The sequence below is a fragment of the Triticum aestivum genome, chromosome 3D (assembly GCF_018294505.1).
Source record: "Triticum aestivum cultivar Chinese Spring chromosome 3D, IWGSC CS RefSeq v2.1, whole genome shotgun sequence".
NCBI lineage: Eukaryota > Viridiplantae > Streptophyta > Magnoliopsida > Poales > Poaceae > Triticum > Triticum aestivum.
The window spans coordinates 442,230,251-442,374,429 of NC_057802.1; the positions used below are offsets into that span (position 1 = coordinate 442,230,251).

The 144,179-nt window shown below is 45.6% G+C and overlaps 1 pseudogene; it reads right to left on the bottom strand.

The window, feature by feature from the left end:
- Positions 1-52,601: 52,601 nt before the first annotated feature.
- LOC123076350 (probable LRR receptor-like serine/threonine-protein kinase At1g51810) lies at positions 52,602-109,723 on the bottom strand (annotated as a pseudogene).
- Between the last annotated feature and the right edge of the window lie 34,456 nt (positions 109,724-144,179).

The following is a 144,179-nucleotide window of genomic DNA, read 5'->3' on the forward strand; positions in this document are numbered from 1 at the left end:
ATGCTTACTATATACTCCTCGATTAGATTAATGTTTCCAACATCTTCTTGTGCAGTTCCACTAAAATATATGGTATCTTCAAAGAAGATCCCTGTTTGCACAAGTAGAGATAATTACGTATTACATTAAGAGTGGCATCAAATCAGTGGCAAAACAATTGCTCGTTCCAGCCATAGCAATAAATTAAGATGCAAAACTATATCATTACTTGTGTCATCACAGTTCCAGTGCTTCATTACAGCACCAGGAGTTGATTTTTGTTTTTCTTCCGCTTGTTCTTCCCCTTCATCACTTGGTTCAATAACAGACAAGCTTCGCCTTCAATGTAAGATTTGGCATGTCAATTAGGTTGCACAAGTATAGCACTAAACAATGACATTAATTTTCTGATGAAAGTGGCAAAATATAGGCCAACAGTTGTGAAATATCCTTATCTTACCTCAATGGGATATTGCGGTGCACATACAGATTGGAAGTCTTGTCTCCATTTGTGCAGTTCACTAAAATCAAGCAACATTACCGTACAAGTAGCACAACATATGAAAGCACACTGCAGAATCATGTGAAAGAAGGCTAGTACTGACCTCTCATGACGCGGAATTCAAACAACTCACAAGAAGAAGATCTGAACCAAATTTGCCAACACGGATAGGAAGTAAGATCTCCTCTTGTGCAGTTCCACTAAGATCAAGCAATCAAGCAACGTTATCTGTGTGAAATTTTGGTTGAACTGCACAAAACACTCTTAAAACAAAAGTGTTTTGTGCAGTGCAACAAAAGGTCACAATGGCAACGAGGTGAAGTAGATAACCCTGTTTACACAGAGGTGCAAAGGAAACAACTAGTGGTCAATAACGGTGGATGACACAGAAGCCAACAAAAAGAAGCATCTACCTTATCTAAATGGGAAAGAAAGCAAGACAGTAGCATTTCTCAAATGGTGGCATTGATTAATATTAACAGAGAGATTATATTAACAATAAAATTCGTTAAACATGTAATTTTCTTTTAACTGTGGCATTGCATCAATTTTCCAGCGGCATTATTAGAGGGTGTTTGTTTACAGGGACATTTTGGTGGAGGGACTAAAAAAACTCCGTGTCAGTCCCATCTAAACCAAACAGGAGGGACTTTTAGGGACTAAAAGTGGGCATTTGGGACTAAAGAAAGAAGACCCCGAGGGAGAGTCTTTTTGGGACTTTTTCCAACAGTTGCCCCTGCCACGCATCGCACCTTGTCTCTATTAGGGTAACATGGTCTTTTAGCATGTCATTTAATAACCTCTAGTCCATGTTTAGTCCCTGGAACCAAGCAGGTAGGGACTAGGGAGTTTTTAACCAAACAGGGCCTTAGATTAACAACAGCTAAAGAGTTGCACGGGACAGTGGACGCACCAGCACCATGTGCATCTACCGATGTACTGGGGTGATGCACAGTCTGTTGCAACAAAGAACAAACAACCAAGGAGCATATTTGTGTTGGTCCCAGTTTTGTTATCTTTATACACCTTTCCCTATGTGAGCGCATCAAATCTAGTCCTGCTCAAACTCTACAGCCTTGTCCCCAAAACAAAAGATCAGTTCGTTACAGATGTGCGTACTGCGTTTGTCATTGTTTTCCCTTTTCGACCAACGTAGGTGCTGGATAGCCAGTCTGTACTAGTACTTTCCCCACTTCCTTTCCTCTGTGAACCACGTCCTAGATTTATGCTATACAACTTTCCCCACTACTTTCCCCCATTCCTGTCCTCTTTGAACCACGTCTTAGATTCATGCGATACAACTTTCCCCACTACTTTCCCCCTTCCTTTCCTTTTTGAACCACGTCCTAGATTCATGCTATACAACTTTTCCCACTACTTTCCCCCATTCCTTTCCTCTTTGAACCACGTCCTAGATTCATGGTATACAACTTTCCCCACTACTTTCCTGTTTGATCCAACACCTAGATTCGAGTGCAGAAGCGGAAAAAGCCCACATGCAGCTAGAGCAATGCATGTGGAATAAGTAAATTATACCTTAAGGTTCTTGGGGTGTGGTTCGGTGGGCGACCGGAGGCCGTTCGACCCACACTATGTACGGCGGCGAAGAAGAAGGGGTCGGAGGCCCTCCCGCGCCGCCGCTGGGTGAAAGTGAACAGCTGCGCCGGTAGTGGATTCCCTCCCTCGCCGACGGCGACAGCGTTAAGCCTCCTTCCCTTCCCGGCGGACGGATCCTGCCGGCTCTTTGACCAGCAGTGAGGGGAGAGAGAGAGGCCAACGAAGTCTTGTTTAGATCTGGAGAGGGTGAGAGAGTGTGAAGAGAGCAACTACAAGCAGACCAGCAGTGAGGGGAGAGAGAGGCCAACGAAGTCTTGTTTAGATCTGGAGAGGGTGAGAGAGTGTGAAGAGAGCAACTACAAGCGCTGAGGCTCCAGCGTGTATATATATACTGGAGAGAGTGTGAAGAGTGCAAACCCTAGAAAACAAGCGCCGAGGCTGCAGCTTATACGTGATGAGGTGATTATACGGTCACTACGAGATCGTATAGCTCCGTATCCATCCATTTTGACCAGTCAAAGAATCCTCCTGGCACGAATTATGCTCAAGTGTAGTTATCGAACCCGAGACCTCAAGTTTGATGAGCGAACAGGCTAACCAGCTACACAACCCTCCCGTTATGTTCAACGAGAGGAAAATAACCTTTTATACATTCCTGCATTCGTGTGACAAGCATGCCGTGTTTTTTGTGTGTGTGGGAGTCATTGGGATTTAAATCATAATCGTGTCATGTGGCTTTGGTGGTAAGACTATCCACAGTGGTGCAGAAATAATGCAGCCTTAGTCACCTTACCTCTCTCCACGTAGTACGTTGGGTCCCACCAGTCAGAGGGTGAAACAAACAAATTAATAAGAAAAATTAAAAGCGCCAGCGGTGTATCTTACCTCACACATCTCGCTACTGCTCGGGAACACTGTCCAATTGATCCCTCTGTTCGCTCACGTACTATTTTAAGTGAATCCTTATTATAACATGCACACAATTTTGGGCACTTGTATTCGACCTAAGTCAGTGTGCCACCGTATCTCGTACGACTCCCTCCGTCTAGGTGTAATAAGTCACGTTAGAAGGTGCAGCGGGACCAAGGTGCAAGCAGATTGGAGGAGAAGGAGAAACTTGACCGATCATTCCTCCAATCAAAGCCCTGATTTCTGTCTCTAAACGCAACAATTAATCCAAACAACTAAGAGATGTCGTTTAAGCTACCATGCAGGGCCACGTATTAACTTGCATGCAAGCTGACTTTGATTTCTTGACTGATCAACGCGTAGTTGCGCTCCATGCATTGGGTTTCCGGGGGAGATAACAAGGCAGAGTAAGGAGCGTTTGGTTACATTGCTTAGGCTGGTCATAGTGGTGAGTAACTTGGACTAGTAACATGCATATGTTACTAGTCTATGTTACTACTACGCGAAGTTTGCCATCGGAAGCGAGCCGATCTGGCTCTACTGAGCTAGCAAGGTTTTTCTAGCCCACCCAAGCTAGCTGGCCCACAAAAGCTAACATATTTTAACAGTTCCAAACGCCTAACCTTGCCCGGCTATGCTATAAGCTGTTCTTGCTAAGGATCCAAACGCTCCCTAAGTAACAACGCTCGCTAGCAACGAGGCCAGGAGGGGATTGAGATGCAAAGTTAATGGACGACGCCTAAACATGTTGGGAATATCTGATTTCCGTAGGATGACTTAACACCTAGACGGAGGGAGTACTACTCCTCAGTCCAGGTTTGATGGAATATTCGTCACCTCTTCTCTTCTTGTACGTACTCCATTTGTATCTCGCTCCCTGTGGCTTCGCACTCGCACGATTTTCCTATTCTATGAACCTGTGTGTGTGTGTACGTGTGCGTGTGTGTGTTTAACAACATGTGTGTGTTAAGGAGAGCGACAGATCAACCTACTCCTACAGAGAGATGGTGTGTAGTGTACGATTTTAGCCGCGAGAGTCGGTGCATCCTCTCGTTTCCGGGCGTCCGGTAGGACAGGCGGACAGCTGCCACACCCGCTCCTGACCAGCCTGGCCCACCCAAAGCCCCTCCATCGCCCGCACACGCTTCCCGCCTAAAACGGTCAGCGCCGCTCCAAAGAATCGGTGAAGCGGATTCAAGAGTGATGGTTGCTTCGTCCGTCCAACTTACTGCTGGGTCTATGTGATTTGATGACTCATTGGTCATTATTACTGAGGTAGTAGGACTGCTGGATGTCCCACGCTTCCGGCGAAAGGAGGTACTACTAGATTACAAATTTCTCCATTCTTATGGCGGAGGAGTGCAAGAGCAGTGAAAACACGCAGGCTCAGTGATTACATGGCCCACCTCACACTATCACCATATTTTCTGGACACCGTGCGACACCTAACTCTTTACATAGTACTCACTCCGTTCCTAAATATAAGTCTTTGTAGAGATTCCACTAGGTGGACTACATACGGAACAAAATGAATGAATCTACACTTAAAATGCATCTATATACATCCGTATGTGGTTCATGGTGAAATCTCTACAAAGACTTATATTTAGGAACGAAGGAAGTACTTGTATAGTACGTACTGTAATTTATCAGCGAGATAGTACAATGCTATGAAGCTTCCAGCTTCTGTTACATGTATCTTGTGTCCAAGGTTGCCCGTTGCAACATTTCATCAAATACAAAGGAGACTAACATGCATGCTATTGCATCTCAATGATTGACAGATCATAGCAAATATGTACTCCCTCCGTTCCAAAATAAGTGTCTCAACTTTATGCTACATACGGAGCAAAATGAGTGAATCTACACTCTAAAATACGTCTATATACATCAGTGTTTGGAGTATGTACTAGTAGTTCATATTGAAATCTACTAAAGGACATATATATTCCAAACAATATGATAATCTCTCTAACCAAGGTAGTAGGGACGAGGAGTAAACGGAGGGAGTAGTAAAATTTTCTCCTCGTCCTGCGAGCCACCGCGTGCGTGGGCGAGGGAGCGGGCGTAAGGCGTACAGTACTACTACTAGTAAGCAAGCTTCACCTCATCCTGCGAGCCACCGTGCCCGTGGGCGGAGGATACGGCGTACTAAGCAAGCTTCTCCTCATTCTGCGAGTTGACGGGACACATCATAAGTACTCTAGTGTATAGAGCCTTGCCTCTAAGGTAGGCCCCACATGGTTTGCCTCTTTTTTAACATAACGCGTCAAGTCGCAATTTGTTTGTTCACCCGTGGTAGACGATCCTCCCTCCATCTAGTGGACAACCAGTACACGTGTCAAATTACCACGTGGGCTGCCTTTTCGTACAGAAATGAGCTCCACCATGTACCCGCGCGGGTGTGGTTTTGGGAAAGAGACGGGAGTACGTGCGTCGTGCGTGCACCTCTTCTCTTCGTGCACATCCCCCACCTACGTGGGTGTGTGTGAGAGATACAAACCTAGACAAATGGCTTGTGCGTTCGTGAGTGTTTTTTGTTTTGGGGGGGAGGTTGATTTCGTGAATGTATTTGTGGGAATATGTGTCGATGACATCTCAAACAAAATTTTGCATGCAATGTGTGTGAAATGGAGGCCTATCCATATCATATATAGAGGGTCGGGCGATCCACGAGAAGAGAGGGAGGGGTCATAGATATCGATAGAGTCGAAGAGAGGATCAAGTGGGTGGGTGCGAGATCGATGAAGAGAGCCATCGAAATTGTGTGTGTGTGCAAGTCAAAGATATAGGGCGACTGACCTAGCTACCGGAACGTCAGAGGGCACAGGTCAAGTTTGTGTGTGGCAGGGAGACATGACTAGAGCGCTCGATGTATCGGTGTGTGTGTGGGAGGGGGTGGGGGAGGGGTAGGCAGAGGCCTAACTATAGAGGTAGAACGACTCGTATATGTGTTGAGAAGGAGAGACCCAGCTATGTCTTGAGGGAGATCGGTCGACATCCATACATAACTGAAGGACGGGAAATAGGATGGGACAGAGAGAGAGGAGAGAGAGAGGGAGGGAGAGGGGTAGAGTGCTGGATGGGTGATGGAGTTGCTTCTCGAAGATGGTGGGAGAGGCCTACTAGACAAACTGAGGGTGGAACTGCAATATTATCAATAAGAGTGGGGATGTGTTTCTGTGTGTGCCTGTGCGTGATAGATCTGTCGGGACACATCCATGGATGATGAAGGGGAACCATGTGTTTGGTAAGCAAACCTAACTAGATCGGTAGATCAATTGTTGTTTGTCGGAGGAAGGGAGAGACATAACTAATGAGGTAGATCGATCGACGCGTGGGGAAAAACGAGTTATAAGGACCTAGCTAGCTATATGTATAGCGGGAGATCGGTCGGTGTACGTCCATTTGTTAGAGGCAAATAAGGCCCGGCGAGACGGATAGACAGAGAGAATGGAGCTAGGAGGTGGTGCGAGAGGCCCAGCTACTAGCTAGATAGGGGGAGGAGTGTGCGGTTGTGAGATCGATGAAAAGAGGGGCGAGAGTTTACACGTGTGTGGGACCGTATGAGAGACACGAGGCAAGGACACATAAAGGAGGAGATTGAAGGTGCGTGTGTATGTTGTAGGCAGACATCGCTGGAGAGGTTTATCGATCGGTGTGTGTCGGAAAGGAGTTGTGGAGACTGTGGGAGAACGACCTAAAGAAAAAAATGAATGTGCGCGATGGATAGAATGCTGAGGGAGGGGGAGGGCGAGGAGGGCGTGTGCATGCACGAGAGAAAGTTAGTGGTAGCTACAAAGGTTAGAGGATTGTGTGGGTGTAAGAGACTAACAAAGATCATAATTTGATATGAAAGTGGATTCATATATTTGAATAGGAGATCATAGTGTTTTAAACATATGCATGCATGAATATAGCGGTGATACGCGTGTTGTGGTTTTGCACATGTTATACCATAATGTGATAATGCATGGCGTTTGCAACTCACAGCTAAATGTCGAACAATCTAAACCATACTATACATCGAACAATCTCACATTTTATTTGAATTTGTGATAATGTGTGGCGTTTGCAGCTTACAACTAAATATCGAACAATCTAAACAATACTATATATCGAACATTCTCACATTTTATTTGAATTTGTGGTAATGTGTGGTGTTTGCAACTCACATCTAAATACTTGTAGGCGTAGGGGGCGGGGCACCATACATAATGTGATAAACACATTATACATATGAGACATGGTTTAGTTTGTGAAGATCTAGCTAGAGCTTGAAATGTACTATGATTTGAAATCAACATAAAGTGGATTCAAAAAATCGAGTTCGAGTTCATATAGTACACATAGTTCATATGTAACTCGAGACTAATCATGTGGTGTGCTGTGAAGATAATACACAAATGATGGTTTAACTTGACAATAATGACGATTGTAGATCTTATTAAAACAGAGAAACGAATTCAAATGCTTTGACTTCACAACAATCATTATTGTAGATCTTATTCAAATAGAGAAACGAATTCAAATTTAGTTCATATTGAAGCGGTAGTATATACGTTTGGAATGCACTAAAACGTTCATTTGAGTACTAGGTTGCATGCATTATACACGTAGCGAAATATTTTAATTGAACATAACATGAATTCAAAGTTTTGAATGACATTTATAGTGCGAATTGATTTGGTACGGTACACGTTAGGCTTGTCCGGAAATTTCAACCCGCGCCTTGTTAGCCCGAAATATTTAAGATATATCTTTGTCTCGTTGTGCTCCGACAACTCCCTCCATCTCAACCCACGCCTTGCTATTCCAAAATTACAACGCACGTGAAAACTCCCACCTCCTGTGAAATCCCGACACGCAAAATGCCCGTGATACCCCTGAACCGAAGAACCGCCTCAAATCAGTGGGGGTACTTTCGTAACTTACCCCACATTTCGGACAAGCGCGTCCCTAAGCCATGGTTCCCCACTCCCATCCCATCCGCCCACCCATTCGTACACCGAGGCCGGGAAAACCCGCGAAGCCCCACACCCTCCTCCGTCTGCCACCCAGCCGGAGCCTCTTCCCCGACGACGTCGTCCACAGCAACACCTCGACGTCCCTCATCCACCGTACCGGATGAGGATCCGTCGTCGATCTGGTCGTCCCGCCGGTTCAGCCACCCCGTCCTCCACCTCCAAGGAGCTGCCCCGACGTTCCCCTCGTCTTTTGCGCCACCTCCATTCCCACACCGCCGTCTTCACCTGCACCACCGGAAGAGCATCATCATCACCGTTTCCTCGGATGAAGCTGCGGCCTAATCGGCGCCACCAAAGAGGTTGTACACTAATTGCCGCATTTTCTTCTTGATTCGATATCACGGTGCTGCCGGCGCTCGGTCCCGAGCTGACACGACGCGACTCTATCCACGGCGGCGTCGCCGGCCACTTCCTCCATGGCATCGCTCCCTCGGCGGCGACCTCCACATCAGTAGGAGCTGCTGCTGCTTTAGCTCTCGCTCGCGCTGCTGCTCTGCTCTTGCTCTCGGTCCCCTGCCTGGTCTGCTCTTGCTCTTGCTCTTGCTCGCGCTGCTGCTCTCGCTCTTGCTCTTGCTTGCGATGCTGCTCCGATTTAGCTACACTTCAGTCGACTGAATCGACTTTTGGGTCAGTCTATTTTCAGGGGGTGTGGGGCTCGTCGGAGTTAAGGAAGAACCAGCCGCAGCGGGGAGGGGGCTCGCCGGAGTGGTACCCCACTATCTATCTTAGGGTTCAGGGTGGGGGCGGTGGTCGCCGGCGGTGGTGGGGCGGTGGCGTGGGGATCGCCGGAGAAAAAGCTCGGCGCGGGGGGGCCTACAGGGATGGCCGGGGCGGCGGCGGACCGGCGGTGGGGAGTGTTTTCGGGGCGGGCGGGGCGGCGCACTGCCGGCCGCTGGCGGCGGGGGGCGGCTGTTTGGCCGGTGGTGGCTGGCGGCTCAGGGGGGTGGAGGTTGAAGATGAACTGCAGGCCCTTGATTTCGTATCCAACGGCTGCAAAATCGACTGACCAGAGATGAAAAAGTCAGTCGGCTAACGTGTAGCCTCACCTCTAGTGCGTTCAGTTTCCATAGTAAAATTCAGTTTCGACAGCAAAATTCAGTTTCGACAGTTAAGTTCAGTTTCGACAGTTAAGTTCAGTTTCGACAGTTAAGTTCAGTTTCGATAGTTAAGTTCAGAGACGAGCGGCTGATGTATACATCTAGCACTTTGTGGTTATGTATTTTACGTCATCTATTGGAGATGCTATTAGAATTCCACTCAGGTTAACATTGTCTCTCTTGTCCTGCTTCAGCCTCGGCGTCGTACAACTCACCGGAGCTGCTCCAACGATGAAACCCTCCATCACAGCGGAGCAGTACCTCGGGCTCCATCTCCAAACGCCTAAGATCTTCTTCGCCTCCTCTGACAGCCAAGTCAGCCAGAGCATCCTCACCGGCCAACCCAATCACGCTGAGATCAACATGGCTTCTCCAAAGAGGTTGTACACTTCTTGTGGTTGGACTTAATCTCACCATGCTTCTTTGCATCCTGTGATCTTCCAATTCTTGTGAACCAAACACCCAGATTGGCAGAAATCCCGTGTTTTTAAATTCTCTGTTTTGCACGTGCATTCCTATCCTATTCCTGTCTATTTCCTATCCCTGCATTGTTAGAATCCTCAAATTCAAACAAGCCCTTACACAATTACTTATGTTACAGATATGTGTCAAAGAAAACCTTGTGTGGTTTTTCCTGCTCCTGCGGTGCTGTGTTCCACCCCAGCTCAGCTGCTCCAACGACGGAAGGGTTCACCACAGCAGGGATCCGCTCTCCAGACTGTCTTTCGCCGCCTCAGATCTTCTTCCCCGCCGCCGGCAGCCACGACAACTGCATTACCATCATCAACTGAGCAGATGACCTTGAGGACTACACGGGTCCGCAAGAGAGGTCGCACTCTTCCGTGTCTGCTTACGTTATGCATCGCTTAATATGATGACATGCTACTTTATCGTCGTGTTCACCTATTAGACTCCGACTCAGGTCCAAACTTATGCTGAAACTTGAGTTTTTAAATGGTTGTGGGGTACATATTGGGGCAGCAATCAGTACTATCTGTCTACTATCTGGTTAATCTCGGGTGTCTACTATGAGTTTCATGTTGGGTGCAAACAAACATTAAAGGAGCCATTATCTGTATTTTTTAACTAAAGCTATTATCTGCCTGCTATCATTGGTTTTGGGTCTATCCACAGTTTGCTACCTTCACTCTGGATTTGTGCATGCACTCCTTACATAATCTCACTATGTTTTATTCCTATGCATGTCAGTTATTGTACACAATGGAACTGAACATGTAGAGCAAAAGAGACGAGCCTTGCGTGGCAATAAAATTTCATGCAGACGTCGCTCCATGGTGGGCGCAAAGGCAGCCCCCCTCCACCCATTTCGGATCGTAATCAAGAGGAAGATAACTGTTCTGAGGGGGATTCAGAAGCAGAAGACCACTCCTATTTACCCCATGAGGTCTTCGCTCTAACTTGGCATGCTGATGTTGGTAATATCATGCATATGGTGCCTTGCATTGCTTACTGTATACATCAAAGATGTCATCTGCTTAGTTTAGACATGCTTTGTGTCAATGCCATCTGTTTAGTTTCTTTATCGTATATGTGAATCATGCAATGCCATCTTGTTTAGCCAGGCATCATATATGTGAATTTTGCAATGCCACCCTGGTTAGCCAGTCATCTTATATGTGAATTATATCATGACATCATTTTTTATTACGTGTTAAATTTGTCAACAATTTTAGTACATTCAATTACTCTTCCTGTGCATCAGCCATTCGGCACGGTCATGGAAAAATCTGGAGTGGAAACAAGGTCTTCAGAGCAGACAATGCTATCTGACGAAGCGCATGTCTTGCTGGTTACAGATAGCTCCTCAGAGGAGGATTCAGAGACAGATGACCAGTCCTATCCCCCCCCCGAGGTGCATGCTCTAACTTGGCAGGGTTATGTTGCTCATATCGTGCGTATGGTATCTTGCATTGCTATGTCATTTGCTTAGTTTAGACATGATTTGTGTGAATGCCACCTGTTTAGTGTCTAATTACCATATATGTGAATTATGCAATGCCATCTTGTTGCAAGACATTATATATGTGAATTATGCAATGCTATCTTGTTGCAAGGCATTATATATGTGAATTATGCAATGCCATGCTGTTTAGCCAAGCGTCATATATGTGAATTATATCATGCCGTCCTTTTTTTGTATTTCTCATTGCTTTTGTCGACAATGTTTGTATATTCAACTGCTCTTCCTGTGCATCAGCCATTTGAATTGGTGATGGAGAAATCTGGAGTGAAAACAAGGTCTTCAGAGCAGACAATGCTACCTGCTGAAGCAGATATCTTGCTGGTTACAGATAGCTCTTCAGAGGAGGATTCAGAGGCAGATGACCAGTCCTATTATCCCCCTGAGGTGTATGCTCAAACTTGGCAGGGTTATATTACTCATATCATGCATATGTTGTATTGCAATGCTTAGTTTTTACATCATATACACGATATTGAATGCCATCTCCTTAGTTGACACATCATATATGCGATTGCCCTCTGCTCACTTCCTTAGTATATAAATCATATATTTGAATTATATCATGCCATGATGTTTACATAGACAACATGTATCTGAATTATGGCATGCCAACCCATTTTCTAAAGACATAATATAGTTATATCATCTCATCCTGTTCACATAGTCATCATATTTTGAATTATGTCATTCTATCCGTGAATTATATCATGCCATCATGTTTCCATCGACGGCATGTTTGTGATTTATGGCATGCCAACCACTTTAATAGACACATCGTATAGTTATATCATGTCATCCTGTTTACATAGTCATCATATTTTGAAGTATGTCATTCTATCCTGTTTAGTTAGCCATCATACATGTGAAATTGTGTCATGCTATCCTGTTTAATTAGCCATCATATATTTGAAATTATGTCCTGCTATTCTGTTTGGTTAGACAACATAAATGTGAATTATTTCATGCCCTGTTTTCTTCCCTACTATCCATTGCACCTGTCTATCTTACAATGTCTGTACATTCAATTACTTTTCTTGTTTATCAGCCATTTCAATTGGAGGGGGTGATGGCAGTATCTGTGGGAGTAAAAACACGGTCTTCAGAAAAGATCGTGCTACCTGTCGATGGAGATAGAACCACGGTTGTACTTGCCCAAGAACCAGCCCCACCACACATAACCCAGACTCACGCAGATTGTACCCCTACCCAGTTGGACAGAGAACCAGCTACACCCCTTCTAACCCCAACCCCAGCAGATAGTAACCCAGTTCCCGTTGACACAGCACCGTCTCCACCACAGAGCACCCAAACACGAGCAGTTAGTAAGGCAACTGCAGTGCCCAAAGCACGAGGACCACCACTCCGAACCCCAAGTCAACGCTTAAAGCAGAAGAAGAATTGTTCTCAGGTCAGGTTCCGTAGCTATGGTTCATACTACTTTGCTCTTGCATCACTGTATTTACTCATACCAACTAATTTCAAATTTGAAGGATGCAATTGAAACTCCAATGGCGCAACAGGTATGTTTTAAACCTGTTTCTTTAACGTGTTTGCTGTTGTAACTTGCTCTATGTTGATTTCAGTTTCAATTGAATAAACAGTTATGTTCTCATGCCATGCACATTACAAGTGTTGTTATTGCTGTGTAGTTTCCCACACTTATATTCTGTCTATGCTGCTTTGTCTTAAATAGATATGATTCGAACTGTATCTATCTTGATTTGGCAACATAAACTAGAATGATATAGACCATACAGTGACCATACTACATAGATATATGTTTGTTTCATGCTGTTATCCTGTCCACCTTACTACTGAACTGGTTTACCAAAATGAGTTTCATATACTACATTGTAAACCTGTGATGTGTTTGTTTGTTTCTCTTTAGAACGCGGATAAAATATTGGAGAAGAGTACCCCGTTATGCAATGGTAAAGGAAGTAATGCAGATAAGGTTCAAGATAGTGAGACATCCCTGTTGTTCTCCAAGAAAGCTGATAAAAACTATATTGAAGACACTGAGACAACCCCAAAGTCCTGTCTTGATGTAGTGTTCGAGTTACTGGCTACTACTGCTGGCACCAGCTCTTCGAACTCGCTGCCTGAATCAGTTCGGCTTCTTGAGTCTCAACTTCAAGTTGAAAGACATCGATCAGATGTTATGCGACAGGAAGCCGAAGGACTGAGGAAGTCCCTGCAGAATTCAGATGCATACTTTCTGGTGCAACAGCAAGTGCTGGAGGATTTAAGCGCCAAACAAGAGAAAGTTAATAAGCTTGCTAAGCATCTTGCCAGCATTATGGGTACCCAGGATATTGTTTCTTGAGCTCTTCTGAAGTGGTTTCAGTTCTGGACTTGTTTTGCTGCGGCGTTTATATGCTGCTTTGTTCCCTATATTTGCACTTGTGGCGAACTTTGATGCCCAGTGGATGTAATATGTGTAATAGTCATGATAGCCTAGCGTAAGTTGCTTGCTTATTTATTTCCTTATTGTCTTGTTTATTTGTTTTCTTGTAGTCAGTGCAGTTCTTTTTCCGCGGTTTGCTAGTGGCCGCAATAACCTATTTTTTAAAACTAGGCCACATTAACAATGGGCTACATATTTACTGTAGTTAACATGGGCCTCCTACGGGCCGTAGAAACAATGGGCCTTCTAAGGGCCGTAGAAACAATGGGCCTTCTACGGGGCGTAGACACAATGGGCCTTCTACGGGCCGTATCATCAATGGGCCTTCTATGGGCCGTATGATCGGTTGGCCAAACATGGGCCAATAACAGACCACATTATGGCCGTAAATAGGCTAGAGTTGAAATCGTCCGTTCATGGGCCGACCATAACGGGCCGTCGTTAATCGGCCGTATTTGATGACGCTATGAAAACGGCCCAACGTATTAACGGGCCACAAACGGGCCGACTGTAACCACGGGCTGTATTTGGCCCACAAGCAGAAAATGACAGTAACGGGCCGAAAGTAAACGAATGCTGGAAATGAGCCCAAGAATAAATGGGCCCTGAGAAGGCCGAAAGATAACATGGGCTGGAAACGGCCCAACGGAATAATGGGCCGTTAATGGGTATAAAGTGATACACTGTTCATTACGGGCCAGTTTTACCACGGGCCGTTAATGGGCCGAGGGTTACTAAGGGCCTCATATGGGCCAAAAGACGTCATGGGCCATACATGGGCCGGAAGTTAAAACGGGCTGGAATTATATTGGACGGCCCAGATGACGCTACTGGGCCTAATTCGGATAGGCCGTAAACGGGCCCTGGGTTAGCGGGCTGTAAATGGGCTATATGCGAACATGCCGTTAACAGGCTTGCCGTGGGCCGGCCCGCCACCTTTTGACCAAGTCAAACGGGCCGGCCTTTTCACAGGAATGGGCCTCTGTTGGGCCGTGCCACGTGTCGACGTATCATAGGCGCTTTGGGTCCAATGAGTGGATGACATCTGTCCCAACGGTGAGCCGACACGTGTTTCCTCCAGCCAATGATGATTTTACACGTGGAAAATCCCCATTGGTCGGGGCTGTTAACGGGTTATCGGATCCAAAACCGGACCCGATAGCTTAACGGCGTTCCGTTACGGTGATGCCACGTGTCGGTCACCCTTGACGAAAGCACTTCTGTGACGTGCGATTTATCGTCATGGAAGTGGACACTTCTGTGATGATAATTTTGGTAATGTCATGGAACACTTCTATGACAGCACAGGTATGACTATCTTGATTCTGTCATAAATTTGTCATGGATGTACATGCATGACAGAAAACGTGACCTACTGTGACAAACACGTATCATCACGGAAGTGTATTTTTTTGTAGTGAGGCCTCATTTCGAAGCATTGCAATACCGTTTTTGTGTCCGCTTACTATTTCCTACCTTGCTATTTTTATTTATTCAGATTATAAAAATATACTTCTACCGTCCATATTACACTTTTTTCACCATCTCTTCGCCGAACTAGTGCACCTATACAATTTGCCATTATATTGGGTGTGTTGGGGACACAAGAGATTTCTTGTATTTGGTTGCAGGCTCGTTTGAGAGAGACCATCTTCATCCTACACCTCTCACGGATTGATAAACCTTAGGTCATCCACTTGATGGAAAATTGCTACTGTCCTCTAAAACTCTGCGCTTGGAGGCCCAACACGTGTCTACAAGAATAAAGTTGCGTAATAGACATCAAGCTCTTTTCTGGCGCCGTTGTCGGGGAGGTGAGTGCATGAAGGTATATATTTAGATCTTGCAATTGAATCTTTTAGTTTCTTGTTTTATCACTAGTTTGGTTTAGAAAAGAAAACTAAAAAATGGAATTGAGGTTGCATCATATTATTGATCATCTTTATAATATCTTTCTTGAAAATGATGGTTCAGAAAATTGTGCTCAATTGTTAGAAGAAGAAGTCAACAAAATGTTTGGCACAAAATATTTGAATGATGAGCATGATTGCAATGTTGTTTGTATGAATTCTCTGAATATCCATGATGCTAATGATATGCAAAGCTACAAGCTTGGGGATGCTATATTTGATGAAGATGATATTTTTACTCCCCCAAGTTTTGATGAGAAAATTTATTATGATGAAAGCATGCCTCCTATTTATGATGATTATATTCACTAAAGTTGGTTTGGAAGAGTGTCAACTCTAGGTACTAGTGATCCCACTATTTTGGAGGGTGTTGAATCTTATTGTAATAATTATGGAGGTGGATTTGGAGAGGTCATGACTTTATTTAGTGATGAATCCACTATTTCGAAAGAGGTTTCAATTGATTATTATGAGAACAAAGTTGCTATCTATGATGATTATGGTGATGAAATGTATGCTATAAAGAATAATGATAACCATGAAACTTGTCATCATGATTTTAATTTTCAATCCCATGATAGTTATTTTGTTGAGTTTGCTCCCACTACTATTCATGAAAATAAATTTTCTTATGTGGAGAGTAGTAAAATTTATATGCTTTAGTGTCATGAAAAGAATGCTTTATGTGATGGTTATATTGTTGAATTTCTTCATGATGCTACTGAAAATTATTATGAGGGAGGAACTTATGCTTGTAGGAATTGCAATAATATCAAGTTCCTCTCTTTATGTTGAAAGTTTTGAAGTTGTGCTTGTTTTGCCTTCCTATGCTAGTTGATTCTTGCTCCCACAAATTTTTTGCTCACAAAATCCCTATGCATAGGAAGTGGGTTAGACTTAAATGTGCCTGCCATGTGCTTCATGATGCTCTCTTTATGTTTCAATTCTTATATTTTATGCGAGCATCATTGAAATCATCATGCCTAGCTAAAAGGCATTAAAGAAAAGCGCTTGTTGGGAGACAACCCAACACTTTTACTTAATATTTTTGTGTGTTAACATGATTATGCTACTGTATTGATCATGTTTCATTGCTTTTGTTTCAATAAAGTTCCAAGTAAAGCCTTTGGGATCATGTTGGGTGATAGTTCGTTTGATCTTTCTGAAAAACAGAAACTTTTGCGTTCAGGAAAACAATTCTCATTTTTAACAGAAGCGCAATAAAATGCTGATTATTTTTGCAGAAGATTAATAGATAAATTACCCAGGTTTTTCTATTTTTTCAGAATTTATGGACTAGAAGAAGTATGGTAGTTATCCAGGTCATTACAGACTGTTCTGTTTTTGACAGATTCTGTTTTCAATGCATAGTTTGCTTGTTTTCAAGTTTCTATGGCTTATATTGCTCAATATAAATTGTGGAAATGATATGCTATAGTAGGCATTGTGTGAGAACAATTATGAATCTTGTCTTTGGCAGTACCAAAAGTGGAATGGTTTGCTCTTTATCATACTAACCTATCTCACAAAGTTCCGTTAAGTTTTGTGTGATTGAGGTTTTCAAGTTTTGGGTGAGATATCGATATGAGGAGAATAAGGAGTGACAAGAAACTAATATTGGGGATTCCAAAGTCACCCCAAAGTGATATTCAAGGAATATCCAAGCAACTAAGCTTGGGGATGCCCCGGAAGGCATCCCCTCTTTCGTCTCCAATATTATCGGTAACATCACTTGGAGCTATGTTTTCATTCGTCACATGATATGTGTTTTGCTTGAAGCATCAATTTATTTTTTTAGGATTGGCTTGCTGTCATTTATAATAATTTTTTGCATCTTTTATTTCAATAAAAGTGGCATTGATAGCCTTTGCCATGCTTATTTTGCAAGTCTACATGTTGCTGTTTGAAAACAGAAAGTTTACTGCTGTTGCAAAAATTCTCTAGAAAAGTTAGAATGTGATAAAATGTTGAAACTTTTTGCATAATAAGATCTGATAAATTGTCTACAGTGTGGTAGAATTTCATAATGTTTGGAGTTGAATAAGTATTTATACTCTTGCATTCTTTACAAACTGTACTGTTTTGGCAGATTGCTGTTATGTTTGCATTGTTTGCATAAGTTTGCTTGTTTAATGATTCTATTTGAGGATAGGAGTACTAAATATGCACAGACATTTAGTATGCAATGTTGAATAATAATTTTAGTGATTTGCCACAGTATAGAATGATAAGGTTATTGCATTGGTTTATACTAACTTATCTCACGAGTTCTTGTTGAGTTTTGTGTGGATGAAGCTTTTGAGATTTAGGGAAACCGTGATATAAAAGGAATTAAGGAGACACAAAAGATCAAGCTTGGGGATGCCCAAGGCACCCCAAAATAATATTTCAAGAAGTCTCAAGCATCTAAGCTTGGGGATGCCCCTGTAGGCATCCCACCTTTCTTCTTCAACAATTACCGGTTAGTATCAGTTGAGCCTAAGTTTTTGCTTCTTCACATGATGTGTGCTATCCTTGGAATGTTATTTTTTTTGTTTTTTTGCTGTTTTAATAAATTACTTAGATCTGAAAGTTTTTAAATAAAATAGAGTCCTCAAATAGTTGCCAGGGAGGCTAGGTAAGCGGCACACACATCCCGTCAACGAAGCTCTTTTCTATGGAATTGCTCTAGTGCTTCACTTATATCCTATGAGTAAATCGTTGAATGAATTGAATATCATGAAGTTGAGATTATATGTTCATATCATACCTAGTAGTAGCTTCACATTGGGTTTAGAAAGTGAAATCTTTTGAAGCTTGACAATCACAATACTGGTCATACAAGCAATTCAAGAATAATTAGTAGAAGGAAGAGAACTTTCACATGCAAATATACCATCCTAGAAATCTTTTGTGATTATGAGCCCCCATCAAAATATTATATGCCAAAATTGTTGACATTGGACAAGGAAGACAACGTAATGGTTTATGTTTGTTCATATTCACATAGAAGTTATATTGTCATAGATCCTTCAACATGTGGTGCTTGCCCCCCATCTTTGCTAGCCACAAATTCTGCACCAAGTACAGATACTACTTGTGCATCCAAAAACCCTTAAACCCAAATCTTATTTTCAAGAGTCCACCATACCTGCCTAGGTATTGAATAAGATCCTTCAAGTAATTTCTCATCGGTGCAATAAGGCAATAAAAATTGCTTCTAAAAGTGTTAGATCATTTAGTGTAAGAGAAAATTGAGCGTTGTACGAACTTGTGATGGCAAAGAATAAAAGTGGCAGACTGCATAATAAAGGTTGCTATCATGAAGGGCAATATAACGTGACGTTCTTTTGCACTAAGGGGTTGAGCATACAAACAAATAAGCGCATGGCAACCTCTGCTTCCCTCTGCGAAGGGCCTATATTTTACTTTTATGTATTTACTTTTATGCAAAGAGTCAAAGTTTTTCTCTCTATTCCTTTTTATTTTTCTCTTTTGGCAAGCATCATATGGTGAGGAAAGATCTAGGCACATATATCCAGTTGGATATGGGTAGCATGAGTTATTATTGTTGACATCACCCTTGAGGTGAATGTGTTGGGAGGAAAAACAATAAGCCCCTATCTTTCTATGTATCTGGTTTAAACGTTTTGCTCATGTGTACGCGGTGAGTGTTAGAAATCATAGAAGACTATATGATGGTTGAGTATGTGAAGCTCTTACTTAAATTTTGTTGAATAAGTTGAATTCCATTTGCTTGGTGACTGAGAACATAGGTTGTTGGGAACCTTAACATGTGAATGGGTTGCTACTTTAACATGAGAAATTTTATAAGAAAGAATTGCTGTTATGATGCTAGGAAAAGTGATTGAAATTATCATTGATCAAACTTATGCACTTTGCTAGCATTCACACTTCATAAATTATTTCTTTTATCATTTACCTACTCAAGGACGAGTAGGAATTAAGCTTGGGGATGCTGATACGTCTCCAACGTATCTATAATTTATGAAGTATTCATGTTGTTATTTTATCATTCTTGGATGTTTTACAATCATTTTATAGCAACTTTATATCATTTTTTGGGACTAACCTATTGACCCAGTGCCTAGTGCCAGTTGATGTTTTTTGCTTGTTTTTTTACATCACAGGAAATCAATATCAAATGGAGTCCAAACACCGTGAAACTTTTCGTGGATTTTTTATGGACTGGAAGACCACCAATGGACCAGAGCAGCACCTAGGGGGTGCCCCGAGGGGGGCACACCCACCAGGGCACGCCTGGGGGCCCAGGTGCGCCCAGGTGGGTTGTGCCGACCTTAGTGGCCTCCCGCACCCCTCTTTACCCTATAAATTCACAAATATTCCAAAAACCCTCAGGGTTACCCTAGATCAGAAGTTCCGCCGCCGCAAGACTCTGTAGCCACCGAAAAAAATCTAGATCCCATTCCGGCACCCTGCCGGAGGGGGGAATCATCTCCGGTGGCCATCTTCATCATCTCGGCGGCCACCACGATGAGGAGGGAGTATTCCACCCTCGGGGCTGAGGGTTTGTACCAGTAGCTATGTGTTTAATCTCTCTCTCTCTCTCTCTCTCGTGTTCTTGAGATGTCACGATCTTGATGTATCGCGGGCTTTTTTAATATAGTTGGATCCTACGGTGTTTTCCCCTCTCTATCTTGTTGTGATGAATTGAGTTTTTCCCTTTGATATTTTGTTGTTATCGGATTGAATACCTTTATGGATTTGAGAACACTTGATACATGCCTTGCAATTGAATACTCGTGGTGACAATGGGGTATCGTATTGCTTCACTTGATATATGTTTTGGCACTCAACTCGCGGATTCCCGAGGTGACATTGGGGTAATCTATGCATAGGGGTTGATGCACGTTCTTGTCTTTGTTTCTCCGGTAGAAATCTTGGGCACACTTTGAAGTTCTTTGTGTTAGATTGAGTATTATGAATATGAATTTGCTTTGGTGTTATTTTTGTACGAACTCTAGGATAGATCAAACGGAAAGAATAGCTTTGTGTTATTTTAGTACGAACTCTTGAATAGATCGAACAGAAAGAATAGCTTTGAGGTGGTTTCGTACCCTACAAACAATTTATTCTTATGTTCTCCGCTAGATAGGAACTTTGGAGCGATTCTTTGTTGCACGTTGAGGGATGGTTATATGATGTAATTATATTAGCACTGTTGAGAGATTGCACTAGCGAAAGTACGGACCCTAGGCCTCATTTCCAAGCATTGCAATACCGTTTTTGTGCCCGTTTACTATTTGCCACCTTGCTGTTTTTACTTATTCAGATTATAAAAATATACTTCTACCATCCATATTACACTTTTATCACCATCTTCGCCGAACTAGTGCACCTATACAATTTGCCATTGTATTGGGTGTGTTGGGGACACAAGAGGTTTCTTGTATTTGGTTGCAGGGTCGTTTGAGAGAGACCATTTCATCCTACACCTCTCACGTATTGATAAACCTTAGGTCATCCACTTGAGGGAAAATTGCTACTGTCCTACAAAACTCTGTGCTTGGAGGCCCAACACGTGTCTACAAGAATAAAGTTGCGTATTAGACATCAGAGGTGACGAGCAGCGCACACTGGGAGATGACATACATCGTGTCATTCTATGGAGAAAGAATTGAATTGTCTTTCCAAGGCCACTCACACTGCGTCAGCCGGCTCCTCCTCCATGTCTACCACCGCATCAGCAGACTCCCGCTCCTCCAAGTCATCCACCGCCTCAGCAGACTCCCGCTCCTCCAAGTCCGCCAACGTGTCAGCCCACTCCTCCTCCTCCAAGTCCAGCAACGCGTTAGCCCACTCCTCCTCCTCCAAGTATGGCACCACGTCAGCCCAGTCCTCCTCCTCCAAGTCAGGCATCGTGTCAGCCGTCTCCGCCGCGTCAATGGGCTCCGCCGCCTAAGCAACAACGGAAGAGAGGCGTCGCAGCTACGGCGGCTAGCGGTACAACAACAGGTAAGAAATTCAGATATGGTCCAAGGCTCAAGCCTCTTCCGAGGTTGCCTTACGACCTGACTGAAGAGGGAAACAAAGCCGAAGTGAGGGCCCAATTGAAGGCCCATTTTGGACCGAAACCACCCCCGCCGCCAGAGGAGAAAGTACTTAAGCATGTCATTGACCACTTTAGTCGTATAGATGAACCACTAGCTCCCAAGCATAGGGACTCAGACTATGAGCGCCAAATCAAGAAGTCATATCAAGCACAAAAAAAGGAGTCGAGCTCGAGCTCCAGCCAAGCAGCTGCCAAAAAAGCGGGAAAACTGTTCCCCGGCTGGGAGAACAGGCGGTGCAATCGATCCATGTCGGTGTTCTAGGAACAAGGGTCCCCATACTTGCCTGCCTGCGGCCCACGGCGTGGCTCCACTAGCGGCCGGGTACGGCCCATCTTCACCAGCAGACACTCAAGACCCTCGCGAGGCGGGCGACACAATACCTCCTCAAGGGCAGCCTTACTAGGCTGGCTCGCGTGGAGCAGAGAGATCAAGGAGAGGGGCACCTCGTGAGGTTCCCGTGACGTGAGCCATGATGACCAAGGCCAGGCGGGCGCCAGCGGGCGTAGAGTACTGGTTTCCTGTTCGATGCTAAAGGAGCAGGCGCGGGCGAGGAGTCCCGAGGCATCAGGCAAAGGTTTCCATATCGGCGACGACACCAAGACCAGCAGCACGGCAGGATGGAGGTCATCGCAGAGCCCACGACGGCGTCACCACTGGAGCCTTTGGTAGGCGAAGACCACCTTTTGTCAGGATAGCTTGTACTAGCTGTCCCCCTTCAAATTGGCCATTGTGGGATCCCTTCCCGCCTAATATTTGGGAAGAGGACCCAGGCCTCTATAAATAGGACTAGCCACCACCGTAGGAGGCAACTGATTTGGCCCCAACGGATCTGGGATCAGATCCATTCCACCCACACACACACAAGCTCACCGAGTTCAAGAACACCTTTCCTCTGGAGGTAGCTCTTCCCTTGTACTTCTTCATTCCCAGCCTACTAGGCAATCCACCACACCACACTGGAGTAGGGTATTACACCACATCGATGGCCTGAACCAGTATAAACACTTGTGTCCCTTGTTCTTCGGGTTCGGCGAGCTAGGCTTTGGGATCGTGGTGAGAGTGTGAGCTAGGGGGGAGAGAGATCTTCGTGCGCACCCCAGAGTTCAAACCTCAAGGGTTTTTCCGGAACCCGTAATCCGACATTTGGCGGGCCAGGTAAAAGTGCGCTGAAGCTTCCCTTCCATCGATCCACGTTCCACCGCTCCACCACGCCCATGGCGGACATGTGTCGAGCTCGCGCCGAGCATCAGGCCGCCCTGGCCGCCTGTGTCGCTCAGACAGCCCCTGTCGGTGGGCCTCCCCGTCGTTCTCCATCAGCCGCCGCCAACGCCACCACCGGCCCAGCAGGAAACGAGTAGCAAGCATCCTTGCTGCACCCCTCTGTGCGGCGGGACGGCCGCACTACTACCCCATCGCTGCCTCCGGCCGGCTCGTCGTCCCACAAACGCGCAGGCCGCGCTGCTCATGGCACGCGAGCTCCTGCACTACTGCCCGGTCGATGACCTCTACGTGGACCGCATCATCGAGCTCGTCAGCGCCGCTGGGGGCTCCCCCACACTGTCCCTCTCGCTGCCTCGCCCTCCTCCAGCTGCGGGCGATGCAGCTCACGGAGCGCCTCCGCCGCCTCCGCCCCAAGGTGGCGGCCTGGCACCCAGACGCGCGGCCCCTCGGCGTGACCCGCCGCGTCGGGCACCTGCGCATGAAGAAGGAAGCTGCCAAGAAGTTCCCCGGCCGCGAGAAGACGCTCCCACACTCCCGGCGCCACCACGTCAAGACCGCGTGCCGCTTGCGGCAGCGGTGCGCGGGCATCAAGACCAAGCTCCGCCCCCACGGTGGGCCCCGGTGGCTACAGCAGGCTATCGTGCCTTCACTCTGGAGCTGCGTAGCATCGTTTGGCCAGGCAAGTTCAAGCCTCTACAAGCTGACCATCGAGGCGGCCAACGGCAACGAGAAAGTCATGGCGAACTGGTTTCCCATGGCTCTCAAAGATGGTGCTCGCTCGTGGCTCCAGAATCTGCCCCCGGGTTTGATCTTCTCCTGGGGTGAGATGCGCGACCGCTTTGTCGCCAACTTCCAGGGCACTCACAACCGCCGGCCGGCCGCGGGTGACCTACGCCGCATCAAGCAGTGGCCAGGAGAGACCCTGCAGAAGTACACCCAGCGCTTCAACATCGTTCGCCTCAAGATCCCCAAGGTGACGGACGAGGCCATCATCTCAGCATTCTCTGATGGCATCCTGATGTCAAGATGAAAGAGGAGCTCGCTATCCACGAGGAGCTATGCACGGTGATACGTCTCCAACGTATCTATAATTTTTGATTGTTCCATGCTATTATATTATCTGTTTTGGATGTTTAATGGGCTTTATTATACACTTTTATATTATTTTTGGGACTAACCTATTAACCGAAGGCCCAATGCAAATTGCTGTTTTTTGCCTATTTCAGTGTTTCGCAGAAAAGGAATATCAAACGGAGTCCAAACGGAATGGAACCTTAGGGAGAGTTATTTTTGGAACAAACGCAATCCACGAGACTTGTTGTGGAGGTCAAGAAAGAACCGAGGAGGCCACGAGGTAGGAGGGCGCGCCCAGGGGGTAGGCACGTCCCCCACCCTCGTGGGCCCCTCGTGGCTCCGCCGACCTACTTCTTTTGCCTATATATACTCATATACCCTGAAAACATCTGAGAGCACCACCAAACCCTATTTCCACCACTGCAACCTTCTGTACCCGTGAGATCCCATCTTGGGGCCTTTTCCGGCACTCCGCCGGAGGGGGAATCGATCACGGAGGGCTTCTACATCAACACCATAGCCTCTCCGATGATGTGTAAGTAGTTTACCACAGACCTTCGGGTCCATAGTTATTAGCTAGGGCTTCTTCTCTCTCTTTGGATCTCAATACAAAGTTCTCCTCGGTCTTCTTGGAGATCTATTCGATGTAATTCTTTTTGTGGTGTGTTTGTCGAGATCCGATGAATTGTGGGCTTATGATCAAGATTATCTATGAACAATATTTGAATCTTCTCTGAATTCTTTTATGTATGATTTAATTATCTTTGCAAGTCTCTTCGAATTATCAGTTTGGTTTGGCCTACTAGATTGATCTTTCTTGCAATAGGAGAAGTGCTTAGCTTTGGGTTCAATCTTGCGGTGTCCTTTCCCAGTGACAGTAGGGGTAGCAAGGCACGTATTGTATTGTTGCCATCGAGGATAAAAAGATGGGGTTTATATCAGATTGCTTGAATTTATCCCTCTACATCATGTCATCTTGCCTAATGCGTTACTCTGTTCTTATGAACTTAATACTCTAGATGCGTGCTGGATAGCGGTCGATGTGTGGAGTAATAGTAGTAGATGCAGAATCGTTTCGGTCTACTTGTCACGGAAGTGATGCCTATATATATGACCATGCCTAGATATTCTCATAACTATGTGCTTTTCTATCAATTGCTCGACAGTAATTCGTTCACCCACCGTAAATTATGCTATCTTGAGAGATGCCACTAGTGAAACCTATGGCCCCCGGGTCTATCTTTCATCATATTATCTTCCTATCAATTTACTATTCCTTCCGTCTTTTATTTTGCAATCTTTACTTTCCAATCTATATCATAAAAATACCAAAAATATTTAACTTATTATCTCTATCAGATCTCACTTTTGCAAGTGGCAGTGCAGGGATTGACAACCCCTTTATCGCGTTGGTTGCAAGTTTCTTATTTGTTTGTGTAGGTACGAGGCGACTTGTGTGTAACCTCCTACTGGATTGATACCTTGGTTCTCAAAACTGAGGGAAATACTTACGCTACTTTGCTGCATCACCCTTTCCTCTTCAAGGGAAAACCAACGCAGTGCTCAAGAGGTAGCAAGAAGGATTTCTGGCGCCGTTGCCGGGGAGGCTAATGCCAAGTCAAGACATACCAAGTACCCATCACAACTCTTATCCCTCGCATTACATTATTTGCCATTTGCCTCTCGTTTTCCTCTCCCCCACTTCACCCTTGCCGTTTTATTTTCTCTCTTTTTTGTTCGCCCTTTTCCTTGCTTTTTGTGTGCTCGTTCTTTGTGCAATTTGCTGCCTTCATGTCTAAAACTGGGGAGGTTATCATTGATAAGGATAGTGGTAATAACAAGGAAAACTTTGATGCTTTTGATGATCCTAATGAAGAACCTACTATTTTACACACTAAAAGTTTTCAGATTGGTAGCGGTAATATTATTGGAAAAGGAGTTATTCAAGATTTCTTTACTTGTGCCGGTGCCCTACCCTCTATGGGTGGGTCTATTCTTCATAGAACTAGTAGTCTTGCGGATGCTATATCCTCTCTCGTAGTTGAACTTGAAAGACAATTTATTCATATGCATCCTTGCATACAAAGGATTTTTCTAGAATTTTCCAATATCGAGCATTCTTCTGTTAAGCGAGCAGCTACTATCTTTTTGGCACATGAGTTCAGGTTTATAATGAAAGACGCCAATGAAATTTTTGCGCATTATAGGGTGGACGCTGGTTGTCCCCCCATTGAAGTTATCCTTTTTAATCAAGAAGACTTAATGCGTTTACGATCTTTAGATCATGTTGCTTACAATGAAAACCTTAGAAAGAAGGTTCCTACCGATGTTCTAGTTGATAAAATTTCTGAACTCAACGATGACTTTGCCATTCAGAACAACGAGTTAGGTTTTTCTCTTGAACAAAGGCTTATGACTTATTGCCAAAAGAATGCTTATAATGATGAATTGGTTGTGCAATATAAGGGGCCAAAGGAGGAACCCATACCTCCCGAGCTTGATCTTGGGGACTTTTGTCCCATTAAATTTAGCCCTTTCGATTACTTTTGCTTGCCACAAAGAAAACTTGCTGCTGAACGTAGGGAATATGAGATGAGTTTCCGCAATTTGCCCTACCATTATTATGATAATACGTAGATCTATTCTTGCCTTTATGCCTAGCTAGGGGCGTTAAACGATAGCGCTTGTTGGGAGGCAACCCAATTTTATTTTTGTTTCTTGCTTCCTGGTTCTGTTTAGTAATAAATAATTCATCTAGCTTCTGTTAAGATGTGTTTTTAGGTTCTAATTAGTGTTTGTGCCAAGTAGAACCAATAGGATCTTCTTGGGTGATAGTTGTTTGATCTTGCTGAAAAAGACAGAAACTTTGCGCTCACAAAAATAATTATTAAAATTCACCAGAATGTGATAAAATACCAATTCTTTTTGCAGTAGATCAATATACAAATTTTCCAGGTTTTCCTAGTTTTTTAGAATTTTTGGAGTTCCATAGTTGTTGAACAAATCTGATTACTACACACTGTTCTGTTTTTGACAGATTCTGTTTTTCGTGTGTTGTTTGCTTATTTTGATGAATCTATGGCTAGTTCGGGGGGTATGAACCATAGAGAAGTTGGAATACAGTAGGTTTAACAAAAATATAAATAAAGAATGAGTTCATTACAGTACCTTATGGTGGTGATTTGTTTTCTTATACTAACGGAGCTCATGAGATTTTCTGTTGAGTTTTGTGTTGTGAAGTTTTCAAGTTTTGGGTAAAGATTTGATGGATTATGGAATAAGGCGTGGCAAGAGCCTAAGCTTGGGGATTCCCAAGGCACCCCAAGGTAAAATTCAAGGACAACCAAAAGCCTAAGCTTGGGGATGCCCCGGAAGGCATCCCCTCTTTCGTCTTCGTCTATAGGTAACTTTGAGGCTATATTTTTATTCACGACATGATATGTGTTTTGCTTGGAGTGTCTTGTATGATTTGAGTCTTTGATTTCTAGTTTACCACAATCATCCTTGCTGTACACACCTTTTGGGAAAGAAACACATGAATCGGAATTTATTAGAATACTCTATGTGCTTCACTTATATCTTTTGAGCTAGATAATTTTGCTCTAGTGCTTCACTTATATCTTTTTAGAGCACGGTGGTGGTTTTATTTTATAGAAATAATTGATCTCTCATGCTCCACTTATATTATTTTGAGAGTCTTTTAGAACAGCATGGTAGTTTGCTTTGGCTATAAAATTAGTCCTAATATGATGAACATCCAAGATAGGTATAATAAAAACTATCATATAAAGTGCATCGATTACTATGAGAAGTTTGATACTTGATAATTGTTTTGAGATATGAGGAGGTGATATTAGAGTCATGCTAGTTGAGTAGTTGTGAATTTGAGAAATACTTGTTCTAAATTTTGTGATTCCCGTAGCATGCACGTATGGTGAACCGTTATGTGATGAAGTCGGAGCATGATTTATTTATTGATTGTCTTCCTTATGAGTGGCGGTCGGGGACGAGCAATGGTCTTTTCATACCAATCTATCCCCCTAGGAGCATGCACGTAGTACTTCGTTTCGATAACTAATAGATTTTTGCAATAAGTATGTGAGTTCTTTATGACTAATGTTGAGTCCATGGATTATACGCACTCTCGCCCTTCCACAATTGCTAGCCTCTCTAATACCGCGCACCTTTCGCCGGTATCATACACCCACCATATACCTTCCTCAAAACAGCCACCATACCTACCTATTATGTCATTTCCATAGCCATTCCGAGATATATTGCCATGCAACTTACCACCGTTCCATTTATTATGACACGTTTCATCATTGTCATATTGCTTTGCATGATCATGTAGTTGACATCGTATTTCTGGCAAAACCACCTTTATAATTCTTTCATACATGTCAATCTTGATTCATTGCATATCCCGGTACACCGCCGGAGGCATTCACATAGAGTCATATTCTGTTCTAAGTATTGAGTTGTAATTTTTGAGTTGTAAGTAATAAAAGTGTGATGATCATCATTATTAGAGCATTGTCCCAAGTGAGGAAAGGATGATGGAGACTATGATTCCCCCACAAGTCGGGATGAGACTCCGGACGAAAAGAAAAAAAAAGAACAGAAAAAAAGAGGCCATAAAAAAAGAGAAAAAGGCCCAAATAAAAAAATGAGAGAAAAAGAGAGAAGGGACAATGTTACTATCCTTTTACCACACTTGTGCTTCAAAGTAGCACCATGGTCTTCATAATAGAGAGTCTCCTATGTTGTCACTTTCATATACTAGTGGGAATTTTACATTATAGAACTTGGCTTGTATATTCCAATGATGGGCTTCCTCAAAATGCCCTAGGTCTTCGTGAGCAAGCGAGTTGGATGCACACCCACTTAGTTTCTTTTGTTGAGCTTTCATACACTTGTAGCTCTAGTGCATCCGTTGCATGGAAATCCCTACTCACTCACATTGATATGTATTGATGGGCATCTCCATAGCCCGTTGATACACCTAGTTGATGTGAGACTATCTTCTCCTTTTTGTCTTCTCCACAACCACCATTCTATTCCACATATAGTGCTATGTCCATGGCTCACGCTCATGTATTGCGTGAAGATTGAAGAAGTTTGAGAACATCAAAAGTATGAAACAATTGCTTGGCTTGTCATCGGGGTTGTGCATGATTAAATACTTTGTGTGATGAAGATAGAGCATAGCCAGACTATATGATTTTGTAGGGATAACTTTCTTTGGCCATGTTATTTTGAGAAGACATGATTGCTTTGTTAGTATGCTTGAAGTATTATTATTTTTATGTCAATATTAAGCTTTTATCGTGAATCTTTTGGATCTGAACATTCATGCCACAATAAAGGAAATTCTATTGAGAAATATGCTAGGTAGCATTCCACATCAAAAATTCTATTTTTATCATTTACCTACTCGAGGACGAAGGAATTAAGCTTGGGGATGCTTGATACGTCTCCAACATATCTATAAGTTTTAATTGTTCCATGCTATTATATTATCTGTTTTGGACGTTCAATGGGCTTTATTATGCACTTTTATATTATTTTTGGGGCTAACCTATTAACCGAAGGCCCAGTGCAAACTGCTATTTTTGCCTATTTCAGTGTTTCGCAGAAAAGGAATATCAAACGGAGTCCAAACGGTATGAAACCTTCGGGAGAGTTATTTTTGGAACAAACGCAATCCAGGAGACTTGGAGTGGAGGTCAAGAAAGAACCGTGGAGGCCACGAGGTAGGAGGGCGCGCCCCCCACCCTCGTGGGCCCCTCGTGGCTCCGCCGACCTACTTCTTTTGCCTATATATACTCATATACCCTGAAAATATCCGAGAGCACCACGAAACCTATTTCCACCTACGCAACCTTCTGTACCCGCGAGATCCCATCTTGGGGCCTTTTCCGGCGCTCCGCCGGAGGGGGAATCGATCACGGAGGGCTTCTACATCAACACCATAGCCTCTCCGATGATGTGTGAGTAGTTTACCACAGACCTTCGGGTCTATAGTTATTAGCTAGATGGCTTCTTCTCTCTCTTTGGATCTCAATACAAAGTTCTCCTCGATCTTCTTGGAGATCTATTCAATGTAATTCTTTTTGCGGTGTGTTTGTCGAGATCCGATGAATTGTGGGCTTATGATCAAGATTATCTATGAACAATATTTGAATCTTCTCTGAATTCTTTTATGTATGATTTAATTATCTTTGCAAGTCTCTTCGAATTATCAGTTTGGTTTGGCCTACTAGATTGATCTTTCTTGCAATAGGAGAAGTGCGTAGCTTTGGGTTCAATCTTGCGGTGTCCTTTCCCAGTGACAGTAGGGGTAGCAAGGCACGTATTGTATTGTTGCCATCGAGGATAAAAAGATGGGGTTTATATCAGATTGCTTGAATTTATCCCTCTACATCATGTCATCTTGCCTAATGCGTTACTCTGTTCTTATGAACTTAATACTCTAGATGCGTGCTGGATAGCGGTCGATGTGTGGAGTAATAGTAGTAGATGCAGAATCGTTTCGGTCTACTTGTCACGGAAGTGATGCCTATATATATGACCATGCCTAGATATTCTCATAACTATGTGCTTTTCTATCAATTGCTCGACAGTAATTCGTTCACCCACCGTAAATTATGCTATCTTGAGAGATGCCACTAGTGAAACCTATGGCCCCCGGGTCTATCTTTCATCATATTATCTTCCTATCAATTTACTATTCCTTCCGTCTTTTATTTTGCAATCTTTACTTTCCAATCTATATCATAAAAATACCAAAAATATTTAACTTATTATCTCTATCAGATCTCACTTTTGCAAGTGGCAGTGCAGGGATTGACAACCCCTTTATCGCGTTGGTTGCAAGTTTCTTATTTGTTTGTGTAGGTACGAGGCGACTTGTGTGTAACCTCCTACTGGATTGATACCTTGGTTCTCAAAACTGAGGGAAATACTTACGCTACTTTGCTGCATCACCCTTTCCTCTTCAAGGGAAAACCAACACAGTGATCAAGAGGTAGCACACTGCATTGGAGATGTTCAACATGGCGACCAAGTGTGCGAGAGCTGAGGAGGGGCGCCTCTCCCTCCTCGAACTCCCTGCTGCCGACCTAGAAGAGAAGAAAGCCAAGGCCAAGGACGTGAAGCGCAAGGGGGTAGTCGTGCTCCCGGCGGAGCCAGATACATAGCGCGGCCGGGACCACCCCGAGTCGTCCAAAAGTAGTTGTCCGTTCTGCGCCTTCCACAACGTACACAGCCACAACACCAATGACTGCCAAGAGCTTAGGGCCATTCGAGATGGACCCTTCAGTCGACGCCCCGAGCGCAACGACCGGGGATACGGCCGAGGAGGAGGACGAAGTGGAGGACGCTGGGACGACCGCGGCCCCCATCAGGAGTGGCGGGACCGGCCTCGCGTGGACCACTGGCAGGACCAGCCTCGTGAGGGCGCCTGGAGGGACCAGCCTCGTGAGGACCGTCCTCAGGGCAATCATGGCCTCCCTCCGCTGCCGCCACCACCAAGAAGGAACGACGACCACCATCAGGACGAGGGGGCTGGGGGCTTCCAGGAGTCGCGCGCTATCACTTGCATCTTGGGCGGTGCTCAGGCCCCAGCTTCCCAGCGCATCTTCAAGCAGTTTGCTCACGAGGTGAATGCGGCCCTTCCCAGGCTCGAGGCCACGCGCCCGCTCAGGTGGTCCACGTGCGCCATCATCTTCAGCTCGTCGGACCAGCTCAAGGGCGCGGCTACCGCCGGCGCCCTCCCGATGCTTTGCTCACCCATCCTCAGCAACGTCCAAGTCACCAAGACCCTCATCCACGGCGGCGCAGGGCTCAATGTCCTGTCCGTCGAGACGTTCGATAGCCTCCAAGTGCCATACGATCAGCTACAGCCTACCAAGCCTTTTTCAGGAGTGACCGATGGCTCCACCACCCCGATAGGGCAGGTCCGCCTCCTTGTCACCTTCGGCCAGCGCAACAACTACCGCGCCGAGCTCATTGACTTCGACGTCGCCCACATCCGTCTGCCGTACAATGCCATCCTCGGGTATCCAGCATTGGCCAATTTCATGGCTGTGACCTACCACAGTTACAACGTCCTCAAAATGCCAGGAAGCGGCGGAGTCATCACAGTCCCCTGCGAAGAAAGAGATGCGGTGTGCTCCCTGGAGCGCGCCTTCCAAGCTACAACAGTCGAAGACCCCGACAATGAAGGCATCGTGTACCCTCCTAAGGCCATCCCCAAGAAGAAGAAGCAACTAATCCACCCAGCGCCTCAGGGAAGCGGTGTCTCCAGTGGCACCACCTCAGGATCTGCGCCCGCAGCCGGGGCGCCTCCCTCCCTCGCATAGGAAGGCGCGCCCAGCGCCCTCCTCAAGCTGGGCTCGGGGGCTCCCTTCTGGAGGGCCTCAGACCTAGCCAATCTTACGAGGGAGGCGCTCGGGCACCACGTGGAGGCGTGATACGTCCATTTTGCATCATGCTTTTATATCGATATTTATTGCATTATGGGCTGTTATTACACGTTATGTCACAATACTTAGGCCTTTTCTCTCTTATTTTACAAGGTTTACATGAAGAGGGAGAATGCCAGCAGCTGGAATTCTGGGATGGAAAAGGAGCAAATATTAGAGACCTATTCTGCACAGCTCCAAAAGTCCTGAAACTTCACGGAGGCACGTTTTGGATTTAATAAAAAATACAGGCGAAAGAATCCACCAGAGGGGGCCCACACCCTGGCCACGAGGGTGGGGGGCACGCCCTACCCCCTGGGTGCGCCCCCTGCCTCGTGGGCCCCCTCGCAGGCTTCCGGTCCCCATCTTCTACTATATGAAGTCTTTTACCCTAGAAAAAATCATAAGCAAGCTTTCGGGACGAAACATCACCGCCACGAGGCGGAACCTTGGCAAAACCAATCTAGGGCTCCGGCGGAGCTGTTCTGCCGGGAAAACTTCCCTCCGGGAGGGGGAAATCATCGCCATCGTCATCACCAACGATCCTCTCATCGGGAGGGGGTCAATCTCCATCAACATCTTCACCAGCACCATCTCCTCTAAAACCCTAGTTCATCTCTTGTATCCAATCTTTGTCCCAAAGCCTCAGATTGGTACCTGTGGGTTGCTAGTAGTGTTGATTACTCCTTGTAGTTGATGCTAGTTGGTTTATTTGGTGGAAGATCATATGTTCAGATCCTTTATGCATATTAATACCCCTCTGATTATGAACATGAATATGATTTGTGAGTAGTTACATTTGTTCCTGAGGACATGGGAGAAGTCTTGCTATAAGTAGTCATATGAATTTGGTATTCGTTCGATATTTTGATGAGATGTATGTTGTCTTTCCTCTAGTGGTGTTATGTGAACGTTGACTACATGACACTTCACCATTATTTGGGCCTAGTGGAAGGCATTGGGAAGTAATAAGTAGATGATGGGTTGCTAGAGTGACAGAAGCTTAAACCCTAGTTTATGAGTTGCTTCGGAAGGGGCTGATTTGGATCCATATGTTTCATGCTATGGTTAGGTTTACCTTAATACTTCTCTTGTAGTTGCGGATGCTTGCAATAGGGGTTAATCATAAGTGGGATTCTTGTCCAAGAAAGGACAGCACCCAAGCACCAGTCCACCCACATACCAAATTATCAAAGTAAAGAACGCGAATCATATGAGCGTGATGAAAACTAGCTTGACGATAATTCCCAGGTGTCCTCGGGAGCGCTCTTCTCTATATAAGAGTTTGTCCAGGCTTGTCCTTTGCTACAAAAAGGATTGGGCCATCTTGCTGCACCTTATTTACTTTCATTACTTGTTACCCGTTACAAATTACCTTATCACAAAACTATCTGTTATCGATAATTTCAGTGCTTGCAGAGAATACCTTACTGAAAACCGCTTATCATTTCCTTCTGCTCCTCATTGGGTTCGACACTCTTAATTATCGAAAGGACTACGATAGATACCCTATACTTGTGGGTCATCAAGACTCTTTTCTGGCGCCGTTGCCGGGGAGTGAAGCGCCTTTGGTAGGTGGAATTTGGTAAGGAAAAATTTATATAGTGTGCTGAAATTTACTGTCAATTGTTACTATGGAAAGTAATCCTTTGAGAGGCTTGTTCGGGGTATCTTCACCCCGACCAGTAGAGCAAAGAGTTGCTCCTCAACCTACTGAACCTACTGAAAATGTTTACTTTGAAATTCCTTCGGGTATGATAGAGAAACTGCTAGCTAATCCTTTTACAGGAGATGGAACATTACATCCCGATTTGCACCTATTCTATGTGGATGAAGTTTGTGGATTATTTAAGCTTGCAGGTATGCCCGAGGATGTTATCAAGAAGAAGGTCTTCCCTTTATTTTTGAAGGGAAAGGCATTGACATGGTTTAGGCTATGTGATGATATGGGATCATGGAACTACAACCGATTGGAATTGGAATTTCATCAGAAGTTTTATCCAATGCATCTTGTTCATCGTGATCGTAATTATATATATAATTTTTGGCCTCGCGATGGAGAAAGCATCACTCAAGCTTGGGGGAGGCTTAAGTCAATGTTATATTCATGCCCCAATCATGAGCTCTCAAGAGAAATTATTATTCAAAAATTTTATGCTCGGCTTTCTCTCAATAATCGCTCCATGCTCGATACTTCTTGTACCAGTTCTTTTATGATGAAGACTATTGAATTCAAATGGTATTTATCGGAAAGAACTAAACGCAACTCTGAAGATTGGGATCTCGACGAAGGTAAGGAGTCAGGTATAACACCTAAGTTTGATTGTGTTAAATCTTTTATGGATACCGATGTTTTCCGTGAATTTAGCACTAAATATGGACTTGACTCTGAGATAGTAGCTTCTTTCTGTGAATCCTTTGCTACTCATGTTGATCTCCCTAAGGAGAAGTGGTTTAAATATAATCCTCCCATTGAATTAAAAGTAGTCGCACGTATTAAAGTTGAAGAAAAGACTATCATTTATAATGATCCTGTCGTTCCTACTGCTTATATTGAGAAACCACCTTTCCCTGTTAGAATAAAGGATCATGCTAAAGCTTCAACTGTGGTCAACAAAAGTAATATTAGGACACCCAAACCCCCTGAGCAAATTAAAGTTGAACCTAGTATTGATATGGTTAAAGATCTATTGGCTGATAATATTGATGGGCATGTTATTTACTTCTGTAATGAAGCTGCTAGAATAGCTAGACCTGATACTAAAAATAAACATAGACATGTTGTAGGCATGCCTGTTATTTCTGTTAAGATAGGAGATCATTGTTATCATGGCGTATGTGATATGGGTGCTAGTGCAAGTGCAATACCTCATTCCTTATATAAAGAAGTTATGCATGATAACCTGCTGAGATAGAAGAAATTGATGTTACAATTAAGCTTGCCAATAGAGACACTATTTCACCAGTTGGGATTGTTAGAGATGTTGAAGTCTTGTGTGGGAAAGTTAAATATCCTGCTGATTTTCTTGTTCTTGGTTCCCCATAAGATAGCTTTTGTCCCATCATATTTGGTAGCACCTTATTGAATACTGTTAATGCTAGGATAGACTGCGAAAAGGATGTTGTTACTATTAGTTTGGTGGATATGTCTCATGAGTTTAATTTTGCTAAATTTCGTAGACAACCCCGTGATGAGGAATTGCCTAGTAAAGATGAAATTATCGGTCTTGCTTCTATTGTCGTGCCTCCTAATGATCCTTTAGAACAATATTTGCTCGACCATGAAAATGATATGTTTACGAATGAAAGAAGGGAAATAGATGAAGTATTCTTTAAATAGGGACCTATTTTGAAACACAACTTGCCTGTTGAAATCCTACGGCATCCTCCTCCACCCAAGGGTGATCCCGTGTTTGAGCTTAAACCATTACCTGATACTCTTAAATATGCTTATCTTGATGAGAAAAAGATATATGCTGTTATTATTAGTGCTAACCTTTCAGAGCATGAAGAAAAGAGATTATTGAAAACTCTGAAGAAGCACCGTGTTGCTACTGGATATACTCTTGATGATCTTAAGGGCATTAGTCCCACTCTCTGCCAGCACAAAATAAAATTGGAGAAAGACGCTAAACCAGTTGTTGATCACCAACGATGGTTAAATCCTAAGATGAAAGAAGTGGTAAGAAAATAAATACTAAAGCTTCTGGAGGCAGGTATAATTTATCCCGTTGCTGATAGTCAGTGGGTAAGTCATGTCCATTGTGTCCCCAAGAAGGGAGGTATTACCGTTGTTCCTAATGATAAAGATGAATTGATCCCACAAAGAATTTCTACAGGTTATAGGATGGTAATTGATTTCCGTAAATTAAATAAAGCTACTAAAAAAGATCATTACCATTTACCTTTTATTGGTCAAATGCTAGAAAGATTATCCAAACATACACATTTTTGCTTTCTAGATGGTTATTCTGGTTTCTCTCAAATACCTGTGTCAAAAGAGGATCAAGAAATGACCACTTTTACTTGTCCTTTCTGTACCTTTGCTTATAGACGTATGCCTTTTGGTTTATGTAACGCACCTGCAACCTTCCAAAGATGCATGATGGCTATATTCTCTGATTTTTGTGAAAAGATTGTTGAGGTTTTCATGGATGATTTCTCCGTTTACGGAACTTCCTTTGATGATTGCTTGAGCAACCTTGATCGAGTTTTGCTGAGATGTGAAGAAACTAACCTTGTCTTGAATTGGGAGAAGTGCCACTTTATGGTTAATGAAGGTATTGTCTTGGGGCATAAAATTTCTGAAAGAGGTATTGAAGTTGATAAAGCTAAAGTTGATGCTATTGAAAAGATGCCGTGTCCCAAGGACATTAAAGGTATAAGAAGTTTCCTTCGTCATGCCGGTTTTTATAGGAGGTTCATTAAGGACTTCTCTAAAATCTCCAGGCCTCTGACTAATCTCTTACAAAAAGATATTCCTTTTGTCTTTGATGATGATTGTGTAGAAGCATTTGAAATACTTAAGAAAGCTTTGATTTCTGCACTTATTGTTCAGCCACCTGATTGGAATTTACCCTTTGAAATTATGTGTGATTCTAGTGATTATGCTATAGGTGCTGTTCTAGGACAAAGAGTTGATAAGAAATTAAATGTTATCCAATATGCTAGTAAAACTCTAGACAATGCCCAGAGAAATTATGCTACTACTGAAAAAGAATTTTTAGCAGTTGTATTTGCTTGTGATAAGTTCAGACCTTATATTGTTGATTCTAAAGTAACTGTTCACACTAATCATGCTGCTATTAAATATCTTATGGAAAGAAAGATGCTAAACCTAGACTTATTAGATGGGTTCTCTTGCTACAAGAATTTGATTTGCATATCATTGATAGAAAGGGAGCTGAGAACCCCGTTGCAGACAACTTGTCTAGGTTAGAGAATGTTCTTGATGACCCACTACCTATTGATGATAGCTTTCCTGATGAACAATTAGCTGTCATAAATGCCTCTCGTGCTGCTCCATGGTATGCTGATTATGCTAATTACATTGTTGCTAAATTTATACCACCTAGTTTCACATACCAGCAAAAGAAAATGTTTTTATATGATTTAAGACATTACTTCTGGGATGACCCACACCTTTATAAAGAAGGAGTAGATGGTGTTATTAGACGTTGTATAACTGAGCATGAACAGGAACAGATCCTATGCAAGTGTCACTCCGAAGCTTATGGAGGACACCACGCTGGAGATAGAACTGCACATAAGGTATTGCAATCCGGTTTTTATTGGCCTACTCTCTTCAAAGATGCCCGTAAGTTTGTCTTGTCTTGTGATGAATGTCAAAGAATTGGTAATATTAGTAGACGCTAAGAAATGCCTATGAATTATTCACTTGTTATTGAACCATTTGATGTTTGGGGCTTTCATTATATGGGACCGTTTCCTTCCTCTAATGGGTATACACATATTTTAGTTGCTGTTGATTACGTTACTAAGTGGGTAGGAGCTATTCCAACTAGTAGTGCTGATAACAACACCTCTATTAAGATGCTTAAAGAAGTTATTTTTCCAAGGTTTGGAGTCCCTAGATATTTAATGACTGATGGTGGTTCACATTTTATTCATGGTGCCTTTCGTAAAATGCTTGCTAAGTATGATGTTAATCATAGAATTGCATCTCCATATCACTCAGTCTAGTGGTCAAGTAGAACTGAGTAATAGAGAGCTTAAATTAATTTTACAAAAGACTGTTAATAGATCTAGAAAGAATTGGTCCAAGAAACTTGATGATGCATTATGGGCCTATAGAACTGCATATAAAAACCCTATGGGTATGTCTCCATATAAAATGGTTTATGGGAAAGCATGTCACTTACCTCTCGAACTAGAACATAAGGCATATTGGGCCATTAAAGAGCTCAATTATGATTTCAAACTTTCTGGTGAGAAGAGGTTATTTGACATAAGCTCACTTGATGAATGGAGAACCCGGGCCTATGAGAATGCCAAACTATTTAAAGAAAAGGTTAAAAGATGGCATGACAAAATGATACAAAAGCGTGAGTTTAATGTAGGTGATCATGTGTTGCTATTCAACTCTCGTAAGATTTTTTGCAGGAAAACTTCTCTCCAAATGGGAAGGTCCTTACGTTATCGAGGAGGTCTATCGTTCCGGTGCCATAAAATCAACAACTTCGAAGGCACAAATCCAAAGGTGGTGAACGGTCAAAGAATCAAACATTATATCTCAGGTAATCCTATAAATGTTGAAACTAATGTTATTGAAACCGTAACCCTAGAGGAATACATAAGGGACACTTTCCAGAACGTTTCAGACTCCAAAAAGGAATAGGTACGTGGTACGGTAAGTAAACCGACTCCTAAACAGTTCTAATGGCAATTTTTCTCTATTTTGGAATATTTAAGAAAATAGGAAAATAAGAAGCAGTCCGGGAAGGACACGAGGCGTCCACGAGGGTGGAGGGCGCGCCCTACCCCCTGGGCGCGCCCCCTGCCTCGTGGGCACCTCGTGTGCTCTCCGGACTCCGTTTTCTTGCACGATACTTCTTTTGGTCGGTAAAAATTCATTATATAATCTCCTGAAGATTTTGACCACCGTACCACGCAAATATCCTCTGTTTTTGTTTCGAGCTGTTTTTCTGACAGATATAGATCACCATGACGTCTCCAAGTGCTCCCAAGGACATGTTCTTCGAGAACGTCATCAACCCCTACCTCGCGGAAGTGCTGCAACATCCTCAAACCATTGAAATGCATGAGGGGGTGCTGCACATCCGCGATGTTGAGGGACCAAGGAGGACCGGAAGCGTGGAGACAAGACTCGGAGCAATGGAGCAGCAAGTTTTCAAGTGCCAAGGGATGATGGAACGCAGACTCGACACCAACCACATGATGATTGCGGAGTTCACCAACAACCACAAGCTGGATGCCAAGAACATTGGGGAGGCCATCTTCAAGCTTCACGAGAAAATCGAGCACCTCCAAGCCCAGATCTATGACCTGCAAAATCAAAACTGTGAGTATGAATATAGATTCAAGAGGATGAGTTTGGCTGCAGATTTGAGGATCCCGAAGACCCGACCATCTTTCTATGATGGTGAGCCTATGCCTTGGAAGAGGGGTGACAAGCCTACATCATCAACAACTCCATCATCACCACCAAAGGACAATTGAGTATCGGGTATGGGCACTCCCCTTGGCAACTGCCAAGCTTGGGGGAGGTGCCCCGGTATCGTATTACCATCACACTCCTATCTTTACCGTTTTTCTTAGTTCGATCCTTTTGGTAATATCTTGATCTAGTAGAATAAAGTTTTAGTATGATCTAGTTTTGAGTTTTGCTTTATGATCCTTCTATGTAATCGAGTCCGTGAGCTATATATAATAAAGATTAGTGTTGAGTCAAGGGCTTGATTATCTTGGTATGATCTTGAGGGAATAATAGAGAAAGAATAAAAAGAAGTAAAGAGATCATATTGATCTTATGGACAGTAATGGCTTCAATACATAAACAGTATGATGAATAAAAGTTGTTGAGAGTTGACAAACATAGTTTGGGTCATCGTTGCAATCAATAGGAAGTAATAAAGAAAGAGAAGTTTTCACATACAAATATACTATCTTGGACATCTTTTATGATTGTGAGCACTCATTAAAGTATGGCATGCTAAAGAGTTGATGTTGGACAAGGAAGACAACGTAATGGGTTATGTTTTCTTATATCCGAAATAAAGTATATTGCCATGGATCATCCAACATGTTGAGCTTGCCTTTCCCTCTCATGCTAGCCAAATTCTTTGCACGAAGTAGAGAGACTACTTGTGCTTCCGAATACCCTTAAACACAGTTTTGCCATGAGTGTCCACCATATCTACCTATGGATTGAGTAAGATCCTTCAAGTAAGTTGTCATTGTTGCATGCAATAAAAATTGCTCTCTAAATATGTATGGTTTATTAGTGTGGAGAAAGTAAGCTTTATACGATCTTGTGATATGGAAGCAATAAAAGCGAAGGACTGCATAATAAAGGTCCATATCACAAGTCGCAATATAAAGTGACGTTCTTTCGCATTAAGATCTTGTGCATCCAACCACAAAAGCACATGACAACTCTGCGAAGGGCCTATCTTTTACTTTTGTCTTATACCTTATGCAAGAGTCATGGTGATCTTCACCTTTCCTTTTTACATTTTATCCATTGGCAAGCACATTGTGTTGGAAAGATCCTGATATATATATCCAATTGGATGTAAGTTAGCATGAATTATTATTGTTGACATTACCCTTGAGGTAAAAGGTTGGGAGGCAACACTATAAGCCCCTATGTTTCTTTGTGTCCGATTAAAACTCCATACCCATAAAGTATTGCGTGAGTGTTAGCAATTGTGAAAGACTAAATGATAGTTGAGTATGTGGACTTCCTGAAAAGCTCTTATATTGACTCTTTCCGATGTTATGATAAATTGCAATTGCCTCAATGACCGAGATCATAGTTTGTTAGTTCTCAATGAAGTTTCGGATTCATACTTGACATTGTGAATAGATTATTACATGAGCATAAGAAATCATATGACAATATCCATATATGTTGTTGTTATAAGAATGATCATGATGCCCTCATGTCCGTATTCTATTTTATCGACACCTCTACCTCTAAACATGTGGACATATTTATCGTTATCGGCTTCTGCTTGAGGACAAGCGAGGTCTAAGCTTGGGGGAGTTGATACGTCCATTTTGCATGATGCTTTTATATCGATATTTATTGCATTATGGGTTGTTATTACACGTTATGTCACAATACTTATGCCTTTTCTCTCTTATTTTACAAGGTTTACATGAAGAGGGAGAATGCCAGCAGCTGGAATTCTAGGCTGGAAAAGGAGCAAATATTAGAGACCTATTTTGCACAGCTCCAAAAGTCCTGAAACTTCACGGAGGCACGTTTCAGAATTAATAAAAAATACTGGCGAAAGAATCCACCAGAGGGGGCCCACACCCTGGCCACGAGGGTGGGGGGCGCCCCCTACCCCCCTGGGCGCGTCCCCCTGCCTCGTGGGCCCCCTGGCAGGCTTCCGGTGCCCATCTTCTGCTATATGAAGTCTTTTACCCTGGAAAAAATCATAAGCAAGCTTTCGGGACGAAACACCGCCGCCACGAGGCGGAACCTTGGCGGAACCAATCTAGGGCTCCGGCGGAGCTGTTCTGCCGGGAACACTTCCCTCCGGGAGGGGGAAATCATCGCCATCGTCATCACCAACGATCCTCTCATCGGGAGGGGGTCAATCTCCATCAACATCTTCACCAGCACCATCTCCTCTAAAACCCTAGTTCATCTCTTGTATCCAATGTTTGTCCCAAAGCCTTAGATTGGTACCTGTGGGTTGCTAGTAGTGTTGATTACTCCTTGTAGTTGATGCTAGTTGGTTTATTTGGTGGAAGATCATATGTTCAGATCCTTTATGCATATTAATAACCCTCTGATTATGAACATGAATATGATTTGTGAGTAGTTACGTTTGTTCCTGAGGACATGGGAGAAGTCTTGCTATAAGTAGTCATGTGAATTTGGTATTCGTTCGATATTTTGATGAGATGTATGTTGCCTTTCCTCTAGTGGTGTTATGTGAACGTCGACTACATGACACTTCACCATTGTTTGGGCCTAGAGGAAGGAATTGGGAAGTAATAAGTAGATGATGGGTTGCTAGAGTGACAGAAGCTTAAACCCTAGTTTATGAGTTGCTTCGTAAGGGGCTGATTTGGATCCATATGTTTCATGCTATGGTTAGGTTTACCTTAATACTTCTCTTGTAGTTGCGGATGCTTGCAATAGGGGTTAATCATAAGTGGGATGCTTGTCCAAGAAAGGACAGCACCCAAGCACCGGTCCACCCACATACGAAATTATCAAAGTAACGAACGCGAATCATATGAGCGTGATGAAAACTAGCTTGACGATAATTCCCATGTGTCTTCGAGAGCACTTTTCTCTATATAAGAGTTTGTCCAGGTTTGTCCTTTGCTACAAGGCGTGCTTCGCTGCACGTTTCCCTCAAGAGGGCACAAGGCGAGGAGCGCCGAGTGCTCAGGAGTTCATCACCCGGGCGATCCAGGATCTTCAGGAAGCAAGGACCATGCACGACAACCGCCGCCCACCACCCGGCGCAGCTCCCCATCCTGGCAAGGACAGCAGGCTGCGCGTTTGCGTCGACATTCCAGGGCTCAACAGGGCCACATCTCAGGAGCGCTTCTGGCCTTCGCACGTTGGCCGGTGCGAGGGTCCACCTCACAGCTATGTCCGCATGCCGTTTGGCCTGCCGAACGCGGCTGTCACCTACCAGCATCATCTACGGAGCATCCTGGCGGCTCAGGAGGCCAGGCATCACGCAGTCCTGGCAGAGATGGTGACGGTCCTCAAGGAACCACCCGAGCCCCCAGAGCCTCCTGAGCCTCAGGGCCCTGGTGGTTCGTGAGGAGCGACCTCTTCAGAGCGTACCTCCAGCTACCTCAACACTCCTTCGAGAACGGAACCAGGTGACATTTTCCGGTTTACTCAGCTGGGAGCGCCCCTCGGGCTGCATCATTCCTAGGTCGCACAGGCCTGTCCCTGCGGCATGTACCTTTTTACATCTTTAGCTTACTCTGTTGGGGGCGCCCCTCGGGCTGCATCATCCCCAGACCGCTCGGGTCCGTCCCACTGGCATGTATCGTTCTTGCATCTATCTAAGCTAGCTTATCTCCCCGTGTGGTTTTCCTACGACTATCACTTGTTTGATTACATCTTGTGGCATCTCGCGTTGCTGACCGATCTTCTGTTTACCCCACGGCGAGAGCTCCACACATCGGCACGACGCTTGTGCTCGGGTCCGTCCCTGCAACACTGATAAACCTGAGAGATCAAGCTCTAGCTCGCGGCCCACTCCGCGCACATCACCTGATCAGATCCTCAGTGCCTTCGCCTTCTTGTGGAACAATCGACAGCTGGGTAACCAACGCGATCACGGGCTATATTCCCTCTCCAACTAACTCGCAGGAATCTCCGGAGCGCCAGCTACTGATGGCCCATCAGCTCGTTCCTTCTCTCGTGCCACCCGCTTGCGCGTGAAAGGGGGGCTCCTGAGCATCACGCCTCAGAAGCTCTTACTGACTCTCCAGTCCTCACCCCCTGGCCTTGACCACGGCATCGCGACCTGTCATACCAGCGGCGGCTGAGCCTTGCTCGAGGGTCGGGACCCGAGAACGCAGAGCACTCAGGAGGGCACGAGATGAGTAGGGATCTAACATGAGCCAGACCTAGTAGCACCACCACCGACGCACGAGCCAGGCGCAGCACAGGGACTCGACCCAGGATCGCCAAAGATAAGTCATGCATTCAAGCTGGCCCAACGCTGAGACACAGAATTCCTAGCTCATGCAGCCTTGTTGCGGCGACGCTGCTTACCTTTCCTACCTTCCGGGAGTCGTTTGCACGCTAAAGGGGACCTCCTGAGCATCGCGCCTCAGGGGCTCTTACCGGACCTCAGGCCGCTCACCTCCTGGCCTTGACCACGGCATCGCAACCTGGCATACCAGCGATGGCTGAAAACTGCCTGGGGACTGGGGCCTGTCAGCGTAGAGCGCCGAGCTGCCGCAGGGATGGAAAGGGGGGACCGAGCCGGAGCAAGACGTGCGAACATAAGCTTTTTAATGGGGATAATATTAACGCAAAAGGCACTACAGATTCCTTACACACCCCGTGGGGTCCATCTTAATTCCTCGCAGGGAACAAAAGGAAAAAAACTATCGGAAGCTATAACTACGGGTGCTGCCACTGACGCCATCATCAATAGTGGGCCACGGGAGGCCGACGCCCACCCCATCCAAATCAGCGTCGGCGGCCGCGCACGCTGCTGCTTTGCTCCGGGCACGGCGAGAGCTCTGGGGCACGTAGCTGTCGTCGCTCGTCTCCGGAGTCTCGTAGGGCTCAGGAGAGTCGCTCGACTCCCAAGCGCCACAGCTGCTCCCAGAGGAACTGCTGGCGCGGCCGGTGGCAGGCCCGTCTCCTGCCGCTGCGCCGTCCCGGCGGCCTCCTCCGGGGCAGCACTCGAGGCGGCGGCCTTCCTCGTCGAAGTCCTTGAAGAACATCGTGGAGGCGCCATTGTATTCGAAGTGGATGGCGAGAGCGCCCTCCACACGGCAAACTCAGGCGACCTCACCCCATCCGCGGGTCATGAAGATCTTGCCCGGGGAGACGACCTCAACTTCCGCCCCCGTGGCCGGGGCATCACACTCAGCATGCTGCAGCCACAGCTCGAGGGGGCCCCTCGGCAGCATCTCGGCAGAGAAGAACTGCGGGAAGCGAATCCAGGAGCGCGGGGGCATCGCTGCCCAGACCACCAGTTCGCGCGAGGAGCCCACGGCGTGGGTTCCTGGGGCGGCGGCGCGCACCACCGCGGTGCGGTCGGCGTGGATTGCCTCCTCCTCCTCCGAAGCCCTCTACCTAGGCGTACAAAGGCAGCGGATATCCGGGAGGGGGCCGCTCATGCCAAGGCCTCGTCACCTCTGGCCTCACGACGACGTCGCGGCAGCGGGCCAACCTCTTCTTCGGCGGGAGTGGACCCGGCTCATCAGGGGGGCTTTTCCCTTCTCGGCGGCCGAGAATCTCCGTATCGACGCCATGGGTGTCGCTGCTAGCAGTGAAACGAGGAGCAAGGAAGAAGAAGCAAGCGGAACGGAGGAAGAGATGGGCGACGGGGGCACCGCCCCCCTCCCCATTTATAGCAGGAGGAGGCCAACCGCCGGCCTCCACGATCGCAGGTAATGATGGCTTTTCTGCATGCACCAGGGACTCGTCAAGTCGGGCAGTTGCCGAGGCAGCGTGGGGAAGCGGAGACACTCACGTCCCGTCAGTCGCCATGCGTCAATCAAGGCCGCAGGCGGTTGGGGCCCGCGGCGCTCCGCACTTGCCCCTTGGCTTCGCCTCAAAGCCAAGTCCAAGCGCGCCTTGGGCCCGGGGGCTACTGTCAGCATTCTGGGAACGGGGGTCCCCAGACTTGCCTGCCTGCGGCCCACGGCGTGGCTCCACTAGCGGCCTGGTACGACCCATCTTCTCCAGCAGACACTCAAGACCCTCGCGAGGGGCCAAGCCTCACGAGGCGGGCGGCATAAGACCTCCTCAGGGGCAGCCTCACTAGGCTGGCTCGCGAGGAGCAGAGAGATCAAGGCGAGGGGCACCTCATGAGGTTCCCGTGACATGAGCCATGACGACCAAGGCCAGGCGGGCGCCAGCGGACGCAGAGTACTGGTTTCCTCTTCGGTGCTAAAGGAGCAGGCGCAAGCGAGGAGTCCCGAGGCGTCAGGCAAAGGCTTCCATATCGGTGCAACGAGACCAAGACCAACAGGACGGCAGGATGGAGGTCATCGCAGAGCCCACGACGGCGTCACCACCGGAGCCTTTGGCAGGCGAAGACCACCTTTTGTCAGGATAGCTTGTACTAGCTGTCCCCCTTCAAATTGGCCGTTGTGGGATCCCTTCCCGCCTAATATTTGGGAAGAGGACCCGAGCCTCTATAAATAGGACTAGCCACCACTGTAGGAGGCAACTGATTTGGCCCCAATGGATCCGGGATCAGATCCATTCCACCCACACACACAAGCTCACCGAGCTCAAGAACACCTCTCTTCAGGAGGTAGTTCTTCCCTTGTACTTGTTCATCCCCAGCCTACTAGGCAATCCACCACACCACACTGGAGTAGGGTATTACACCACATCGGTGGCCCGAACCGGTATAAACTCTTGTGTCCCTTGTTCTTCGGGTTCGGCAAGCAAGGCTTTGGGATCGTGGCGAGAGTTTGAGGTAGGGGAGAGGGATTTTCGTGGGCACCCCAGAGTTCGAACCTCAAGGGTTTTGCCGGAACCTGTAATCCGACAATCCCCCCGCTCATTGTACCAACACATGTGAGTACCTGCGCCGATCAGATGGTAATAACCGACGATCTTACAAGGATGGCTGAAGAGGTCAGTGTTACTGTTTATCAACTCCTAGAGATCGAGCCCATGAAAACTTTTACCAAGGAGCAACTAAAACGAAAATATGCCTGCGGCCAACCTCTGGTCAAGCCTGAGGAGATCAAGAGTCTATCAACGAGAATGTATGAATTGCATGAATGGTACATGAAAGAAGCCAAGACTACCGATCGAGAGTCCCTCATGGTGAGAGTCAAGCCAGAGCATTACTACCATGAAAATGCTGTGTATGTTGAGTTTACAGAACTATTTCAGTTATTCAATCATGACGTACTCGACAAATCTATCATCAGTTGCTATTGTCTGTAAATGATTTCTTTTTGTAATTTAATTAAGTCTCTAGTTAGCTGTAGTGCTCGTTGATCATTACCTGTAATTATCCTCACTATATTTTTTTCTGTGGTATTATGCAGAATGAAGATGTGTGAAATGAAAAAAGCTGGACGCTATGGCATTGGGTTCATTAACCCAAATACCATTAATGAAGAGACATGGACACGTGAATGGGATCGAAAAGACACACAGAAAAGTTTGCTAGAGTTCTTGAAGCGCGTAAATACCTGTCCAGAAATACTACTTGCTTACAACTTCGGGTGAGTCACACTTTCTTGTACTACAAATTCTGTTTTTGCTGGATCTTGTTAATCATTGAAGTTGACAAGGGAAAAGTTCAAGTACTGGACTCGCTACTTAAAGAAGTTAATGACTACACAATCGTGGGGGGGGGGTCGACAGGTAATTTCAATCATTATCGAACTATATGTCGGCCTCTTTAGTTCGTCATTTGTTGATATCAACTAATTAATAACTCCTTTATTCATTTTCTTTGCCGGCGGGCAGGGCTTGGGAAAAGTTCATCAAACAGGTTGATGGCCCATGGAAACAACAGCTGAAATGGTGTCGACCGAAGGTAATTAATTAAGTAGTACTAGCTAGCTAGCTAACATCTCTTTAATTCTAGTTTCAATACCATTATCATGCTTGATTAATTATTATCTGATTGAATTCTATTCAATTAAAGGCCCTGAGGCAGGCGCAGGGGACTGATTTATATGCATACTACGTTTACGAGAACATTCGCATGATGGCGTCCGAAAGGAGCAAAGATGATAGAAACCAATGAGTACGTTTGCCAAAACACAATTCACAATTTTTACATCATTATCTAATATATACACACACAACTAATACATGCATATTGATCTCCTTCTTTACAGATGAGGGACATGCGGGATAAGCTCCTACCAGATAATCACGTACGAGCGATTCAAAAGGAAATAGCGGGATTTTTGCTCGACCAGGTCATAGATTCCAAAGGAGAATACTATTACAAGATGTAATGCCTCCATGTAATGATCTGCAAATTGTAGGGAAAATCCATCCTACCACCTGGGGTAGTTACCCCACATGTCTCATATACTACCATGTGGTACTATATATATTATTTTATTATTTTAAATATGTTCACATACTATATCTAAGATATTTCAAAACAAGTTACATGAAAAAAAATGCATATGAGCCCATAGTTTTTGTTATATTTGTGAAATACGTACATATTTGTATGTAAAAAAGAGCATACTCAAAACAAGGTATATACTACCTACAAATTAGTATATATACTACCTAATCATTGTTATATACATGACAAATGTTTCCTACAAGCAGTGGTAGTTACCACCACTTGCGTTTTGTATGTTGTATGTAGTATCTGACAAAACCGAGAGTATGTACGTGTAGTATGTAGTATATAACAATGATTATGTAATATATACTAATTTTTAGGTAGTATATACCATGTTTTGAGTATGCTCTTTTTTACGTACAAATATGTATGTATTTCACAAATATAACAAAAACTATGGGCTCATATGCAATTTTTTCATGTAACTTGTTTTGAAATATCTTATATATATTATACGAATATATTTAAACTAATAAAGTAGTATATATATAGTAGCACATGGTAGTATATGAGACATATGGGGTAACTACCACCAGGTGGTAGGATGGATTTTCCCTATATGTGTGTGTGTGTGTGTAAATGGTCGTGCGAGAAAGATCGATGATATATATATGATCGGTTCTACCAGAAATTCTATTTATATATATGCATAACATGTACAATATGTAGTAGCGTAAAATATGTTTGAAATGAAAAAGAATTAAATGGAAAACACAAAACTAAAATGAAAAATAAACCATAAACCCATAAACCTTTTAGTCCCGGTTGGTGTTACCAACCGGGACTAAAGGTCTCCCAGCCTCCGGGGCGGGCTCGTGCCACGTGATGGGCCTTTGGTCCTGGTTCGTGATGAACTGGGACTAAGGGGGACCTTTAGTCCCCACCCTTTAGTGCCGGGCACTAAAGGGCCTTGCAAACTGGGACTATAGCTCGATTCTGTACTAGTGTTGTCTAGCCAGCTTCACCACCTTTTTCTATAGGTCGGTCATTTGATCTTTTTTTAAGAAAAAAGGCTTGAGCTGACCTCGATTTTGTATTAACAAAGCCATCAACCCGCTATGATACTAGCCAACAAGACCTTACAAACAACGAAAAATATAAGAAAATCAGGGACGCAACCCCAGACGACATATACAGATTGAAGAAGGAAAGCTACAGACTATGAACATATAAGCACAAGCTACAAACATCAAAGTCTCAACCATTAGGGCACTCAGACTAGAAGATGAGGTGGATTCTTGAGGGAAATTAATCCACCAGAGGAAGATCCAACCATAGTTCGCACCCACATGACAAGATGGTGTCACGGTGCCATCCGCGCCGCAAAAGACCACTATCTTCTTGCCCTATATCAAGGGCGCCGCATCGTCGGCAAGCTAGAGCAGCCCCCCCCACACGCCCGAGAGCACACATGGACACACGGTAGTCTGTCATTGGCACACATCATCGAGGACGACCAACTCACCACATAAAGAGCTCAAGGGCAAACGTCGATTCATGCCCACAACGCAGAACACATAATGGACGTACCAATGGAACGAGATCGATAGACGGAGTCACCCTGGATTTCATCGGGACTGCTGACTCTCATCACCCCCGCCACATTGCATTTGCCGGAGAGTGGACCCCAATTCCCTCTCACCCAGGCTCGAAGGCGCAGTTTCACCGGACAATATGGACCACACGGGGGAGAGAGCACAATGACCTGAGAAAGAATCCAACCCTTTCCGTAGCTACGCGACTGCTGAAGAGTAACCGAGTCGCCACCTGGAACCAACCGAGCTCGCTGATGCACAAACTCCAACCAATTGCCCAAGAAGACACCTCCAAAGGAGGAGACGGCGTCGTAGTGTTGTCGCCGCCAAATCACAAGGATTTGAGATTTTACCCGAGCACAGGGGCAGGAGAGAGCGGGGCAGTTGTACCTTAATGTCTCCTCCAAGAGGGAAAACCGGTGCCTACAGCGTTACCGGCGTCGTGGCTGCCTTTGCTCGCCAAGGGTTCCCCTCGAACAGGGGCCCATCCCAGCATCCACCAAGACAGCCGCCAGATCCCTCCAGAGAAAAGGTGCCAGAGATCAGGACAGTTCGGCGGGGCGAGAATTGTGCGAGGTTGGAGCCGATTTCAGATTCGTGGAGAGGAATCATGGCTAGGACCTCTCCGCCCACCGAAAACCCTAGGTCGCCCTCAATCTAAGGGTTTCCACCGCTATGCATCCCCCCTCGTTACCGTCGGACGCAGCCGCTGGGATCCCAGCGCGGCCGCCTGGGAAGGTGGTGGCGAGGCCTTCGGCTGCTCCCCAAAGACCGAGGAATTAGGCCCGACCCCGAGGAAGAATCCAAACGATGATTTGATCCTTAGGGCATGTGATAAGGTAGTCTTATTTTAAGTTTTGCATGTAATTTAGAGATGACAAAAAAAGAATCTACAATGGGTCATCTTTTAGCTTTATCTTCAATAAATATCAATTCCTAAAAACGTGGTAAGACATATTGTGCTAAGAGATCATCTCTTGTCTTCTCTTAAATAAGAGAAGACAAGCCTTTTCTTATGAGTTCTCTTTTCTCCATTGTACATGCCCTTAGTTTGTTGTCATCGGCTTCTTCTGGCTAGGACCGACAACTTCTAAACCGCTGCCCAACGACTTTATCTTAGCTCCAAGGTTATTCTGAGGTCAAGATGCGGCATCGAGTTTTGTTCATGATGTGTCATCGGCCAAGAGGAAGATGTCATCGATATACTCAATGCATGACATGTGTTTCTAAGGATGGTCCTGGGCGTGACTAGTTAACGAGCGCTCCTTCGGAAGCCTCGCAATGATCAGTGTCACTTGGCGCGCTCTCAGCCATTCGCCACGTGTCGCGTTCTGGGCGCTCCTTTTGGATTTTTTTTCCGCAAGCACTTTCGGCTTTTTAAATGGTTTTTGCCGGTTTTTTCGAAGTTTTTGGTTTTTCACCGGTCTTCCTTAGCTTTTCGATCAAAAAAATTTTAAAAAAAATTTGCGCGAAAGTCACGGTTTTGCTTTCGCAAGAGGCACGGTTTTGCTTTCGCGAGAGTCACGGCCGTGCCTCTCAGAAATGAAAAAAACCACATTTTCTTTTTTTTTCCTTTCGCGAGAGTCACGGTTTTGCTTCCGCGAGAGGCACGGTTGTGCTTTCGCGAGAGTCGCGGCCGTGCCTCTCGGAAACGAAAAAAATGCGTTTTTTGTTTTTTTTCTTTCGCGAGAGTCACGGTTTTGCTTCCGCGAGAGGCACGGTTGTGCTTTCGCGAGAGTCACGGCCGTGCCTCTCGGAAACGAAAAAAACGCGTTTTCTGTTTTTGTTTCTTTCGGGAGAGTCACGGTTTTGCTTCCGCGAGAGGCACGGTTGTGCTTTCGCGAGGTCACGACCGTGACTCTTGGAAATGAAAAAAAACGCTTTTTCTGTTTTCTTTCTTTCCCGAGAGTCACGGTTTTGCTTCCGCAAGAGGCACGGTTATGCTTTCGCGAGAGTCACGGCCGTGCCTCCCAGAAACGAAAAAACGCGTTTTCTCTTTTTTTTCCTTCCGTGAGAGTCATGGTTTTGCTTCCGCGTGAGGCACGATTGTGATTTCGTGAGAGGCACGGGCGTGCCTCTTTTGGAAAGGAAAAAAATCCGTGCTTCCGATTCGGTTTTTTCGTTCGGTTTTTTCTTAAAAACTGTTCATCAAAACCTATCAATATGAGATCTAGTTTTGAAGATCTCGACGCGAGGAATCCAACGGTAAAAGCGGTTCGAGATTTGAACGCATGTTTGAGAGATAAAACGTTTTGAATAAACAGATTTATGAAAAAAAGAAAATTCTCAGGTTGTGACAAGTGACGCTGCATGTGCGCCACTGATCGCAATCAGGAGAGTTGAAGTGATCTTTGCAACGAGTACTTATCAACTAGTGATTTCGGATGGTCCTTGCAATGCTGTACGTACTTGGCCTCATCGACAAAGAAGAAATTAGTAATCCAGCAGTATAAAATAACGGAGGATAAGTTTTTTTTTAGGATAAGTTCATGGGTAAAGTGGGTGGACTTTCTCTCAACCCAGAAACACTAAGTGATAACTTCAAAAAAAAGGAAACACTGAGTGATTCAGCTGTTGTAGCGGCCTAGGGCAGTAGGGCCTACACGCGCGACTCGGCTCTGCGCGTGCGGTCGTTTGGGTTCACTGGACCAGACCAGATTGCAGAACGCATAGCAGGCACGGCCCTCTGCTGTCGCCGTCGGGGGCGGCGGCCATGGGTTCCCGCACGGCGCGGGTTCGCCCCGCCCCTCTCTCGAAGACCACCGCCACAACAGCCCGGGTCTCGGCCTCGAGGCCAAGGAGGCGCTGCAGTAAGCGGCCGAGTCGAGGAGCTGCCTGCGGGCGAGGGTTAGGTACGTCATGTGGTTGCATTTCTCTTCATAAGCATGAGTCTCTTGGTAGCTTAGGTGCCAACTCGCTCATAGTGTCATATAGCATCACATCGCGTATAATTTTGTGATGGTCGATGAACTCGGGAGATGCTCAGAGGATTTGGCACAAGGAGCACGCATTTTAATCTAACATTGCAAGAGGGGTCGGGAATAAAACGCGGAATTCTAAAGCAGCATTGTTTAAGCTGGCCACTTGTTTTAGATTTGGTTTGGACCCTAATGTGCGAGTGCCAGTTAATAGATCATCGAGTTCTCATCGCATGAAAGAAGATGCTTCCTTTTTCAAAATTACTTGAACTAAACCCCAATGTCGCGGAAAAAAGCACTCCTCATCCAAATAGCAAGCAAGACTGAGAACTGGAAATAAAACGAAAGAATTGTAGTTTATAAACAACCAATGACAACGCAATAGCAAATTACCAAACTTTAACTAAGCAGATGCAACAACTCAGCTGGTATTTTCCCTTCACCGTCCAGATAGAGGGTTTAATTCTGGCATCCCACCGGTATAACCAGACCGGAAGGAGCTCTCCTCGTTCCTTTCTTCAGAAATCAGCAACTGGAACTGCCTTCACATTTCAGCATCCATGGAGTTCGTACATCGAGAGGACGCAGAAGCATACTGCTTTTCACTTGGAACCGTTGGCAGCAACACTTTTAGCCTTGAAACAACTTCGGTCATGGTAGGACGGTCCATGGCTGCGCTTTCGACGCAGTTCATGGCAAGGTCCACCACACTCTGCAGGGAACTGGTGTCATACTGATCCAATAGCTTCTTGTCCACGATATCTTGGATACTGCCTTTGGCAATCTTTTGGCGTACCAATTTGGTAGGTGGTAGGTTTGAGGGTCCATCAACACCGGGGGCTTGCCAGTGATGATCTCCAAGAGCACGATGCCGAAGCTGTAAATATCTGTGTAACATTCCAAATGTTATATATAGGTCATTCATGCATATCATATTTTATTGCATTTCGTTTCACGATCCTCGAAATTCTAAGCAACTCAAGTACTCTCGGAGAGAGTTGGGGATTTCACTTTTTTTTCATATTTGATTTTTATCAAATATTGAAACAAGGATCATTTTGGTTTTAATTTATTTTCTCTCTGAAAATATTTCATATTAAAATATATGAGAGGAGATAATATGACTTCTCCAAAATAAATGAAATATTGGAGGAAAAATATTAAAATCAAATATTTGATGTTATTCGGATTTTATTGCTATTTTATTTGAATTAGGAAAAATATGTGTTTTTCAAAATTGCATAACAGGCCCAAATAAATGTTCACCTTGTCCGATATATTTTTGGAGGACGGGTAAAATTTATTTCGAGATTTTTGGAGTCCGTTTAGTATTTCTTTTCTTTCTTTTTCTGCACGTCGGAATATTAAAAAAAAAGAAACCGACTCCGGGCCTTACCCGACCGGGACTCCGCCCGGGGGGCTTTATAAGCCGGGGCCCCCCCTGCCCCGCAGCCACCACCGCCGCCCAGCCCACCCGCGCCGCCGAAACCCTAACGTCGTCGCCGCCGCCTCACGCCGCCGCCGCCGCTGTCGCCGCCGCCACCCGCCGTCGGCGGAGCCGCCGCCGCCGTGCCGGATCTCGCCGTTGACCGGTCGGTTTTCTTCGGTTAACCCCGTTTTTTTGGTTTATTTTCTTAGATCAGTTTTTCCGTCGGTTTATTTATTTTGCGGACGTTCGTCCATTCGTTCGTTTAAACGAATGCCGTTCACCAGTTAGTCACAGATAGCGAACGTTCGTTCGTTAGCCTGTTCGTCAGTTTTTTCTTTTTCTCGGAATTTTCGCGATTATTTTCGATCGCGATTTCTGATCCGATTTTCGTTCTAGTATAACATTTCGCTCGTTTATCGGAATCAGGCGATTCAAGCGCCTAGATCTTTGTCTCGAAGCCCTCTTTCTGTTTAACCAACTTGAACAAGATTTTGATACTGTAAGATTTGACTTTAGTCCAGATTAGTAATCGGATTTTGTTTCTTTCGCCGTTTGAGTTCTGTTGCTCCGTTTGATTTGATTCTTTTTGCAAACCGGAGTTCTTAAGGTGAACTTTCTGGTTAGATCTTCTTATTTGAGTTTTACCCGTACATCTTTGCTTGATTGCTTATGTATGTTATTGTTTGTTTGCGATAGAATTCCCGGAGTGCGAAGCGTGCTACTACGAGTCACTAGGTTTTGCGGATCGTCAGCAAGGCAAGTAACACATTGATCATATCCCTTTATTACCCAGTTTTTATGCATTAGCTACAACCCTCACACATTGCATGAGTAGGATTGTGACGCCCCCGATTTGACCGTACACTAATCATACACGCAAACGTGTACGATTAAGATCAGGGACTCACGGGAAGATATCACAACACAACTCTAAAAATAAAATAAGTCATACAAGCATCATAATACGAGCCAGGGGCCTCGAGGGCTCGAATACAAGTGTTCGGTCATAGACAAGTCAGCGGAAGCAACAATATCTGAGTACATACATAAGTTAAACAAGTTTTCCTTAAGAAGGCTAGCACAAAATGGGATACAGATCGAAAGAGGCGCAGGCCTCCTGCCTGGGATCCTCCTAAACTAATCCTGATCGTCGTCAGCGGCCTGCACGTAGTAGTAGGCACCTCCGGTGTAGTAGGAGTTGTCGTCGACGGTGGCGTCTGGCTCCTGGGCTCCAGCATCTGGTTGCGACAACCAGGTAGAATGGAAAGGGGGAAAAGGGGGAGAAAGGCAACCATGAGTACTCATCCAAAGTACTCACAAGCAAGGAGCTACACTACATATGCATGGGTATATGTGTAAAGGGCCATATCGGTGGACTAAACTGCAGAATGACAGAATAAGAGGGGGATAGCTAATCCTGTCGACGACTACGCTTCAGGCCACCTCCATCTTGCAGCATGTAGAAGAGAGTAGATGGTAAGTTCACCAAGTAGCATCGCATAGCATAAACCTATCCGGCGATCCCCTCCTCGTCGCCCTGTTAGAGAGCGATCACCGGGTTATATCTGGCACTTGGAAGGGTGTGTTTTATTAAGTATCCGGTTCTAGTTGTCATAAGGTCAAGGTACAACTCCAAGTCGTCCTGTTACCGAAGATCACGGCTATTCGAATAGATAAACTTCCCTGCAGGGGTGCACCACATAACCCAACATGCTCGACCCATTTGGCCGGACACACTTTCCTGGGTCATGCCCGGCCTCGGAAGATCAACACGTCGCAGCCCTACCTAGGCACAACAGAGATGTCAGCACGCCGGTCTAAATCCTATGCGCGCAGTGGTCTGGGCCCATCGCCCATTGCACACCTGCATGTTGCGTACGCGGCCGGAGAGCAGACCTAGCAACCTCCATTTCAAAGGAAGTTGTGTTACGCGGTCCAACCCGGCGCGCGCCGCTCAGTCGCTGATGTCACGAAGGCTTCGGCTGATACCACGACGTCGAGTGCCCATAACTGTTCCCACGTAGTTGATTAGTGCGTATAGGCCAATGGCCAGACTCAGATCAAATACCAAGAACTCGTTAAGCGTGTTATTTTAAAGTAACCGCAGACGCCGACCAGGGCCAGGCCCACCTCTCTCCTAGGTGGTCTCAACCTGCCATGTCGCTCCGCCACAAAGTAACAGTCGGGGGCCGTCGGGAACCCAGGCCCACCTCTGCCGGGATGGAGCCACCTGCCCCTTCATCCCCCATCTCCGAACAGTATCATAAGTAATGTAACAGTATAAAGTATATAGCATATGCCCGTGATCACCTCCCGAAGTGATCACGGCCCAGTAGTATAGCATGGCAGACGGACAAGAGTGTAGGGCCACTGATGGAAAACTAGCATCCTATACTAAGCAGTTAGGATTGCAGGTAAGGGTAACAACTGTAGCAACAATGACAGGCTATGCAGCAGAATAGGAGTAACCGAAAGCAGTAACATGCTACACTACTCTAATGCAAGCAGTAGAGAGAAGGAATAGGCGATATCTGGTGATCAAGGGGGGGGGCTTGCTTGGAAGCTCAGCCAAGAAGGAGGGGTCATCAACACCGTAGTCGATCGGGGGCCGCCGACAGTCTCGGGGTCTACCGGAAAGAAGTAACGGAGGGGGAACACAATAAATAACGGAGCAATCAAATCATCACAAAGCATAACATGACAATATGCGGTGTTAGAGGTGACCTAACGCAGTACTAGGTGATACCGGCGAAGGGGGGAAACATCCGGGAAAGTATTCCCGGTGTTTCGCGTTTTCGGACAGATGAACCGGAGGGAAAAAGTTGCATGAACCAGAGGGCGTGTGGCGGACAAACGGACCGCGTATTCAAATTCGTCTCGTCGTTCTGAGCAACTTTCATGTACAAAGTATTTTCATCTGAGCTATAGATTAATTTATATGATTTTCTAAAGTTTTAATTAATTTTTAGAATTTATTTAATTACTTTAATTCAACATTATCCAGAACAGTGGATGCTGACGTCATCATGACGTCAGCAGTCAACAGGACGATGACTGGGTCAAACTGACCTTTGGGTCCCGCATGTCATACGCTGTAAGTTAATTAACAATAGTTAATTAGGCTAATCTAATCAGAATTAATTAAGTTAATTAATATTTTAGTTATTTTTATTAATTAATTATTTATTTATTTTTAATTCTTTTTTAATAACATTCTGGGGCTAGGCCCCACATGTCTGTGGCCAGGGAAGACCTATCGGGCGCGGGCGCTGAGGAGCGGTTCCGGGCGCGGGCGTAACAGCACGGGACCGAGCCCGCCCGAGGGGGAGCGGGGCGAGGTCGGCCGCCTGAGGCGACCGGGGCGAGGCCACGGCGAGGCGGGCTCGCCTGACCGGAGGTGGGGGAACGGGGCGACGCGCGGGAGCAGGCGAGCGGCGGCGCAGCAGCTCGGCTGGCGGGGCGCGGTGAGCATCGCGAGTAGGGGCGTGCGCGGCGGGCGAGCACGCGGTGGAGGCGCGGTGGGGCGAGGCCGTGTGGAGCAGAGCTCTGGGGCCGCGTGGCCGGAGCGGACGCCAGACAGGGGGCGGCGGAGGTAGAGGTTGGGCGTCGCGGGCGCGAGCAGCGTGACGGGAGAGGTGCACGGAGCGAGGGCCGGTGCGGGGGGCGCGGTGAGGTAGAACCTATTACCGGTGCGGGGGGCGCGGAGCGAGGGCCTGTTAACATGTGGGTTTGGGAAGTATATGATGAGGTAGAACCTATTACCTGTTTTAATATCAAACCCTTGGGAGTTACTTCTACGTATTGCTTATATTGCTATGCCATGCTCGTAGATGTGGATTGGGTTTGAGTGTATTCCATGACAGATGTGAGATTGTTAATTATTCGTTCAACTTAAGGTGGCAACTTTAATACACATCTGGGTGGATTGCTTGTTTGGGCACCTGGAGAATCCAGTGTTGTCCTAGAATATCCCGGAGTACCCGTGTGATCATCCTACGGTCTGCCACCCAGGTTCAGAGGGATCATACGATTATTCATGCTAGAAACTTCCGTGGTCAGCCACAAGCCATTATGGGCTCTGGCAGAGTTGAGTATGTTGCATGACCTCTTTCAGTGGTGGGCTAGCAGATGTAGAGGGAAAGTAGGTGTAACTGTCCACCCAGAGTAAAGAGTTAATGTCTCTGAAAGACTGTGTCTCGGTCATCCGTTTCTCAAACACCATGTAGTGCGAGAAATCCAGCGGAGGCGACCTCTTTCAGTGGTGGGCTAGCACATGTAGAGGGAAAGTAGGTGTAACCGTCCACCCAGAGTAAAGAGTTAATGTCTCTGAAAGACTATGTCTCGGTCATCCGTTTCTCAAACACCATGTAGTGCGAGAAATCCAGCGGAGGCGATCGAGTCTTGTGGGGAAAAGTGCGCAAACCTCTGCAGAGTGTATAAACTAATCATGGTTAGCCGTGTCCCCGGTTATGGACATCTTGAGTATCTAGTTCTTGGATTATCCTACTGTATCTCATCACTCTAATTTAATTTGTTGGGTTGATAATTACCTTTAATTGGGATTTAGTTGGAGGAACCTTCTCGATGTTTAACAACTACCATGATAGTTAAATAAAATTTATTCCTTTGTTGTAGGAAAAAATTGGCTTTTCGCAAAAATCATATAACCTTAGAGCCTCCACCAGCCATATATGCATATAGTGATAGCATTATCTATTCATTGCTCTACTGTGTTATATTGACAGCATATTCCATGTGCTGACCCATTTTCGGGCTGCAACGTATTATGTTGCAGACTTTTCAGACGACAAGTAAAGGTGCAATAGGTCGTTGTCGTGCACTCAGCTATGATGATGGACTCACTTTATCTTCCAAGCCTTCCGCTGTTATCGTATTAGATGTCCTTAAGCCATATTTATTGTAATAAGTTATCCTTTGAGACATTCGATGTAATAAGTGTGTGATTGCAACTGTGTTATAAATCCTTCGAGTACTGTGTGTGTCAGCATTACCGATCCAGGGATGACACTGAAGCACATAGACTTGACCGTCTGAGGTCGGGTCGCTACAAGATGGTATCAGAGCACATGCTGAATGTACGACACGACCACTAAGAAAAGCCATATGTCACTCTTCTCTACTCATTTCTGACTCCTTTCCATTTTCTACTCGTTAGGATGGCGGATTCGAGGAACAAGTTTGCGCAACCGGATGAAGACACCCCTTTTGGACGACACTTGAAGGAAGTCACTAGATACCTGAACATTGGAATACCAAGCTTCACCGGGACCTACAACGCCACTTTACCCGAAGAGGAGCGCTGGATGATTCAAGTTCAAGTTCCGGGAAGGACATTCACGCCAGTCACGGAGCCTATAGAGTTTTCCTTTGATGCACCCAGCTGGAGTCTAGACAAGAGCATGACAGCCCACATCACCATGGGACGCATTGGAGAAGTTTACCACAAGGATCTCAAGGATACTATCTACCAGATTTGTGGGCGCCGAGATGAGCAATGGGAAATAGTCAGCACCAGGAAGGACATGTCCATTGCAGCATTCATCCAGGAGTTAAACCAGCACATTCGACGCCAGGAGAATCAGATGTGCGCAGGCATGATAGATTTGAAGAAGGCAATGACAAGGATCACCGAGTTAGAGGAGGAAATAAAGTCTACACGCGATGGATATGAGGAGGAAATCACGACCCTGTTGGAGAAGAATGACGACCTGATAAAGAAGATCGGAGTATTCATGGGAGACCCCGCGCCAGGAGGAGAAGACGACGATTCCACTTGCCCGGAAAACTACATCATCATCGACGACACCGACTTCGACCCCGACGATAGTGATGATGACTTTGAAGACGAAGCTGGAGCGGATATCATGGAGTCTTCCACCAATCAAAACTTCTAGTAGACCACCATATGATCAGTGGTATTTCCCCCATGTAAATAGTATAGTCCGAGCACTGTAACGATAGTTCTAGACCGTTTGTATGCCCTTGCTTGTTTGATTGAGTGATATGATTGTGTTTGTCTCATGTGCATATGGGTAGTGCTTTCTCACTAGACCTCTTTTCTATTCTAATCTCTTCCCTCTAAAACCCCTCAGATGCCTCCAAGACGTGACACTAGATTTGTCTTCCCACCGGAGATCACCCAGTTGATCCATCAGCAAAATGCCTTGATGCAGATAGTAGTCCAGAACCAAGGCAACAACAACAACAAGAACAACAACAACCCTCCTCTAGTTGATAACTTAGCCCGTTTTCTGAGGTTACAACCACCGGTGTTTTCCAGTAGCACCGAGCCAATAGTTGCGGATGACTGGCTACGCAGGATTGGAAGGGAGTTGACCACCGCAGGTTGCGGATGCAGAGAAGGTGTGTTTTGCCGCACATCAGTTGGATGGACCCGCAGCCTCATGGTGGGAGAATTACACAGCCACTTTTCCCATAGCCAATGTTGCCTGGGATCAGTTTCAGCAAGCATTTCGCAGAGCCCATGTCTCAACTGGAGCTATGAGCATGAAGAAGCGTGAGTTTCGCAACTTACGCCAGGGAAATCATACTGTGGCTCAGTACGTAGATGAGTTTAGTAGTTGTCTCATTATGCCCCTGATGATGTGGCCACAGATGCCGCGAAGCAGGATAAGTTTATGGAAGGGCTGAACGATGAGATGAGCATGCAGTTGATGGTGGCAACATTCAACAACCACCAGGAGTTGGTAGACAAGGCCCTTATGATTGAAGGGAAGCAGCAGCAGATTGAGAGCCGCAAGAGGAAGTATGGACAAGGGAAGTACAATTCTGGAGCTCAGCAGAAGCTTCGTTTCACCCCGAACTCGGGAGGACTTGTCCATAACCATGGAGGCCAAAACCACAATGGAGGAAGTTCTCACAACCACAATGGCTCCAAGAATGGAAAAGGGAATGGAGCAGGCAACAATCAGAACCGATCTAACCCAGCCACACCCGCCAAGAAAGACCTAAGTCACATTACCTGTTTCAAGTGCGGGAAGACTGGACACTATGCCACTGAGTGCCCTGAAGCAAAGAATGGCAATGGCAATGGAAGCGCTGGGAAGAAGCCCAACCCTTTCAATAGGGGACAAGTGAACCACGTGAACGTGGAGGAAGTTGAGGAGCAGCCTGATGCAGTTATTGGTAAGTTTTTGGTTAAGTCTTTTACTGCAATTGTTCTTTTCGATACTTGTGCATCGCATTCATACATATCAAGGGGATTCGTGGATAAGTATAAGTTGCCCACTAAGGTACTTAGGACACCAATGTTAGTAAGTTCGCCAGGAGCTGAATATATGGCAAGTCAAGGATGTTTTCAGGTGCCATTGACTATTGGAAGCCATGTTTTCCCTTCAGACCTGATAATTTTGGAGTCACAAGGTTTGGATGTGATACTAGGAATGGATTGGCTATCGATGTATGGAGGAAACATCGATTGCGCGAGTAAGTCAATTTCACTCACCACCCCAGAGGGAAAAAGGACCAAGTATGTATCCAGGCATGCGCCAAGGAGGACCCAAGTAAATTCTCTCACGGGAGTTGTTCAGGAGGAAGTGCCAGTAGTAAAGGATTACCCGGATGTATTTCCGGAGGAGTTACCAGGCATGCCACCAGATCGAGATATCGAGTTTTTGATAGAGCTGTTGCCAGGCACCGGACCTATATCGAAGAGACCATACCGGATGCCCGCAAACGATCTGGAGGAGATTAAGAAGCAGATTAAGGAGTTATTGGAGAAAGGTTACATTCGAAGAAGTTCATCACCATGGGGAGCCCCAGTGCTCTTGGTTGAGAAGAAGGATGGATCCTTAAGGATGGTTGTTGATTATCGTGCTTTGAATGAAGTAACAATCAAGAATAAGTATCCACTGCCGATGATCAATGATTTGTTTGACCAGTTGCAAGGTGCTAAGGTGTTTTGAAGATTGATCTGCGATCAGGATATCACCAACTGAAGATCCGGGAGAAGGATATACCTAAAACAGCTTTCACCACAAGGTACGGGCTATATGAGTATGCGGTTATGTCATTTGGATTGACTAATGCCCCTGCCTACTTCATGAGTATGATGAACAAAGTGTTCATGGAGTTCTTGGATAAGTTTGTCATGGTGTTTATAGATGATATCTTGGTATACTCGAAGAATGAAGAGGAGCACAAGGAACATTTGCGTTTGGTTCTCGAGAAGCTTAGGGAACACCAGTTGTATGCCAAGTTCAGCAAATGTGAGTTTTGGTTGAAGGAAGTTGGATTTCTTGGACATGTTATATCAGGAGAAGGTATAGCAGTGGATCCCAGCAAGGTTCAGTCAGTCACCAAGTGGTTGGCACCCACCTCAATCGGAGAGATCCGCCGTTTTCTTGGACTCGCGGGATACTATCGGAGATTTATTGAGAATTTTTCAAAGATTGCGAAGCCTATGACGGCATTGTTGAAGAAACGTTTGACTACAACCCCAGTGTTGATTCTGCCGGATATACGCAAGGATTTCCAAGTGTATTGCGACGCCTCTCGCTTAGGACTTGGAGGAGTACTTATGCAAGATGGGAGAGTTATTTCGTATGCCTCACGACAACTGAAACCGCACGAGTTGAATTATGCCACGCATGATTTGGAGTTAGCAGCTGTGGTGCATGTGCTCAAGACCTGGAGACATTTTCTTATTGGAAACCATTGCGATGTGTACACGGATCACAAGAGTTTGAAGTACACCTTCACACAGAAGGAGCTTAACCTTAGGCAGAGGAGATGGTTGGAGCTCATAAAGGATTACGACATGAAGCTGCACTATCATCCCGGCAAGGCCAATGTCATAGCAGACGCTTTGAGCCGTAAGAGTTATGTTAACACCCTCGTAAGCGGAGGGATGCCAAAGGAGTTAGCCGAGGATCTCAGGGAGCTACGTTTCGAGATTGTTCCCAGAGGTTATGTCGCCGCAATGGAAGTTCAGTCTACATTGTTGGGAAAAAATCAAGAAGCTCAGAAGGATGACAAGGAGATTGCCGAGATAAAGGAGAAGATGAGTGAAGGGAAAGCCAAAGGTTTTCGTGAGGATGAGCACGACACCTTATGGTTTGAGGACCGGATATATGTGCCCAATAATGCAGAGATCAAGAAGTTGATACTACAGGAAGCTCATGACTCGCCATACTCGACACACCCCGGAAACACCAAGATGTATTTGGATTTGAAGGAGCATTTCTGGTGGACTGTCATGAAGAAGGATATTGCCGAGTATGTAGCCGTATGTGATGTATGTCACAGAGTGAAGGCAGAACATCAGAAGCCAGCAGGATTACTGCAGCCTATGCCGATACCCGAATGGAACTGGGATAAGCTTGGCATGGATTTTATCACCGGATTACCTAGGACCCGATCGGGATATGATTCAATCTGGGTAGTAGTGGATCGCTCGACCAAAGTAGCCCACTTTATCCCAGTGAAAACCACCTATACAAGTGCGAAGTTGGCCAAGATATACATGACCAGGATCGTATGTCTGCACGGAGTTCCGAGGACCATCGTATCAGATGAGGAACACAGTTTACCTCAAAGTTTTAGCACCAGCTGCACCAGACTTTGGGAACCAGGCTAGAGTTCAATACAGCATTTCACCCGCAGACAGATGGACAGACCGAGAGAGTCAATCAGATTCTGGAGGACATGTTGAGAGCTTGTGCGCTAGATTATGGATCTAGTTGGGATGACAACTTGCCCTACGCGGAGTTCTCGTACAACAACAGCTACCAGGCTAGTTTGAAGATGGCACCTTTCGAAGCCCTGTATGTAAGAAGATGCCTAACACCGTTGATGTGGGATGAAGTTGAAGACCGCCAGTTGTTTGGACCGGATTTGATTAAGGAATTTGAAGAGAAGGTTAGACTGATTCGGGATAGACTGAAGGTAGCTCAGTCCAGACAGAAAAGTTATACAGATTCAAAACACAAGGAGGTAGCCTATGAAATCGGAGACAGAGCGTATCTGCGAGTATCACCTCTTCGGGGAGTTAAACGTTATGGAGCTAAAGGAAAGTTAGCTCCGAGATTTGTGGGACCATACCGTGTTTTGGAACGCATGGGAGAGGTTGCCTACAAGTTGGAGTTAGCCGAAGGACTGTCGGGAGTACATGATGTGTTTCACGTTTCCCAGTTGAAGAAGTTCCATGCAGAGATGGCCGATATTCCTCTGAGAGATACAGTGCCCCTGGAAGCGATTCAGTTGGATAGTGATTTGACATATGAGGAGAAACCAGTCAAGATTCTTGAGTTTGCCAGCCGAGTCACTCGCAGTAAGGTTATCAAGTTCTGCAAAGTTCAGTGGAGCCACCATACCGAGGACGAAGCCACCTGGGAACGAGAGGATGATCTACGCACTACTAGGAAAAGGGCTATAGATAATATTGACATTAATGGCGCACCACACATGTTGTACGCCACTACTAAATACTAATGGCGCACCATGTGTTGGTGCGCCATTAGTGTCCAAATACTAATGGCGCACCACATCCACGGTGCGCCACTAGTAACAAATTTTTTTTTATTTTTTTTTAAAACTAGTAATGGCGCACCAGGGGATAGTGCGGCATTACTAGTTAAACTAGTAATGGCGCACCACATCCACGGTGCGCCACTAGTAATTTTTTTCAATTTTCTTTTCAATTTTTTTTTCAAAACTAGTAATGGCGCACCGTGTGTGTGGTGCGCCATTACTAGTTGAACTAGTAATGGCGCACCAGTAATGGCGCACCACTCCCACGGTGCGCCATTACTAACTTGGCCCAAAAATCCACCAAATGCACCCCCCTAGACCGCCTTTTCAGTTAAAAAATAAAAGAAAATAAGTTTCCCATGTGATATGTGGTCTACTTGTTGGGAAAATTTACAAATATGAATTTCGATTTTATTTGCAAAATCTCTGTGGAATTTGTAAAATGGGCATAACTTTTGCATACGAACTCGGATTAAAAAGTTTTTTATATGAAAAATCATCTACTCGAAAAGTTACATCCGAATTTAACCGGGGGAACCCCGTTAAACATTTTCAAAATCCTCAAAAACCTAACAGAAAAAAATTACGGTGCTTTTAAGATCTAGAGGGGAAAAAATTGAAAAAATTTCAAACTTACTAGTGGCGCACCATTTGCTAGGTGCGCCACTAGTAACAGAAAAAAAATTGGTTTTGAACTTTTTTTTGGAATTTTTTTTCAAAAAATGATATGTAATATGACCGGGAAGTTTGAAATATTTTTCAAAATTTCATCATACTCATGAACATGAACAAAGTCCTAGACATCAACAAGGTTTAATAGGATTGATATGATAGATATATCAACAAGTGCCTGTTAAGTGAGGTGGTGCTGGGGTTTGATAGAGGGGTTTGATAAAACTGCGAAGTTAAGCGTGCTCGGGCTGGAGTAGTGTGAGGATGGGTGACCTTCCGGTAAGTTTGACCACTTAATGCGATTTGACTTGAGATTAAGCATATTGACCCGAGATTAAGCCATAGTGACCCGAGATTAAGAAAAAATAAAAAATAAAAAAAATTGATTTTTTTTGAAAAAAAATGTTAGTAATGGCGCACTTCTATGTGGTGCGCCATTACTAAGTCACATAGTAATCCGTGGGATATACTAATGGCGCACTCCCCTGTGCGCCATTAGTATCTGGTAGTATTAAATTCTAATGGCGTGATGCTAGTGGCACACCTGTAGTGCGCCATTAGTAGCCACAACAGGTGCGCCACTAGCAGGCCTTTTCCTAGTACTGAAGCAAAGACCACCCGCACCTATTTTCTAGCCAACCTGAATCTCGAGGGCGAGATTCATCTTAAGGGGGGTAGGTTTGTAACATCCCAAATTTTCAATTTGGAATGTTATACATAGGTCATTCATGCATATCATATTTTATTGCATTTCGTTTCGCGATCCTCGAAATTCTAAGCAACTCAAGGACCCTCGGAGAGAGTTGGGGATTTCACGTTTTTTTTCATATTTGATTTTTATCAAATGTTGAAACAAGGATCATTTTGGTTTTAATTTATTTTCTCTCCAAAAATATTTCATATTAAAATATATGAGAGGAGATAATATGACTTCTCCAAAATAAATGAAATATTGGAGGAAAAAATATTAAAATCAAATATTTGATGTTATTCGGATTTTATTGCTATTTTATTTGAATTAGGAAAAATATGCGTTTTTCAAAATTGCATAATAGGCCCAAATAAATGTTCACCTTGTCCGGTATATTTTTAGAGGACAGGAAAAATTTATTTCGGGATTTTTAGAGTCGGTTTACTATTTCTTTTCTTTCTTTTTCTACACGTCGGAATATTTAAAAAAAAAGGGAAGCCGACTCCGGGCCGTACCCGACCGGGACTCCGGCCGGGTGGGCTTTATAAGCCGGGGCCCCCTGCCCCGCAGCCCACCACCGCCGCCCAGCCCACCCGTGCCGCCGAAACCCTAGCGCCGCCGCCGCCTGCTGCCACTGCCGCACGCCGCCTCCCGCCGCTGCGCCACCGCACGCCGTCGCCGCCGCCACCCACCGTCGCCGGTGCCGCCGCCGCCGCGCCGGATCTCGCCGTTGACCGGTCGGTTTTCTTCGGTTAACCCCGGTTTTTTCGGTTTATTTTCTTAGATCGGTTTTTCCGTCGGTTTATTTATTTTGCGTCCGTTCGTTCGTTTAAACGAACGCCGTTCATTAGTTAGTCACAGACAGCGAACGTTCGTTCGTTAGCCTGTTCGTCAGTTTTTTCTTTTTCTCGAGATTTTCGCGATTATTTTCGATCGCGATTTCTGATCCGATTTTCGTTCTAGTATAACTTTTAGCTCGTTTATCGGAATCAGGAGATTAAAGCGCCTCGATCTTCGTCTCGAAGCCCTCTTTCTCTTTAACCAACTTGAACAAGATTTTGATACTGTAAAATTTGACTTTAGTCCAGATTAGTAATCGGATTTTGTTTCTTTCACCGTTTGAGTTTCATTGCTCCGTTTGATTTGATTCTTTTTGCAAACCGGAGTTCTTAAGTTGAACTTTCTGGTTAGATCTTCTTATTTGAGTTATACCCATGCATCTTTGCTTGATTGCTTATGTATGTTATTGTTTGTTTGCGATAGAATTTCCGGAGTGCGAAGCGTGCTACTACGAGTCACTAGGTTTTGCGGATCGTCAGCAAGGCAAGTAACACATTGATCATATCCCTTTATTACCCAGTTTTTATGCATTAGCTACAACCCTCACATATTGCATGAGTAGGATCTCTTAACATGTGGGTTTGGGAAGTAGATGATGAGGTAGAACCTATTACCTGTTTTAATATCAAACCCTTGGGAGTTACTTCTACGTATTTCTTATATTGCTATGCCATGCTCGTAGACGTGGATTGGGTTTGAGTGTATTCCATGACAGATGTGAGATTGTTAATTATTCGTTCAAATTAAGGTGGCAACTTTAATACACATCTGGGTGGATTGCTTGTTTGGGCACCTGGAGAATCCAGTGTTGTCCTAGAATATCCCGGAGTACCCGTGTGATCATCCTACGGTCCGCCACCCAGGTTCAAAGGGATCATACGATTATTCATGCTAGAAACTTCCGTGTGCAGCCACAAGCCATTATGGGCTCTGGCATAGTTGAGTATGTTGCATGACCTCTTTCAGTGGTGGGCTAGCAGATGTAAAGGGAAAGTAGGTGTAACTGTCCACCCAGATTAAAGAGTTAATGTCTCTGAAAGACTATGTCTCGGTCATCCATTTCTCAAACACCATGTAGTGCGAGAAATCCAGCGGAGGCGATCGAGTCTTGTGGGGAAAAGTGCGCAAACTTTTGCAGAGTGTATAAACTAATCATGGTTAGCCATGTCCCCGGTTATGGACATCTTGAGTATCTAGTTCTTGGATTATCCTGTTGTATCTCATCACTCTAATTTAATTTGTTGGGTTGATAATTACCTTTAATTGGGATTGAGTTGGAGGAACCTTCTCGATGTTTAACAACTACCATGATAGTTAAATAAAATTTATTCCTTTGTTGTAGGGGAAAATTGGCTTTTCGCAAAAATCATAGAACCTTAGAGCCTCCACCAGCCATATATGCATATAGTGATAGCATTATCTGTTCATTGCTCTACTGTGTTATATTGCCAGCATATTCCATGTGCCGACCCGTTTTCGGGCTACAACGTATTATGTTGCAGACTTTTCAGACGACGAGTAAAGGTGCGATAGGTCGTTGTCGTGCACTCAGCTATGCCGTTGGAGTTGATGGACTCACTTTATCTTCCAAGCCTTCCGCTGTTATCGTATTAGATGGTGTTAAGCCATATTTATTGTAATAAGTTCTCCTTTGAGACATTCGATGTAATAAGTGTGTGATTGCAACTCTATTATAAATCCTTCGAGTACTGTGTGTGTCAGCATTACCGATCCAGGGATGACACTAAAGCACAGAGACTTGACCATTTGAGGTCGTGTCGCTACAATCTGTCTTGGTGGTGAGATGGAAAGTTGCATGGTACTCAGGGTCGAGGTAGCCAAGAGTGCCAGAAGCAACAGTAGATATGTGTGTGTGCGCATCGTTAAAAGCTCGTGAAAGCCCAAAATCAGCTATGATCCCCACCAGGTTCTTGTCTAGAAGGATGTTGGCGGTCTTGACATCTCAGTGAACTATTGATGGGGTGCATGACTCGTGTAGATATTCCAGTCCTGTAGTTTATTTTGTCAACATATGGATACATACATAGATCGCCTAAAGGGAAGCATGTAAATGAAATTCCAACCTTGTGCAGAATCAAGTGCAATATGAAGTCGCTGTTCCCAATTCAAACTGTAGTCTTCTCCTGCATCAAGATGTACCAAATTTAATTTAAGTGCCACAATTTACATGCATGGTAGCATACATACTAGCTTTGTAATTTTGCACATTTAACTTCAGAAATGATGTTAAAACAACACACAATGATTAACCTTGGTACCAATTGGTCTATTATGGTCTGAAGCTGGCATAAATAAGCTCTTTGATCTTCGAGAGATCACTGTTTTTCCTTCTCTTTAACAAAGATTTTTCTTTTAACAATGGAACCAAGCTATTGAAGTATTCTTTGAATATGTACCTCCGTCATTGCTTTGTTTCTTACTGATTTTAAATATGCAACTATCAAGTCCTAACTATGACTGAGTAGAGATATGTAACTATTGTGCCCAAATTTGTTAGCCAAGTATATTTGACCATGCTATGGTTATGAATTTGACAATGGACAATTCTAAAAAGAATTTTCCAAAAAAGAAAAGCTCTAAAAAGAACTAGGCCCACCAACTCAAGTGTATGATTAGCATCAGCAATAACAGTCTATGCAATCAACTACACCTTTAACAAGGAAATCAGATTTTATTTAAAAAACTCCTTGTTTACAGTAGGGTCTAGGGTGTCAATGTCAGATTTATTTGATTTGATTTTGAAAAAAACTTATGGTAGGTCCTATCGATTTTTTATTATGCTGCGGAGCGCAATATAAAATTTACTCCCTCCGTTCACAAATATAAGATGTTTTAACTTTTTTCTGAATCGGATGTATATAGACAGGTTTTAGTGTGTTTGTTCATTCATTTCAGTCTCTATGTAGTCCATATTGAAATATCCAAAACATCTTATATTTGTGAACAGAGGGAGTAGCACGTAGGTGGTTTCCAAGTTGTTAATGAAAGCTGTTGGTGTGTGCTTTTGAAATAGTGGAGAGAAAAACCTTCTCTTAAAAGCTGTTGAAGATTTCCTCTGGGCATGAAGTCATAAATGAGGGCTAGGCACTTCTTGTTCTGGCAATATCCTTGTAGAGTTACGAGATTCTTGTGATGAACTTTGGACAAGGTTGGTGTGGTACTAATTAAACATCAGCACATGTCCTCTTCGGAGCTGAAGCCGAAGCCGGCAATAGAAAATAGGGTTTGGAGGAGGCGGGGCGACACCACGCCTCCACCACCGCTGCCGCCACTGGCTACCATCGCCAGTGAGGCTGGCCTTTGCTCCGTGCGTGGACGCCGTCCACGACGCGTATATGTTGCGGCTCCGTCCGCCCGTGCGGCCCCGTCCGCCCCTGCGGCTACGTCCGCCCGTGTGGCCCCGTCCACCATGCTTGATGCTTCGTCAGACCTTCTGGTCATGGACATCCCAGAGGCTGTGCCTGACGTGCCCACGGAGGGAGGCCGCCGTGCTGATGACCTGAACCTCGGAGGGAACCGACGCAGCAGGCCCCGGCCGGCAGGCATGCAGTTTGATCCCGGTGGAATCAGGAACCCTAGGGTTGTTTCGCCTACTCGCCGGGTTTGGAGCAGCGATGCACGCGACAGTCTGGCTGCAATATCGCATCCTTCAATTCACATGAGGGCTGGCCCAGCGACTATCCCTGTGATCCTTGCTGGCGGTGGGGGTGAACAAGGGGCATCCGTTGAGGAAGCCACCCGCCCGAAGCCGTCCAGCCTGTATGCCGGGGAGGCAATGGGGCAGGAGTCACCATTGAGGGCCTCGACTATTGCAGTCCCGAGAGACATCCGACGATCTCCGATGCCGGCGCCGCCGGCGACACAAGTGCCTCAAACAGAAATTTTGGAAAACCATGTTAGCAACTTGAATCTTCTGAGCTCGAATTGCCGAGGGTGTGGAAATTCTCGTACAATACGGGATCTTGTGAGCTTGGTGCAGGTTCATTCTCCTACTATCGTCTTTCTTTGTGAAACTAGGCAAAGGAAAGATAGGATGAAAAGATATCGATCTCGCTTAGGTCTAAGTGGTTTCGAAGCAGTCAATAGCAATGGTCTTAGTGGTGGCTTAGCTCTTTTCTGGCATGAATTGGTACAACTTGATGTAAAAGATACGAATGGACGATATATTGATGCCTATGTGAGTGCTGCGACGGGGGAGCCACCTTGGCGGCTTACCTACGTCTATGGAGAACCGCGGACGGAGGACCGACATCGCATGTGGTCCATCCTCCGGGATCTCCACCGCCAAGGCGACATGCCGTGGGTGGTGGTCGGAGACTTCAACGAGGCTATGTGGAGCTTCGAACACTTCTCCAAATCACCGCGGCCGGCAGGTCAGATGATTGATTTTCGTGATGCTCTGGAAGTTTGTGGATTGGGTGATCTTGGTTTTGCAGGGCTGCCTTTCACTTATGACGATCGTCGTGGAGGACGGGCGAATGTCAAAGTCAGACTGGACCGGGCTGTTGCAAATAATTCTTGGCGTGACATCTTTACACATGCCAAGGTGGAACACTTCGTGATGCCTAGTTCGGACCACCTTGCTATTTTGCTTCGGTGTGTCATGGAGGACCAGCCACCGGTGTCAGGTAGGAGGTGCCGTCAGTATGAGGTAATGTGGGAGAGAGACCCGACCCTCCCGGAGGTAATAATGAATACTTGGGTTGACTTGGGGTCTATGTTGAACCTGGGGGATATAGCATCTGGTTTGGGCACTATGATGAAGAAACTGCAAGATTGGAGCCGCAAATTTTTTGGAAATGTCATTAAAGAAATAAATAAGTCCCGCTCACGTCTGGAAGAGCTTTTGTCGATGAATGCAGATAGGAAGGAGATCCGAGAGGCTACTGATAAAATGAACGAACTGTTGTACCGGGAGGAGATGCTCTGGATGCAGCGGTCTCGTGTTGCCTGGTTACATGAAGGGGACCGGAACACAAAATTCTTCCACCGGAAAGCAGTACGGCGCGCTCGGAAAAACCGCATAAAATCACTTGTGGATGATACAGGCACAACACATCGGAGCCATGCAGCTATGGCCGAGTTGGTCACGTCCTACTTTTCTAATCTGTTCAAGGCAGATAGTACCCTTTGTGTGGATCCAGTGATTAATTTAATTAACACACGGGTTACTGATCAAATGAATGATGGTCTGTGTGCAGAGTTCTCGGATAAGGAGATTGCGGATGCGCTCTTTCAGATTGGACCGTTGAAGGCGCCAGGTCCGGACGGTTTTCCTCCCAGGTTCTTTCAAAGAAACTGGTCTTGCATGCGGACACAGGTGATCGCCGGGGTCAAGGAATTCTTTCGATCGGGAATAATGCCGGAAGGTTCTTTCCTCCCAGGTTCTTTCAAAGAAACCTCCATTGTTCTCATCCCCAAGGTTGAGAATCCAGAGAGGCTCACGGAGTTTAGGCCTATCAGTCTTTGCAACGTCATCTATAAGGTAGTATCTAAGTGCCTGGTTAACCGCTTGCGGCCCATTTTGGATGAGATAATTTCACCGGAGCAAAGCGCCTTTGTCCCCGAGCGGATGATCACTGATAATGCCCTGATAGCATTTGAGTGCTTTCACTCTATTCAGCATGAAAAAGACCCCAACAAAAGTTTTTGTGCTTACAAGTTGGATATGTCTAAAGCGTATGACAGGGTGGACTGGATCTTCTTAGAGCGAATGATGCAAAAGATGGGGTTCGCTCGCCGGTGGGTGGATTGGATTATGACGTGCGTCACCTGAAGGAAATATGCCCTAGAGGCAATAATAAAGTATTATATATTTCCTTATATCATGATAAATATTTATTATTCATGCTAGAATTGTATTAACCAGAAACATAATACATGTGTGAATACATAGACAAACAAAGTGTCACTAGTATGCCTCTACTTGACTAGCTCGTTAATCAAAGATGGTTATGTTTCTTAGCCATAGACATGAGTTGTCATTTGATTAACGGGATCACCTCATTAGGAGAATGACGTGATTGACATGACCCATTACGTTAGCTTAGCATCCGATCGTTTAGTATGTTGCTATTTCTTTCTTCATGACTTATACATGTTTCTATGACTATGAGATTATGCAACTCCCGTTTACCGGAGGAACACTTTGTGTGCTACCAAACGTCATAACGTAAATGGGTGATTATAAAGGTGCTCTACAGGTGTCTCCAAAGGTACTTGTTGGGTTGGCGTATTTCGAGATTAGGATTTGTCACTCCGATTGTCGGAGAGGTATCTCTGGGCCCACTCGGTAATGCACATCACTATAAGCCTTGCAAGCATTGTGACTAATGAGTTAGTTACGGGATGATGTATTACGGAATGAGTAAAGAGACTTGCCGGTAACGAGATTGAACTAGGTATCGAGATTCCGACGATCGAATCTCGGGCAAGTAACATGCCGATGACAAAGGGAACAACGTATGTTGTTATGCGGTCTGACCGATAAAGATCTTCGTAGAATATGTGGGAGCCAATATGGGCATCCAGGTCCCGCTATTGGTTATTGACCGGAGAGGTGTCTCGGTCATGTCTACATAGTTCTCAAACCCGAAGGGTCCGCACGCTTAACGTTATGATGACAGTTTTATTGAGTTTTGATATACCGAAGGAGTTCGGAGTCCCGGATGAGATCGGGGACATGACGAGGAGTCTCGAAATGGCCGAGACGTAAAGATCGATATATTGGACGACTATATTTGGACTTCGGAAAGGTTCCGAGTGATTCGGGTATTTTTCGGAGTACCGGAGAGTTACGGGAATTCGTATTGGGTCTTAATGGGCCATACGGGAAAGGAGAGAAAGACCCCAAAGGGTGGCCGCACCCCTCCCCATGGGCTAGTCCGAATTGGACTAGGGAGGGGGGGGCGCCCCCTTCCTTCTTTCTCCTTCCCCCTTCCCTTCTCCTACTCCCACAAGGAAAAGAGGAGTCCTACTCCCGGTGGGAGTAGGACTCCCCCCCTTTGGCGCGCCTCTTCCCTTGGCCGGCTGCCTCCTCCTTGCTCCTTTATATACGGGGGCAGGGGGGCACCCCATAGAGACTACAATTGATCCTTGAGATCTCTTAGCCGTGTGCGTTGCCCCCCTCCACCAAATTACACCTCGATAATACCGTTGCGGAGCTTAGGCGAAGCCCTGCGTCGGTGGAACATCATCATCGTCACCTCGCCGTCGTGCTGACGAAACTCTCCCTCAACACTCGGCTGGATCGGAGTTCGAGGGACGTCATCGAGCTGAACGTGTGTAGAACTCGGAGGTGCCGTACGTTCGGTACTTGATCGGTCGGATCGTGAAGACGTACGACTACATCAACCGCGTTGTGATAACGCTTCCGCTGTCGGTCTACGAGGGTACGTGGACAACACTCTCCCCTCTCGTTGCTATGCATCACCATGATCTTGCGTGTGCGTAGGATTTTTTTGAAATTACTACGTTCCCCAACAGTGGTATCAGAGCCTGGTTTTATGCGTTGATGCTATGCACGAGTAGAACACAAGTGAGTTGTGGGCGATATAAGTCATACTGCTTACCAGCATGTCATACTTTGGTTCAGCGGTATTGTGAGATGAAGCGGCCCGGACCGACATTACGCGTACGCTTACGCGAGACTGGTTTCACCGTTCGGAGCACTCGTTGCTTAAAGGTGACTAGCGGGTGTCTGTCTCTCTCACTTTAGTTGAACCGAGTGTGGCTACGCCCGGTCCTTGCGAAGGTTAAAACAGCACCAACTTGAAAAACTATCGTTGTGGTTTTGATGCGTAGGTAAGAACGGTTCTTGCTAAGCCCGTAGCAGCCACGTAAAACATGCAACAACAAAGTAGAGGACGTCTAACTTCTTTTTGCAGGGCATGTTGTGATGTGATATGGTCAAGACATGATGTGATATAATGTGTTGTATGAGATGATCATGTTTTGTAACCGAGTTATCGGCAACTGGCAGGAGCCATATGGTTGTCGCTTTATTGTATGAGATGCAATCGCCATGTAATAGTTTTACTTTATCACTAAGCGGTAGCGATAGTTGTAAAAGCAATAAAGTTGGCGAGACGACAACGATACTACGATGGAGATCAAGGTGTCGAGCCGGTGACGATGGTGATCATGACGGTGCTTCGGAGGTGGAGATCACGAGCACGGTGCTTCGGAGATGGAGATCACAAGCACAAGATGATGATGGCCATATCATATCACTTATATTGATTGCATGTGATGTTAATCCTTTATGCATCTTATCTTGCTTTGTTTGACGGTAGCATTATAAGATGATCTCTCACTAAAATTTCAAGACAAAAGTGTTCTCCCTAAGTATGCACCGTTGCGAAAGTTCTTCGTGCTGAGACACCACGTGTTAATTGGGTGTGATAGGCTCTACGTTCAAATACAACGGGTGCAAAACAGTTGCACACGCGGAATACTCAGGTTAAACTTGACGAGCCTAGCATATGTACAGATATGGCCTCGGAACACAGAGACCGAAAGGTCGAGCGTGAATCATATAGTAGATATGATCAACATAGTGATGTTCACCATTGAAACTATTCCATCTCACGTGTTAATCGGACATGGTTTAGTTGCTTTGGATCACGTAATCACTTAGATGATTAGAGGGATGTCTATCTAAGTGGGAGTTCTTAAGTAATATGATTAATTGAACTTAAATTTATCATGAACTTAGTCCTGATAGTATTTTGCAAATTATGTTGTAGATCAATAGCTCGCGTTGTTGCTTCCCTGTTTATTTTTGATATGTTCCTAGAGAAAAATTATGTTGAAAGATGTTAGTAGCAAAGATGCGGATTGGATCCGTGATCTGAGGATTATCCTCATTGCTGCACAGAAAAATTATGTCCTTGATGCACCGCTAGGTGACAGACCTATTGCAGGAGCAGATGCAGACGTTATGAACGTTTGGCTAGCTCAATATGATGACTACTTGATAGTTTAGTGCACCATGCTTAACGGCTTAGAATCGGGACTTCAAAGACGTTTTGAACGTCATGGACCATATGAGATGTTCCAGGAGTTGAAGTTAATATTTCAAGCAAATACCCGAGTTGAGAGATATGAAATCTCCAACAAGTTCTATAGCTAAAAGATGGAGGAGAATCGCTCAACTAGCGAGCATGTGCTCAGATTATCTGGGTACTACAATCGCTTGAATCAAGTGGGAGTTTATCTTCCAGATAAAATAGTGATTGACAGAATTCTCTAGTCACCATCACCAAGTTAGTAGAACTTCGTGATGAACTATAGTATGCAAGGGATGACGAAAGTAATTCCCGAGCTCTTCGTGATGTTGAAATCGACGAAGGTAGAAATCAAGAAAAACATCAAGTGTTGATGGTTGACGAGACCACTAGTTTCAAGAAAAGGGCAAAGGGAAGAAGGGGAACTTCAAGAAGAACGGCAAGCAAGTTGCTACTCAAGTCAAGAAGCCTAAGTCTGGTCCTAAGCCTGAGACTAAGTGCTTCTACTGCAAAGGGACTGGTCACTGGAAGCGGAACTACCCCAACTATTTGGTGGATAAGAAGGATGGCAAAGTGAACAAAGGTATATTGGATATACATGTTATTGATGTGTACTTTACTAGTGTTTATAGCAACCCCTCGGTATTTGATACTGGTTCAGTTGCTAAGAGTAGTAACTCGAAACGGGAGTTGCAGAATAAACAGAGACTAGTAAAAGGAGAGGTGATGATGTGTGTTGGAAGTAGTTCCAAGATTGATATGATCATCATCGCACACTCCATGTACTTTCGGGATTAGTGTTGAAACTAAATAAGTGTTATTTGGTGTTTGCGTTGAAGCATGAATATGATTTGATCATGTTTATTGCAATACGGTTATTCATTTAAGTTAGAGAACAATTGTTGTTCTGTTTAGATGAATAAAAACCTTCTATGGTCATACACACCAACGAAAATGGTTTGTTGGATCTCGATCATAGTGATACACATATTCATAATATTGAAGCCAAAAGATGCAAAGTTAATAATGATAGTGCAACTTATTTGTGGCACTGCAGTTTAGGTCATATTGGTGTAAAGCGCATGAAGAAACTCCATACTGATGGGATTTTGGAATCACTTGATTATGAATCACTTGATGCTTGCGAACCGTGCCTCATGGGCAAGATGACTAAAACGCCGTTCTCCGGTACTATGGAGAGAGCAACAGATTTGTTGGAAATCATACATACAGATGTATGTGGTCCGATGAATATTGAGGCTCGTAGCGGGTATCATTATTTTCTGACCTTCACAGATGATTTGAGCAGATATGGGTATATCTACTTAATGAAACAGAAGTCTGAAACATTTGAAAAGTTCATATAATTTCAGAGTGATGCGGAAAATCATCGTAACAAGAAAATAAAGTTTCTACGATCTGATCGTGGAGAAGAGTATTTGAGTTATGAGTTTGGCCTTCGGTTAAAACAGTGTGAAATAGTTTCACTACTCACGCCACCTGGAACACCACGGTGTAATGGTGTGTCCGAACATCGTAACCGTACTTTATTAGATATGGTGCAGTATATGATGTCTCTTACCAATCTACCACTATCGTTTTGGGGTTATGCATTAGAGACAGCTGCATTCACATTAAATAGGGTACCGTCTAAATCCGTTGAGACGACATCTTATGAACTGTGGTTTGGTAAGAAACCAAAGTTGTCGTTTCTTAAAGTTTGGGGTTGCGATGCTTATGTGAAAAAGTTTCATCCTGATAACCTCAAACCTAAATCGGAGAAATGTGTCTTCATAGGATACCCAAAGGAGACAGTTGGGTACACCTTCTATCACAGATCCGAAGGCAAGACATTCGTTGCTTTGTATGGATTCTTTCTAGAGAAGGAGTTTCTCTCGAAAGATGTGAGTGGGAGGAAAGTAGAACTTGATGAGGTAACTGTACCTGCTCCCTTATTGGAAAGTAGTTCATCACAGAAATCTGTTCCTGTGACTCCTACACCAATTAGTGAGGAAGTTAATGATGATGATCATGTAACTTTAGATCAAGTTACTACCAAACCTCGTAGGTAAAGCAGAGTAAGATCCGCACCAGAGTGGTACGGTAATCCTCTTCTGGAGGTTATGTTACTAGACCATGTCGAACCTACGAACTATGAGGAAGCGATGATGAGCCCAGATTCCGCAAAATGGCTTGAGGCCATGAAATCTGAGATGAGATCCATGTATAAGAACAAAGTATGGACTTTGATTGACTTGCCCAATGATCGGCGAGCCATTGAGAATAAATGGATCTTCAAGAGGAAGACGGATGTTGATAGTAGTGTCACTATCTACAAAGCTAGAATTGTCGCAAAAAGGTTTTCGACAAGTTCAAGATGTTGACTACGATGAGAGTTTCTCACTCGTATCTATGCTTAAGTCTGTCTAAATCATGTTAGCAATTGCCGCATTTTATGAAATATGGCAAATGGATAAACAAAACTACATTCCTTGATGGATTTATTAAAGAAGAGTTGTATATGATGCAACAAGAAGGTTTTGTCAATCCTAAAGGTGCTAACAAAATATGCAAGCTCCACCGATCCATCTATGGACTGGTGCAAGCATCTCGGAGTTGGAATATACACTTTGATAAGTTTATCAAAGAATATAGTGTTATACAGACTTGCGGTGAAGACTGTATTTACAAGAAAGTGAGTGGGAGCACTACAGCATTTCTGATAAGTATATGTGATTGACATATTGTTGATCGGAAATAATGTAGAATTATTCTGCAAAGCATAAAGGAGTGTTTGAAAGAAGTTTTTCAAAGATAGACCTCGGTGAAGCTGCTTACATATTGAGCATCAAGATCTATATAGATAGATCAAAACGCTTGATAAGTTTTTTCAATGAGTACATACCTTAACAAGATTTTGAAGTAGTTCAAAATAGAACAGTCAAAGAAAGAGTTCTTGCCTGTGTTACAAGGTGTGAAATTGAGTAAGACTCAAAGCCCGACCACGGCAGAAGATAGAAAGAGAATGAAAGTCATTCCCTATGCCTTGGCCATAGGTTCTATAAAGTATGCCATGCTGTGTACCAGATCTATTGTATACCCTACACTGATTTTGGCAAGGGAGTACAATAGTGATCTAGGAGTAGATCACTGGACAGCGGTCAAAATTATACTTAGTGGAATAAGGATATGTTTCTCGATTATGGAAGTGACAAAAGGTTCATCGTAAAGGGTTACGTTGATGCAAGTTTTGACACTAAATCTAGATGACTCTAAGTCTCGGTCTAGATACATATTGAAAGTTGGAGCAATTAGCTAGAGTAGCTCCGTGCAGAGCATTGTAGACATAGAAATTTGCAAAATACTTATGGATCTGGATGTGACAGACCCGTTGACTAAAATTATCTCACAATCAAAACATGATCACACCTTAGTACTCTTTGGGTGTTAATCACATAGCGATGTGAACTAGATTATTGACTCTAGTAAACCCTTTGAGTGTTGGTCACATAGAGATGTGAACTATGGGTGTTAATCACATGGTGATGTGAATTATTGATGTTAAATCACATGGCGATGTGAACTAGATTATTGACTCTAGTGCAAGTGGGAGACTGAAGGAAATATGCCCTAGAGGCAATAATAAAGTATTATATATTTCCTTATATCATGATAAATGTTTATTATTCATGCTAGAATTGTATTAACCGGAAACATAATACATGTGTGAATACATAGACAAACAAAGTGTCACTAGTATGCCTCTACTTGACTAGCTCGTTAATCAAAGATGGTTATGTTTCCTAGCCATAGACATGAGTTGTCATTTGATTAACGGGATCACCTCATTAGGAGAATGACGTGATTGACATGACCCATTACGTTACCTTAGCACCCGATCGTTTAGTATGTTGCTATTTCTTTCTTCATGACTTATACATGTTTCTATGACTATGAGATTATGCAACTCCCGTTTACCGGAGGAACACTTTGTGTGCTACCAAACGTCACAACGTAAATGGGTGATTATAAAGGTGCTCTACAGGTGTCTCCAAAGGTACTTGTTGGGTTGGCGTATTTCGAGATTAGGATTTGTCACTCCGATTGTCGGAGAGGTATCTCTGGGCCCACTCGGTAATGCACATCACTATAAGCCTTGCAAGCATTGTGACTAATGAGTTAGTTACGGGATGATGTATTACGGAATGAGTAAAGAGACTTGCCGGTAACGAGATTGAACTAGGTATCGAGATTCCGACGATCGAATCTCGGGCAAGTAACATGCCGATGACAAAGGGAACAACGTATGTTGTTATGCGGTCTGACCGATAAAGATCTTCGTAGAATATGTGGGAGCCAATATGGGCATCCAGGTCCCGCTATTGGTTATTGACCGGAGAGGTGTCTCGGTCATGTCTACATAGTTCTCAAACCCGAAGGGTCCGCACGCTTAACGTTATGATGACAGTTTTATTGAGTTTTGATGTACCGAAGGAGTTCGGAGTCCCGGATGAGATCGGGAACATGACGAGGAGTCTCGAAATGGCCGAGACGTAAAGATCGGTATATTGGACGAATATATTTGGACTTCGGAAAGGTTCCGAGTGATTCGGGTATTTTTCGGAGTACCGGAGAGTTACGGGAATTCGTATTGGGTCTTAATGGGCCATATGGGAAAGGAGAGAAAGACCCCAAAGGGTGGCCGCACCCCTCCCCATGGGCTAGTCCGAATTGGACTAGGGAGGGGGGGCGCCCCCTTCCTTCTTTCTCCTTCCCCCTTCCCTTCTCCTACTCCCACAAGGAAAAGAGGAGTCCTACTCCCGGTGGGAGTAGGACTCCCCCCCTTTGGCGCGCCTCTTCCCTTGGCCGGCTGCCTCCTCCTTGCTCCTTTATATACGGGGGCAGGGGGGCACCCCATAGAGACAACAATTGATCCTTGAGATCTCTTAGCCGTGTGCGGTGCCCCCCTCCACCAAATTACACCTCGATAATACCGTTGCGGAGCTTAGGCGAAGCCCTGCGTCGGTGCAACATCATCATCGTCACCACGCCGTCGTGCTGACGAAACTCTCCCTCAACACTCGGCTGGATCGGAGTTCGAGGGACGTCATCGAGCTGAACGTGTGTAGAACTCGGAGGTGCCGTACGTTCGGTACTTGATCGGTCGGATCGTGAAGACGTACGACTACATCAACCGCGTTGTGATAACGCTTCCGCTGTCGGTCTACGAGGGTACGTGGACAACACTCTCCCCTCTCGTTGCTATGCATCACCATGATCTTGCGTGTGCGTAGGATTTTTTTTGAAATTACTACGTTCCCCAACATCACCTCGGTGAGATACACTGTTAAATTTAATGGAACCCTCTTGGATTCGTTTGCACCGTCGCGAGGGCTACGGCAAGGTGATCCACTCTCCCCTTTTTTGTTCCTACTGGTGGCTGATGGTTTGTCTGCTTTGTTGAAAGATGCTGAAGAAAAGGGGGAATATACACCTTTGAAAGTTTGTCGACGAGCTCCAGGCGTGTCACACTTGCTTTTTGCAGATGATACCCTATTATTTTTTAATGCAAAGGAGGAGCAAGCAAAAAAGGTATATGAGGTTCTCACTGTGTATGAACGGGCAACAGGACAATGCATTAACCCAGCTAAATGCAGTATACTTTTGGCAATTCGTGTACCATGGAGGACCAGGAAAGGGTCCGCTCTGTACTGAATGTGAATGTTCTGGACTTTGAGGACAAGTATTTGGGCCTTCCAACACCTGATGGCCGTATGTCGCGAGGTAAATTTCAGAATTTGCAATCCAGGCTACTGAAAAGAATCATCGCATGGGGACTCTCGCTGGTAAGGAAACGATGATAAAAGTTGTTGCACATGCCATCCCAACTTATATCATGGGTGTTTTCAAGCTTCCTATGTCCGTATGTGATGATCTGAATAGGATGGTGCGGAACTTTTGGTGGGGCTCTTCGGAAGGGAAGAGGAAAACACATTGGCTGGCTTGGCCCAAAATTTTGGCACATAAGATGAAGGGCGGTCTGGGCTTCAGAGACTTCCGCCTGTTCAACCAGGCCCTGCTTGCCAGGCAGGCGTGGCGTTTACTCACTAATCCTAATAGTTTATGTGCACAGGTGCTTAAGGCTCGCTACTATCCGGAGGGTCGCCTTGAAGATACTGTCTTCTCGGGGAACGCCTCCCCTACATGGCAGGGCATCCAACACGGCCTTGAGCTCTTGAAGAAGGGCATCGTGTGGCGTGTCGGTGATGGACATAACATCCGCATTTGGCGTGATCGTTGGCTGCCTACCGAGCCATCGCGCCAGCCCATTACCCAGCAAGGAACCTGCCGGCTCAGGAGAGTTGCCGAGCTCCTTGACGAGGCAGGCAACTGGCGTATGGACCTTCTCCGTCGCCACTTCCTCCCTCCGGACGTTGACTCTATCAGCAGCATCCGCACATCGCCTCGCGCCACCGACGACATCATCGCATGGGCGCCTGACAGGAACGGTATCTTCACCGTTCGATCCGCCTACCACCTAGCCATGGACGAGCGCGAACGTCCATTGGCAACTGCTACGAGCAGGGCACCGGATGGTCATCGCACCATCTGGAAGATCATATGGGGGTGCCCTGCTCCCCCAAAGGTACATGTGTTCGCATGGAGAATTGTAACCAACTCGCTGGCTACCTGGGCTAACAAGTTTTCTCGCCACCTTGAGCTTACTAACATATGTCCCCTCTGTGGTGTGGAACGAGAGGACGGCTTCCACGCGATGTGCAGGTGCCCACTTGCCAGGGACCTTTGGCGAGCCATGGAGAAAGATTGGCCGATCCCCAAGGTGGACACCATAGAGAATGATGGGCCAGAGTGGCTCTTCACGCTTCTGAACCCTCTATCGGACACGACGCGTATGGTCGTCCTCATGATCATGTGGCGGGTGTGGTACATCCGCAATGAAATTACCCACGACAAGGCTCCTCCGCCCACAGAAGCATCCATGCATTTTCTTCACGTGTACATCACGTCTTTGCTAAGCATCCACCAATTCCCACATGCAGACTTGGTGAAAGGTAAAATGGTTGTGCATGAAGTTGGCCGGCCTATACATGCAAGCAGTGTGAAGGAGCCAATGCTTCAATGGGTACCCCCACCATCCGGCTAGACAAAGCTCAACACCGACGGAAGTTTTGTCCAGGCCACAGGTGCAGCAGGTGGTGGTATGGTCCTGAGAAATGAAAAAGGAGAGCTCATCTTCACAGCATGCAAGCAGTTGTTTACATGTAATAATAGCCTCCAAGCGGAGTTGGAAGCATGCATGGAGGGACTGCAACTGGCCTTGCACCGTACAAACATGCCCATCTTGGTGGAGTTGGACAGTACTGAAGCGGTCTCGATGCTGTCAGCACAGTCGGCGAATCACTCACAAGTTCGAGCGCTAGTCGAGGAAATACGTGGAATAGTAGCTGTTGAATCAAGGGAGATTTCCTTTTCTCATATTAGTAGATCACAAAATAATGTCAGTCACGCGCTCGCCGCGTATGGGCGTAGTGCCCCGCGCACGGCTGTTTGGTTGCGATCGGGATTAGACTGCATTGTAAACCTTTCAGAGGCTGAGAAGCCTCATTGAGTTAATGAAATCTTCCTTTATCCCGCAAAAAAAAACTTTGGACAAGGTTTGCACCTGCAGCAACAGATATAGTTACCAATCATCCTAGAGCTGAAGCCAATTGCGTCATTTCATTGGATATGGACTCTGGAAAGGATTGATATCTTGCACACTTATAGTTTACTTTCTGTTGAAGAATCATTAATTTGACCTAGTTGGTCTTATGGTATACCTCAGGGAGGAAATCTGTTGACTCCGCTATTGATGTCTCCATAAGCACCTTTACCGCCACTTCATCAGCATTTTCCATTGTGCCATGATAAACAGTACCAAAACCTCATTTTCCAACTATTGAATGGACGTCATTAGTTATGTGCTCTAGCTCTGCGTAGGTGAACCTTCTGATGTCAATATGTAGGGGAGTCTCCTCTTCATACATAGCATAATCCTCAGTGTCTCCTGACATCCCCGCAGAGTCAAAAAGTAGTGTGTTACGTGAAAGTTTGGTGGGAAGCTGCAGTTTAATTTCTACCACCTATTCCATTGATGAAAGGGGATTTAAGAGCAAAATGTATTGTTTTACCTTTCCAGCACAATTTCCAGAGTATGCACATCACTTCTAGGAGGGATACAAGTACTACAGGAACTATCACTGCGATGACCATGGTAGATTAGGTGCTCTTCTTATTTGAACAGTACGTATCTTTGACTTTTGAGCATACGGGATTGCCTTCTAACCTAGTGGCACCATTACAGAACATATAGAAAAAAATGAACACATAAGATGTTAGCTACAACAGATCTACAAAATTATGATTAGAAGATGCCTCCATTTTCTAACACGACTAACATGCTAAACATGTATGCACTCTGAACGAATAAACTTCATGGTTTGTCATCTATGCATTCTAAAAGAAGAAACTTCATGGTTTGTAAATCATGTGCAGTTACTAACACTAGTAGAAAAAGAGGCTTCCATACGCCCCCATTAGTCCCTAAAATAATCGAACCGCGACAAAAGGGGTCTTTAGTCGCGGTTCGGGAGGAGACCCGCGACCAACTATCTGGGCCCAGCGCGCTCGGTCGACAGCTGGCGGACGGGAGGGGCTTTAGTCCCGGTTGGCCTGGCCAACCGGGACTAAAGGGCCTCAGGCTGGCCCGAAGGCCTTTAGTCGCGGTTGGCCAGGCCAACCGGGACTAAAGGCCCATCCCTATATATAGGACTCAGCTCACTTCACTTAGCCACAATTCAGAAGGGGGGTGGTGGGTTTGCTTTTGGTTCCTCCTATGCACACAAGGTGTTTGATGAAATGCCCGAGAGCATGAAACAAACATGATATGAAGTGTCCGAGCCACACTTGAGCTTTCTCATTTATTTTTCCTCCGCGATCGCGGTTAGCAACTTGAACCTTTCATGTGTCATTGATAAAATATGCATGTGTGTAGTTCATTGTTTAATTTGTATTATTTCTAGCTAGTTAGTTTAACAAATGCATGATGGTTAATTATATACTTTATATAATAATAATGCAGATGAATCGGCAATGGATGTACGGTCCCCGACTCTCCGGCGAGTTCACTACGGGTTTGAAAGATTTCCTCGTAGTGGCAAATGCGAACAAGCAGCGAGGTTTTATTATCTGTCCATGTGCTGTCTGTAAGAATCAGAAGGGTTACTCCTCCTCAAGAGACGTTCACATGCACCTGCTTCGGCACGGTTTCATGCGAAGCTATAATTGTTGGACCAAGCATGGAGAAAGAGGGGTTAGAATGGAAGAAGATGAAGAAGGGGATGATATCGATGACAACTATCATGATCATTTCGGTGATACTTTCATGGAGGATGATGCTGAAGGTGGGGAAGGGTTAGGTGAAGGTGAAGAAGAGGCACATGATGAGCCCGCTGATGATCTTGGTCGGACCATTGCTGATGCACGGAGACGCTGCGAAACTGACAAGGAGAGGGAGAATTTGGATCGCATGTTAGAGGATCACAAAAAGTCGTTGTATCCAGGATGCGATAATAGTCTGAAAAAGCTGGGCTGCACACTGGATTTGCTAAAATGGAAGGCACAGGAAGGTGTAGCTGACTCATCATTTGAAAATTTGCTGAAAATGTTGAAGAATATGTTTCCGAAGAATAACGAGTTGCCCGCCAGTACGTACGAAGCAAAGAAGGTTGTCTGCCCTCTAGGTTTAGAGGTTCTGAAGATACATGCATGCATTAACGACTGCATCCTCTACCGCGGTGAATACGAGAATTTGAATGAATGCCATGTATGCACTGCATTGCGTTATAAGATCAGAGGCGATGACCCTGGTGACGATGTTGAGGGCGAGAAACCCAGGAAGAGGGTTCCCGCCAAGGTGATGTGGTATGCTCCTATAATACCATGGTTGAAACGTCTGTTCAGGAACAAAAAGCATGCCAAGTCGTTGCGATGGCACAAAGAGGACCGTAAGTCCGACGGGGAGTTGAGACACACCGCTGATGGAACGCAATGGAGAAAGATCGACAGAGTGTTCAAAGATTTTGCAGCTGACGCAAGGAACATAAGATTTGGTCTAAGTACTGATGGCATGAATCCTTTTGGCGAGCAGAGCTCCAGCCATAGCACCTGGCCCGTGACTCTATGCATCTACAACCTTCCTCCTTGGTTGTGCATGAAGCGGAAGTTCATTATGATGCCAGTGCTCATCCAAGGTCCAAAGCAACCCGGGAACGACATCGATGTGTACCTAAGGCCATTAGTTGATGAACTTTTACAGTTGTGGGGCAGACCTGGTGTACGTGTCTGGGATGAGCACAAAGAAGAGGAATTTGACCTACGAGCGTTGCTTTTTGTAACCATCAACGATTGGCCTGCTCTCAGTAACCTTTCAGGACAGACAAATAAGGGATACAATGCATGCACGCACTGCTTACATGAGACTGAAAGTGTACGTTTGGGTAATTGTAAGAAGAACGTGTACCTGGGTCATCGTCGATTTCTTCCCCGAAATCATAACGTAAGAAAGAAAGGCAAGCATTTCAACGGCAAGGCAGATCACCGGCCGAAGCCTGCGGAACGTACTGGTGCTGAGATATTTGATATGGTCAAGGATTTGAAAGTCATCTTTGGAAAGGGTCCTGGCGGACAATCAGTTCCGCGGGGAGTTGACGGGCACGCACCCATGTGGAAGAAGAAATCTATATTTTGGGAGCTAGAATATTGGAAAGTCCTAGATGTCCGCTCTGCAATCGACGTGATGCATGTTACGAAGAATATTTGCGTGAACCTGCTAAGCTTCTTGGGCATGTATGGGAAGACAAATGATACAAAGGAAGCACGGCAGGACCAGCAACTTTTGAAAGACCCAGATGACCGGCATCCGGAATGGTTTCAAGGTCGTGCCAGCTACGCTCTTACCAAAGAAGAGAAGGTCATTTTTTTGAATGCCTGAGCAGTATGAAGGTCCCGTCTGGCTTCTCGTCGAATATAAAGGGAATAATAAACATGGCGGACAAAAAGTTCCTAAACCTGAAGTCTCACGACTGCCACGTGATTATGACGCAATTGCTTCCGATTGCTTTGAGGGGGCTCCTACCGGAAAATGTTCGAGTAGCCATTGTGAAGCTATGTGCATTCCTCAATGCAATCTCTCAGAAGGTAATCAATCCAGAAGATCTACCACGGTTACAGAAACGATGTGGTCCAATGCCTTGTCAGTTTCGAGTTGGTGTTCCCACCATCCTTCTTCGATATTATGACGCACCTCCTGCTCCACCTAGTCGAAGAGATTTCCATTCTCGGTCCTGTATTTCTACACAATATGTTCCCCTTTGAGAGGTTCATGGGAGTATTAAAGAAATATGTTCGTAACCGTGCTAGGCCAGAAGGAAGCATCGTCAAGGGCTATGGAAATGAGGAGGTAATTGAGTTCTGTATTGACTATGTTCCTGACCTTAAGCCGATTGGTATTCCTCAATCGCGGCACGAGGGGAGACTAAGTGGAAAAGGCACGATCGGAAGGAAATCAACGATATGTATGGACGGTCATTCTATGACTGAAGCACACCACACAGTTCTGCAAAATTCCAGCTTGGTGGCTCCGTACTTCGAGCAACACAAGAATATTTTACGCTCGGACAACCCGGGGAAGCCTGAATCCTGGATTAGAAAGGCCCACATGGAGACTTTCGGCAGTTGGTTGCGAAAACATTTAATGAATGACAATGATGTTGGAGATCAGCTGTACATGTTGGCCAAGACACCATCTTCGACTATAACGACTTTCCAAGGGTACGAGATAAATGGGAATACATTTTACACCATCGCCCAAGATAAAAAGAGCACCAACCAAAACAGTGGTGTCCGCTTTGATGCAGCAACCGAGAATGGGCAAAAGGTCACATATTATGGTTACATAGAGGAGATATGGGAACTTGACTATGGACCCTCCTTTAAGGTCCCTTTGTTCCGGTGCAAATGGTTCAAGCTAACAGGAGGTGGGGTAAAGGTGGACGAGCAATACGGAATGACAATGGTGGATTTCAACAATCTTGGTTACCTTGACGAACCATTCGTCCTTGCCAAAGATGTCGCTCAGGTTTTTTATTTGAAGGACATGAGTAGCAAACCGAGGAAACGGAAAGATAAGAAAACGATCAGTACATCATGCGATGATCCAAAGCGCCACATTGTTCTTTCAGGGAAAAGAAACATCGTGGGAGTGGAGGACAAGACAGACATGTCAGAAGATTATAATATGTTTGGTGAAATTCCGCCCTTCAAAGTGAACACTGACCCAAGCATTAAGTTAAATGATGAGGATGCTCCATGGATACGGCACAATCGTAAGCAAGCAGGGACACAAGGGAAGAATTGATGTGTAATAATTTATTGTACCAAACTTTGTTGAATGGATCATGTGAATTAAAACGTACGATGGCGAATCCGGATGATTTGTATTTGGTCGATGAACTGAATGATGTATCAAACCTTTTGTCAAACCTTCAAGGGATCGAGGATGTAGAACAAAACAATCGGTCTGAATTTTTAAAATGAATTAGTTTTATTTTTCTGGATTTTTATATATTATTTGTATTTTTAAGATTTTAAAATGAATTAGTTTTATTTTTTTGAATTTTTTGATATATTATTTCTATTTTTAAGATTTTAAAATGAATTAGTTTTATTTTTCTGAATTTTTTGATATATTATTTGTATTTTTAAGATTTTCAAATGAATTAGTTTTATTTTTTTGAATTTTTTGATATATTATTTCTATTTTTAAGATTTTAAAATGAATTAGTTTTATTTTTCTGAATTTTTTGATATATTATTTGTATTTTTAAGATTTTCAAATGAATTAGTTTTATTTTTTTGAATTTTTTGATATATTATTTCTATTTTTAAGATTTTAAAATGAATTAGTTTTATTTTTCTGAATTTTTTATATATTATTTGTATTTTTAAGATTTTAAAATGAAAAGTATATGAAAAAGGACCTTTAGTCGCGGTTCGTGACACGAACCGCGACTAAAGGCTCTTTCCGCGCGGGAACGAAAGCGGCGCGAAAGAACCTTTAGTCCGGGGACACCAACCGCGACTAAAGGTCCCCTTAGCCGGACTAAGGGTACCTTTAGTCGCGGTTGGTGTCCCCAACCGGGACTAATGCTCTGTCTATATATACAGCACTTAGTAAATTTTCCCCCACCTCCCATTCTCCTCTCGACGCCGACGCCCTGCCCCGACGCCGCTAGGCTACTGCCCCGATGCCGATCGACGCCAACGCCCTGCCCCGACGCCGATCGACGCCGACGCCCCAAGTGAGCTCTGCCCCCACTTCCCCTGCCCTACGCCGCCGCCCTTGCCCTGCACTGCCGCCGCCGCCCCTGCCCTGCCCTGCACGCCGCCGACACCGCTGCCCCTGCCCCTGCGCGCCGCCGCCGCTGCCCCTGCCCCTGCGCCTCGCCGCCGCTGCCCCTGCCCCTGCGCGCCGCCACCGCTGCCCCTGCCCCTGCACTGCGCGCCGCCACCGCTGCCCCTGCCCCTGAGCGCCGCGCCGCCGCCGCTGCCCCCGCCCCTGCCCTGCCCTGCGCGCCGCCGCCACCGCTGCCCCTGCCCCTGCGCGCCGCCGCCGCTGCCCCTGCCCCTGCGCGCCGCTCCCGCTGCCCCTGCCCCTCCGCCTCCCGCCGCCGCCTGCCGTCCTCCACAGGAAAGAGAGAGTAGAGAGGAAAAAGAAAAGGAAAAAGAAAAGGAAAGAGAGAAGGAAAAAGAAAAGGAAAAAGAAAAGGAAAGAGAGAGCAGAGAGGAAAAAGAAAAGGAAAAAGAAAAGGAAAGAGAGAGCAGAGAGGAAAAAGAAAAGGAAAAAGAAGAGGAAAAGGAAAAAGAAAAGGAAATTTATTTGGGAATAATTGTATAAATCATTAAATTTGAGCGACGGCGGAGGAAAAAGAAAAGGAAAAAGAAAAGGAAAGAGAGAGCAGAGAGGAAAAAGAAAAGGAAAAAGAAAAGGAAATTTATTTGGGAATAATTGTATAAATCATTAAATTTGAGCGGCGGCGGAGGAAAAAGAAAAGGAAAAACAAAAGGAAAAACAAAAACTTCTATGCAAATTAGTGCTCAATAAAAAACTGAAAAGGAAAAAGAAAAGGAAAGAGAGAGCGGAGAGGAAAAAGAAAAGGAAAAAGAAAAGGAAATTTATTTGGGAATAATTGTATAAATTTGACCAAAAAACATCAATTTTATTTTTTAATAGCTCTTAATCATTCAACCGTCGCTGCTCCTCCTCTATGTCCCCTTAATCTTAATTTTTAATTGCAGGAGTGACATATGGCGGACGATAGAGCCGAGCCGCTTAGGGATCCGGAGGCTGAACGTTATTTAATGGGCATCATAAACAACGAGATTCCTTATGCGCCGGGCTCAGAATATGAGCAAGAAGAGGATGTAGTCTCTTCTTTTCTGAACCTTGACGGTGGAACAGACATTGTCGATGATCAAGAAGGTGAAGGAACGGACATTGTCGACGGAGGTCAACCGTCAACAAACGACGATCTTGAATTGCAAGTAGCAACCACCTCCGGCGAGGTATATATATACATTGAGCCTCTCGTGATACAAACTTACTGAAATGTGAATACATATGTATTAACGCGCGCGACTCTCTTTCTTTTTTTAGCCCTCGGCCGGATCGAGTACGACAAAGCGTGGCAAATCCAAGGCGATGAAAACAGGAGAAACATATGCCATTGATTTTGTCAGTGACACCGGCAAGCCCCTACAGCACACCTCAAAGTTTATCAACCAATGCGGAGTCGTTGTTAGAGACAACGTCCCGATCACCGTCCAGGAATGGAAGGAGCCAAAGAAGGCACGTCTTGGTTTCAGTTTTGTCGACAAGAGAACGAAAAAGGATTGCTGGAGAAAGCTTATGGAACATTTCATTCTACCTCCGGAATACAACAAAGTCGATGAATTCGGTAACGAGGTTCTGGGTGGACGTGAGAGGAGGAGGCTAGTTAAAGAGTTCGCTCTTCAGAAGATGGGCGAAGCATTCCGGAACTTCAAGAAAAATTTAACCCGTGACTATGTCAACAAGGGCAAGACTCCGGATTTCAATGGACAACATGAGAAACTGAAAGATGATTGGCCAGAATTTGTGAGGCAAAAGAAATCGGAGCATTTCAAGGAAATATCGAAAAAAATAAGGATAATGCGAGTAAGAAAAAGTTCCATCATATTATGGGGCCAGGAGGATACCGCCTTTCGGAGCCTAAGTGGCAGAAGATGGAGGAGGACCTGAGGGTGCGAGGAATCCCTCTAGGTACAGAGGGATGGGACCCAAGGGCCAAAAGCTGGTGGTACGGGCATGGGGGATCGCTAGACCCGGAGACAGGGGTGTGTGTTCACCGGAAGAAAAAGTTTGCTCCCACCCAAGCCCTTATTGACGCAATGACCCAAGCTCAAGAGGGCTTGATCAAGTTCAACAGAGAGAAAGACGCACTGACAACAGCCCTCGGGAATGATGAACACGGAGGACGTGTACGAGGCAAAGGCAGAATTCCGTGGAAAGTAGGGTTTTCCCAGGACAATGACCCGTACTGTTACAGAAGCCGTAAGAGAAAGACGGACGGGATGCAGATCTTTTGGCGAAGTTTGCATCGGAACTCCATGAGTTGAAGCAGACCGTGCATGAACTAGTAAAAGAAAAATCGGCTGCAGGGCCGCATGAAGATCATGAAGCGGATCGCGGAAGCCAGCAGCGGAGAAGTAGCGTGGCTTCCACGGATGCCCCGCCTGGTGCTAATGCACCGATGATCGAGATTCGTGCACCGGAGCCTCACTACCCCGTGGATGATGTAAAGGAGATGAAAGAATGTGATCTGCATTATCCCGTGGGGAACGTTTCCACGAAGGTAGCTACCGGCAGTGCTTTACCCTGTACACCTGGAGCATTCTGTTGGGGAACGTAGCAGAAATTCAAAATTTTCTACGCATCACCAAGATCAATCTATGGAGTAATCTAGCAACAAGGGGAAGGGGAGTGAATCTACATACCCTTGTAGATCGCGATGCGGAAGTGTTGCAAGAACGCGGATGAGGGAGTCGTACTCGTAGCGATTCACATCGCGGTTGATTCCGATCTAAGCACCGAAAGTACGGTGCCTCCGCGTTCAACACACGTGCAGCCCGGTGACGTCTCCCACGCCTTGATCCAGCAAGGAGAGAGGGAGAGGTTGGGAAAGACTCCATCCAGCAGCAACACGACGGCATGGTGGTGGTGGAGGAGCGTGGCAATCCCGCAGGGCTTCGCCAAGCACCGCGGGAGAGGAGGAGGAGGGAGAGGGGTAGGGCTGCACCAAAAGGAGACGTTCTCATGTCTATGGCAGCCCAAAACCTCAATATATATAGGGGAGGGGGAGGGCTGCGCCCCCATCTAGGGTTTCCCCCCTCAAGGGGTGCGGCTAGCCCTAGATGGGGCTTGGGGGGCGGCCAAATGGGGAGGAGTGCCTCCCAAGTCAAGTGGAGGCCCTCCCCCTTAGGGTTTCCCCTCTCCCATGCGCATGGGCCTTGGGGGGCTGGTTCCCCTGGCCCATTAAGGCTAGGGCGCCCCCTTACAGCCCATGCTACTGTATTGGACGTGGTGGAACATTTTCCGGACCTCCGGACCCCTCCGGAATCCTCCGGAATCTTCTGGAAGCTTCCCGGTACAATACCGAAAAAACCCAAACTTTTCCCGGAACCCGAACAACAACTTTCCATATATAAATCTTTACCTCCGGACCATTCCGGAACTCCTCGTGACGTCCGGGATCTCATCCGGGACTCCGAACAACATTAGGTAACCACGTACATGCTTTCCCTATAACCCTAGCGTCATCGAACCTTAAGTGTGTAGACCCTACGGGTTCGGGAACCATGCAGACATGACCGAGACGTTCTCCGGTCAATAACCAACAGCGGGATCTGGATACCCATGTTGGCTCCCACATGTTCCACGATGATCTCATCGGATGAACCACGATGTCGGGGATTCAATCAATCCCGTATTCAATTCCCTTTGTCCATCGGTATGTTACTTGCCCGAGATTCGATCGTCGGTATCCCTATACCTTGTTCAATCTCGTTACCGGCAAGTCTCTTTACTCGTTCCGTAACTCACATCATCCCGTGATCAACTCCTTGGTCACATTGTGCACATTATGATGATGTCCTACCGAGTGGGCCCAGAGATACCTCTCCGTTTACACGGAGTGACAAATCCCAGTCTCGATTCGTGCCAACCCAACAGACACTTTCGGAGATACCCGTAGTGCACCTTTATAGCCACCCAGTTACGTTGTGACGTTTGGCACACCCAAAGCATTCCTACGGTATCCGGGAGTTGCACAATCTCATGGTCTAAGGAAGTGATACTTGACATTAGAAAAGCTCTGAGCAAACGAACTACACGATCTTGTGCTAGGCTTAGGATTGGGTCTTGTCCATCACATCATTCTCCTAATGATGTGATCCCGTTATCAACGACATCCAATGTCCATGGTCAGGAAACCGTAACCATCTATTGATCAACGAGCTAGTCAACTAGAGGCTTACTAGGGACATGGTGTTGTCTATGTATCCACACATGTATCTGAGTTTCCTATCAATACAATTCTAGCATGGATAATAAACGATTATCATGAACAAGGAAATATAATAATAACCTATTTATTATTGCCTCTAGGGCATATTTCCAACAGTCTCCCACTTGCACTAGAGTCAATAATCTAGTTCACATCACCATGTGATTAACACTGACAGGTCACATCACCATGTGACCAACATCCAAGAGTTTACTAGAGTCAACAATCTAGTTCACATCTCTATGTGATTAACACTCAATGAGTTCTGGTTTGATCATGTTATGCTTGTGAGAGAGGTTATTAGTCAACGGGTCTGAACCTTTCAGATCTGTGTGTGCTTTACGAATATCTATGTCATCTTGTGGATGCTACCACGCGCTATTTGGAGCCATTTCAAATAATTGCTCTACTATACGAATCCGGTTTACTACTCAGAGTCATCCGGATTAGTGTCAAAGTTCGCATCGACGTAACCCTTTACGACGAACTCCTTTCACCTCCATAATCGAGAAAATTCCTTAGTCCACTAGATACTAAGGATAAGTTCGACCGCTGTCATGTGATCCATTCCCGGATCACTATTGTACCCCTTGACCAACTCATGGCAAGGCACACTTCATGTGCGGTACACAGCATAGCATACTGTAGAGCCTACGTCTAAAGCATAGGGGACGACCTTCGTCCTTTCTCTCTCTTCTGCTGTGGTCAGGTCTTGAGTCTTACTCAATACTCACACCTTGTAACACAGCCAAGAACTCCTTCTTTGCTGATCTATTTTGAACTCTTTCAAAATCATGTCAAGGTGTGCGTTCTTTGAAAGTATCATCGGGCGTCTTGATCTATCTCTATAGATCTTGATGCCCAATATGTAAGCAGCTTTTATCCAGGTCTTCCTTTGAAAAACTCCTTTCAAACAACCCTTTATGCTTTCCAGAAATTTTACATCATTTCGGATCAACAATATGTCATTCACATATACTTATCAGAAATGTTGTAGCGCTCCCACTCACTTTATTGGAAATACAAGTTTCTCATAAACTTTGTATAAATCCAAAATCTTTGATCATCTCATCAAAGCGTACATTCCAACTCCGAGATGCTTACTCCAGTCCTTAGAAGGATCGCTGGAGCTAGCATACCTTTTAGCATCCTTAGGATCGACAAAACCTTTCTGATTGTATCACATACAACCTTTCCTTACGAAAACTGGTAAGGAAACTTGTTTTGACATCCATCTGCCAGATTTCATAAATGCAGCTAATGCCTACATGATTCCGACGGACCTAAGCATCGCTACGGATGAGCAAATCTCATCGTAGTCAACTCCTTGAACTTGTGGAAATACTCTTTGCCACAAGTCGAGCTTCATAGACGGTAACATTACCGTCCACGTCCGTCTTCTTCTCAAAGTTCCATTTATCTCGGATTTCATGGCTTCTAACCATTTGTCGGAATATGGGCCCACCATCGCTTCTCCATAGCTCATAGGTTCATCGTTGTCCAACAACATGACTTCCAAGACAGGATCACGTACTACTCTGAAGTATTACGCATCCTCGTCGTCCTACGAGGTTTGGTAGTGACTTGATCCGAAGTTTCATGATCACCATCATAAGCTTCCACTTCAATTGGTGTAGGTGCCACAGGAACAACTTCCTGTGCCCTGCTACACACTAGTTGAAGTGACGGTTCAATAACCTTATCAAGTCTCCACCATCCTCCCACTCAATTCTTTCGAGAGAAACTTTTCCTCGAGAAAGGACCTGTTTCTAGAAACAATTACTTTTGCTTCCAGATCTGAAATAGGAGGTACACCCAACTGTTTTGGGTATTCTATGAAGATGCATTTATCCGCTTTGGGTTCGAGCTTATCAGCCTGAAACTTTTTCACATAAGCATCGCAGCCCCAAACTTTTAAGAAACGACAACTTAGGTTTCTCTAAACGGTGTCGTCTCAACGAAATTGCGTGGTGCCCCTTTTAAAGTGAATGTGGTTGTCTCTAATGCCTAACCCATAAACGATAGTGGTAATTCGATAAGAAACATCATGGTGTGCACCATATCCAATAGGGTGCAGTTGTGATGTTCGGACACACCATCACACTATGGTGTTCCAGGCGGTATTAATTGTGAAACACTTTCCACAATGTCTTAATTGTGTGCCAAACTCGTAACTCAGATACTCATCTCTATGATCATATCACAGACATTTTATCCTCTTGTCACGACGATCTTCAACTTCACTCTGAAATTACTTGAACCTTTCAATAATTCAGAATTGTGTTCCATCAAGTAAATACACTCAGCATCTACTCAAATCATCTGTGAAGTTAGAACTTAACGATATCCACTGCATGCCTCAGCACTCATTGGACTGCATACATCAAAATGTATTACTTCCAATAAGTTGCTCTCTTGTTCCATCTTACTGAAAACGAGGACTTTCAGTCATCTTGCCCATGTGGTATGATTTGCATGTCTCAAGTGATTCAAAATCAAGTGAGTCCAAACGATCCATCTGCATGGAGTTTCTTCATGCATATATACCAATAGACATGGTTCGCATGTCTCAATCTTTTCAAAAATGAGTGAGTCCAAAGATCCATCTACATGGAGCTTCTTCATGCGTTCTATACCAATATGACTCAAGTGGCAGTGCCACAAGTATGTGGTACTATCATTACTATCTTATATCCTTTTTGGCATGAACATGTGTATCACTACGATCGAGATTCATTTTAGGTGCAAGACCATTGAAGGTATTATTCAAATAAACAGAGTAACCATTATTCTCCTTAAATGAATAACCGTATTGCGATAAACATAATCCAATCATGCTCAACGCAAACACCAAATCTCGATGGTAGAGGGAGCATGCGATGCTTGATCACATCAACCTTGGAAACACTTCCAACACATATCGTCATCTCACCTTTAGCTAGTCTCCATTTATTCCGCAGCTTTTATTTCGAGTTACTAACACTTAGCAACCGAACCAGTATCTAATACCCTGGTGCTACTAGGAGTACTAGTAAAGTACACATTCATCTAACGTATATCCAATATACTTCTGTCGACCTTGCCTGCCTTCTCATCTACCAAGTATCTAGGGTAGTACTGCTTCAGTGACCGTTCCTCTTATTACAGAAGCACTTAGTCTCGGGTTTGGGTTCAACCTTGGGATTCTTCACTAGAGCAGCAAACGACTTGTTGTTTCATGAAGTATCCCTTTTCCCTTGCCCTTCTTAAACTAGTGGTTTTATTAACCATCAACAATTGATGCTCCTTCTTGATTTCTACTTTCGCGGTGTCAAACATCGCGAGTTGCTCAAGGATCATCATCTATCCCTTGATATGTTATAGTTCATCACGAAGCTCTAATAGCTTGGTGGCAGTGACTATGGAGAACCATCACTATCTCATCTGGAAGATAAACTCCCACTCGATTCAAGCGATTGTGGCACTCAGACAATCTGAGCACATGCTCAACGATTGAGCTTTTCTCCCTTAGTCTTCAGGCTTAAGAAACTTGTCAGAGGTCTCATACCTCTTGACGTGGGCACTAGTCTGAAATCCCAATTTCAGTCTTCGGAACATCTCATATGTTCTGCGACGTTTCAAAACGTCTTTGGTGCCACAATTCTAAACCGTTAGCATTACGCACTGAACTATCACGTAGTCATCAAAACGTGTATGTCAGATGTTTCGCAACATCTACAGACGACGCTGAGGTTCAGCACACCGAGCGGTGCTTTAAGGACATAAGCCTTCTGTGCAGCAATGAGGACAATCCTCAGTTTACGGACCCAGTCCGCATAATTGCTACTACCAACTTTCAACTAAATTTTCTCTAGGAACATATCTTAAACAGTAGAACTAAAGCCAGTATGACATAATTTGCAAAGACCTTTTGACTATGTTCATGATAATGAAGTTCATCTGATTATGAACTCCCACTCAGATAGACATCCCTCTAGTCATCTAAGTGATACATGATCCGAGTCAAACTAGGCCGTGTCCGATCATCACGTGAGACGGACTAGTCATCATCGGTGAACATCTCCATGTTGATCGTATCTTCTATACGACTCATGCTCGACCTTTCGGTCCTCTGTGTTCCGAGGCCATGTCTGTACATGCTAGGCTCGTCAAGTCAACCTAAGTGTATTGCGTGTGTGCCGAGGCCATGTCTGTACATGCTAGGCTCGTCAACACCCGTTGTATTCGAACGTAAGAATCTATCACACCCGATCATCACGTGGTGCTTCGAAACGACGAACCTTCGCAACGGTGCACAGTTAGGGTGAACACTTCTCTTGAAATTTTATAAGGGATCATCCTACTTGCTACCGTCGTTCTAAGCAAATAAGATGCAAAACATGATAAACATCACATGCAATCAAATAGTGACATGATATGGCCAATATCATTATGCTCCTTTGATCTCCATCTTCGGGGCACCATGATCATCTTTGTCACCGGCATGACACCATGATCTCCATCATCATGATCTCCATCATTGTGTCTTCTTGAAGTTGTCACGCCAACGGTTACTTCTACTTCTATGGCTAACGCGCTTAGCAATAAAGTAAAGTAACTTACATGGCGTTATTCAATGACACGCAGGTCATACAAAAATAAAGACAACTCCTATGGCTCCTGCCGGTTGTCATACTCATCGACATGCAAGTCGTGATTCCTATTACAAGAATATGATCAATCTCATACATCACATATATCATTCATCACATCTTCTGGCCATATCACATCACATAGCACTTGCTGCAAAAACAAGTTAGACGTCCTCTAATTGTTGTTGCAAGTTTTTACGTGGTTTGTAGGTTTCTAGCAAGAACGTTTCTTACCTACGTATGACCACAACGTGATTTGCCAATTTCTATTTACCCTTCATAAGGACCCTTTTCATCGAATCCGTTCCGACTAAAGTAGGAGAGACAGACACCCGCTAGCCACCTTATGCAACTAGTGCATGTCAGTCGGTGGAACCTGTCTCACGTAAGCGTACGTGTAAGGTCGGTCCGGGCCGCTTCATCCCACAATGCCGCCGAAACAAGATAAGACTAGTAGCGGCAAGAAGAATTGGCAACATCGACGCCCACAACTACTTTGTGTTCTACTCGTGCATAGAAACTACGCATAGACCTAGCTCATGATGCCACTGTTGGGGAACGTAGCAGAAATTCAAAATTTTCTACGCATCACCAAGATCAATCTATGGAGTAATCTAGCAACGAGGGGAAGGGGAGTGAATCTACATACCCTTGTAGATCGCGATGCGGAAGCGTTGCAAGAACGCGGATGAGGGAGTCGTACTCGTAGCGATTCAGATCGCGGTTGATTCCGATCTAAGCACCGAAAGTACGGTGCCTCCGCGTTCAACACACGTGCAGCCCGGTGACGTCTCCCACGCCTTGATCCAGCAAGGAGAGAGGGAGAGGTTGGGAAGACTCCATCCAGCAGCAACACGACGGCATGGTGGTGGTGGAGGAGCGTGGCAATCCCGCAGGGCTTCGCCAAGCACCGCGGGAGAGGAGGAGGAGGGAGAGGGGTAGGGCTGCACCAAAAGGAGACGTTCTCATGTCTATGGCAGCCCAAAACCTCAATATATATAGGGGAGGGGGAGGGCTGCGCCCCCATCTAGGGTTTCCACCCCCAAGAGGAGGTGGCCAGCCCTAGATCCCATCAAGGGGGGCGGCCAAGGGGAGGAGAGGGGGAGGCGCCCCACTAGATGGGCCCTAAGGCCCATCTGGACCTAGGGTTTGCCCCCTCCCACTCTCCCATGCGCCTTGGGCCTTGGTGGGGGGGCGCACCAGCCCACCTGGGGCTGGTCCCCTCCCACACTTGGCCCACGCAGCCTTCTGGGGCTGGTGGCCCCACTTGGTGGACCCCCGGGACCCTCCCGGTGGTCCCGGTACATTACCGATTTCACCCGAAACTTTTCCGGTGACCAAAACAGGACTTCCCATATATAAATCTTTACCTCCGGACCATTCCGGAACTCCTCGTGACGTCCGGGATCTCATCCGGGACTCCGAACAACATTCGGTAACCACGTACATGCTTTCCCTATAACCCTAGCGTCATCGAACCATAAGTGTGTAGACCCTACGGGTTCGGGAACCATGCAGACATGACCGAGACGTTCTCCGGTCAATAACCAACAGCGGGATCTGGATACCCATGTTGGCTCCCACATGTTCCACGATGATCTCATCGGATGAACCACGATGTCGGGGATTCAATCAATCCCGTATTCAATTCCCTTTGTCTATCGGTATGTTACTTGCCCGAGATTCGATCGTCGGTATCCCTATACCTTGTTCAATCTCGTTACCGGCAAGTCTCTTTACTCGTTCCGTAACTCACATCATCCCGTGATCAACTCCTTGGTCACATTGTGCACATAATGATGATGTCCTACCGAGTGGGCCCAGAGATACCTCTCCGTTTACACGGAGTGACAAATCCCAGTCTCGATTCGTGCCAACCCAACAGACACTTTCGGAGATACCCGTAGTGCACCTTTATAGCCACCCAGTTACGTTGTGACGTTTGGCACACCCAAAGCATTCCTACGGTATCCGGGAGTTGCACAATCTCATGGTCTAAGGAAGTGATACTTGACATTAGAAAAGCTCTGAGCAAACGAACTACACGATCTTGTGCTAGGCTTAGGATTGGGTCTTGTCCATCACATCATTCTCCTAATGATGTGATCCCGTTATCAACGACATCCAATGTCCATGGTCAGGAAACCGTAACCATCTATTGATCAACGAGCTAGTCAACTAGAGGCTTACTAGGGACATGGTGTTGTCTATGTATCCACACATGTATCTGAGTTTCCTATCAATACAATTCTAGCATGGATAATAAACGATTATCATGAACAAGGAAATATAATAATAACCTATTTATTATTGCCTCTAGGGCATATTTCCAACAAAAAGAAGTATATAGTGTTTCCAGGCGAGGCGCCAAGGCTAACAAGTCCACCCTCCTCCGATGGTGGTGGTGGTGGTGGTTGTGGCGGTGGTGGTGGTCGTGGTGGTTCACCTACACCTCCTTCACGCCATTCGACGCTGTCCCCCGATCCACAACCTCCGGCGGGTAAGCAGCCGCCGCCCCCCAATCCTCCTCCGGCGGGTACGACGCCCCCCAATCCACCTCCGGCGAAGAAGCAGAAGCAGGCGGACAGCAAGGAAACCCGCTCCTGGACTATTAACCCGGACCCTTATGTACCTAAGACCACAAGGGTACCGGAGCCATCACTGAAGCCTCTCCTCTCAAGGCCTTGGGAACTTAGTGAAGCTGAAACCAAATTGGCCGCGTCTGCTCATTATGAGAAATGGAAGGCGGATACGAAGGCGATAAAAGAGCCTGAGCCCAAGCAAGTATTCACTGAGAAGCAAAAGAAGTGGGCAAAGGATTTTTGACGACACCGTCCCAAGCCGAGCTGAATATGCCTGACGACTATGGACATGAACTTCGTAGGCAAGCAAAAATATTGAAGGAGGAGAAAGAAGAAAGTAAAAAAAGCGGGAAACAAGTTGACCAGCTCGGGATGCAGAATAAACAATCGATCCCCCCGCTCATAGTGAAAGCCGGTCCGGAAGAGGACCCCGAGATCATAGCAGCTGCGGCAGCACTTGGATTGACTGTAGCGAGTGCCATGAAACAAGCGTCCGAGATGGGTTTGACTCTTCGTGCCTTCTTAGGCCTTGAGGATGCGCCAGTATGTGAGATAGCATTACAATATGTGCGGAATGGGCCTCTCGTCGAGCCTGCGCGGGAAAAGAGTCTACCACCACAAATGCGAAATCTGCTACGTTGGTACAAGCAATTCATAACATGGGCCGACAAAGAATATGTTTATGCGGATGTTACAGAGGAGCATCACACCAAACGGTACTCTGTACAAGTTCATATGAGTGAATTGTTCCAGCTGTTCAATCTGCGCGAGCTCGACAAATCTATCCTGAGTTGCTACGTTCTGTAAGTGATTTATTTCTACCTCATCTCGTTCTTCATTGCCTGCACTATATATATATATATATATATATATATATATTGTCCTAACTATATTGTTGCGTACGCTATTATGCAGATTGAAGATTTGGGAATGCAAAATAAGAAACATCCATGATGTTGGGTTCATTGACCCACATATCGTTAATGGACATGTGTTACAAAATCACCCCGAAGACGTGGAGAAAGACTTGTACAAGTTTCTTAGAAAGCATCAACTCAAAAGTCATATTCTATTTCCTTACCATTTTGGGTGAGTGTTTCTCTCTTGTGCCCATTCTCTTTTGTTTACTCCATGCATGGTATGTCTAATCGATGAGTTATGCATGACTGTGCATGTAACGTGTCCGCAGGTTCCACTGGATTCTGCTAAATATTGAACTTCACACCTCCAGAGTTCTAATCATGGACTCTATGGATTCGGATCCAAAGCGTTGGGCCGACATGAGAAAAATGCTGCAAAAGTAATTATTTTCAATCATTTGAGCTCTATATCGATCGGTCTCTTTCGTTCATTTCCTAATATCAAGTAACTAATAACTCCCTTGTTCATTTAATTTTCTTTGCCCTGTAGGGTTTGGAGACGGTTCTCAGAAGAAATTGTCGGTGAATTCAAACATGAGCTAGATTTTAGAAGGTTAGTTAATGTGGATAAGCAGCCACCGGGGACCAATCTATGTGGATACTATGTTTGTGAGAACATCCGGAGACACACCTCTGAGCGGAAGGCATCGGATAGCATGCGGAAGGCGACGGATAACTTGCGGAGGAGGCTTAGTCCAGAAGCTCGCTTCCGACCAATTCAAGATGAATTAGCAGGATTTTTCATGAGGGAAGTCATCAATCCTAAAGGAGAACACTATACCGAGGACGAAGAAATTTATATGCATACCCGAGATTGAAACTTGTTCGAAGTTGTATATGGTCATCCATCCTAATTGTGTATGGAAACTTGTTCGAAGTTGTATATGGTCACCCGAGATTGAATATATATTATATATTCCTCTTGAATTCTTCTTGTTTGAAATTTCATATGCATGTATATAGTAGCGTAGAATATGTGTACTCAAACTTCATCAAAATTAAAATAAAACACAAAATAAAATATAAAAGAAATAAAACACTACAAATTAAAAAGAAACCAGGTTTAGGGGGGCTAAAACCCTAAACCTGCGGAGGAGGCCTTTAGTCCCGGTTAGCCACGAGAACCGGGACTAAAGGTCCTCCGCCCCGACGGACTCCTGGCGCCCACATGGACGGGCCTTTAGTCGCGGTTCGTAAGAGGCGCGAATAAAGGGGGGGCCTTTAGTCGCGCATATTTAGTCCCGGTTGCACAGCCAGGATTAATGGCCTTTGCGAACCGGGACTAAAGGCCTATTTTCTACCAGTGTAAATGTCCTTATCTATTTGTCATATTGAATGCCGATAGATGATAAAGCCTTATAGTTATACTAGTACACGTAACTGATGGAATGTTTAGATCAATGCAATGCTCTGCGCAAGTGTTGCTGCACACACTTCTTGTGGCACCCGAATTGGCCATCACAACTTCGTCAAATTTGGTAAGTGTTCACATATACGACAATGAGGCTGCTGCGGCATGGCGCTGGAAAAGTGTGGCACGCCACAAAATATAACACCAACCAAACTGTTGCCACAGAAAGTCAAACTTGTATAACTCTTGTTTTGTGAAATGTGCGAAGATTTTTGCTAAACCTTGATTTCTTTTCTATGAGGCTTAACCCTGTTTCTTTTCGGTGTAGTTGTTAGTTTGATTTTTTTTTTTCTGTTGTAAGAAATTGTGAAACATTCAGTCAAGACGAAAGGATTGTGCAACAGAGCATGCAAACCTTAAGTCAAGCAGACCGGCCTGATATCTTTGAAGAATAGAATGAGGGATTGGTCCATCGAGTTGGTTATATGACAAATCGCTGTAAAATAATAGTTAAAACCATTCTCTAAAATTTATATCATCACCCAAACATTATAATCAGCAGAGACTTACAGAACTTTTATTGACTTTATTTGGTAGTCTGGAATACCTCCTGTCAAATTGTTGTGTGACAAATCCCTACATATGTTTTATGCTTAGGATCACAAAGATGTTAACATAACCTCATTTATCCCATTAATATTTTGTGGTAGGCACCACTTACAGGTTTTCCAGTGATACCATGTTCATGAATGCTATGGTTAATCCACCTTTCAGTCCGCTGGTAGACAGATTTCTGCACAAAAAAAAAAATCATTCAATACAAATGTCTTGATTTTGTGATATCATTGAGCTAACATGTTTCCTTGAGATTATTCTAATATCTTTTTGTGGTTCAGGTTTACAGTAAATTATATTTATAACAGAATGTGCTTCAAAAGTTTAAAAATATTGAATTGTGATGTTTAGATTCCGAAATGTATATGGTACAAGTCCCTGTTTTTTTTTTGACCAGGAAACCGTAGAACAATGGTTCTAGGGTAAATGGAAACAAATATAAATGGAATAAAAAAAGCTGTATGTGTTGGGTATGGGCGTTCAGATGTATTTAAAAGAAGGACGTGGCTACAGAGCGGCAAGGCGCCCGTTAGTTGTCGAGAGCGCACCCTCCATATTAGGAAAATGATGTGACATGTCATTTTAGCCTACCAGAAAAGGAAAGTATGCAGTCTCACATCGTCAGGTTACCTCAGTGGAGAGACCACGTGCAATTATTTGTGGTTTCGATTTTTTAAAAAAGTCATAACTTTTGATTCGAGTGTCGGAATTTAGATCCGTTTTCACTATTGGGTTTCTCGCAACGAGTTCTTCAAAACTAGATCCCATATGAGTAGGTTTCGACAAACTTTTTTTTCGAGCAACTTTGTGTGCTATAGAGGCAACTTCAGTGCTATAGGAAAGCAACTCCTTTTTTTCCCTCTACCTATCAGCGGAGGATCCTTCTAAGTTGGTTACCATGACTACCAATTAACTAACTTCACCTCTAAATTTTCTACCATAAGGACACTCAATCATGCCAAATGCTGGGATCGGCCTCTCCAGACACCTTTAACCATCCAATGATGATCACCTAATTTGTTTGAACAAGTCCGTACGTCCGAAATCCTCCAAACCGAACAACGAGGCGACGTTCTCAAGGCCCCTCAGTCTCCATTGCTCCCTCCGACATCAAATTGGATGCCATCTCCTAAGACACAAGAGGAGCAGAATCCGCGAAGTAGTTTCGATCGTACCAAGGGATCCCACCCAGAGGAGATAAATTATTGACGCATCTCTATGACACAAACTTGAAAGGTATCTAAAACCTTTACATATTAGCCAAGTTATGTTCTTGGTAATGTTTCTGTTCATGAGGGTTGGGCTACTGGATACATGATTTTAGACAATTGTATGATTGATTGTGGGCAACCGGATGCATGGTTTTAGACAACTGTATGGTTGATTGTGGGCAACCGGATACATGGTTTTAGGCAACAGTGTCGTTGATTGTGGGCAACCGAATACATGGTTTTAGGCAACTGTATGGTTGATCATGGGCAACTGGATACATGGTTTTAGACAACTGTATGGTTGATTGTGGGCAACTGGATACATGGTTTTAGGCAACAGTATCATTGATTGTGGGCAACCGGATACATGGTTTTAGACAACTGTATGGTTGATGATGGGCAACTGGACACATGGTTTTAGACAACTGTATGGTTGATTGTGGGCAACTGGATACATGGTTTTAGGCAACAGTATCATTGATTGTAGGCAACGATGACACCTGAAAAAGGTTGGGAGGGGCCTCACCATACCTTCGGTCACCACACTAGACAGGAAAACACCTGCGCGCGATTTGTGCCAAATCGAATGGCTTGGGATGGCGCGCTCGACGTCTCCAAATATTGCAGCAGCACTAATAAGCATTTGGGCACAACTTATATGTGAATTTAGTGAACAAGATAGTCATGTGAAGCATCTTATAATGACTTCTCATTGATAGGCAATCATAGTAGGCAAACTAAGAAGAAGTTGCTTTTCTATAGAACTAAAGTTGCCTTTTAGCACCCAAAGTTGCTCAAAACAGAAAGTTTGTCGAAACATATCCATATGGATCTATTTTTGACGAACTCGTCGCGAGAAACCCAATGGTGAAAACGAATCTGAATTCCGATACTTGAATCAAAAGTGATGGCTTTTTAAAATTTTATTAAGCCCAAATAAATGCAGGTACATATCCTTTCTTGACTGATTTGTGTAAAGTAGGTAGCGTCGACGAGATTACGAACAGATACTTTCCTTTTTTGTAGTGTAATAACGACACAGAATGCTAATTACTATTTTTGTAGGGTGAGTTTTTTGTCGGGTACTGCGTGCACTCGCGACGCCCGAATAGCGCAGCTGCACTTTGAAGCATTTAGGTTAAAAGAATGTAGACATTAACCTAAGTACTTAACTAGTTGCAAAGTTATTTTAATAGAAGAAAATAAATTGTATCAATCCATTCCTCTACAACGGTATTGGCCATGGTTTGTGGGCCGTTGAACTTTAGAACATGGCTTACTAAGGAGTTTAGTGTAGGACTGAATCGGCTGGTTATTGTCTTACTAAGGAGTTTAGTGTAGGACTGAATCAGCTGGTTGATAAACTTGTTTCTATTACTTTAATGAGGATACTGGCGAGGGTTCCCCGCGCCTAGGATTCCCCCCGCGCCTCCGCCGCCGCCGGCCGCCCTCCCCTCCCCTCCCGCGCCTCCGGCCGCTGGCCGCGCGCGCCGCGCCGCGCCCCCTCCCCCCCTCCCGGCCCGTCCCCCGCGTCGCCTCCCCGAGCGAGGCGACCGGGGGCCCATCTTCCTGCCCCTAGCGCCTCCCCCTCCCCTTCCACTCCTTCCGCCGCCGCCGGGCCCTGCCCGCGTGGTGTTGGCGGTGGCGGCAGCCTTCCCTTCCCCGCGCGCGGTGCCATGGCTCGGGTGGTGGCGTCCCGCGGTGGTGCCCCTCAGTCGACGGTGGTTCCGGCAGCGGCGGCTGCTCCAGGCGGCGCAGCTCCGGATGGCCTAGAGGCGGCGGCGCGGCCACTTGGCGGCGGGCCGGCGCGGTGGATGGTGGCGGCGCCCTCCCGGCCCAGATCTGGGCCCTTTTGGGCCCCATCTGGGTCTGGGCGGGCCTGACTCGGTCTCGCCAGCGGCGGCTCCAGCGAGGGCGGTGGTGGCGCGGCTTGTTCGGGGGGTTGTGGAGACGGCGGCACGTCTACTGTAGTTCGGCGACGGGTGCTTCACGAGCCCCTTTTGGGCTCGGCCAGGCCCCGAGGGCCTGGTACGCTCCCCTTGCCGCGTCCGGTCGGTGACCGCCGATGGCGGTGGAGGTTGTTTCCTCCGGCGTGGCCGCTGTCGCTGCCGCTCCTCGTTCCCGGCTGCTCCCTCTCATCCTCGTCGGTCACGCTTCGATGACCATGGTGAGGCGGCGGTGATGATGGCAAGACCGTGGTGGCGCACGTTCGTGGGTGGCTTGTCTGATGGAGCGCGTCGGACCGTTCGGGGTTGTGGGTGTTTAGCGGATGGGAGAAATCTGTGCCGGCTTGCCGGCACCGACGCGGTGACGCTCGTGGGCGCCATCGTTCCTTCCTGAAGGGCGTCGGATCTTCCCCTTCCCCACGCCCCTCCGCGTACCGGGGGAAACCCTAGGACCTGTCCGGGCAGCAGCGTTGTCGTCGTCGTGTTCCTTCCTGAAGGTGCTGCTTGGTATGTGGAGGTTCGAGGTGCCTGTAGCGAGGTGGTACATCTCCGGTGGGCGCAACGGTCTCGGGTTATCATTGTTTTCGTCGATCCGACGCTGTTAACATTATTTTCTCTCTTCTTTCTCTTTTGTTTCTTTTGGGCATGCTTGTGCTGTTTGCCCCAGCATTGAACTCTTTGCTGTATCAGGCGGTTGCTATATCTATATTGTGGGGCGAAAGCCTTTTTCTTAATGAGGATACTGGCAATGTCTAATGGAGTTGAGAATCTTCAGGGGTCTACACAAGTATACAATGAGATTTTTGTCATTAAGATCTGTTTTAAATGCAGGGAGCTGGAGGTGCTGTTCATCAACTGAATAAGCTGCATGATGATGGTGCGAATCTTGCCACACGCATGATATATTCGTCATATGCGTGCAATATCTATGTCGATGATCGATCTTACCATCCTGGGAGTCAGCGGTGAAGTTTTCCATCCGAATGAGCGAGTACACCTCGAACGTGTTGATTAGCGGGGGCAGGATCGAGCCACGCGTCATATTCAGGGTGTAGAACGCGTCGCCGTTATACAAGAAGTGTCCGCTGTCATACAAGCTGTTGGCCTGTAAAAGCTACGGGGAGAAGCCTCGGTGCAGCAAATCGCCGGCATTATAGATGTCGAACCTTCTGTTTGGGTTGCTACCATTGATTTCAGCAAAATGGAAGATCGGCAGAAGGCGGACGCTCTTAGAGTCCACATTGTCCTTTTCAATGCCGATCCACATGGAGTAGTAGTTTGCGTCTAGGGTCGTGGCCTTCTGGAAGATGGCCATCGGCACATTGAAGTAGTCGTCGCCCGGGAGAATCTCCACTTGACTGCTAGTGTTCAGGTTGATCCAGGGGTAGGTGTTGTGGTACGAAGACCAGCCCTCCCAGAACCGGTCGTAAGGATCCACTGGATATCTGCATTGCACACAAAAGACAAGGTAAATCATGTAAATACTCCATTTTTTGTTCAATTGGAGTTGGGAATCTCAAATTCTTGGCAAGTTGAGATGTACTCCCTCCGACCAGTAATAAGTGTCGCAGCTTTGAACTAAACTAACCTTAGTGTAAAACTGCGACACTTATTTTAGATCGGAGGGAGTAATATTTATTTTCTGTTTGAGATTCAGGAAGTATAAGAGCAGTAGAGCACACACTCCAAATGTGCTGAGCAAGCCAACATATTTTAAAACCATTGGCAGGCATAATTCAGTTCTAATCCAAAACTATGATGGATGTCAGTCTTACCTTGTGATAAAATCAGCGACTTCATCAAATCTGATGCGTCCAAAGTAGCCAACTGATACGGAAGTATTCACAAAAGGGTACATCGCATCTAGCAGTGGCCTCAGCTCCAACACAGACACGAATGGAGTCCCTGTACCGAAGTTTATCAGACAGACCGACATGGAGTCGCCTGGAGCAACGGTGAGCACTTCCTTCCATGCTGTGATTGATGGATTCCAATATGTCAAGTTCACCGTATCCCAGAAATTGACGCCAATATGGAGCCCAAACAGAAACGGCGACCCGTCCAAAGTCCTGTTCAACCCATCGTAGTCGCCGTAACTAAACAAGGCCCTCAACAGATACTTCTTGCCGATGATGGATGGCAGCGTATAGCAATTCCGTGAACCGTCAGGGAAGCTTCTCAAGGTTTTTGCTTGCTCACTAGCCGCATCAGCCATGAACTCCGTTGAAATCTTGTGGCTCAATCCACCCTCGACAAATCCATCGTCAGAATGGTACTGTAGTCCTGTTATGCTGTCGTTGTAGGTGCCATTGTTTCCGCAATCGATGCTTATGAACCCTGCACGTGGAGAATATGTATCAGTTTCATGTGTTCCAAGTTTAAGATCTACGCCAAGATCATGGCTGGTGTGACTAGATATTCACTAGCAAGCAATACGTGAGGGGTGGGGGGTGTGCTGCCTCCCTTTCGGTGGAGCGGTGTTTCTTTATACATATTCTTGGCGGCGGCTCTTGGCGGCATGGAGCAGCGGAGGCTTGGCGTCAGATATGTGGTGACGGACACGCGCAGGAGGTCGACGCTGTCTGGCGTCGTGGTGGCGTCGGCGGCAGCGAGACCGGGCAAGGCCGTTGCAACAGTACAGCTCTGAAGATGGATATGTGGTAGGTGGTTGTGGCGGCCTCATACTCGGCAGGCGGCCTGGTTGAGGAGCACGCCGGACTGGTGGGTGCCCATACCCGGCAGGCGTCCAGGTTGGGACCTCAGGTCTTAGATGTTAGGTTTGGCTGCGAGGTCTGTTTGGTATTAGGCCCAGACCGTCAGCGCCCCTTCATCAGTTAGATAGGAGTAGCGACAGAGGTTGCGAAGATGATGGCTTTGGTCTTACAGTTGTACGACTTTATAAGGTTTTGTGCTAATAATTAATAAAGTGGCCGTATGCATCGACCAGATGCAGAGGCCGGGGGTATTCCTTCTTTTCTAAAAAAAAGCAATACGTTTATTGTTAAGATTTCAGTCAAGACTCAAGAGGGATTTCTTAAGTTTTTTTTTCAAACCGGGCTTCCCCCCTTTCCATTACTCAACATAACGGAAATAAAAGTCTCACATTACGGAAACTAGTAAGACTAGGGAAAAAGAAGAAGCGAGTTCGGAGCAAACACCAGGAAACTCACTGTCTGCGGCTGGCATCAGAGAACCGGGATTTCTTAAGTTGCACGCCGAAGTAAACTCACAGTGCATGCACATGGAGAAGGGATTGGAGGATGCAGGATCTTCAAGGGGGAAAACTTGTCTTACCGGAGGTAGAAGACTGGCCATGGACTCGAATCATCATCATGACCAGGATGAGCAGCAGCGCCAAGTTCCACGTCGGTTTTATACTAATTGCCGAGCAATGGGGGCTGATCACCATTGTTCTCTCTTGGGTTCCTAAAATATTTGGAAGCACCGAACATCCTATGAGCTATAGAAAAAACTTGTGCGCTTATATAGCAGAGCAAACTAACTAACTAACAGGGTTTTGGTAGTATTTTTATTGGCTTGGCCTCAATCGGCGCATGATTATTTAACGATGTAGAGAAACGGGAAGTTTTGTTCATCAGTAGGGAGCCTTCCTTCCTTTTAAAGAAATGTTACTTGATCTAGCTAAGATAAGAGAGGATGCAACTTGCTCTGAATTACTTAGTCGCAGGTATGGATGTATCTAGATGTATTTTAGTTCTAGATACATCCATTTCTGCGACGAGTAATTTGAAACATAGGACTACATTTTAACAATCTCCGCAAGAAACTACGTCGTACTGCCCGTCCTACTAGCAGCCCGGTCCTTTAATTAACGCACGCACTTTGATCGATCTTTGTTTGAACCAGTCCCTTGTGCTAGGTTAAGAGCTGTAAAAGGCTACAGTTAGAAGACACAAAGGAAGACAGCTTCCATGATCAAAGCTCAGAATGACCAAACTGTGCTGGTATAAGAACGGGTGCTCCTTTTGAAATTATACGAGTTTTGAACTTGTTGTTGTTGTTGTTGTTGTTGTTGTTGTTGTTGTTGTTGTTGTTGTTTGAAATTTGGTTTCAAGGAAATATTGCCAGTAGTTGTCCTGAAACCAACCCATCTAATTTTGTTACTTCATCGACTTACCTCTTTTTTTTTGCGGGTAGAAATTTGTATTACTCGAAGCATCAAGTCCTTACAATCCATCGCAGCCAACTCCAAAGCAACTGGAGGTCCCGAACCAAGCCAAGTCATGGTTCTACCCTCGCTACGAGCAAAATAAGCTAAACTATCACTAACTTTATTTTGGCTACGATTAACATGAGTAATACAAAAATCACGAAGGGACAAAAGATATCTAATCTCCTTGATGACGGACGAGTAGACCGATCTATCAATATCTGAAGCTTGAATCAATTTTACTGCCATTAGGGAGTCCATCTCAACCTGCACTAGCAAGTCGCTTCTTTGGATAGAAAAGGATAGACCTTCCATGCATGCACATAGCTCAGCTTCGAGCACGCCCCGACAATGAAACAATTGCCTACAGGAAGAGAAAATGATAGCACCCCTCTCATCCCTTAACACCATACCTGCATCAGCCGAGCCATCCTCTGCAAAAGAACCGTCAGTGTTTAACTTGACAAATCCAGCGCTAGGAGCAGCCCACTTGGGGTCTGCACTTTTGTCCATAAAAGGCCGAGTTGCTCCATATAATATCAGGGATTTTCCTTTGGACGGTTCAGCGGCAATATTAGACTTTATGCCAATGAGAGACTCCAGGTAGCTCATCAAAAATCTGCGTGAAACTTCCATGGGTGGCGGGGCTTTGTTGTAAACAATCTCGTTGCGTATGTGCCACGCCCTCCACAGAGTCATTAGCAGCATGGACCGTTCAATGTCCTGCAATTTAGAGAGCATTTGCAGCAGCCATTCATGACCGGAGGTCTGGAAGGAAGATAGGTTTGGTAAAGGCCAGACTTCCGACATGACATCATAGAGCACACATGATAATGTGCAGCGACAAAGAGCATGAAATGAATTCTCAGTTTCCACAGAACATACCGGACACAGGTCATTAACCTCAAGCCCTCTTTTATGCTTATTATTCCAAGTAGGAAGTGATTGCTGGAATTTTGTCTATTTTGGGCCTAGCCCAATAGCAGTTTCAGAAATTCCTAATAAATCCTAGAGGCCCACGCAGCCCATTCGTGCAAGGCAAGAGGTGGAACAAAAGTTTAGTCCCACATTGCTAGTTTAGAGGGAGTTGGACCTTTTTATAAGGGAGGTTCCTTCCCCACTTGTATGAGCATGAGAACAAGAGGGACATCCACGCGTGCTCCTCCTCCGCCGCCCGCCTCGCCACGCCACGCCTCGTCACGACGCGCCGCGGGTTACGGGAACAAGCCGATGTCTAAATTTTTGCCACGCACGACGGGTATACGAAAGGGCACGCGGGAGCTGAAACGTTTTCTGTAGTGGACACTGAATTCGAACGGCGTGCTCTTTGGCCGCTGCATGTTCGTTTCGTCTCCCTTCACCTCCCGCCGCAGCCTGTTCGCGTCCTTCTCCTGTGCCTATATAAGAGAGGTCGCTCCTCTCCAGAGAGACACACCAGAAGCTCCTCTTCCTCTCGCCACAAAGTTCCGAGCACTGCACTGCTGCTACGTTCTTCCCCATCCCGGCTTGCGGCGTGCACCGCAGGTCGGGACAGTAGGTCTCCGGAACCGCACCTTTTGAGTCCTGTACGGGAGAAGGGTGATAAGGTTTTTGGGGAGCACTCTGCGCGACTACTGGCTTCTTCATCACGGACTCCGACGACTACTTCCCCAACAACGACTTCTTCCCCGACGTCGACTACCTCAGCAACGACATGGCTGGAGAGGATGTCGACCCCAAGTCTAGTGCTTCTGCTGCTGCTGTCCCGTATGTGTTCTTACTCTTTCTGTTAGATGTCATGACACAGTTCTTTGCTCTAGTTTCTGCCCTACATATGATAGGTTCTACTTCATATATGCAACTTCATCGAGTGTCTGTTCTAGATGTGTTTAGTTCAAGTTCATAAATGCAGATGCTATTTACTTTCTCTCCGTCAGATTGCATGACTTGCTTTATCGCGGCTATATTAGTCATGCTTTATCTAGTATTTTTGTTAATAAAATCATTTAGTAAATTGCTCATATTTCCAACAGTGATTCTGTAGCAGCTCGCCATGCAAAGTTACGCACTGAGGGAGGGACATCGGCGGACCAAATGAGTTTCCAACCATCACGACGTCCATCCGGCCGCGAGCTAGAACCCGTGGCGCTGTCCCTGAAGGCCTCCTCAAAGCCGAATTGATATGCACTTTTAACAGAGAATAAGCCAAATTTACCTGGACCCCAAGCCAAGGTATCCTCCTCCAATCTCGGCGAGGCCCTAATCTCGGCGAGACAATCATCGACTTACCTCTTACTATATTTTTCTTTGGCTTGGCTGAACGCTCTATGTACTCCTTTCGTTTTTATTTTCTCTATCTACTCCTTTCGTTGATAAGGACCACGCAGCCGCCTCCCCATTTTTTCCCAGAGACAATACCTTGTTAATTTGTGTTGTCAGCGTAATGACGATCATGTTGAACGCACGTGGTTAGGAAGAAGACAGGTGATCCCTCAAAAAGAAAAAGAAAAAGGAAGAAGACAGGGCTCCGGCCGGCTGCTGCATGTTAATTAGCATGTGTCGTCGTGACGACCAGGTGCTTCTTTCGCATGTGATAATGGAGACCGACTCCCAGTCGATCCTGATCAAGGTCTTGGCTGGTCACCTTGATGCATGCATGTGGGTCTTTTCTAGCGGGATTCGATCAGAGAGCTTAACTGACACGTGTTTTGCTTTTGTTTGGTGCTGTTCATGCACGTTTCTGGCTGACAGGTGGTCGTGCGAGAACGGGCCGCTTTGCCTGTCTCTCAGGAATGTGTCCCGTGGCCATCAGCTCCATGGACCATATATAGACGGGAGGGGGCAAACCACGAGCGGCATAATCGATATACGCTCGCACTGGCATGCTCGAGCCGAGTTCATATCTCGACCTTGTCATGGCGTCGCCCGTTTCTTGCTAAATTCACATGGTCAGACACGTGCCGCGCGCACAAGGTAGTAGTACAAATCAACCAAGATGGTGAAAGTGAACGTGGATGCATCCTTCCACGCCGATGTGGGGACGGGTGCAACCGCTGCTGTTGCGAGGGGTTCTAAAGGCCAGTTCTTAGCGGCAAGGAACCTGCACAGCTGCACCTACAGATTGTTGATTTACGTGATACAGGAACTTGCCATAAAAAGCTCAAGTCAAATGGGGCGAAATACAGCCACGCCAGGGGTTCAGAGGAGAAGATGGCAATAATGTTACACCTACGAATGGGTTTACGAAACCTTATGTAAATCCTTCCCACACTAACTAAACTGCCCCCCTGATTTTCAGGATGGGCCCGTGTCCCCAAATTCAGCCCAATCCAAATCCTCCACATCAGATCGTACATAACGTACGCAAGACTCGTTGCGTAAGTGTAGCATCGCTCGAGAAGATGGTGTCTGGTACGACGTACGAGCGTGGGCGCTCAACCAGCTGCCACCGCCCCCGCCTCCTGGTCAACTATATCTCTTCTCTATCTATACTTCTATCTATATATCTATATATCTACCTAAAAGAAATGTAGTGTTCCGTTTCTCCTCTTACGTTCCTCGCTTCGTCCAACCTTTCGTACGACCGCCACCCCTCCACCGATTTTCTTTCCTTCCTCCAGCGGTTTTCTCTCCTATCAGGTTGATTACGTCTGATTTCCTTAATTAATTGCTCCCGTGACTCCCGTTTAGTTTCCTGTTTTTATTCCTTCCAAACCTGCCCTACCCGATCTTCTACTGCCCCGCTCGATCTCATCTAGAGGATGGGCCTTTCTTGTGCTGTCATGGAAGATGCTAAGAGAGAGAATGAGCGAGAGCAGAGAGGAGAGCAGACGCGTGCCAGGCGACCGGCGAAGGGACCCTGCGGCCGTGGTGTGGTGGTTCGATAAGGGCATGACGCAGGGAGCCCGCGGAGGTTCTGGAAGCTCGTGCTCAGGCAGGGCATGTCTGGTGGCAGCAAGGGTGTCTCTGCCATAACCTACACGCTGACAATAATATCCATTGCTTGGTCTGCTCGCAATCACCGTTTTCGGGAGCTGCCACAGATTGGAACCTCTGCCGGTGGAGAAGGAGTCGAGATGGACTGACTGCTCTGGGTCTACGACTACACCGTCGAGTTCTTTCCCGTCCAACCCGAGAGGTGAGGAATCGTGACATCAGTACCATGGCTTGAAAATATGTAACGTTTAGGTCACCGGCAAAGCAACGCAACGAACGTATTATGTGCATTCTGACATCTACGTCAACCTCTCCGCCCTCGATTGAGAAGCTCGACGGCATGCTGCTTTGTAAAATCCGTGCCCCTTTGTCGTTGCCGAACTCTCGAAGACGCACAAGGTAGCTCTAGGAGAACTGGAGAAGAACGAGATGCTACATAGGCAAGAGAATTTTTTGGCTGCCAAATGTCAGAGTTTTCTGTTGTCTTTTCATTCCTTTATGAGAAGCTCGACGGCATGCTGCTTGTAAAATCCGAGTCCTTTTGTCGTTGCCGAACTCTCGAAGACGCACAGGGTAGCTGTAGGAGAACTGGAGAAGAACGAGATGCTACATAGGCAAGAGAATTTATGTGCTGCCAAATGTCACAGAGTTTTCTGTTATCTTTTCATTCCTTTATGCGAGTTCACACAATGACACAAAGAAGCTATAACAACCTCCCGGCCGGGCCGCCATGATCCGCAACTGTCCCTCCATCAGTCCATCCGGGGACTGCGTCTCACAGCTCAAGCCAACAACCGGGGAGAAAAGAAAGGAAAGGAAAGATGCGTGCTAGGAGCAGCTCCGCACTACGTACGTGCATGCATGGGTCACACCACGACCATGCACACATTATTCTAAACACAAAAGACAACAAACGTTGCATGCATGAGATTAGCTAGGCCTTCCAAGAGATGGAGTATATGAAAGAATCGTCTTTCAGGTGGCTTAATTTGATGCTGTGCGCGCAGGAGATCCTGGATGGCTTTTAGAAGACCGAGTTCTGGTACTTCCAAGACAAGAGGCACAAGGATAGCTAGCTGCGACAACTTGGCGCCCTGACGTCGATCGGGCGAGAGCCAGTGCGGCGAGGAGAGGTGGTGGATGCCCGGCCCGTACGTGACAAAATTAAGCTGACGGAGATGCTATTTTTAACCATTTAGTAGTATTGGCGCTTGAAGATATATATGCACACAATACAGTATGTACCTGGAGATTCTGTGCTCCAAGAGAAGCCCCCTTGGCATTACCTATATATAACTATGCAAATTGTATTTTGTGACCATCAAGCAAGTTCAATTTTAATCATACCTCAGTACCTCACAGTACCAGACTCCCATGCATTGAAGTTTAATTTCGCCTCATAGTCGGCCGTGGAAGGGTGTGGAAGAAGAGCATCTGTCGGCATGTCCTTTCCACCTTCTTCTGCACTTCTCCACCTTAGTTCCGCCTCTCCTCGATCGGCTCGTCTTCCGCACATCTTTCCAGGATTCATCAATTTGACACTTGCTGCGCAAGGTCAATTACCTACCACTGTTTAGATCACGAAAGGGAGTATACTACTTAAAAAAAAACCCGGCAGAACGCCTTGGCAAATTGTCCTCTTCCCTCCCAACATGTCCCTTCATAAAAAAAAATCGTCCTGTCGATTTTCTGTCCCACCACTTAAAAAATCGTCCGCGAGCGCTCAAAGCATCTCCAATAGCCGCGCTATATAAGCGCCCCGCCGCAAATTAGTGGTTTTTAGCGCGCGCGCAATCGGTAAACTAGCTCCGGCGCAGGCGCAATAACCGCACGTGCAGCATAAAGTGTTCAACGCGCGGTCCGAATCGCCACTGTGCTCCGTTTATTTGGTGCGCCCGCTTCCGCGCGCTGCACACTCGAGCGCTCGCGGCACACTCTCTTCGCCGCTCCATTTTCGCCCCGCCCGCGCCTCCGCCGGCGAGTTGACCCGATGGACGGCCGCGCCGGCACCCCCCTCACCCCTTCCTACACCCGCGACCCCTTCGCCGCAAACCCTAGCACGGGGAGCTTTGGCTTTGCCTCCGTCGGTGCTCCTCCAAGCACCGGTACCGCGCGCGGCCTTTTCATGCCACCACGGACGACCTCGGCGGCGGGTGGCGCCGCGCCGGCGCCCGCCGCGAAGCCACGTGCCCCCCTCGCAAAGCTCCCAAATGCGGCGTGGGCGAAGAAGGGCAAGGTATCCGCGAAGAAGAACAAGGTGGCGGACGGCTCCTCCAAGCCGTCGAGGAAGAAGCTTGCAGGGCGTGCGACGGACGCGGCGGCTACCGAAGCGCCGGCGAGCTCACTTGTTGAGCCGGCGGCCGACGCGCACAAGGTGTTCGATGAAATGCCCCCAAGGTATAAAATTTTGTCAACTTTTGTTGTTGTTGTTTTTTGAATGCATACATACAGATAGCTTATTTGCTTCGTTGTATATACGTTGTAGTTTCAACGATGAGGCATATATGTCAACTATGGGTGTTGGCTCCAAAAATTCTCATTGGTCTCAAACCAATGACATGCATTTTGATGACCATGAGTTCGAGGTGGACGAGGATGGTGAGGGCATCGTCGACGCACCGAAAGGAAGAGCAGGCAACTACACCAACGATGAAGATGTCTTGCTATGCAATATTTGATTGCAAGTGTCGAGGGACCCCTCCGTTGGAGGTGATCAAAGTAGAGATACATATTGGAATCGGATGAAGGAGCACTTTGATCTACAGAACAAAAGTGGAATTGACCGCTCAGACCGATCTCTTCGCTCCCGGTGGTCGACAATCAACCGAGATTGTCAAAGGCGGGCGGCCGCACTTAAGGTTGTTGACAAGTTGAACCCAAGTGGCACTAATGATATAGATAGGGTAAGTGCCATTTCTTCCATGTTCATCATGCTTCTTCTTGGTGTTTGTAGTGCTAACTTGATTTTTTTATGTAGCTCAATATTGCACAAAACTTGTTCAAAGGAGAGGAGAAGAAGAGCAAGAAAGGGAAGATCAAGAAAGGGAGACCATTTACCTTGCCTCACTGCTATGAAGCATTGAAAGATGATGAGAAATGGAAAAGAAGCGTGATGATATCGATGATATTGATGAGAGCAACAAAGGCAAGTGAACTATTGATTTGGATGATGATGAGGAGGAGGCATCAAGTGATGACGGCAAGAGAAGCCCTACACCAAACTCGGTTTCATAGTTGAAGCCAAAAAGACCGGATGGATGCAAGAAAGACGCAAAAGAAAATAAGAAGAGGAAAGGAGATGACGAGCTCAAAATGCTATGGAAGCTATTGTGAAGGCAAGAAAGGAAGCGAATGAGGTGAGGAAGATGGCAAGGAACCAAGATGCCGCGGCCGAGGAGAGGAGGTTGGCGGCCGAGGAGAGGAGGGTGGCGGCCGAAGAGAGGAAGGTGGCATTGGAGGAGAGGAAGGTGGCCATGGAGGAGCGAACTAGGTTGTTGGAATGGGAGAAGTACTTGTTCTTCATGGACACATCTACCCTCAATGAGGCGCAAAAGTAGTACGTCAATATTGCCCGAAGAAGTCTTGATCCAAAAAAGAGCCATGGTTCGCGGTGGCATGGGTGGAAGTGGCATGGGCGGCATGGGAGGCGATGGCATTGGCGGCATGGGAGGCAGTGGCATGGGAGGCGGTGGCATTGGAGGCATGGGAGGCGGTGGCATTGGTGTTTTCGGAGCTAGCATGGGCGGCATGGGTGGCATGGGTGGCTTCGGAGCTACCGTGGAGGCCATGGGAGGCATGGGTGGCTTCGGAGCTACCATGGGAGGCATGAGCTTTGCGTCTCTCATGGGAGGCATGGGAGCACCTCCGGGCGGCATGGGCGGAATGCCTTCCGGTGTGCCTCATCACACACCTTCCGTTGACGATCTTGCCAACACCTTCCGAGCTCCCAATGACGATGCGGCGCTTCAAAATGAAGAGGAGGAGGAAGAATTGTCTTTGGATGAGGAAGATGAATCGGAGGAAGAGGAGGACGAAGACGAGGATAAGGCATGACTGTTGAGATGTGCCATTCGTTTGTGTGAACTTTGTCATGAACTTCGGATTTTGAACTTGGTTGGATGATGTTGTGGGCATGAATTTGAACTTTTATGTCATGAACTTGTTTGGGTTCATGTTTTTGTTTTCATGTTTCAAACATCATCATCTCCAAAACTGAACATATGGCAAGCGCCGGCTGCTCGCGCGCGCTGCAGTTTTAGCACGCCTGCTGGAGCGGCTCGTGCGCGCTAAAATTTGCAGCGACTGCTGGAGCAAGCGCACTGCGCCGTGCTAAAACAGGCAATCCGCGCGCTGCAAATGGGTTTTTATCTTCACTGTTGAAGATGCACTCATGTCGCCTCGTGCTAGTTGTGGACCGCTCTTTCTTTATCTCTTTGCACGAACGCGTCCATCTCTTTCCTGATCCAGTTTGCTACTACCAAATTCCCCACCATCCTTATCTTGTCGCTCACCCCACCAAATTCCCCACCATCGTCTTTGATGTCTACTACACAACCTTCTTCTTGTAGACGTTTTTGGGCCTCCAAGTGCAGAGGTTTGTAGGACAGTAGCAAATTTCCCTCAAGTGGATGACCTAAGGTTTATCAATCCGTGGGAGGCGTAGGATGAAGATCGTCTCTCTCAAACAACCCTGCAACCAAATAATAAAGAGTCTTTTGTCCCCAACACACCCAATACAATGGTAAATTGTATAGGTGCGCTAGTTCGGCGAAGAGATGGTGATACAAGTGCAATATGGATGGTAGATATAGGTTTTTGTAATCTGAAAATATAAAAACAACAAGGTAACTAATGATAAAAGTGAGCGTAAATGGTATTGCAATGCTAGGAAACAAGGCCTAGGGTTCATACTTTCACCAGTGCAAGTTCTCTCAACAATAATAACATAATTGGATCATATAACTATCCCTCAACATGCAACAATGAGTCACTCCAAAGTCACTAATAGAGGAAAACAAACGAAGAGATTATGGTAGGGTACGAAACCACCTCAAAGTTATTCTTTCGGGTCGATCTATTCAAGAGTCCGTAGTAAAATAACACGAAGCTATTCTTTCCGTTCGATCTATCCTAGAGTTCATACTAGAATAACACCTTAAGACACAAATCAACCAAAACCCTAATGTCACCTAGATACTCCAATGTCACCTCAAGTATCCGTGGGTATGATTATACGATATGCATCACACAATATCAGATTCATCTATTCAACCAACACAAATAACTTCAAAGAGTGCCCCAAAGTTTCTACCAGAGAGTCAAGACGAAAACGTGTGCCAACCCCTATGCATAGATTCCCAAGGTCACGGAACCCGCAAGTTGTTCACCAAAACATACATCAAGTGAATCAATAGAATACCCCATTGTCACCACGGGTATCCCACGCAAGACATACATCAAGTGTTCTCAAATCCTTAAAGACTCAATCCGATAAGATAACTTCAAAGGGAAAACTCCATCCATTACAAGAGAGTAGAGGGGGAGAAACATCATAAGATCCAACTATAATAGCAAAGCTGAGAGAGAGAGAGAGAGAGAGAGAGAGGGAGATCAAACACATAGCTACTGGTACATACCCTCAGCCCCAAGGGTGAACTACTCCCTCCTCGTCATGGAGAGCGCCGGGGTGATGAAGATGGCCACCGGTGAGGGATCCCCCCCTCCGGCAGGGTGCCGGAACAAGGTCCTGATTGGTTTTTGGTGGCTATAGAGGCTTGCGGTGGCGGAACTCCCGATCTAGGTTATATTCTGGAAGTTTGGGTATATATAAGAGGTGTTGGCATCGGGAACAAGTCAGGGGGGTCTCCGAGGCGGCCATGAGGTAGGGGGGTGCGCCCAGGGGGTTAGGGCGCCCCCACCCTCGTGGGTGCCTCGGGACTCTTCTGGCCCATCTCCGATACTCCATGGGCTTCTTCTGGTCCAAAAATAATCTCCGTGAAATTTCAGGTCAATTGGACTCCGTTTGGTTTTCCTTTTGTGCGATACTCAAAAACAAGGAAAAACAGAAACTGGCACTGGGCTCTAGGTTAATAGGTTAGTCCCAAAAATCATATAAAATAGCATATAAATGCATATAAAACATCCTAGATGGATAATATAATAGCATGGAACAATAAAAAATTATAGATACGTTGGAGACGTATCAAGCATCCCCAAGCTTAATTCCTGCTCGTCCTCGAGTAGGTAAATGATAAAAACAAAATTTTTGATGTGGAACGCTACCTAACATATTTATCAATGTAATCTTCTTTATTGTGGCAAGAATGTTCAGATCCAAAAGATTCTAGACAAAGTTTTAATATTGACATAAAAATAGTAATACTTCAAGCATGCTAACCAAGCAATTATGTCTTATCAAAATAACATTGCCAAAGAAAGCTTATCCCTACAAAATCATATAGTTTGGCCATGCTTCATTTTTGTCACACAAAATACTCCCATCATGCATAACCCCGATGACAAGCCAAGCAATTGGTTCATACTTTTTAACGCGCTTCAGCCTTTTCAACCCTTACGCAATACATGAGCGCAAGCCATGGATATAACACTATAGGTGGAATAGCATATGATCATGGGGGTTATGTGAGAAGACAAAAAAGGGGGAAAGTCTCACATTGACGTGGCTAATCAACGGGCTATGGAGATGCCCATCAATTGATGTCAATGCGAGGAGTAGGGATTGCCATGCAACAGATGCACTAGAGCTATAAGTGTATGAAAGCTCATCGAAAGAAACTAAGTGGGTGTGCATCCAACTTGCTTGCTCATGAAGACCTAGGGCATTTTGAGGAAGCCCATCATTGGAATATACAAGCCAAGTTCTATAATGAAAAATTCCCACTAGTATATGAAAGTGACAAAATAAGAAACTCTCTGTCATGAAGATCATGGTGCTATTTTGAAGCACAAGTGTGGAAAAAGGATAGTAACATTGTCCCTTCTCTCTTTTTTTTGTTTGCGCTTCTTTGGCCTCTTTTTTTATTTGGGCTTCTTTGGCCTCTCCTTTTTAATAGTCTCCATCATTCTTTCCTCACATGGGACAATGGTCTAATAATGATGATCATCACACCTTTATTTACTCATAACTCAATGTTACAACTCGATACTAGAACAAAAATATGACTCTATGTGAATGCCTCCGGCGGTGTACCGGGATATGCGATGAATCAAGAGCGACATGTATGAAAGAATTATGAAAGTGGCTTTGCCACAAATACGATGTCAACTACATGATCATGCAAAGCAATATGACAATGATGGAGCGTGTCATAATAAACGGAATGGTGGAAAGTTGCATGGCAATATATCTCGGAATGGCTATGGAAATGCCATAATAGGTAGGTATGGTGGCTGTTTTGGGGAAGATATAAGGAGGCCTATGTGTGATAGAGCATATCATATCACGGGGTTTGGATGCATCGGCGAAGTTTGCACCAACTCTCGAGGTGAGAAAGGGCAATGCACGGTACCGTAGAGGCTAGCAAATTGCGGAAAGGTAAGAGTGCGTATAATCCATGGACTCACATTAGTCATAAAGAACTCATATACTTATTGCAAAATTTTATTAGCCCTTGAAGCAAAGTACTACTATGCATGCCCCTAGGGGGATAGATTGGTAGGAAAAGACCATCGCTCGTCCCCGACTGCCACTCATAAGGAAAGCAATCAAAGAACACCCCATGCTTCAAATTTGTCACACAATGTTTACCATACGTGCATGCTACGGGACTTGCCAACATTAACACAAGTATTTCTCAATTTCACAATTACCCAACTAGCATGACTCTAACATTACCACCTTTATATCTCAAAACATCTATCAAGTATCATAGTATTCAGTGCACTCTATATGAAAGTTTTTATCATACCCATCTTGAATGCCTATCATACTAGGACTAATTTTATAGCCAAAGCAAATTACCATGCTGTTCTAAAAGACTCTAAAAATAATATAAACGAAGCATGAGAGATCAATAATTTCTATAAAATAAAACCACCATCGTGCTCTAAAAAATATAAGTGAAGCACTAGAGCAAATGACAAACTACTCCGAAAGATATAAGTGAAGATCAATGAGTAGTCAAATAATTATGCAACTATGTGAAGACTCTCTAACATTTAGAAATTTCAGATCTTGGGATATTATCAAACAGCAAGCAAAACAAAATAAAAATAAAATGACGCTCCAAGCAAAACACATATCTTGTGGTGAATAGAAATATAGCTCCAAGTAAAGTTACCGATGAACGAAGACGAAAGAGGGGATGCCTTCCGGGGCATCCCCAAGCTTAGGATCTTGCCACTCCTTATTCCATAGTCCATCGAATCTTTACCCAAAACTTGAAAACTTCACAACACAAAACTCAATAGAAAACTCCTAAGCTCCATTAGTATAAGAAGATAAAACCACCACTTAGGTACTGTTGTGAACTCATTATAAATTCATATTGGTGTAATATCTACTGTATTCCAACTTCTCTATGGTTCGTACCCTCCGATACTACTCATAGATTCATCAAAATAAGCAAAAACACAATGAAAACAGAATCTGTCAAAAACAGAACAGTCTGTAGTAATCTGTATCATTCGAATACTTATGTAACTCCAAAAATTCTGAAATAAATTGGTGGATCTGAGGAATTTGTCTATTAATCATCTGCAAAAAGAATCAACCTAAAATAACTCCCCAGTAAAAAATGGCAGCTAATCTCGTGAGCGCTAAAGTTTCTATTTTTTACAGCAAGATCATAAAGACTTCACCCAAGTCTTCCCAAAGGTTCTACTTGGCACAAACACTCATTAAAACATAAAAGAACATATAAATAGAGGCTAGATGAATTATTTATTACTAAACAGGAGCAAAAGGAAAGGACAAAAATAAAATTGGGTTGCCTCCCAACTAGCGCTATTGTTTAACGCCCCTAGCTAGGCAAGATGATTTCAATGATGCTCACATAAAAGATAAGAATTGAAACATAAAGAGAGCATCATGAAGAATATGACTATCACATTTAAGTCTAACCCACTTCCTATGCATAGGGATTTTGTGAGCAAACAACTTATGGGAACAATAATCAACTAGCATAGGAAGGCAAAACAAGCATAACTGCAATACTTTAAGCACATAGAGAGGAAACTTGATATTATTGCGATTCCTACAAGCATATGTTCCTCCCTCATAATAATTTTCAGTAGCATCATGAATGAATTCAACAATATAACCATCACATAAAACATTATTCTCATGATGCACAAGCATATAAATTTTACTACTCTCCACATAAGCAAAAATCTTCTCATTCGGAATAGTGGGAACAAACTCAATAAAATAACTATCATGTGAGGCATAATCCGGTTGAAAATTAAAATCAAGATGACAAGTTTCATGGTTATCATTAATATTTATAGCATACATGTCATCACAATAATCTTCATAAATAGGAGGCATGCTATCATCATAATAAATTTGCTCATCAAAACTTGGGGGACAAAACATATCATCTTCATCAAACATAGCATCCCCAAGCTTGTGGCTTTGCATATCATTAGCATCACGGGTATTCAAAGAATTCATACTAACAACATTGCAATCATGCTCATCATTCACATATTTTATGCCAAGCATTCTATGCAATTCTTCTTCTAGTACTTGAGCACAATTTTCCTTTCCATCATTTTCATGAAAGACATTAAAAAGATGAAGCATATGAGGCACCCTTAATTCCAATTTTTTGTAGTTTTCTTTTATAAATTAAAGTGATAAAACAAGAAACTAAAAGATTCAATTGCAAGATCTAATGATATACCTTCAAGCACTCACCTCCCCGGCAACGGCGCCAGAAACTGCTTAGTTGACGGGGTGTTAGTGCCGCTTACCTAGCCTCCCCGGCAACGGTGCCAGAAATTGCTTGATGTCTACTACACAGCCTTCTTCTTGTAGACGTTGTTGGGCCTCCAAGTGCAGAGGTTTGTAGGACAGTAGCAAATTTCCCTCAAGTGGATGACCTAAGGTTTATCAATCCGTGGGAGGCGTAGGATGAAGATGGTCTCTCTCAAACAACCCTACAACCAAATAACAAAGAGTCTCTTGTGTCCCCAACACACCCAATACAATGGTAAATTGTATAGGTGCACTAGTTCGGCGAAGAGATGGTGATACAAGTGCAATATGGATGGTAGATATAGGTTTTTGTAATCTGAAAATATAAAAACAGCAAGGTAACTAATGATAAAAGTGAGCGTAAACGGTATTGCAATGCTAGGAAACAAGGCCTAGGGTTCATACTTTAACTAGTGCAAGATCTCTCAACAATAATAACATAATTGGATCATATAACTATCCCTCCACATGCAACAATGAGTCACTCCAAAGTCACTAATAGCGGAGAACAAACGAAGAGATTATGGTAGGGTACGAAACCACCTCAAAGTTATTCTTTCTGATCGATCTATTCAAGAGTCCGTGGTAAAATAACATGAAGCTATTCTTTCTGTTCGATATATCCTAGAGTTTGTACTAGAATAACACCTTAAGACACAAATCAACCAAAACACTAATGTCACCTAGATACTCCAATGTCACCTCAAATATTCGTGGGTATATATGATTATACGATATGCATCACACAATCTCAGATTCATCTATTCAACCAACACAAAGAACTTCAAAGAGTGCCCCAAAGTTTCTACCGGAGAGTCAAGACGAAAACGTGTGCCAACCCCTATGCATAGATTCCCAAGTTCACGGAACCCGCAAGTTGATCACCAAAACATACATCAAGTGAATCAATAGAATACCCCATTGTCACCATGGGTATCCCACGCAAGACATACATCAAGTGTTCTCAAATCCTTAAAGACTCAATCCGATAAGATAACTTCAAAGGGAAAACTCAATCCATTACAAGAGAGTAGAGGGGGAGAAACATCATAAGACCAACTATAATAGCAAAGCTCGCGATACATCAAGATCGTGCCGAATCAAGAACACAAGAGAGAGAGAGAGATCAAACACATAGCTACTGGTACATACCCTCAGCCTCGAGGTTGAACTACTCCCTCCTCGTCTTGGAGAGCGTCGGGATGATGAAGATGGTCACCGGTGAGGGATCCCCCCCTCCGGCAGGGTGCGGGAACAGGGTCCCGATTGGTTTTTGGTGGCTACAGAGGCTTGCGACGGCGGAACTCCTGATCTAGGTTATGTTCTGGAAGTTTGGGTATATGTAAGAGGTGTTGGCATCGGGAACAAGTCAAGGGGGGGGGTCTCCGAGGCGGCCATGAGGTAGGGGTCGCGCCCAGGGGGTTAGGGGCCGCCCCCACCCTCGTGGGTGCCTTGAGACTCTTCTGGCCCATCTCCGATACTCCGTGGGCTTCTTCTGGTCCAAAAATAATCTCCGTGAAATTTCAGGTCAATTGGACTCCGTTTGGTTTTCCTTTTCTGCAATACTCAAAAACAAGGAAAAACAGAAACTGGCACTGGGCTCTAGGTGAATAGGTTAGTCCCAAAAATCATATAAAATAGCATATAAATGCATATAAAACATCCTAGATGGATAATATAATAGCATGGAATAATAAAAAATTATAGATACGTTGGAGACGTATCAGTCTTCCTTGCCCGAGCTCCTCCTAGGCTCCCACCACCATATCTTTTCGGGCCACCGTCCCCCACCTTCCCATCCCTCTCAGGTGCATCTTCGTTGGAAGCGGCGGCAGGGTGTAGTGAGGTCGCAGGGTGAGGCATGCTGCGACGAGGCCGAGGCTGTGGCGGTGCTGCTATGAGCCGTCCTTGGCGATGAGAGCAGCTCCGAGCGGCAAGGCATCCTGCAACCACCGGCTCGTGCAATGCTACAAGCAGGCGTAGCACCCTGCTACTACTGTTGTCACCGTTGCTAGAGCTCTCCGAGGCCGGCCACGGTGACCATGGATGCCGAAAGTTGCAACCACCTCTGCACGGAGCTGGAACCGCGGCGCCGAAAGCTACAACCACCACACGAACCCAGTTTTGCATTTTTTTTGCTACAACCGTTTATTTTTTTGCTGGAACTAGCACCATTTTTGCTACCACCGACGGTTTGGGTTTCCTACAACTAGCGCTCGGCTTTGCATTTTTGCTACCATAGACATTTTGGTTTGCTGGAACGAGCTTCAGTATTTGCTACCACCGACATTTTTGATTTGCTGCAACATTGTTCAATTTTGTATTTTTTGCTACCATCGTTTCTGGTTTTGCTGGAACCACTACCATTTTTTGCTGCCACCGCCGTTTGGATCCGTCATGGTCGCCATTGATTCTGCAGAGAGGGGGAGGAGGGGGCGCGGCCGATACAACGAGGAAGACGCTACCAGCGGCGGCGCGAGCTATGGATATTCAAACGGGATGTTGTTGCCAGGTAGCCGATGAGCGCGATTCGTGCGTGAGGATTTTTCCCCTCTCCTTTTTTTTTGTTTTCGAGGTGCTTCGTGAGATAGATGATGAAGTGAGTTGCGATCGAACGGCAGCGGGAACTGGATCGGGCGTCTAGGGCGCGACCGGCCGAACTGTTGGGCCGGCGGGCCGACGCCTATTACTCCCCCTATATTAAGAGCATCTCCAGCCGCGCCCCCAACAGGCCCCCAGGGCGAGTTTTTTCACGCCGACGCCAAAAAAGCCCCCAGTCGCGCCCCTGAGTCGCCGAAATCCGCCGGCTCAGCCCGTTTTTGGCCCGGCAATCCCAGGCCGAACCCAGTGCTCTGGGGCCCCAGCGGAAGGGAAAAACACGCCTGGGCCACACTGTCAAGCGAAAAGTCAAGACAATCGTCCAAATTTGCCCCCCACCCCCGCGCGCTCGGCCGCCACTCTACCGATTCCGGCGTGCCCACCGCCCACCACCGCTAGATAGGCCATTCCCCGCCAGAGAAGAGAGAAGGTTTCGCCACGGCAACATCTCCACCACCTTCCTAGGCGAGTTTCCCGGTGCTCCGGCCACGCAGGGCGAGATACCGACGGCTGTGCGCCCACCACGCCTGCCAGGTATTCTGCGATTTGTCTACTCGGTGATGGACTCGGACAACGAGGAGGCGCTCATGGCGCTGCTAGAGGAGGAAGCTGATGCCGACGTCCAGGACGAGGAGCATCTCATGGTCCTCGCTGCCCTAGCCGGCCTGCTCGCGAGCAATGAAAAGCCGTGGCGAGGTGGCTCGGCGCCGGGGCGGCTGAAAGCAAAGAACCGACATCGTCTGGAAGGCTATTGCATGCTCTACTCCGACTACTTCGCCGACGACTGCACGGCGACAAAGTATTTCGACGCTGTTATCGGATGAGCCGAAAGCTTTTCCTCGGGATTGTGAATTCCATCCGGGAGTTCGACAGCTACTTCAAGTGCAAGAAGGATTGCACCGGCAAACTTGGATTCACCTCAATCCAGAAGTGCACGACAGCTATGAGGATGCTTGCATATGGAGCTACCGGTGATTCACTCGACGACTATGGGCGCATGGATGAGTCCACGACCATTGAGTGCTTCTACAAGTTCTGCAGGGCAGTGGTGGCAGTGTTTGGACCGCAATACTTGCGATCACCCAATGCTAAAGACACTACTCGGATCCTAGCACAGAATGCAGCAAGAGGATTTCCTAGGATGCTTGGAATCATGGACTGCATGCATTGGAAATGGAAGAAGTGTCCATGTGCTTGGCAGGGGATGTACAAAGGCGCCAAAGGCGGTTGCAGTGTGGTACTTGAGGCAGTGGCCACACAGGACCTCTGGATTTGGCACTCCTTCTTTGGTATGCCAGGAACTCACAATGACATCAACGTGCTGCAGTGCTCCCCGTCTTTGCCAAGCTTGTTGAAGGTCTTTCTCCTCCGGTGAACTTCGAGGTCAATGGGCGGCACTACAACAAGGGATACTATCTAGCTGATGGTATCTATCCGAGATGGTCTACATTTGTGAAGACTATCTCAAACCCTGTGCCAGGAGGCAAGAACTCCCACTTTGCGAAGGTTCAGGAGGCTTGCAGGAAGGATGTCGAGCGGGCATTTGGTGTGCTCCAATCTCGATTTGCAGTTGCCCGGTACCCCGCTCAGACCTGGTCGAAAGATCAAATGTGGGAGATCATGACTTGCTGTGTCATCTTGCACAACATGATCATTGAGAGCGAGCAAGAAGAGCCAGTTTTTGACACTGAACCATATTACAGGCAGGGTCCTCTTGCGCAAGTTGATCACCAGCTACCGGCAACCTGGACTGCCTTCCTCAATATGCGTCAGGTGATCCGAGACCCAGAGGTGCATCAACAACTACAGCAGGATCTGGTGGAGCACCTATGGAGGCTCAAGAGCAACGCCTAGCTGGACGTGTGATGAAATATGAGTTTTTATTTGTTGAACTATTTGATTTGTATTTAACTATTTTTTGTTGAACTATTTGATTTCTATTGGTTTTCTGTGATGAACTATGTGATAAAAAAATAACTTCTGATGAATTTGCGCCGAACCACGACAAATATGGGCCGATTTGCGCCGATAGAGGGTCAATTTTTCGCCAAAAGTGGGCTGAAAAGCGGGCACATTAGGGCAAAAATGGGTCGATATCGGCATCTGGGGGCGACCTCGGGGCGGTGGCTGGGAACCCAATCGCCCCCAGAGCCGATTTTAGCGCCGGCTCGCCCCCAGGCGGCGATTTTTAAGCCCCCAAGGGGGCCAACGGCTGGAGATGCTCTAAGCCCATGTCTCTTCATATTGGAAAAAAGGCCACAGAAAGATTATAACCTCTACCAGACTCGAGAACCCTAGTGTCTAAAAAGGGGTTGAAGGCGGAATCGATAGAAGGGCTTCGCGACATCAACCATCTTCACCACATCATTCCCTTTTGATCTCTTCATAATAGAAAAACCATAGTGGATTCATCCTTGTATTAGTTTCATCATCCATCTCTGTTTACCATGATTTACCCTTTGATGCTTATATCATCTTCTGTTGGCGGATCATGTTAGCAACCTAATGATAATCCGCTCGATTTATTACTCTTCTCATGAATTCGTGTAGCAATTTAGGGATTACAATCACAAGATACAAGAATTGGGGAAGGATGAAGAAGGGGAAGAAGATAGCCGCCGCCGGGTTCATTGATCCACTGGATAACCAGAACGATGTCTACTCACTGGTACTTGTAGTCTGCAGCTTTAGTGGTTCCCCGATAGGCCAGGCCCATGTACCGGTGGAGGGACAAGCCCACAACCCACCTAGTAGAGGCTCCTGACATCCCTTCTTGAATCCGGCTTGACCCCAAGCCGATGCCACCCATAACCGTCTGGATCCCATTGCAGTCGATGTTGCATGACTTGATCATAGTCATGTTGGTAGCCGAAGCTGGGGTAGACTTCAACGAAGTAGGAGGAGTAGTTGTGGCCGATATGAGTGTTTGAGAAACGTAGCATGCAATTTCAAAAAAATTCCTACGATCATGCAAGATCTATCTAGGAGATGCATAGCAACGAGACAGGGAGAGTGTGTCCACGTACCCTCGTAGACCGAAAGTGGAAGCATTAGGTTAACACGGTTGATGTAGTCGAACATCTTCACGATCCAACTGATCCAAGTACCGAATGTATAACACCTCCGTGTTCAGCACATGTTCAGCTCAATGACGTCCCTCGAGCTCTTGATCCAGTAGAGGGTCGAGGGAGAGTTCCGACAGCACGACGGCGTGGTGACGGTGATGGTGATGTGATCCGCGCAGGGCTTCGCCTAAGCACTACGACGCTATGACCGGAGGAGTAAACTGTGGAGGAGGGGCACCACACACGGCTAAGAGAAATCTGAAGGAAATATGCCCTAGAGGCAATAATAAAGTTGTTGTTTATATTTCCTTATATCATGATAAATGTTTATTATTCATGCTAGAATTGTATTAACCGGAAACTTAGTACATGTGTGAATACATAGACAAACAGAGTGTCACTAGTATGCCTCTACTTGACTAGTCTGTTAATCAAAGATAGTTAAGTTTCCTAGCCATACATGAGTTGTCATTTGATGAACAGGATCACATCATTAGAGAATGATGTGATTGACAAGACCCATCCGTTAGCTTAGCACTATGATCGTTTAGTTTGTTGCTATTGCTTTCTTCATGACTTATACATGTTCCTACGACTATGAGATTATGCAACTCCCGAATACTGGAGGAACACTTAGTGTGCTATCAAACGTCACAACGTAACTGGGTGATTATAAAGATGCTCTACAGGTGTCTCCGATGGTGTTTGTTGAGTTGGCATAGATCGATATTAGGATTTGTCACTCCGATTGTCGGAGAGGTATATCTGGGCCCTCTCAGTAATGCACATCACTATAAGCCTTGCAAGCAATGTGACTAATGAGTTAGTTAAGGGATGCTGCATTACGGAACGAGTAAAGAGACTTGCCGGTAACGAGATTGAACTAGGTATGATGATACCGACGGTCGAATCTCGGGCAAGTAACATACCGATGACAAAGGGAACAACGTATGTTGTTATGCGGTTTGACCGATAAAGATCTTCGTAGAATATGTAGGAACCAATTTGAGCATCCAGGTTCCGCTATTGGTTATTCACCGGAGATGAGTCTCGGTCATGTCTACATAGTTCTCGAACCCGTAGGGTCCGCACGCTTAACGTTCGATGACGATCGATATTATGAGTTTATGTGTTTTGATGTACCGAAGATTGTTCCGAGTCCCGGATGTGATCACGGAAATGACGAGGAGTCTCGAAATGGTCGAGACATAAAGATTGATATATTTTATGATGTTATTCGGACACCGGATGAGTTCCGGGGGTCACCGGATAAATATCAGAGTGCCGGAAGGGTTATCAGAACCACCGGAGAAGTAATGGGCCTTATTGGGCCTAGGGGAGAGAGAGGGGCAGCCAAGGGCTGGCCGCGCGCCCCCCCATGGGCCTAGTCCGAATTGGACTAGGGGGAGGGGCGGCGCCCCCTCCTTCCTTCTCTTTCCCCTCTCTTTCCTTCTTCTCCTAGTAGGACTCGGAAAGGGGGGAATCCAACTCCCACTAGGAGTAGGATTGCCCCCCCTTGGGCGCGCCCTTTAGGGCCAGCCGGCCTCCCCCTTGCTCCTTTATATACGGGGGTAGGGGGGCACCCTAGAACACACAAGTTGACAGTTGTCTTAGCCATGTGTGGTGCCCCCCTCCACAGATTTCCACCTCGGTCATATCGTTGTAGTGCTTAGGCGAAGCCCTGCGTCGGTAACTTCATCATCGCCGTCATCATGCCGTCGTGCTGACGAAACTCTCCCTCGGCCTCAGCTGGATCAAGAGTATGAGGGACGTCACCGAGCTGAACGTGTGCAGATCGCGGAGGTGCCATGCGCTTGGTACTTGATCGGTTGGATCGCGAAGACGTACGACTACATCAACCGCGTTACTTAACACTTCCGCTTTCGGTCTACGAGGGTACGTGGACACACTCTCCCCGCTCATTGCTATACATCTCCTAGATAGATCTTGCGTGATAGTAGGAAATTTTTTGAAATACTGTGTTCCCCAACAGTGGCATCCCAGCGAGGTCTATGCGTAGATGTTATATGCACGAGTAGAACACAAAGAGTTGTGGGCGATAATAGTCATACTGCTTACCAGCATGTCATACTTTGATTCGGTGGTATTATTGGATGAAGCGGCCCAGACCGACATTACATGACCGTGTTGATGAGACTGGTTCTACCACCGTGCTTTGCACATAGGTGGCTAGTGGGTGTCTGTTTCTCCAACTTTAGTTGAATCGAGTGTGACTACACCCGGTCCTTGTTGAAGGTTAAAACTTAAAACAGCACACTTGACGAAAAATCGTTGTGGTTTTTGATGTGCAGGTAAGAACGGTTCTTGCTAAGCCCGTAGCAGCCACGTAAAATTTGCAACAACAAAGTAGAGGACGTCTAACTTGTTTTTGCAAGGCATGCTGTGATATGATATGGTCAAGACGTGATGATATATAAATTGTTGTATGAGATGATCATGTTTTGTAAGAGTTATTGGCAACTAGCAGGAGCCATATGGTTGTCGCTTTATTGTATGAAATGAAATCACCATGTCGGCTTGACACCTTGATCTCCATCGAAGCATCGTTGTCGTCTCGCCAACTATTGCTACTATGACTATCGTTACCGCTTAGTGACGATGGTGATCATGACGGTGCTTTGGAGATGGAGATCAAAGGCACAAGATGATGATGGCCATATCATATTACTTATATTGATTGCATGTGATGTTTATCCTTTATACATCTTATTTTGCTTAGTACGGTGGTAGCATTGTAAGATGATCTCTCACTAAATTTCAAGGTACAAGTGTTCTCCCTGATTATGGCACCGTTGCGACAGTTCATCGTGCCAAGACACCACGTGATGATCGGGTGTGATAAGCTCTACGTTCACATACAACGGGTGCAAGCCAGTTTTTGCACACGCATAATACTCAGGTTAAACTTGATGAGCCTAGCATATGCAGATATGGCCTCGAAACACTGAGACCGAACGGTCCAGCGTGAATCATATAGTAGATATGATCAACATAGTGATGTTCACCATTGAAAACTACTCCATCTCACGTGATGATCGGACATGGTTTAGTTGATATGGATCACGTGATCACTTAGATGATTAGATGGATGTCTATCTAAGTGGGAGTTCTTAAGTAATATGATTAATTGAACTTTAATTTATCATGAACTTAGTACCTGATAGTATTTTGCATGTCTATGTTGTAGATCAATAGCTCGCTTATAGCTCCCTTGTTTTATTCTTGATATGTTCCTGGAGAAAAATAAGTTGAAAGATGTTAGTAGCAATGATGCGGACTAGCTCCATGATCTGAGGATTTTTCTCATTGCTGCACATAAGAATTATGTCCTTGATGCACCGCTAGGTGACAGACCTATTGCAGGAGCAGATGCAGACGTTATGAACGTTTGGCAAAGCTTGGTATCATGACCACTTGATAGTTTAGTGCACCATGCTTTACGGCTTAGAACCGGGACTTCAAAAATGTTTTGAAAGCCACATAACATATAAGATGTTCCACAAGTTGAAATTTGTATTTCAGACTCATGCCCGAGTCAAGAGGTATGAGACCTCTGACAAGTATTTTGCCTACAAGATGGAGGAGAATAGCTCAACCAGTGAGCATGTGCTCAGAATGTCTGAGTACTACAATTGCTTGAATCGAGTGGGAGTTAATCTTCCAGATAAGATAGTGATTGACAAAGTTCTCTAGTCACTATCACCAAGTTACTAGAACTTCGTGATGAACTATCATATGTAAGGGATGACGAAAAAGACTCCCGAGCTCTTCGCGATGCTGAAATCAGCGAAGGTAGAAATCAAGAAAAGCATCAAGTGTTGATGGTTGACAAGACCACTAGTTTCAAGTAAAAGGCAAGGGAGAGAAAGGGAACTTCAAGAAGAATGGCAAGCTGATACGTCTCCGTTGTATCTATAATTTTTGATTGTTCCATGCCAATATTTTACAACTTTCATATACCTTTGGCAACTTTTTATACTATTTTTGGGACTAACATATTGATCCAGTGCCCAGTGCTAGTTCCTGTTTGTTGCATGTTTTTGCTTCGCAGAAAATCCATATCAAACACAGTCTAAACGGGATAAAAACTGACGGAGATTTCTTTTGGAACACATGTGAATTTTGGGAAGTGCAATCAACGCGAGACGATGACTGAGGGGGCCACGAGGCAGGGGGCGCGCCCTGGGCCCTCGTGGCCACCACCTAAGGCGGTTTGTGCCCTTCTTTCGCTGCAAGAAATCTAATATCCGGATAGAGATCGTGTCCAAAATTCAGCCCAATCGGAGTTACGGATCTCTGGGAATTTAAGAAACGGTGAAAGGGCAGAATCAGGGAACGCAGAAACAGAGAGAGACAGAGAGACAAATCCAATCTCGAAGGGGCTCTCGCCCCTCCGCCGCCATGGAGGCCATGGACCAGAGGGGAAACCCTTCTCCCATCTAGGGAGATGGTCAAGGAGGAAGAAGAAGAAGGGGGCTCTCTCCCTCTCTCTTCCTGTGGCGCCGGAACACCGCCGGGGCCATCATCGTCACTGCAATCTACACCAACACCTCCGTCATCTTCACCAACATCTTCATCACCTTCCCCCATCTATCTACAGCGGTCCACTCTCCCGCAACCCGTTGTACCCTCTACTTGAACATGGTGCTTTATGCTTCATATTATTATCCAGTGATGTGTTGCCATCCTATGATGTCTGAGTAGATTTTCGTGGTCCTATCGGTAATTGATGAATTGCTATGATTGGTTTAATTTGCTTGTGGTTATGTTGCTGTCCTTTGGTGCCCATCATATGAGCGCGCGCGTGGATCACACCATAGGGTTAGTTGTATGTTGATAGGACTATGTATTGGAGGGCAATAGTGACAGAAGCCTCAACCTAGCCTAGAAATTGATGCATACGGGATTGAAGGGGGACCAATATATCTTAATGCTATGGTTGGGTTTTGCCTTAATGAACGTTAGTAGTTGCGGATGCTTGCTAATAGTTCCAATCATAACTGCATAGAATTCCAAGTCAGGGATGACATGCTAGCAGTGGCCTCTGCTACCTCTTGAACATGCGTTGGTTTTTCCCTTGAAGAGGAAAGGGTGATGCAGCAAAGTAGCGTAAGTATTTCCCTTAGTTTTTGAGAACCAAGGTATCAATCCAGTAGGAGGCCACATGCAAGTCCCTCGTACCTACACAAACAAATAAGAACCTTGCAACCAACACGATAAAGGGGTTGTCAATCCCTTCACGGCCACTTGCAAAAGTGAGATCTGATAGAGATGAAAAGATAATATTTTTGGTATTTTATGATAAAGATTAAAAGTAAAGAAAGCAAAATAAACAGCGCCAGAAATAGCTCATTTACGGGAGATTAAGATGATGGAAAATAGACCCCGGGGCCATAGGTTTCACTAGTGGCTTCTCTCAAGATAGCATAAGCATTACGGTGGGTGAACAAATTACTGTTGAGCAATTGATAGAAAAGTGCATAATTATGAGAATATCTAGGCATGATCATGTATATAGGCATCACGTCTGTGACAAGTAGACCGACTCCTGCCTGCATCTACTACTATTACTCCACACATCGACCGCTATCCGGCATGCATCTAGAGTATTAAGTTCATAAGAACAGAGTAACGCATTAGGTAAGATGGCATGTTGTAGAGGGATAAACTAAAGCAATATGATATAAACCCCATCTTTTTATCCTCAATGGCAACAATACAATACGTGTCGTTTCCCCTACTGTCACTGGGATCGAGCACCGCATGATTGAACCCAAAGCTAAGCACTTCTCCCATTGCAAGAAAGATCAATCTAGTAGGCCAAACAAAACTGATAATTTGAAGAGACATGCAAAGATAACCAATCATACATAAAAGAATTCAGAGAAGATTCAAATATTGTTCATAGATAATCTTGATCATAAACCCACAATTCATCGGATCTCGACAAACCCACCGCAAAAAGAGTTACATCGAATAGATCTCCAAGAAGATCGAGGAGAACTTTGTATTGAGATCCAAAGAGAGAGAAGAAGCCATCTAGCTAATAACTATGGACCCGAAGGTCCGTGGTAAACTACTCACACATCATCAGAGAGGCTATGGTGTTGATGTAGAAGCCCTCCGTGATCGATGCCCCCTCCGGCAGAGCACCGGAAATGGCCCCAAGATGGGATCTCACAGGTACAGAAGGTTGCGGCGGTGGAATTAGGTTTTCGTGGTGCTCCTCGATGGTTTCGGGGTACGTAGTTATATATATGAGGAAGTAGTAGGTCGGTGGAGCCACGAGGGGCCCACGAGGGTGGAGGGCGTGCCCAAGGGGGGTAGGCGCGCCCCCTTCCTCATGGCCTCCTCGTAAGTTTCTTGACGTCCACTCCAAGTCCTATGGATCACGTTTGTTCCAAAAATCACGCTCCCGAAGGTTTCATTCCGTTTGGACTCCGTTTGATATTCTTTTTCTGCGAAATACTGAAATAGGCAAAAAAACAGCAATTTGCACTGGGCCTTGGGTTAATAGGTTAGTCCCAAAAATAATATGAATGTGTATAATAAAGCCTATTAAACATCCAAAACAGAATATATATATAATAGCATGGAACAATAAAAAATTATAGATACGTTGGAGACGTATCAGCCTCTCCCACATAAAACTTGCTATCGGTCTAGTAAAGTAGTCAATTGCTTAGGGACAATTTCGCAACTCCTACCACCACTTTTCCACACTCGCTATACTAACTTTATTGCTTCTTTACTTAAAACAGCCCCTAGTTTTTATTTATGTGCTCTTTATATTCTTGCAAACCTATCCAACAACACCTATAAAGTACTTCTAGTTTCATACTTGTTCTAGGTAAAGCGAACGTTAAGCATGCGTAGAGTTGTATCGGTGGTCGATAGAACTTGAGGGAATATTTGTTCTACCTTTAGCTCCTTGTTGGGTTCGACACTCTTACTTATCGAAAGAGGCTACATTTGATCCCCTATACTTGTGGGTTATCAAGACCTTTTTCTAGCGCCATTGCCGGGGAGTTATAGCGTGGGGTGAATATTCTCGTGTGTGCTTGTTTGCTTTACCACTAAGTAATTTGTATTTGTTGTTCTTAGTTGTTTTCTATCTTTAGTTATGGGTAGGAAATGCAAAATACCAAAAAATAGTTGTACCTACTGAACCAATGGTTGAAGAGCCACTCAAAATCTATCACACTCCTGAAGCTTTTTACTTGGATCATCTTCAATCCCTATGTGCTCGTGCTGAAACCCCAACTAGCTTAGTTGAGGGTAAATCTTTAGATGAGCATGCTTGTTATGTGCAGCACCACATATCTGAAAAAGGGAAACTTTTAGTGGATCAAATTCATCGTTTGCAGTGCTATGCTTGGAATTTATGTGAAATATATTATTTTACTTGTTGTTCTGAAAACCCTAAGAAACACCTTCCCTACCAATGTGAGTTTAGTGATAATGGAATCGTATCTTCGTATGCTAAGGGTGTTTATAATTACTATGATGTTCAACAAATTGAAGAATTTGTTGCTTTTAAGGGTGCTTATGAAATTGCTTCTTTGATTGAAACGTATGATGCTACTCTTTACAAATCTGAAAATTTTGCCATACTTAAATATTGTTATGATAATTATGCTTCGAATTCCTATGTTAAACCATATATTGAGGACTCCTCCGCTGTCCAAGAAGAGACTAATATTTTGCTGGAGTCTATAGAAGAAGAAATTAATGACATTGTGAGCTCATTGGATGAAAAAGATGATGAGGGGAGCGAAGAACAAAAGGAGGAAGATCAGATTAGCTACCCGTGCCCACCTTTTAATGAGAGTAACTCTCCAACTCATACATTATTTTAATGTCCCTTCGTTCTTACCGAAGGATGAATGCTATGATGATTGTTATGATCTCGTTGATTCTTTTGAAATGTCCCTTTTTGATGATGCTTGCTATGCTTGTGGCCAAGATGCCAATATGAATTATGCTTATGGAGATGAACTTGCTATAGCTCCTTATGTTAAACATGAAATTGTTGCTATTGCACCCACGCATGATAGTCCTATTATCTTTATGAATTCTCCCGACTACACTATATCGGAGAAGTTTGCACTTATTAAGGATTATATTGATGGGTTGCATTTTACCGTTGCACATGATAATTTTGATGACTATAATATGCATGTGCTTGCTGCTCCTACTTGCAATTATTATGAGAGAGGAACTACATCTCCGCCTCTCCATGTTTCCAATATGATAAAATTGCAAGAAACTGTTTATACTATGCATTGGCCTTTACTATGTGGGCATGAATTGTTATTTTATGACATGCCGATGCATAGGAAGAGAGTTAGACTTCGTTGTTGCATGATATTTGTTACTTTGTGCTCACTACTAAATAACAAATCATTGTTAATTAAAATTGGCTTTGATATACCTTGGGATCCGGGTGGATCCATTACTTGAGCACTTTATGCCTAGCTTAATGGCTTTAAAGAAAGCGCTGCCAGGGAGACAATCCGGAAGTTTTAAAGAGTCATTTATTTCTGTTAAGTGCTTTATAAAGTTTAAAAATAAAAATAATGTGCCAAGATTTGCCTTTAGGATGTTTACAATGCTTGTTGGTTTGTGTGGTGCAAGACAGAAACTTTGGCTGTAGTGCGCGATTTTACATTTTTTACTGGAACGTCAAACGGTTCTGAAACTTTTGGCACTCTATTTCTATACAAATTGTTTATTTTTCCTAATTTGTTCAGAATTTTTGGAGTACCAGAGGTATGGTGAATGTTCAGATTACTACAGACTGTCCTGTTTAAGACAGATTATGTTTTTGATGCATAGTTTGCTTGTTTTGATGAAACTATCAATTTCTATCAGTGGATTAAGCCATGGAAAAGTTATATTACAGTAGCTACAATGCAAAAAAAAATGAATTGGTTTGCAATAGTACTTAGAGTAGTGATTTTCTTTATTATACTAACGGATCTTACCGAGCTTTCTGTTGAGTTTTGTGTGGTTGAAGTGTTCGAAGATCGAGGAGGTCTCGATGTGAGGAGAAGGAGGAGAGGCAAGATCTCAAGCTTGGGGATGCCCAAGGCACCCCAAGTAAATATTTAAGGAGACTCAAGCGTCTAAGCTTGGGGATGCCCTGGAAGGCATCCCATCTTTCTTCAACAAGTATCGGTATGTTTTCGGATTCATTTCGTTCATGTGATATGTGCAAATCTTGGAGCGTCTTCTGCATTTAGTTTTCACTTTTCTTTTATGCACCATGCTGGTATGGGATAGTACATGGTTGATTTATAGAATGCTCTTTGCACTTCACTTATATCTTTTGAGTATGCCTTTATAGAATGCTTCATGTGCTTCACTTATATCATTTGAAGTTTGGATTGCCTGTTTCTCTTCACATAGAAAACCGCCATTTGTAGAATTCTCTTTTGCTTCACTTATATTTGTTAGAGCGTGGGCATATCTTTTGTAGAAAGAATTAAACTCTCTTGCTTCACTTATATCTATTTAGAGAGATGACAGGAATCGTTCATTCACATGGTTAGTCATAAAATCCTACATAAAACTTGTAGATCACTGAATATGATATGTTTGATTCCTTGCAATAGTTTTGCGATATAAAGATGGTGATATTGGAGTCATGCTTGTGGGTAGTTGTGGATTGTAGAAATACTTGTGTTGAAGTTTGTGATGCCCGTAGCATGCACGTATGGTGAACCGTTATGTAAAGAAGTTGGAGCATGAGGTATTTATTGATTGTCTTCCTTATGAGTGGCGGTCGGGGATGAGCGATGGTCTTTTCCTACCAATCTATCCCCCTAGGAGCATGCGCGTAGTACTTTGTTTCGATGAATAATATATTTTTGCAATAAGTATGTGAGTTCTTTATGACTAATGTTGAGTCCATGGATTATACGCACTCTCACCCTTCCATCATTGCTAGCCTCTTCGGTACCGTGCATTGCCCTTTCTCACCTCGAGAGTTGGTGCAAACTTCGCCGGTGCATCCAAACCCCGTGATACGATACGCTTTGTCACACATAAGCCTCCTTATATCTTCCTCAAAACAGCCACCATACCTACCTATCATGGCATTTCCATAGCCATTCCGAGATATATTGCCATGCAACTTCCATCATCTTCATATACATGACTTGAGCATTTATTGTCATATTGCTTTGCATGATCGTAAGATAGCTAGCATGATGTTTTCATGGCTTGTCCATTTTTTATGTCATTGCTACGCTAGATCATTGCACATCTCGGTACACCACCGGAGGCATTCATATAGAGTCATATCTTTGTTCTAGTATCGAGTTGTAATATTGAGTTGTAAGTAAATAAAAGTGTGATGATCATCATTATTAGAACATTGTCCCATGTGAGGTTATCAAAATAAAAGTGGCCAAAGAAGCCCCCAAAAAACAAAGAGGCAAAAGAAGCCTACAAAAAAAAGAAAAAAAAGAAAAAAACAAAAAAAACAAAAAAATGAGAGAAAGGAGAGAAGGGACAATGTTACTATCCTTTTACCACACTTGTGCTTCAGAGTGGCACCATGTTCTTCATATAGAGAGTCTCTTGAGTTATCACTTTCAGATACTAGTGGGAATTTTCATTATAGAACTTGCTTGTATATTCCGATGATGGGCTTCCTCAAATGCCCGAGGTCTTCATGAGCTAGCAAGTTGGATGCACACCCACTTAGTTTCCAGTTTGAGCTTTCATACACTTATAGCTCTTAGTGCATTCGTTGCATGGCAATCCCTACTCCTCACATTGATATCGATTCATGGGCATCTCCATAGACCGTTGGTTAGCCGCATCGGTGTGAGACTTTCTTACTTTTTGTCTTGTTTATATTTACCCCTATCATCATACTCTATTCCACCTGTAGTGCTATATCCATGGCTTGCGCTCATGTATTGCGTGAGGGTTGAAAAAGCTGAATTGCGTTAAAAAGTATGAACCAATTGCTCGACTTGTCATTGGGGTTGTGCATGATAAATGCTTTGTGTTAAGAAGACAGAGCATGACAAGATTATATGATTTTGTAGGGATAGCTTTCTTTACCGTTGATATTTTCAAAGACATGATTGTTTGTTGGGATGCCTGAGTATTGATGTCTTTATGTCAAATTATAGACTATTGCTTTGAATCACTCGTGTCTTAATATTCATTCCATGATTAGATTACATGATCAAGATTATGCAAGGTAGCATTCCACATCAAAAATTATCTTTTTTATCATTTACCTACTCGAGGACGAGCAGGAATTAAGGTTAAGCTTGGGGATGCTGATACCACTACAAAAAAAGACACATCCGTGACATTTTGGGCCGAACGAATATTTTTTCTGTCATACATATGACACTTCTATGACGATAATTGTGACAAAACCCGGTATCATCATAGATGTGGTGGGCTCCTACTTCTATGACAAAAAATCATGACAGAAAATGGGCTTTTCGTCCTGGGCGGGCCGGAGACGTAGCTGCATGACATTCTTTGGGCCGTCCATGATGGAAAAAACCGTGGTAGAAGCGAGGGCGAGGAAAATTTCGGGGAGTTCCCGGTTACGGTGGGAGGTCGGGGGCCGAGCGATGCGCGTTTCTCTCGTACACGTACGCGCGCGTGTGTGCGAGGCATTGGCTCTAACTGAACCCTACCGAGGCATTGGGCTCTAACTGAACCCGAGCAATTGCACTGCAGGCTACGCGTTACTGAACCCGAGCGATCGATCGATGGCTATTAACTGAACCCGATCGAGCGATTCCTTTGCTACTGCTGCTAACTGAAGCCGATCGATGCTGCCTCTGGGATGAACAGTGAGCGTTGCGGGGGTGTGGGGGGTTGGATGAACAGTGAGCGGTGGCGTTGCCTCTGGATGAACAGGACCCCGTGGTGTGGTGGAGGGCTGGATGAACAGTAGACGGTGGAGGGGTGCCCGTGGAGGGGTGGTTGAACAGGACCCCGTGGTGTGGAGGGCTGGATGAACAGTAGACGGTGGAGGGTTGCCCGTGGAGGGGTGGTTGAATAGGACCCCGTGGTGTGGAGGGCTGGATGAACAGTAGACGGTGGAGGGGTGCCCGTGGAGGGGTGGTTGAACAGTAGCCGGTGGAGTAGCGCGCGGTGGAGGCTGGATGAACAGGAGCCCGTGGAGGCTGGAGGAGGTCGATGGTAGCCCGTGGAGGCTGGAGGAGGTCGACGGTGGAGATGAACAGTATCCCGTGGAGTCCCGTTTTGCGGTACGCCACACCCCTCCCGATGAACAGGACCCCCGTTTCGACCGTAGGAGGTCCGTTTCGTCCGTTTTGCGGTACGCCACACCCCTCCCGATCAACAGGACCCCCGTTTCGATCGTAGGAGGTCCGTTTCGTTCGTTTTGCGATACGCCACACCCCTCCCGATCAATAGGACCCCCGTTTCGACCGTAGGAGGTCCGTTTCGTCCGTTTTGCGGTACGCCAGACCCCTCCCGATGAACAGGATCCCGTTTCGAACATGGCTGTTCGAACACAAGGCCGTTTCCTCACCTGTTCCATCCAAGCCCTCCCGATGAACACGACCACGCATTCCGTTCCGACCCAGTCGGTTGGCTCCCACGCGTTCTGTTGCCTCCCGATGTACACGAGGCATTCCGTTGCCTCCCGATGAACACGAGGCATTCCGTTGCCTCCCCATGAACACGACGATGACGCTGTTTCTCTGTTCCGACCCAGCCATGTCAACGAGCCCTCGCCGTATGTATGCGCGAGTAGGCGTTTGAGACCCCGCCCGTATGTACACATACGTGGCCGTATTTTCTTTCTTGCACCCTGGCCGCTGTACGTACGTGTACATGCTACGTGCACGTTCGCGACCGGAATGACAATGCTACATACGCTTCGACCAGGTGGGTCCCGACTGTCAGGCACTTCCTTGCCTGCGGAGATGTAGCTGGTGGGTCCCAGCAGTCAGGGGGGCGAATCTTTTTTTGCCCGGACGCACTTCCTTGCGTGTGAAGATGTAGCTGGTGGGTCCCAGCAGTCGGGGGGAAACGTTTTTTTCGCAAAATACAGTGGCCCGTCCAGTGGGTCCCAGCTGTCATGTGGAGGAATCATTATTTTCCGCGTAATAAGGAGGCACTTCCTTGCTGTGGCCGTGGACCCAGCTGTCAGCCTCTCCACATACAGTCCACGTCCGATGGAAGTCGTTCCTTGACCACGTTGACCACACCGCGCCGAGAGCACCAGGGCGATGGACGACAGCGAGGCCTAGGAAGGGGACGACGGGGAGCCGGGGAAGACGCGGCAGTGGAAGCCCGCGCGGAGAGGAGTACGAGGGTTCACTGGTTCGGCTGCGGTGTGAGGCTGCCGTCGCCGCAGGGCCTGGCCCATGGTTGGAATAGTAGGGGGCGGTGAGGCCTCCGCGGCAGCACAGCCGGCCACGGGAGGCAGGAGCATGCGGCACGACCGGCGCTGCTTTGGGCGGCTGGAGCAAGAAGACCAGAGGTTGAAGAAGCACTACGGCCGTTGGATGAACATCGTACGGTCACTGGAGCTAGAATCGTCCATATTGACTAAAGTTGACAAAGGCCCCCGTCCCAGTCAACTTAGTAGGCCCACAAGTCAGCCTCCCACCATGGTGGGTCCCAGCTAGCAGGGGGAGTATTCATTTTTTTTGTGCGTAATAAGGAGGCACTTCCTTGCGTGCGAAGATATAGCTGGTGGGTCCGAGCTGTTAGCGGCGGTAACGTTTTTTTCGTGAAGTACAGAGGCCCTTTCGGTGGGTCCCTGATGTCAGGTGGAGGAATCATTATTTTGCGCGTAATAAGGAGGCATTTCCTTGCATGCGGCCGTGGACCCAGCTGTCGGCCTCTCCACGTACAGTCCAGTTCAGATGCATGTCGGTCGTTGACCACGTTGACCAGGCCGCGCCGAGAGCACCAGGGCGGTGGACGACGGCAAGGCCTAGGAAGGGAACGACACGGCGGCAGGGAAGACTCGGCAGTTGTTTCCCACGTGGAGGGGAGTATGACTGTACGAGGGTTTACTGGTTCGTCTGCCATCGCCGGAGAATAACAGCAGGTGTGTGTGAGTGGAGGGATGGCTAGGCCAGCGATGGGAGTACGGTGGGCGGTGAGGCCTGCGCGGCAGCAGAGCCGGCCG